This window comes from Puma concolor, chromosome F2, assembly GCF_028749965.1.
Source record: "Puma concolor isolate L17-30 chromosome F2, mPumCon1.1.hap2, whole genome shotgun sequence".
NCBI lineage: Eukaryota > Metazoa > Chordata > Mammalia > Carnivora > Felidae > Puma > Puma concolor.
The window spans coordinates 11,792,873-11,937,051 of NC_141684.1; the positions used below are offsets into that span (position 1 = coordinate 11,792,873).

Below are 144,179 nucleotides of genomic sequence, written 5' to 3' on the forward strand. Positions count from 1 at the left end.
TTCTGCTCATTTTTTAATTGGGTTGCTTGTTTTTTTGCTTCTGAGTTGTATGAGCTCTTTATATAATTTGGATATTAGCCCCTTATCAGAAATATGATTTGTAAAGGAAAAAAAAAGTTAGAGAGGGAGAGAGCCAAACTATAAGAGACTTTTTTTTTAATATATGAAATTTATTGTCAAATTGGTTTCCATACAACACTCAGTGCTCATCCCAAAAGATGCCCTCGTCAATACCCATCACCCACCCTCCCCTCCCTCCCACCCCCCATCAACCCTCAGTTTGTTCTCAGTTTTTAAGAGTCTCTTATGCTTTGGTTCTCTCCCACTCTAACCTCTGTATTTTTTTTCCTTCCCCTTCCCAATGGGTTTCTGTTAAGTTTCTCAGGATCCACATTAGAGTGAAAACATACGGTATCTGTCTTTCTCTGTATGGCTTATTTCACTTAGCATCACACTCTCCAGTTCCATCCACGTTGCTACAAATGGCCAGATTTCATTCTTTCTCATTGCCACATAGTACTCCACTGTGTATATAAACCACAATTTCTTTATCCATTCATCAGTTGATGGACATTTAGGCTCTTTCCATAATTTGGCTATTGTTGAGAGTGCTGCTATAAACATTGGAGTACAAGTGCCCCTCTGCATCAGTACTCCTGTATCCCTTGGGTAAATTCCTAGCAATGCTATTGCTGGGTCATAGGGTAGATCTGTTTTTAATTTTTTGAGGAACCTCCACACTGCTTTCCAGAGCGGCTGCACCAGGCTGCATTTCCACCAACAGTGCAAGAGGGTTCCCGTTTCTCCACATCCTCTCCACATCTATAGTCTCCTGATTTGTTCATTTTGGCCACTCTGACTGGCATGAGGTGATATCTGAGTGTGGTTTTGATTTGTATTTCCCTGATGAGGAGCGACGTTGAGCATCTTTTCATGTGCCTGTTGGCCATCCGGATGCCTTCTTTAGAGAAGTGTCTATTCATGTTTTCTGCCCATTTCTTCACTGGATTATTTGTTTTTTGGGTGTGGAGTTTGGTGAGCTCTTTATAGATTTTGGATACTAGCCCTTTGTCCGATATGTCATTTACAAATATCTTTTCCCATTCTGTTGGTTGCCTTTTAGTTTTGTTGGTTGTTTCCTTTGCTGTGCAGAAGCTTTTTATCTTCATGAGGTCCCAATCGTTCATTTTTGCTTTTAATTCCCTTGCCTTTGGGGACGTGTCAAGTAAGAGATTGCTGCGGCTGAGGTCAAAGAGGTCTTTTCCTGCTTTCACCTCTAGGGTTTTGATGGTTTCCTGTCTCACATTCAGGTCCTTTATCCATTTTGAGTTTATTTTTGTGAATGGTATGAGAAAGTGGTCTTAGTTTCAACCTTCTGCATGTTGCTGTCCAGTTCTCCCAGCACCATTTGTTAAAGAGACTGTCTTTTTTCCATTGGATATTCTTTCCTGCTTTGTGGGTCTAGTTCTGGGGTTTCTATTCTATTCCATTGGTCTATGTGTCTGTTTTTGTGCCAATACCATGCTGTCTTGATGATTACAGCTTTGTAGTAGAGGCTAAAATCTGGGATTGTGATGCCTCCTGCTTTGGTCTTCTGAAAAATTACTTTGGCTATTCGGGGCCTTTTGTGGTTCCATATGAATTTTAGGATTGCTTGTTCTAGCTTCGAGAAGAATGCTGGTGCAATTTTGATTGGGATTGCATTGAATGTGTAGATAGCTTTGGGTAGTATTGACATTTTGACAATATTTATTCTTCCAACCCATGAGCACAGAATGTTTTTCCATTTCTTTGTATCTTCTTCAGTTTCCTTTATAACCTTTCTATTGTTTTCAGCATACAGATCTTTTACATCTTTGGTTAGATTTATTCCTAGGTATTTTATGCTTCTTGGTGCAGTTGTGAATGGGATCAGTTTCTTTATTTGTCTTTCTGTTGCTTCATTATTAGTGTATAAGAATGCAACTGATTTCTGTACATTGATTTTGTATCCTGCAACTTTGCTGAATTCATGTATCAGTTCTAGCAGACTTTTGGTAGAGTCTGTAGGATTTTCCATGTATAATATCATGTCATCTGCAAAAAGTGAAAACTTGACTATTTCTTTGCCAATTTTGATGCCTTTGATTTCCTTTTGTTGTCTGATTGCTGATGTTAGAACTTCCAACACTATGTTAAACAACAGCGATGAGAGTGGACATCCCTGTCATGTTCCTGATCTCAGGGAAAAAGCTCTCAATTTTTCCCCATTGAGGATGATGTTAGCGGTGGGCTTTTCATAAATGGCTTTAATGATGTTTAAGTATGTTCCTTCTATCCCGACTTTCTCGAGGGTTTTTATTAAGAAAGGACGCTGAATTTTGTCAAATGCTTTTTCTGCATTGATTGACAGGATCATATGGTTCTTATCTTTTCTTTTATTAATGTGAAGTATCATGTTGATTGATTTGCAAATGTTGAACCAGCCCTGCATCCCAGGAATGAATCCCACTTGATCATGGTGAATAATTCTTTTTATATGCTGTTGAATTTGATTTGCTAGTATTTTATTGAGAATTTTTGCATCCATATTCTTCAGGGATATTGGCCTGTAGTTCTCTTTTTTTACTGGGTCTCTGTCTGGTTTAGGAATCAAAGTAATACTGGCTTCATAGAATGAGTCTGGAAGTTTTCCTTCCCTTTCTATTTTTTGGAATAGCTTGAGAAGGCTAGGTATTATCTCTGCTTTAAATGTCTGGTAGAACTCCCCTGGGAAGCCATCTGGTCCTGGACTCTTATTTGTTGGGAGATTTTTGATAACTGATTGAATTTCTTCGCTGGTTATGGGTCTGTTCAAGCTTTCTATTTCCTCCTGATTGAGTTTTGGAAGTGTGTGGGTGTTTAGGAATTTGTCCATTTATTCCAGGTTGTCCAGTTTGTTGGCATATAATTTTTCATAGTATTCCCTGATAATTGCTTATATCTCTGAGGGATTGGTTGTAATAATTCCATTTTCATTCATGATTTTATCTATCTGGGTCATCTCCCTTTTCTTTTTGAGAAGCCTGGCTAGAGGTTTATCAATTTTGTTTATTTTTTCAAAAAACCAACTCTCTATAGTTTTTTTAGATTCTGTATTGTTTATTTCTGCTCTGATCTTTATTATTTCTCTTCTGCTGGGCTTAGGGTGTCTTTGCTGTTCTGCTTCTATTTCCTTTAGGTGTGCTGTTAGATTTTGTATTTGGGATTTTTCTTGTTTCTTGAGATAGGCCTGGATTGTAATGTATTTTCCTCTCAGGACTGCCTTCGCTGCATCCCAAAGCATTTGGATTGTTGTATTTTCATTTTCGTTTGTTTCCATATATTTTTAAATTTCTTCTCTAATTGCCTGGTTGACCCATTCATTCTTTAGTAGGGTGTTCTTTAACCTCCATGCTTTTGGAGGTTTTCCAGACTTTTTCCTGTGGTTGATTTCAAGCTTCATAGCATTGTGGTCTGAAAGTATGCATGGTATGATCTCAATTCTTGTATACTTATGAAGGGCTGTTTTGTGACCCAGTATGTGATCTATCTTGGAGAATGTTCCATGTGCACTCGAGAAGACAGTATATTCTGTTGCTTTGGGATGCAGAGTTCTAAATATATCTGTGAAGTCCATCTGATTCAATGTATCATTCAGGGCCCTTATTTCTTTATTGACCATGTGTCTAGATGATCTATCCATTGTTGTAAGTGGAGTATTAAAGTCCCCTGCAATTACCACATTCTTATCAATAAGGTTGCTTATGTTTGTGAGTAACTGTTTTATATATTTGGGGGCTCCCGTATTCGGTGCATAGCCATTTATAATTGTTAGCTCTTCCCGATAGATAGACCCTGTAATTATTATATAATGCCCTTCATCTCTTGTTACAGCCTTTAATTTCAAGTCTAGTTTGTCTGATATAAGTATGGCTACTCTAGCTTTCTTTTGACTTCCAGTAGCATGATAAATAGTTCTCCATCCCCTCACTTTCAATCTGAAGGTGTCCTCAGGTCTAAAATGAGTCTCTTGTAGACAGCAAATAGATGGGTCTTGTTTTTTTATCCATTCTGATACCCTATGTCTTTTGGTTGGCGCATTTAGTCCATTTACATTCAGTGTTATAGAAAGATATGGGTTTAGAGTCATTGTGATGTCTGTAGGTTTCATGCTTGTAGCGATGTCTCTGGTACTTTGTCTCACAGGATCCCCCTTAGGATCTCTTGTAGGGCTGGTTTAGTGGTGATGAATTCCTTCAGTTTTTGTTTGTTTGGGAACACCTTTATCTCTCCTTCTATTCTAAATGACAGATTTGCTGGATAAAGGATTCTTGGCTGCATATTTTTCTGTTCATCACATTGAAGATTTCCTACCATTCCTTTCTGGCCTGCCAAGTCAGTAGAGAGATGGGTCACGAGTCTTACCGGTCTCCCTTTATATGTTAGAGCATGTTTATCCCTAGCTGCTTTCAGAATTTTCTCTTTATCCTTATATTTCGCCAGTTTGACTATGATATGTCGTGCAGAAGATCGATTCAAGTTACGTCTGAAGGGAGTTCTCTGTGCCTCTTGGATTTCAGTGCCTTTTTCCTTCCCCAGATCAGGGAAGTTCTCAGCTATTGTTTCTTCAGGTACACTTTCAGCACCTTTCCCTCTCTCTTCCTCCTCTGGAACACCAATTATGCGTATATTATTTCTCTTTAGTGCATCACTTAGTTCTCTGATTTTCCCCTCATACTCCTGGATTTTTTTGTCTCTCTTTTTCTCAGCTTCCTCTTTTTCCATAATTTTATCTTCTAGTTCACCTATTCTCTCCTCTGCGTCTTCAATCTGAGCTGTGGTCGTCTCCATTTTATTTTGCAGCTCATTAATAGCATTTTTTAGCTCCTCCTGGCTGTTCCTTAGTCCCTTGATCTCTGTAGCAATAGATTCTCTGCTGTCCTCTATACGGTTTTCAAGCCCAGTGATTAATTTTATGACTATTATTCTAAATTCACTTTCTGTTATATTGTTTAAATCGTTTTTGATCAGTTTCTTAGCTGTCGCTATTTCCTGGAGTTTCTTTTGAGGGGAATTCTTCAGTTTTGTCATTTTGGATAGTCCCTGGAGTGGTGCAGAACTGCGGGGCACTTCCCCTGTGCTGTCTTGAATAACGCGTTGGTGGGCGGGGCTGCAGTGAGACCTGATGTCTGCCCCCAGCCCACCGCTGGGGCACAGTCAGACTGGTGTGTGCCTTCTCTTCCCCTCTCCTAGGGGCGGGATTCACTATGGGGTGGGTGGCCTGTCTGGGCTACTTGCACACTGCCAGCCTTGTGGTGCTGGGGATCTGGTGTATTAGCTGGGGTGGATCGGCAAGGTGCACAGGGGCGGGAGGGGCAGGCTCAGCTTGCTTTTCCTTCGGAGTTCCGCTTAGGGAGGGGCCCTGCGGCACCAGGAGGGAGTCAGACCCGCTGGAGGGACGGATCCGCAGAAGCACAGCGTTGGGTGTTTGCGTGGTGCAAGCAAGTTCCCTGGCAGGAACTGGTTCCTTTTGGGATTTTGGCTGGGGGATGGGCGAGGGAGATGGCGCTGGCGAGCGCCTTTGTTCCCCGCCAAGCTGAGCTCTGTCGTCGGGGGCTCAACAACTCTCCCTACCGTTGTCCTCCAGCCCTCCCGCTCTCCAAGCAGAGCTGTTAACTTATAACCTTCCAGATGTTAAGTCCCGCTTGCTGTCGGAACACACTCTTTCCAGCCCCTCTGCTTTTGCCAGACTGGGGGGCTCTGCTTGGCCGGCGGACCACCCCTCCGCCCCGGCTCCCTCCTGCCAGTCTGTGGAGCGCGCACTGCCTCTCCGCCCTTCCTACCCTCTTCCGTGGGCCTCTCGTCTGCGCTTGGCTCCAGAGACTCCATTCTGCTAATCCTCTGGTGGTTTTCTGGGTTATTTAGGCAGGTGTGGGTGGAATCTAAGTGATCAGCAGGATGCGGTGAGCCCCGCGTCCTCCTACGCCGCCATCTTCTCTCCATAAGAGACTTTTAAAGACTGAGAATAAACTGAGGGTTGATGGGGGGGGGGGGTAGGTGATGGGCATGGAGGAGGGCACCTGTTGGGATGAGCACTGGGTGTTGTATGGAAACCAATTTGACAATAAATTTCATATTAAAAAAAAAGAAATATGATTTGTAAATTATTCTCCCATTTGGTAGGTTGCTGTTTCATTTTGTTGATGGTTTCCTTTACTGTACAGAAGGTTTTTGGTTTGATGTAGTCCCGCTTGTCTGGTTTTGTTTTTGTTGTCATTGTTTCTGGTGTCAAGTCTAAAATGTCATCACCAAGACTGATGGCATGGTATTTACTGTCTTGTTTTCTTCTATGAGTTTAAAAAAAAATATTTTTAATGTATGTTTATTTTTGAGAGAGAGAGAGACAGAGTGCGGGTGGGAGAGAGGCAGAGAGAGAGGCAGACACAGAATCTGAAACAGGCTCCAGGCTCTGAGCTGTCAGCACAGAGCCCGACGCGGGGCTCGAACCCACAAACCGTGAGATCGTGACCTGAGCCGAAGTCAGACGCTTAATTGACTGAGCCAGCCAAGCATCCCTCTTCCATGATTTTATGGCTTCAGGTCTTGTAGTCAAGCCTTTAATCCATTTTGAGTTAATTTTTGTGTGTGGTGTAAGGTAGTGGCCCCATTGGCCCCATTTCATTCCTTAGCACATGTTTCCCAGCAGTATTGCAGGGACTTCCCCTTCTCCATTGTATATTCTTGGCCCCTTTGTTGTAAATTAGTCAACTGTATATGCTTGGTTTTATTTCTGGACTCTATTATGTTCCACTGATCTGTGTGTCTTTTTTTTTTTTTTTTTTTTTTTGTCAATACCTACTGTTTTGATTACTATAGATTTGTAATATAGTTTGCAATCAGGAAGCATGATGCTTTGTTCAAGATTGCTTTGTATTTGGGGTGTTTTGTGGTTCCATACAAATTTTAATATTATCTGTCCTATTTTTGTGAAAAATGCCATTGGAATTTTGACAGGGACTGCATTACACCAGTAGGTTTCTTTGGGTAGGGTTGACATTTTAACAATATTAGCTATTTCAATCCATGAACATGGAATATTTTTCTAATTTTTGTGTCTCCTTCAATTTCTTTCATTAATGTCTTACAGTTTTCAGTGTACAGTTCTTTCACTTCCTTCATTATATTTATTCATAGGTATTTTATTCTTTTTGATGGAATTGTAGATGGGAATGTTTTCTTAATTATCTTTCTGATAGTTTGTCATTAGTGTATAGAAATACAACAGATATTTTGTGTACTGACTTTGTATGAAGAGATGGTTTTTTCCTCACTGAATGCTCTTGGCACCCTTGTCAAAAATAATTTGACCACATTTGTGAGGGTTTATTTTGGGGCTCTTTATTTTATTTTAAAATTAATTAATTTTTTATATAATTTATCATCAAGTTAGCTAACACACAGTGTATAAAATATGCTCTTGGCTTTGGGAGTAGATTCCTGTGATTCATCACTTACATACAACATCCAGTGCTCATCCCAACAAATGCCCTCCTCAGTGCCCATCACCCATTTTCCCTGGCCCTTCACCCCCATCAACCCTCAGTTTGTTCTCTGTATTTAAGAGTCTCTTATGGTTTGCCTTCCTGTTTGTAACTATGTTTTTTCTTTCCTTCCTCCATAGTCTTCTGTTAATTTTCTGAACTTCCACGTGTGGGTGAAAACATATGATATCTGTCTTTCTCTGACTGACTTATTTCACTTAGCATAATACCCTCCAGTTCCATCCACGTTGTTGCAAATGACAAGATTTCATTCTTTTTTATTGCCAAGTGGTATTCCATTGTCTATATAAACCACATCTTCTTTATCCACTCATCAGTTGATGGGCGTTTGGGCCCTTTCCATAATTTGGGAACTGTTGATAGCACTGCTCTAAACCTTGGGGTGCACATGCCGCTTCCAATCAGCACTCCTGTATCCTTTGGATAAATTCCTAGTAATGCTATTGCTGAGTCATAGGGTAGTTCTATTTTAAAATTTTTGAGGAACCTCCACACTGTTATCCAGAGCAGCTGCACCAGTTTGCATTCCCACCAACAATCCAGGAGGGTTCCCCTTTCTCCACATCCTCTCCAACATCTGCTGTTTCCTGGGTTGTTCATTTTAGCCACTCTGACTGATGTGTGGTGGTATCTCAGTGTGCTTTTGATTTGTATTTCCCTGATGATGAGCGATGTTGAGCATCTTTTCATGTGTCTGTTAGCCATCTGAATGTCTTCTTTGGAAAAGTGTCTATTAATGTCTTCTGTCAGGGCTCTTTATTTTGGAAGATATAGAAAACAAATAATGTATTAGTTTTTTAAGGCTGCTGTAACAGAGTACCATAAACTGGGTGGCTTAAAACAATAGAAATTTTTTCTCTCATAGTTTTAGAGACTGGAAGTCTGACATCAAGGTGTCAGTAGGGCCATACTACCTTCTGTGGCTCTTGGGGAGAATCATTCCTTGCCTCTTTTAGCTTCTGGTGGTTGATGGCAGTTTTTTACATTCCTTGGCTTGAAGCTGTACCACTCTGATTTCTGCCTCTGTCTTCACATGACTTCTTCCTTGTGTGTCTTTGTTTCTGTGTCTGTTCTTATAAAACCACCAGTCATATTGGATTTCGGGTCTACTCTAATCAAGTATGGCCCCTTCTTTTTTTTTTTTAATGTTTTTATTTATTTTTGAAGGAGAGAGACAGAGCATGAGCGGGGGAGGAGCAGAGAGAGAGGGAGACACAGAATTTGAAACAGGCTCCAGGCTCTAAGCTGTCAGCACAGAGCCCAATGCGGGACTTGAACCCACAAACTGTGAGATCATGACCTGAGCCGAAGCCGGATGCTCAACCGACTGAGCCACCCAGGCGCCCCCAGTATGGCCCCTTCTTAACTAAGTGTATGTGCAAGTACATCTATTTCTAAATAAGGTCGCATTTTGAGGTTCTGGTTGGATGTGAATTTCTGAGTGAGTTTCCTGACTTCACGGCCGTGAATATGCGTGCATATCCATATAGGGTATAGGTGGAGGTAGGCAGCCAACCGAGGAGGTAGGGTGTGCCCCACTTAAAGCAGTTGAAAATATTTCTCTCTCTCTCTACACACACACACACACACACACACACACACACACACACACACCCCTGGAGCTATTGAACTTGGGCTTGCAGGCTGCCAGCTTGGGATACCTCATGGGCCAGAATAATAAGTTTGTTCCAAGTAGAATTAAAAGTCATTGGAGACTTCAACGGCTGGGTGGGGTAATGGATTGGAAGGGGGGCATGCATGGGAGGTGGGAGAATATTGAAGTAGTTTCTCTAATTGTCCTGGCAGTAGATGGTATATTTTAAAAAGTAGGAGCCTGGAAAGTGAAGATGCTTAATTATGGTTCAGATAGATCCCAGGAATGCGTTGGGGGTAATTTTCCCCCCTAACTTTGTTGGTATATAGGGAGCACATCTTTGTTGACTTACTGAACCTCAGTGACTGGTAGTATTTTCTCATGGATTTTCACTTTATGCCAGAAGATGGCAGCATTGTAAAACGGCAGGAAGCTTGTTGGGGATGCTGGACACTCTTTCCTTCATTTGCTTGGGGACCTATGGAGTGAAAGGCAGTCTCCTGTCACCAGGCTTGGCTCTGCTGCCTCCCCTCCCCCTCTTCTCCTTTCCTTCCCCTTTCAGCTTCCTCCCTGCTGGGTTAACGTGGAATGGGCTGGGAGAAATGGGGTAATGGCAGAGGGGGTTAGCACTTTTTTTTTTTTTTTTTTTTAATATCCTCAGAATAGAATCTCCCTCTTAAACACTACATTGATTATATTATAAATGGCTCCCTTAAAGACCTCTGGGAGGTAAGACCTGAATTATGGGGAACTTAGAGCTAATTTCAATGTTTCAGGAAAGCTATACCTTAGTAAAATGTCAACAGCATATGCTGGGATCATTATGGATTCTATGATACATCTGATTGTCTCATGCTGAGCAAATGCCCTGATTAAGAGTTTTGAATATCTTTTAATAAGCAGCAATATATTATTTCTAAATAAATTCAGCCAAGCAATTAATGTGGGATTCACTATCATGATGGAGACAAAGCTTGTCTTCAAACACTTAGGAGAGTGTTGTGTTTGGTTCATGGGGACAGCTGCAGAATCTGGGTTTGGAGTTTGACATGTCTCTAGCTTAGCGACCCTCTGGTAGATAATTCCAGTTCTCTGAGCCTCATTTTTCTCATTTATTGAATTGTTATTGGATCAAATTAAATAATGTACATGAAGAACCTATCACAGTGCCTGGCACATAGTCAATACCCAGGAAACTTTCTTTGAAATAATTGGGGCGCCTGGGTGGCGCAGTCGGTTAAGCGTCCGACTTCAGCCAGGTCACGATCTCGCGGTCCGTGAGTTCGAGCCCCGCGTCGGGCTCTGGGCTGATGGCTCAGAGCCTGGAGCCTGTTTCCGATTCTGTGTCTCCCTCTCTCTCTGCCCCTCCCCCGTTCATGCTCTGTCTCTCTCTGTCCCAAAAATAAATAAACGTTGAAAAAAAAATAAAAAAAAAAAAAAGAAAAATGAAATAATTGAACTCAGCAACAGTAACACATTAAGTTTTAGAGGCCTGCTATGTACTTGATATTGTGGCCATAGGAAGACTCAAAAGCAGTGGATGAGAAGAACACTGGGATTCTCTGGTCTGGGACATTTAAATCACTCTTTTAATTTTTAGGTATTTTTAGGCAATTGAGCATATTGAAAAATGTCCTCTCTCTCTAGAGTGGGGGACTCCAGGCTAGATGCTACTTTCCTTGCATAGTTCATAGCATGTACGCAGGTAGAGTACGCAGGACCAGTTGTTAGCGAGAAAAGCAAATATTAGTGGGTCTTTGCATTTGAATAAAGTCACCGTCAGTTATCTGAGGTTGGCATGGAGGGCAAATCTTGCTTTTAATCTGCATTGCCCTAATTGTCACAGAAGAAACAAGACAGTGATTTGTTACCATTTCTCCCCCTCTCTTATTTCTACAGAGGTGTATAGCCCTAAAATATGATAATGGAGAAAGGAGTGTGTGAGGCTGAATGTGGGAATTGTTGGGGCAAGTCTTCCTCTTTATCTCTCTCTGGGCCAGCAGGGGGCAGGAGTGCTCCCTACCCATCTCCTAAGTGTGCCTGGAGCACTGGCAGGAGGAGGTCTTCCAATCATAGCTCAAGTCACAAAGGTATCGGAGGGTTATCTTGTTCAAGTGGCCTTTGTGTACTTGAACTGCTTTGATGACATTGCTTCAGGAGAACTACAAGAAAATCCCCAAGTGGGATCTGAGACCCACATTTTGCCCTGTGTCCTCCCCCTGCCCCACCCCCGGTGCTTTTTCCTTCTCATGAGAAGAATGGACTTCTCATGCTCTGCTCTTTCTTGCTTGTTCTCACCTTGGATATATTATATTCCCCAGAGGCCTTATGTTCCTTCTAGACACAGCTCCTTTTCACCCCAATAAGGGAGGAGGATTATGCAAATTCTAAGAGCACAGTTTCAATAGTTTCTAATAGTCCCTTTTTATTAAAATATTTTTAGAAATCTTTTTTTACGAAAAATTCAAGTTAATAGTTCTTTTTAAAATAATTATGCGAATGGTTCTTTGTTTAAAAGTCTCTTTTTTATTGGTGGACTGTGCTCCTGTTTCTGTGTGTGAATCTAGGTATAGGTTTCCATAAAGGATTAGGACTGGCTGTGTCATTACATGAGTTGCTACCCATTGTTTACCGAGTGCACACAAGACGCCAGGTGTTGGGAGGCAAGAGTGAGCAAGACAGCCTCAAGGAGCTTCTATTTTGTTCAGCTGTCGTCTCCGGAAAGGTGAAAGACGATTATCTATTGCTGCACAGCAACACCGTAGTGGCTTAAAATAGGACACATTTAACTTATATTTCCTTGTTACTGTGGGTCGGGTCTGTGGGAGTGGCCTTGCCCGGGTGGTTCTGGCTGGGGGTCTTTCGTGTGACTACGTTCCGAGGGCGGCAGAGGCCACAGCCTTCGGAAGGCTTGCTTGAGGCCAGAGAATCTGTTGTGAAGATGGCTCTCTCACACTGTCCTTGGCAGGAGGCCTCCGTTCCTTGCCACGTGGGCCTCTCCATAGATGGCTTGAGTGTCCTCAGGACATGGCAGGTAGCTTCCCCCAGAGTGAACGATGAGAGAGAGAGAAGAAAGTTTCAGTTTTTTCTATGATGGCGTCACAAGCTGTGAATTCTGTCACCTTGTATTTGTTAGAAATTAGTTGTTAAGGCCAACTCTCACTCTTGCTTCCTCTCCTGAGGGGAGGGAGACCAAAGAATTTGTGGACTTATTTTATTTATTATTATTTTTTTTAACGTTTATTTGTTTTAAGAGAGAGCACATGTGTGTGTGTGAGTCGGGGAGAGGCAGAGAGAGAGAGAGAGAGAGAGGGAGAGAGAATACCAAGCAGGCTCCGCACTGTCAGCATGGAGTCCAACGCAGGGCTCAATCTCAGGAACTGTGAGATCATGACCTGAGTCGAAATCAAAAGTCAGACGCTTAACTGACTGAGCCACCTAGGTGCCCCGGACTTATTCTATTTTTTATTTTTTTATATGAAATTTATTGTCAAATTGGTTTCCATACAACACCCAGTGCTCATCCCAACAGGTGCCCTCCTCGATGCCTGTCACCCACTTTCCCCTCCCCCCACCCGCCATCAACCCTCAGCTTATTCTCAGTATTTAAGTCTCTTACGGTTTGCTTCCTTCCCTCTCTGTAACTTTTTTTTTTCCCCCTTCCCCTCCCCTCTGGTCTTCCGTTGAGTTTCTCAGGATCCACATATGAATGAAAACATATGGTATCTGTCTTTCTCTGCCTGACTTATTTCACTTAACATCACACTCTCCAGTTCCATCCACGTTGCTACAAATGGCCAGATTTCATTCTTTCTCATTGCCAAGTAGTATTCCATCGTATATATAAACCACATGTTCTTTATCCACTCATCAGTTGATGGACATTTAGGCTCTTTCCATAATTTGGCTATTGTTGAAAGTGCTCTTATAAACATTGGGGTACAAGTGCCCCTATGCATCACCACTCCTGTATCCCTTGGGTAAATTCCTAGCAGTGCTATTGCTGGGTCATAGGGTAGATCTGTTTTTAATTTTTTGAGGAACCTCCACACTGTTTTCCAGAGCAGCTGCACCAGGCTGCATTTCCACCAACAGTGCAAGAGGGTTCCCGTTTCTCCACATCCTCTCCAGCATCTACAGTCTCCTGATTTTTTCATTTTAGCCACTCTGACAGGCGTGAGGTGATGTCTGAGTGTGGTTTTGATTTGTATTTCCCTGATGAGGAGTGACGTTGAGCATCTTTTCATGTGCCTGCTGGCCACAGATTTATTTTAAAACCACCACAAAGATGTATAACTTTGTGTTTATATATCTTCCAAGGCCATGACTCCTCAGGATGCAAGCATCCTTGTGCCTACATATTCATTCATTCATTCATTCATTCAGTGAATACTTTATTGAGCACCCACTACTTGCCAGGAATCCCAGCTTTGAAACATTTTTCTTTGCTTCTTTATTGAGTCTCTGGAAGGAGTAGAAATTACTTTCAGCTTCATTAAAATTTTGAAAGGCTATTTCCTAGAGTAACCAAGAAATAAACCATCTAACCAAGGTGAGGGTGTACTCCAACCAATTGCAAATTAAGTGTGCAATTGTACTTGATTCCAGTGTATTCTGGGTCACTTTTTATTTTGGAAATTCTTCTTCTTTTGTAACGGTTGCCTAGCAACTAGAGCTTTACTCAGTTCACACCAGGAGTGTTTGGGCAGAGTTGCTCAATAGCATTAAAATTCACTGGGTTTCCCAAGAAGCAGAGAAACTGCTGGATGCTGAGCCCGGATGGCCACCTGGCAGGGCAGAGGGTGGACATCAAGGTGGGAGAGCCCTGGGAGGAGCCGAGTTTGCCTAGGGTCGGGGGAGAGATGTGCATACATGGCTGTTACTCCTCCTTATAGATCGCTAAGAATGACATGATTTATACCTAAGAAAGGATAACATTTGTTTTCAAATATCCTTGACACTTGCTTCAGCAGCCCTTGTGCTGAAACGGGACTGACACAGAAAATAGAACATGGCTTGTTTGTGAGGAAGTCCCTCACGTCTGTGAACATTCTGTGGTTTTATGATTGGAGGCTATACATTTTCGGGATGCTGGTACAGAGATAACTCAGATCCAGCTGCTTCCCAAAATTTGCACTATCCCAAAACAAGAAAATCTGATTAGGATTCTTTTTTATATATTTTGGACTAAATTAAATCCACTAAACATCTACTGAGCATGTGCTGTGCACAAGACTCTGGATTAAGTGATGTTGAAACACAAAAAGATAATAATGTTAGGATCTTCTCATTCATTCATTCATTCAGTCAATAAATGTTTATTAAGGGTCCAACTTGCAGGGTACTCTGCCAGGCTCTGGAAATAAGAGACATAAATAAAATTGATCCATTTATTCCCTGTCCTCATAGTATTACGTTCTAGTCGGGCTCATGACATAATGAGGAAGAAGAAAATACTAGCTCCCCTGAGGAAGGAGGGGGAAAAAGGACTCCAGGGGGTGAGGATTTTGATGGGTACATGGGAAACCCAGAGCCACCAGAATCCACATTTCTGGATGCCTTGCTGTGAATGCCCTCTCGGATGTGTGGATTTTTGTATAACAGACTTATCTACAAGCCACACCAGCGCAAGCTGTCCAATTGGACCATGAGAATAAAACAAAACCAGAGCCCCTTCTCTCCCGTGCAGTGATTCTGTCATTAAAACTCCCTCTCTTTCCAAGTTCCTTCCTCTCATTCAGGGAGGGAGGGCTCTGAAAGTTACTCACTGTGCTTGCAAATTGCCATCCCTGGACCCTGTAGGGCCTCTTCTGGGGAGTCATCGGAGGCTTGGGAACAGGGCAAAGAAATGGTCTGAGATATTTTTAAGACGAATTGAAGTGGAGTGAAGTTGGAACTAAGAAACACAATTAAGAGGTATATCAGATAGATGTTTTACTCTATGTATCTATGTATCTATCTATCTATCTATCTATCTATCTATCTATCTATCTATCTATCTAATTAGCATTCCTACCCTACTTTAGGGTATCAGCTCCTCAGTTTTGCTTTGGGGAACCATTCTTCCCACTCACAGTCATGATTTGGGTGGGACTGATGTAGCCCCCACCCTGTGACTGGGGTCAGTTGACTGGGTCTGGCTATTGAGAGTACACATAGCACATTATTTTCAAGCCACAATCATCATTTATAGGATGTTTGCTGGAACAGGCGAGGCACCTTGTTACCAGTGGTGTTGCCAACTGATAAACCCTAAGCCCAAGACTACATTTGCCATTACATGAGGGGAGCTTGATGAAGAGTGAGGTCGACTCAATGAATTAGAGGCAGAGATTGGAGAGTGATAGTTGGTGACGTGAGGCCCTGGATTCAGCCTTGCCTGAAGCGTACGTCTCAGTGACATTAGCCAACAAATTATCTTCTCTAGTAAAAGCAGTTTAACTTAGAACTTCTGCCATTTTTGCACAAATAACCCTTGCTAGTACAGCAGAATACTTAATATAGGTGAACAATAGCAAGGCTTTAACAGTGTAAAGTAATTGAAATTAGGGAAATTTCTTAGAAGAAATACAAAAGAATATGGTGGATGAAGGAGAGAGGGAGGAGCCAGTAAGATTTAGCCTCTTAATGATTAGAAGGATGATGGTGTTCTTAACTAAAATAAGGAAGTCAGGAGGGGTGCCTGGGTGGCTCAGTTGGTTGAACACCTGACTGTTGGTATTGGCTCAGGTCATGATCCCAGGATCATGGGATTGAGCCCTGTGTCGGGCTCCACAGTGAGTGTGGAGTCTGCTTGGGATATTCTCTCTCTCTCTCTCTCTCTCTCTCTCTCTCTCTATCTCTCTTTAACCCTCTGCTCCTCTCTCCCACTCTCTCTCTCATTCTCTCTCTCTTTTTCTCTCTCTCTCTCTCAAATTAAAGTAATAGTAAAATAGGAAGTCAGGAAAATGATCTGGAGTGCAAAGGCATGAAACCATTATAGATTGTGTTGAGTTGCCAGTGCTGGCTGGGCATCCAATATGGCAGCTGGAAATTTAGGACTGAAGCAGAGGAGAGAGAGACCATTTCTAAAATGGGAGGCAATAATTTAAAAAAAGGTAGTGAAATAACCAAGGGAGGGCATGGGGGGTGTGTCTTAGTCTTCTCGGGCTGCCATAACCATATACCATAGACTGAGTGGCTTAACAGAAATTTATTTTCCCACAGTTCTGAAGTCTGGAAGTTCAAGATAAAGGTGCTAGCATGGTCAAGTTCCAGGTTTGCAGACAGCTGTCTTGCTTTTCCTAGGTGCATATGCATGGAGAGAGAGAGGGGGAGAGAGAGACAGAGACAGAGAGACAGAGAGGGGAAAGGAAAGGAGATGCCTTTCTTTTCTTACGGGACACCATCCTATCAGAGTAGGAATCCATCCTCATAACCTCATTTAACCTTAAATGTTTCCTAAAAGCCCTTTCTCCAAATATAGTCATATTGGGTGTTAGGGCTTCAACATATGGATTTGGTGGTGGTGGTGGGGACATAGTTCCGTCCATAGTATAGTAAGAAAGATGGGCCGTGGGTAGGCCCAAGGAGAGGTCCTAGGTTTAGGACTCAAGAGCATGAAGAGGAACGAGGGAAGGAGATATCTTGTTCCCATGCCTTTGTGTGTGGTCCTGATTTCCTGGGATCCATTACTTTATGTCAGTCACTTCTTTAAGACAGTCCAGAGGGCACCTCGTCCAGGCAGTCCTTCCTGTCCCTCGCAGGCACCTGAAGTTGGGCTTCCTGATACCTATTTCAGTTTCCCACCGCACTTTTATTGTAATGTTTGTGAGTTGCTTCTGCAACAGAGCTGGCTAGGATTTCAAACCAAATCTTCCTGTCGCTGTAATCCATGCTTGTCCCATTGTGCCCCCCTGGGATGACTTCTAACCCTACCCTACAGCATAAGACAATTGAGAACCTAAATGGTGAATATGAAATATCCATGTAAACTGTGATATGTGTGAATATAAGCTGACTTTACTATTATAAGCCTTTAATCAACTGTGTGTTTGTGTGTGGTTATGGTGGCATCATTGCAAATGTATATGATGTTTGTGCATATGTTCGTTAATATGTACTAAGTCCTGTGCATATATAAATCTAGAATAGCATTAGTATTTTATGTGTTTGGAATTATTCTAAGTGTCTTCATACACAATGTATGTATGCTATGTATGATATATGTATGTGAGTGTGAATTTGTGTGTATTTTTCTCAATACTCAGCAAACAATGAAGTTACTGGCTTTTAAAATGTTCCCTATTAAACTAGAATTTAGGCAAAACAAACCGAAACCCTGTATGTGGTATGTCCTGGTATCAGAACATCGTAAGTGCTCACATTCATCATCTTGGGTGTTGATATAATAATAGTGATTTATTGTTACATTGAATTTGTGGTTTTAAGCTTCTCGAAGCATGCTCATGAGCACTATCCTGTTTGTTCTCACCTCAACCCCACGAGGGTCTCTGATTTCTGTGCTGGGAGAAGCACAGGCTTTGACTTTTGGCAAACTTGGGCTTCCATTCTGGCTCCTGCCAGCTTACTAGCTTTGCTATTTTGAGTGCATTCTAGTGGTTACGCTCTTTCGTACCTTCTGTGTTGAGGTTCTTTTACGTATTATTGTTGCTAAACTTCTAGGAAGTCTTGAAAGGGTAAAGATTCCTATTCTCCTTTACACATGAGAACACTGCATTTCAAAGAAGTTACATATAATCCGTTGTGGTTGGGGAACGAGCACACTTTGCGTGACTTGAGTCCTTTTAAATATTTTGCACTATTTTATGGTGCCATTTTATGGCGCAGGTCTTGGTGCGTGTCTGGAAAGGACACGTAGTATCCTGGTCCTGGGTGCTGTGCTCTGTAATGTACTCTGGGTCTGGTTGGTTGCTGGCTTTGTTTGCATTTTCTGTGTCCTTTCTGTTCTGTCAACTGTGGAGGGATAGGTATTAACATCCCAGAGTATAATTGCTGACTCTCCTATTTCTTTTTTTGGTCTAATCAGCCTTTACTCCACAGAGTTTTTAGTTGCAAATAGTGGGAGAGAGAGAGGCTGCATTCTGTTTACTCCATCTTGGCTGGCGCTGGAAGTTTTTACTTGTCTTTTTTTCTGTTAGATAGAAAACTCCATGAGGAAAGGCTGTATTTCATATATCAGTGTCCTTCCCACAAGGTGAACTGGGCAACTGTATTTAAGGATGTGGACAAAGACCGTAACCTGCTGTCATGAACTCATTTCCTAACCAGAGGGTGGACACAAGCACAGTCTGTATGGAGGAAATAACACAGAGTGCATGAAGCTTTGGCCATTTTTGGGGGAGAACATCTGAGGTTTCATTGACAGAATCCATTGAAACAGAACTGTCAGACATTTTACTTAGGACTAGCAAAAACTTTGGTACTGAATAGATTAGAAAATAAGATAATATGACTTTATAGGCAGATATGTGTTTCCAGAACCTCCACTCATGTGGATGTGCCCTAGGCACTGACTTGTAGACCAGCCTGATCACAGGTGACATTAATCCATGAGAACTCAGTACCTCCCTGCTCACGTGCTGGTCACATGTCCGCTGTGATAGGTCTCTGTCATCCTCTGCACTCACATCTAAACCCGTTCATGTGGCATATCATGAGCCACCTAAAAACAATGCGAGGCGTGGTGCCTGTCTTAGTCTACTTGGGCTGCTGTTACAAAGTCCACAGATTCAGGGGCGCCTGGGTGGCGCAGTCGGTTAAGCGTCCGACTTCAGCCAGGTCACGATCTCGCGGTCCGTGAGTTCGAGCCCCGCGTCGGGCTCTGGGCTGATGGCTCAGAGCCTGGAGCCTGTTTCCGATTCTGTGTCTCCCTCTCTCTCTGCCCCTCCCCCGTTCGTGCTCTGTCTCTCTCTGTCCCAAAAAAATAAACGTTAAAAAAAAAAAAAAAAAAAACAAAGTCCACAGATTGGGCGGTTTAAACAACAGAAATTGATTTTCTCATAGTTCCTAAGGCTGGAAGTCTAAGATCAAGGTGTTGGCAGGTCTGGTTTCTCCGAAGCCATCTCTTGATGGTTTATAGATGGCCATCTTTTCCCTGTGTCCTCACATGGTTTTTTCCTTTGTGTGGGCACACCTCTGGGATCTCTCTGTGTGTCCAAATCTCTTCTTATACGAACCCAGTCAGATTGGATTTGGGCCACACTAACACACTCATCTTAACTTCTTTAAAGACCCTGTCTCTAGATTAGTTATATTCTGAAGTACTGGGTTAGAGCTTCAACATATGAATATAGGGCAGGGGCACAGTTCAGTCCCTCACAGTGACTGATTTTAGAAAAGCAACAAATAACCAGGTTATACCAGCAACAAACAACGTGAGTGAAAAGAAGGACAAAAAGTTTTAGAAAGTGTACAAAGATGAGTTTTGAAAAAATATAACTTACTTGTGGGTGCCTTTTGCCTTGGACTGTACTAGCTCTAGAACTGTCTCTAATCAGGCAATGTTTGTTGAATGTGGGATTTCTCAAGATCTAGTCATTCCTGAGCCACCTTTAGGATTTTTGCCATATCCTTATAAAACTTGTGCTGTTATTTAATTGAATGGTTTTAATTTTAATTTGACTCCCTTCTCTTCCATGAAGAAATCTGAACACAAAATTTTTGTATCACTATCGCAGATGGAAAATCAGCATCACTTGCCATAATCAGATGACAATGATAAAATGTATATATGTGCAGTAAAACATTATTAGATACTCTCTTTCTGGTCAGGCACAAGATATGTCCTGGACATGTCCTTTGGGAAAGACTGGATGAATAGATGGTAGATGGATGGATGGATGGAAAGAAACAGATCGTTTCTATTTGTTGAATAAAGAGTTAGCGTCTGTTCCATGGCAGGCGCTGAACCATCTCATGTCACAGCGATCATGGAACAGATGAGGTCTAGGCCCGCAAGGTGCTTCAATACTAGCAGCTCACGTGAAGGACTGGAGCCAGCCTTTACCCGAGAGCAGGTTTGGATGGGGCCAAAGCTGGGTAAGAGCGCAACAGGAAAGGATGTGCAGCGGAGACACTGTTGCAGATCAAGGCCAGCCGCCAGCTGCTGCGGACTGCCTCCTTGTTGCAGCATCCCAGGTTTCCTCCCCTTCAGCCCGACCTCAGCTTGGATGGGTAGTGTCAGCTGCTTCCTGTGATGTGTTCGGAACCATCCTTTAGCAGTGTAACGGTCTGTTCCGAACATCTTTACTTAGCGTTTAGTGAGAGCCCGACCTTCTTCCACCCAAGGCCGTCACTTATATCAGTGGCCTCTGTGTATGCTCTTAGCCAGAATAAATCCCCCCTGAGTCAGGGGCAATAGATCATGGGCTCCATCATTTACGGCCTATAAATTAAAGGGTGGCTGGCAAATCTGGCTTCTGTGCCTGGCTGCTCGCTCCCTAGATACACAGTGTCACTCTTTTATCGGGGGATAGTCGGGGCAGGCTGTTTGGTCTCCTTCTGAACCCCCTGAAAGACAGTATTTACTGGCTATGGAAATACCTTCACCGCATGTTTATTTCTTTGAGACACTCTGACCCAAACTCATTGGCTCCTTGTTCTTGCCTCTGTCCCGAGCTGTCTGGGCATTTAATGGCTTGGGTGGTGCACTCTCCACATTTCCAAGGCTTCTCAGTGGTAGCAGAATATGCTTTTAAAACCCCCACCACACCCAGAGTGTTTGGGGTTTCATAATGGTAAAGAGTGGTTGTCTTCTGCGCTCTGAGGTTGCATTCCTGAGACAGGGTGTTCCTCTCTTTCCACCGAGGCCACAAAGCTCCATTGATGGCTGGGACCATCCCATCCCTGCTCCTCGAGAGACTTGGCGCCACTCTTGGGGCTCCTGCCTCCCCACTTCACCTACGAGAACAGATGCACCACTGTGGAATCGTAGATCTCAGGATGAGTGTTGACTTTATAGGGCGATTGTTCTTGGAGACATCTCTGTTGGGTTCAGATTTTGGAGCATTGTGCTGTCACCATGTTTGGGTCTAAAGTGGTATCATGCATGTATCATGTATGTACGCAAGTCCTAATTTGCCTGTTTAGCTCAAAGATGCTGCATGATGCTGGCGGGGAGATGGGGGAGGACAAGGGACTGAGCCTGTTGGAATCATGGGAAGCAGTGTGGAAAGTGTGTTCAGGGTCCTCTGACCTGACTCTTTACTGAATGCAAGAACCCCTCACCCTGATCTCCCAATGAGTGCCCATCTGGCTGCAGTCTGAGTGTATCGGGCCCTGCCTGGTGGCCAGCCTTGGTGGGCATCTTCTGCCAGCCGGGTCCTCTCAGCCTCCTCCAGGCTTCCCCCTGTGCCAAGCTCTCAGGACTGCTGCTATCTCAAGGCAGGAGAGCTTCAAGAACGCCTGGATGAGGTGCATGAAGCTAAACTTCAGGTCCCATTTGGGCTCTTCTTCTTATCACCTATTTTTGCCCAGTAACCGGGGTGAATCTATCCTGACCCCTGCCACCGAGCCCTCTTTTATTCTCTTCACCAAGTCCTTGCTTTCCTGATGCAGATACTTCTGAGTCCTGCCTTGCCCTAGTAAGGTCTTCTCGTGGGGGCCTGTGGCCTTGTCTCTGAGCTCCAGCCCAAGAGTCAGGTCTTGCTGGCTGAAGACGGTTCTCCCAGAACTTCACAGTACAGACTGGTCCTTGTGTCTCATTGCTGTGTTCTGTCTTCCATGGCTGGTGGTCACCATCATTAGTGCCGGTGCCCCCCACTGGAGTCAGCCTGCTGGGCTGGATGCCTTACTAGGACATGTAGCTCAGCCCATGCGCAAAATGTTTGGCTTCAAATCCTGGACCTCTGGACCATCCAGCTACAGCTAATCGGGGTGTTCCTGAGCACCTGCTAAGACATGAGAATGAATCTGCTGAGGTGGGAAATTTAAAGATAAAATGTGTCATGTAGTGAATAAATACCACAGGCCACTTTGCTATGCACTTTACATGCATCAGATCCCCAGAGTCTGTGAGGTAGGTGGTATTATTATTATTATTATTATTATTATTATTATTATTCCTGTACTCAGAGCACAGGTATTACAGCTGGACCACCTGGACAGGAGTCCCAACTCTGTCATTTCCTGGTTGGGCCCCGGGCCCACGCTGCTGAGCCATTTTGTGGCTCCATTTTCTCATCCACGGGGAAGGACTGATTATGCCCATCTTACATGTTTGTTCTGCATCAACAGCATTTAGAACAGTGCCTGCCCAGGTTGGAGATGAGCTGCCACTTGCCCAGCAAAGCACACTACTTGGTAAAGCTGCGACTTGCAAAAGAGGCCCTGTGGCCTAAGGCCCGGCTCTTCCTCTGCCTGTCGTCTTCCTCAGCCTTGGAATCCAGGAGATTACCTGGGCGATGCCTTGGATGGCAGTTCTTTGCAACAGTCAAATGCCTTGCTTTCATCGATTTTGAACTGGTCACTTTTCATCTGTAAAGACCGCGTTACTCATCTGCTTGTCAAGAAAAACAAAAAAGCAGTGTCTCTGGTATCTCGGTTAAGAGAACCGACTTGGCTTTGGCAACTGCTTGCATCTGGGATCAGGTTCTGCCACTTCCCAGCTGGGTGATCTTGGGGGCAAGTGAGCACATCTCTTTCCCCCCTTGTTTTTCTCGTCTGCGGAAGGAAGAGGATGAAATTTACCTCGTGGGGCTGGGGCTGCCTTGGATTCCACACGGTGACCTGAAACAGAGCAGGTGTGAAAGTGCCTTGTACACCTCTTTACAGTTCGCTTTTCACATTTGGGAGGTGGGGGGATTTTACCCTGCACAGCGCCTGGCATAGAGGCACTCAGTAGATGTTAGCTGTCATTGCCCTGTGTACATGTAAACAAGATTCCCGTTGCTTTCCTCTGCTGAAGGGTTTCACCGCAGTCATCCATAGATACCCTCCCTTCCCGGACAAATGCATGAATTTGCAAGATTGTTGCCCAGCGTTAACGTTGAGTATGGCTGCGAAGCAGATTTTTCCTCTGCCTATAGATAACTAGTCTCCAGGGAGCCTCAAACCTGTGACCCTGTCTTCATTAGCCATGTGAACCGGCTGGCCCAGTCTGCCCTTGGTAATAATTCCTGCCAGGTCACAAAGAATATTTTACCCCATGAGCCTTGGGTTAATACCAACCTTTGACCCCATTCACTTAAAAGGTAATAAGCAACAGAAGCATTCATTCATTTATCCAGCAAACATTTATCAAGGGACATTCTTGAGTTTCTTAGTTCATCATGACTCAGGGTGCCCGCTGCCGACTCTTTCAGGCTGCCGCATTCTTGCCGAGATAAGAACAAAGTCAGGTATCTGAGTTTCCTTGTATTTGGGCCATTCATCACCTTTTCTCTTCTCTCCACACCCAATTGAGTCAGGAACTCACATTAAAGGGGCTTTGAGCTGATGACTCTGAGAAAGCCCAGGACCCAGATTCCCTTTCCTTTATGATCCCATTAGCAGGCTGATGGGTGACGGCCCTGTGAGGGAGCGGAGCACAAGAAAGCCCCACTGACAAATGCAGAACACATGTTCGCTGTCGCAAGGATGTGGCACTTCCTTTACGCATGCAGGTCTGCTTCATTCAGTTCAGTCCAGCCCGGTTTGGGTGAGTGCCCGACTGCTCATTTATGCAGTGATTTATTCGTTCATTCATCAAACATTTTTTACGTGTTGTGCACAGCGCTGCACTGCACTGCATGGTGGGCAAGAAACAAAAGCAATCTATAACTCTTACCCAGCCTGCATTCTAATGGGAGATACGATTTGCATTTGCAAAACACCCAGAAAAGAATGGCATGTGTAGGGGGGAAGAAAAAAATATTTACTTTATTTATCATCCATGCATTAGTTCATTAACAAGTCCCTATTAATTACCAACTGTGGGTTGTTAGATGTGCTAGATGCTGGTACCCAGAGATGGGCAACAAAGGTATTGTTTCTTCCACCGGGGCGATGTGGAAGACGGCCTCAGACTAGGTGAGGAAGGAACACCACCAGCAAGCCGAGATCTCAGACACGAGAAAGAGATGGCAGTGCCGAACGTGGGGAAGGCCCTTCCAGACAGAGGGAACAGCATATGCAAAGCCCTACTGTGGAAAAGAGAGGGACATTTTTAAGGGGAAATTTAGAAAACAGCCTAGAGGGTGGGAGAGTGAGTGGAAGGGGAGAATGGCAGGGGGTGAGATTAGAGAACTAGAAGGGACCACCGTGCAGGAGTTTAGATTCTTGTTTTCTCCTCCCTCCCTCCTCCTCCCTTCCTCCCCCCTCCCTCCCTCTCTCCCTTCCTCCCCCCCTCCCTCCCTCCCTCCCTCCCTTCCTTCCTTCCTTCCTTCCTTCCTTCCTTCCTTCCTTCCTTCCTTCCCCCCTCCCTCTCTTCTGGCAAAGGGAAAGTGTTGAAGAGTTTGAGGCTGGCATCATCATAGTTCAATCTACTGTGTGTCTCTGGCATGTCAGGCTTTGTGCTGAGGATGCTCCTATTAAATACCATGAGCTTAGAAATTCTCCCAGTGCTATTTATTCCCTTTCCAGGAACACCAGCAAGCCGAATGTACCTAGTTGCTCCAGTGTGTGGAATAGAAAAACATGCTTCTGAAATGTCTGGAGGGGACATTGGTGAGAGCTGGAGGTAGAAGTCCCATGGATGGCGTAAGGCTTGCGTGAGGTCCTCGGGTTTGGGGAATGGGGAATGCATCCTGGGCAGGGAGGGCAGAGTAAGCAGAGTGACGGGAGGTGGGAGGAAAACTCTGCCTCCCTCCATCCCTCTTTCTTCTCTCTGTGCGTGTGTTTCCTCATCTGTCCTCCATCACGCCCCTGTGGAGCAGGTATGATTGCCCCTATTTTCAGATGGGGAAACTGAAGCCCATAAAAGTAATTAGCCAAGGACACTCAGCCACTAGGTGGCATGGACACTTGCCTGGAATGGGAAGGGTTTTCACAGGTGGGTGGCCTACCAGAGAGAGGGCCAAAGGTTCTGCTACAGGTGAAGACGAGTTTGTGTTAGAAGGCGAATTTTAGCCATCTTGTCTGCTGTTGGCGAAAGGTGGGATTCCACGTCTCCATGTGGCAGTGCTTGAATAAGGGCCGGGAGTGGGACGTGGACTGGCTGTAACCCACCTGCCTGTGTTGCCGGTGCCAGACGGCTGGTCCCGCCTCTCGCCAGCGCCCTCCAGCTGCTGTCCTTCTGGCATCTGTCACCAGCATGGATGTGAGGCTCTGGCCACGACTGGGGTTGCCTGCGCTCTGAGGCCTGGTGAGCGTGGGAATGTTGTCTTGGCCGTTTTCCCCTTTCCGGGTTCAAGGAGGTTACTTTGAGGCTGGGCTTAGCAGGATTGCATAGCTTTCTCTTGCTTCTCACCCCAGAGTCATCTCCGAGTTTCCTGGGGAGACAGCGCCTCCCCTGCCATTCTCTCTGTAGGACCCGGGCTTTCTGTCCTTGCTAAGGAGGCCCCTCTAAGGAACCGGCATCCCCTCTTTATTCAGGCCTAACTGGCTAACCCCCCCTGGGTCTGTGGTGCTCTGGGCAATTTGGGAGCTGCTCAGGCTCCATCCAGGGCCCCACTCAGGCTTCAGGGACTGTTCCCTTGGCTGTGAACCCTTGGTCCTGTCCAGGCAGCACTGAATTCATGGGCGTGTGACTCATGCAGTTGCATAAAGTCCGTGCTTAGAAGGGCCGCATGATGGGTTTCATGCTCTGAGGCTCCAGTCTTGAAATTCTTAGTAGTTTTGTCCTTGCACCTATGCTTTGAAAGTGGATCTAATGGGACCACGAAGCATGCATGGCGTGCGTGTCCACAGTGCTTTATGTTCACAGGTAGTGTTCTTGGTGCCTGTGATCTCTGAAGTCTGATGGATGTGACATGTGGGGGCCAGCATGCCTCAGAGGGTAGAAGGTAGGCATGTTGTGTCTAAACCTAAGTAAGTGGAGGTGCCGATGGCCCCCAGAAGCCATGCTTCCTGTCGAGCTAGAACTTACACTGAATGCAGAAAGAAGGCAGTGGCGTTCTAGAAGCATGAACCACGGAGGAATCCTACTCTGTCATATCCATTCTTGTGTCACTTCCTGGTGTTCATTAGCCACTCATGCCGGGAGCAATGGCATAGAACAAAAGGCGAAGATAGGTTGTCCCCGAGTTCCTTCCTTTATGTCCCTCGTCGTCATCAGTGAGCGAGACGTAGAGTGTTGGTATAGTCTGTGTGTATCAAGAAGTCAAATAAAAATAGTCGATTCAGGGGCACTTGGGTGGCTCAGTTGGTTGAGCATCCACTCTCAGTTTTGGCTCAGGTCATGATCTCACAGTTTCATGATTTTGAGCCCCGTGTGAGGCTCTGCACTGGCAGCTCAAGGACTGCTTGAGTCTCTCTCTCTCTCTCTCTCTCTCTCTCTCTCCCCCTCTCTCCCCCTCTCTCCCTCCCTCCTTCCCTCCCTCCCTCTCCCTCCCTCCCTCTCTCCCTCTCTCCCTCTCTCCCTCTCTCCCTTTCTCCGTTTCTGCCTCCCCCCGCCCAAGGTCTCTATCTCTTTCAAGTAAACAAATAAAAACTGTAAAAAAACCTTAAAATAATTGGCTTAGTTTTGTGCTGTTTCCAGTATTCTGACAAGAATGAGATACCAGCTACCAAATTTGAATTCTATATTTTCAGTGATTCTTCATGAGTTAAATGTGTTAATATTTGTGTTTAAAATCAGCATTGCACAATACAAAGATGAGTAGTGAAATTCATGCTAATAATATAAAGTTTCAATATGTTTTCCTTAGAATGATACTGAATAGCAAATAAGAAAACACCATGACTAATTGAAAGAGATGCCAGGACAGAGAGGAAAAAGCTTTCTATTTTAGTTCCTCTAAGGACACTTTCTTCCTCTGTTTTGAACAAGAGGCCCTATATTTCTATTTTGCACTGGGCCCCCAAGTTTTATAGGTATCCCTGCACTCAGGGCTTATTTGATCAAATATCTTTTTTTTTTTTTTAACTTTTTTTTTTTTGAGAGACAGAGACAGAGCACGAGTGGAGGAGGGGCAGAGCTAGAAAGGAGACACAGAATCCGAAGCAGGCTCCAGGCTCCGAGCTGGCAGCACAGAGCCTGATGTGGGGCTTGAACTCACAAACCATGAGATCATGACCTGAGCCAAAGTCCGACACTCCACTGACTGAGCCACCCAGGCACTCCCTGATCAAATAACTTTATAGCCCTGAGCTTGAACAGCCACATTCCTTATCTGGGCTGAGAAGTCAGCAGCCCTGGCGTCCGTTCTTTCCATTCTCTGATCACAAAACACTCCGGTGCCAGTGCTGGGCATCCGGAGATAAACAGATGCAGCCCCAACTCTTGTTGGGGCTTACAGTTTAGTGGGTTGGGGGGGGGCACAGATCTGGGCACTGCTGTGTCTTTCCCGCTCTGTTTCCCAGAACTGCATACAGTGCCAGGTACACAGTGAGTGCTCCTTAATGAACAAATGATGCGATGAACGTGAAAGCATCATATTAGCTGCTGAGTACCCTAGCGATGGGAGGGTTATTGTTAATGGTGGGGAAAGTGTAGGCGCTAGAGAGAATGTGGCTTCCAAAGGTCCGTCAGAGCAGGGCAGTGTGGACTATACTCTGTCCTCATGTGTTTTGATTGATTTTTCCTCCGTGTATTTTTTTGGGGGGGGGGCGCTGTTGTAAGGGTGTTCTGCTTCTGTGTTTGTACAGATGAGATTTCTATCTTGAAAGGTAGTGCTGATAACAGGTGGCTGCATATACTTAAGTCATACCTTCCACAAATCTATATTGAGCACCTACTAAGGGGCTGGCTCAGTTTATGCACCAGGAATCACACATACCAAGGCAAAGAAAGACCTGGAGGTCACTGAATCCATAGCCCCCAAACATGGACTCTTAAATTGGTATTGCCCAGTGGTATTTTCACTGGGTCCAGAAGAATAAGGAAAATAGACTGAGGTCCAGAAAGCTGAGTTTATGAATATAAAGGATTTTCTTCATGCTGAGATCATGTTCTTCCTTCTTGTCAAAATGTACTTTTGGTGGGGAGGCAGCTGCAGCATATCATTGATAATAATGGTAATTGCTTATATGATGTTTTCTATGTGGCAGCCAGTGTTCTAAATCCCTTATATACTAACTCATTTAATCTGCAGTGACCCTCTGAGGAGATACTGTTCTAGAAGAGGAAACGGAGGTCCAGAGAGGTAAATAGCTTAGGCCTGTGTCTTGAGGAGAAGGGGCATCTCAAGTATGGGCAAAATGTCTAGGAGAAGCAATTAAAGGACTTGGCGTAGTTGCCAGACCAGGACGGGATTCTCCGGGGCCGGGGAGTGGAGAGAGCCTGTAGGCTCCAGAGCAGTGAAGATCTGGCAGCACACCAGGGAGGCAGCAAGATCCACGGGAGGGAGAGGTTGTCACCGGAGCTGTGACCCGAGGCAGCTGGCAAGGGATTCCCAAGGCAGAAGCCTGGCCCAGAAGCAGCAGAGAGCTGTCCAACCTGGAGCACTTGGGGACGGGGACAAGGGCATCTTTGCAAGTCCCCTGCGTGGACAGGAGAGAATGAGCAAGGCCGCCCCCTGAGTGCTCCGTGCCGCACAAGACCTTCAGAACCTTAGAGTTCTGAAGACCCTATTGGGGGGAGGCGGTAGAATTGGGACTTAACGTGGCAACTGTTAGTTTATAGTGCCTTGTTTGCATGATGCCAGAAGGAAGGAGGAAAGAAAGAGGAGGGACAGAGGCAGGATGAGGTGGGAGGGACGAAGGGAGGAAGGTATGGAGGAGGCGTGGGGGAGGGAAAGGAGCGCCACCCCAGTGTCCCCAGTGGCTGCCTCCTTTCTCCTGGTTCCCACACCGCCCTCAAGGCAGGCAGTGGCCTCAGCTATCGTGCTGCATGTGCGAGTGAGAGTGGGGCTGTCCGCAGTTGGTCACGGGGAGCAAGGAGACCATTAGCTGCGGTGATTTATTGCAGGTCACAGCACTGCACTTTTGTGCCTATCACAGAAGCCCTTGAAGCCTCATGATGAATTGGAAACGAGGTACCGAACGGAGAGGTGCTCATGGCTGTGAACGGCATGGTGCAGTGGACGGAGCACAGACCTGGGGCACAGGACGAGGTTGGGGTCATCTTGACTTTAGACTATCAGCCGCTATCTCAGGGCAGATCGCTTGTCTCTGGACCTCGTTTCCCTGTCTATAAAATGGGGATGAGTAAGATGATTCTCTCTGGTGGGGGTGGGGGTGGGGGTGGTCAGTTCTGGCCTGTGCTTACCTTGCTCTGTGCTCATCAGCAGTGGAAGCCTCGCCCTCGCGTCCCACTGCATCCGTCCATGTCTCTTTGGCGGTTCTTCTCATGATTAATCTGTCTGTGTCTACTGCATAGCTCGATTATAAAAGTTAGGATTTGGCACTCCAACTTAATACAGATTGTCTGACCCATTTCTCAGAGACGCACAGGAGAATGGGGCGAGACGCATTTGGTTGTACGGAGGAGAGAGGCAAGGTCCCAGGGCAGGACGTGAGCCTGTCTCTGCACAGCCCCGGAACAAACTTGGGAGGTAAAGATGTAGAGAGAAAGGAGGTTACAGGAAGCAAGGAAGTTCATGTGGACCAACACAGCTCTCTGAGGGAGGAGAACGCACAATTCATATATAACTTACTGTAAGGAGACCAGAAGCTTTAGAGGAATGCTCTCCTTCTAGGAGGCTACTTCGGGCCCCCGTGTCAGATTTCCTCAATTACCTGCCCGTGTTTTCCTGCCACCTGGCCTACTTCCTTTGCAAACTCCGAAAAGCACTTATTTGCTCTGTTTTTCGTTCCTGCCAGACCACATATTTTGGTGACGCCTGAGAACTTCTGGAGGCCTTCAGGGCTCTCTCCTCTGTCATGGAGCCTTGGTGGGCAAGGAGTGTGCTCAGATGAAGTTCTTTGGGGTCAAGGCTGGATCAGAAGGGGTTCGGGGTGGGCTCAGGAAAAAACCCAGCCTAGAAAAGAAAGACTCAGGTCAAGTGAGGGAGGAAGGGGAGCTGGGGGTCCATAAAGCAAAAAGGCAGAATCCATCAGGCAAGACAGATTTCAGAGAAGGGTCCTCCTGCAGGCAGACTGCCAGGATGCACAGCTCTGCCGTGGAACACAGGGCAGATTTTCTCAGGGGCCTCATGAGCCTCACGACCTGAACCAAGACATGCTGGCCGAACCATTGGGGTGTTGAAATGAAGATGCTGGGAGCTGGCCCGCTTGCATGTTAGGCCAGAAGCCTGGAGATCTGCGAGCAGGGAGCTAGCACCACATGCCAGTGCTGGTCTAAAAAAGGAGGGCTCTGGAGCACCCGGGCAGCTCAGTCGGTTGAGGTATCGACTTCGGCTCAGGTCATGATCTCATGGTTCCATGGGTTTGACCCTGCACTGGGCTCCCTGCTGTCAGGGCAGAGATTGCTTCAGACCCTCTGTCCCCCACTGTGTCTGTCTTTCCCCCACTCACACACACTCTCTCTCTCAAAAACAAATAAACATTAATAAAAATAAAAAATAAAAAAGGAGGCCTTTGAGGCAGCAGCCTAGAAAAGAAGCAACACTTTCAAAGTTTAGTCTCGGACGATCTCCCTAAAAAAATCACCCAGGATACTTGTAAAGGTGCAAGCATCCTTCTCTCTGGACCTATGAGATCCATGATCCTTATGTACACAGATGGTTCAGAACCAGACATGAACCTGGGAAGAGCAGCACAAAGTAGGTCTCTTCAGGGCCGTGAGACAAAGGACAAGACTGGACTTGAACTCAAGGAGGTTTCGGGCCTGCAGCAGACTGCTGGCGGAAAGTCTTTTGACCCAGAAGAGCTCTCTGACTGTCTTAGCACCTTGGAAAGCACACGGCACAGGGCCTGCCCCTCACACTGGGTGCTCTGCGAGCGTGTGATCCTCCATGTGTGTGCAGGGCGGGCTCGGTGTTTGCATACTGGCCTGATTTCCAGCTATGCCCCGAGTTCCCGGGGCATTTCTGCAGTCCTCTAGCCCGGGGCCACCTTCCCTCAGCAGCTGTCCCACGTCCTTTGCCACCCCTGCCCCACACTCGTGCAGACCGGTGGTGCCCGCTCTCCGCAAACATTCCTGGCCTGCTTCCAAGACCCTGCAGTAGGCAGGCCTCCTGGTGAAGGACGGTGCTGCACGAAGAGGTGATCTTATCCTGCCCCTCAGCTGGGCTCAGCTGTTTCTAGCTTGGGAAGGACCTTCACTTCCAGGTCTCCATTTGTTCTGGGATAAAACTCAATGCTTGCTTCAAGGTTTCTAGACCACCCAGGACTTCAGGCCCGTTGGAGGACGCCCTGGAAATGTTCTTGGCGCTGGGCGCCATCATGGGGAGGGGAAGCAAGGGCCAGCGGCAGTGGGAGGGCAGTGTCTGGAAAAAGCACGGGCCTTGGGCTGGGGTTTAGATCCTGGTCCGACTAGTGCTTCCCTTGGCCACTGACCCTTGGGCATCAACCCAGCAGCCCTATGGCGCACCCCTCTTTGTCCCTCTCGCTGCCCACCGAGAATTCACACTCTGGCTCCATGAGTCCCTTCTTGCTCTCCTTTGACAGTGTTTAGGGTGGAATGAACGAACACTCTTAGCGCACACAAATCCCCTTTGTAGCTAGAGGTCGGGACAGGCATGGAGCGGGGGAAGGAGGCAGTGGGGGGCTTTCTCTTGTCTATGAGTGAAACACCTACAAGGCAGACTCTCTTGTTTGCTAGTATTGACCACTGACCACCTTTTATTGCAGAATTCCAGTATGTCATTTTGTAACAGAGGCTGCATTTTTCTTCTTACCGAAACACCCTCCCAGGAAAAGGCCTGGAGAGCCAAAAGACCTCCCCAGTCTTCTGCAGCCTCTGGTGCAGTGTGGGCAGCCCACAGGTGGCAGCCATGGTTGCAGTCGGTGGAAGGGATAGTAACAGTGGTATTTGCAGTGGGCATGTGGACGTTCTGACCTTCCTTCTCGAGCATTCCAGAATAGGGTGAGGTGATGGTGAACTGGTGGGCGGATGAAAGCGTGACCTTGGGCAGAGGACAGACTCTCGGCCAGGGGGTCTTTGACTCACAAGCAGGAGTGGGGAAAATGGCTGGGTGGAGCCCAGATTATCAGTGGGTCATGGTAACAGAAACCAAAATACTATCTCTGGCAAGCCCATGGTATCTCGGTTGTCAGTCCCAACCTCTAACAGCAGAGAAGTCAAATAGTTAGAAATGGACAGTGGCCTGAATATAAGCGAACACCTTGAATCAAAGCACAGAAAAGCTAGAGCCTTTAAATAATCAGCTGTTTGGGGGTAGGGGGAGGAGCATTGTGTTTTTAATGGAAAGAATGATACAATTGTTGAGTGCCTACTGCGTAGTTTTGCAGCCAATACTTGAAATAATCATGTCTATCTTTATTTGAGAGATGGAATAATGAGGCTCAGAGAGGTTAAGTAACTTACCCAAAGACACACAGTAATGTATAGAGGCCAATTTCAAACCCCAGGCCCAGTGCTCTTTCAGCTTTATTATGCTGTCTTTCAAACAGATGCATTGTAAAGAAATAAACTTTTGTTTTTATTCAAATCTGTATTCATTTTCTACTGTTGCTGTGAAAAATTGTCATAAACTTAGTAGTTAATAACAGCATAAGTTTTTTTTCTCTTATAGTTAGTTCTGAAGGCCAGAAGTTCAAAATGAGTCTCAGTTGGCTAAAATCAAGGTGTTGCCAGGCTTCCATTTGCTTCTGGAGGCTTCCTTGCCTTTTCCAGCTTCTGGAGCTGTCCACATTCTTTGGCTCAGGGCCGAGGGGCACACCACAATACCTTCCTCCCTCCTTCCGTCATTGTTTCACCTGTCTGTGACTCTGACTCTTGTCTACCTTTTATAAGGACTGGATGATTGCACTGGGCCTACCTGATAATCAGAATCCCTACCTTAGTCACATCTTTGAAGTATCTTTTGCCAATATGAAGTCCCAGATGCCAGGGTTGAGGACATGGATGTCTTTGGGACCATTATTCTGCCTGCCACAATATGCAAGGAAGGTTGTAAGTCTGTATGCTCTCAAGGTAATCTCCTCCCCTTTTAGAACCTGTAATCCATTCTGTTCGGTAGAGTTACCATGCTAGAATGAAGACCCTTAGCCACATGGTAATAATTGCTCACATTTATTAAATGTTTACCATAAATGTGGCACAGCTTTAAGCTCACCACCTTTATGAAGTCAATACGGTATTACCTGCATTTTTCAGGTGAGGAAAACAAAGACACAGAGAGGTTAAGCAGTCTGCCCCAAGTCACTCAGGAAGTGGCAGATGGGAGCCCCGCTGTCTGGTGCCAGAGCCTGCGCCCCTCCGCACAAAGCTGCCTCCCATGGCTGTGAGCTCCCATGAGCCCGAGCCCGGTTGTTGTTTTCGCCAGGTGCGTCCATGTGGTGCCTGGCCAAGTAGGCACTAAATTAAACACATTGTATTAATGAAAGCATAAAACACCAAACACTGGTGATCTGGTAGGTTCTGTGAGTAGAATCATCAAGTGAGAGCAGAGATGAGAAGAATTGGACATAGAGGGACTGGGGATCAGTCCCAAGAATTAACTAACTGGCGTTTTTGCTTACCTCACTAGTAAGGAGGAAATCACACCTTTTCTTTTACACCAGAAATTTCAATCATTTGAGCATTGTGCTTGACAGATTATGTGGTACAGAGCTCCCCTGAGGCTGAGGTCATGGTCATGACTCATGGATGTGCACTACAGGCTTGAGACCTGGCCCTTCAAATGGTGGGTGGGGAGGGTCCCCCAATCTCCTCTGTCTCCTTCTTGCCTTTGCCAGCTGTTTGCTGGGCGATGCCACTTCTGTCCTGCCCTCCTCCCTTGCTGGAGGCAGCTGTTAAGGCCACATCTGTTTACTTGGCTGTAGTCCTGACCCAAGAATCTTATTAGTCTCAGTGCTAATATGAAGCCAGCCTGGGGAGCTTAGGGCCCTCAGCTCACTCTCTGAGAACTCTCAGCCTCATGTACTCTGGGGCTCTCAGCAGGTGAGCTACAAGAAGAGAGAGAATAAAACACATCCCGTCTTCCATAATCAAAGGCTCAAATGTGACAGTGCTGCAGGGCTTGATCTTGGGTGTAAGCAGGTGGGTAGTCTCATATGTGGGGGTCATAGAATGTGGTAAGGGAAAATCTCTTGTTCCAAATAATTTCCCAGTGGGATCTGGGAGGAACCTTTGCTTCCATGATAGGCTTTGCCTGGCCAGGGTCTTTTTTTTTTTTTTTTTTTTTTTAAATCATTTACTCTCTGGGAAGATACAAAGTTTGAAGATGCTAATTAATCATGCCCTTTTAATGATTCTAAGTCCAGAGCTTACTAAGAAGTGGAGAGATCACAGGCAGTTGGAGGCAACAAATCAACTTAATTACTATTAAGGGCATTGTTGTAATGTCAACCCCAAATGCTCATCTGCTGGTGGCAAAGCCCGTGATCTTGTTTGGTGGACCTTGCTGGCAGAAGGGATGGCCTGAGACCCGGGAGTCCTGCTTTGCATACCAGTGCTCCTTACATACCAACTTGCCTTTTTGCCACAAAAAGGCTTAAATCACATCCTGTCCCACTTGCATTCGGACCCCTATATCCCCTGGTATTGTGTTTGATTCTTAATTCTTTGTGGCCATGGGGTGGTGGGAGGAGGGGAGGTGGGGGAGGAGGGGAAGGCGCTCCTGGGTTAGGCTGGTGCAAGGGTCTAGGCTCCTTTAAAAGCTTGTGCTCTATGGTGATATCATCATGGCCAGCAGGTGGCGATGTTACCACGTGCAGGAAGAGCTTTGGCCGGTACGTTGAATGGCCACCGCCTCCCTTTCCAGAAAAAAATTAAGCAAGCTAGTGTTTTGTTTTGTTTTGTTTTTTTCCTATTCTTTGAAAAATGGGGAGAGAACTTTATAAAAGGATGTATACTTCTAAGCTTTAGGTAGGATTTAAAATGGATTTGAAAGAAACCATATAACCCTTCTCAGGCTTATACTATCTTTCTGGGTTCAACCATATCTACAGCCCCTCCCTCCTTCCTTCCCTCCCTTCTTCCCTTCTTCCTGTGTTGGCACTGCTTTATTTATTTAACGCATGGAATTTTAAAACAATCTAACATAAATTAGGAAAGATCGCATTTGTGCTTGTTAATTGCACATAAGATTCTATTTCAAAAAACTGCCTAAAAAAAAAAAAAAAAGACTAGAAAGGACATATGCCAAAATGTTAACAGTGGTTTCCTCTGGAGGACTTTTTCTTTTTGCATTTTGTTGATTTTATTTTTAAATTTAGGGTATGACAAGATTGACTCATTTTGGTGTGCAGTTTCGTGAATTTTAGTGTTATATAAATTTGTGTGACCACCGCGTGGCTGCTTTCTCTGGTCTGTTCCCTCCCCAGGCCCTCACTGCCTGTCCCGGTTCTCCTACCTTTCTGCCCACTCCTTCCTGCACCCCTCAGGAGACTTCTCCTCTAGATGCCTCTGAAATGCTGGTGTTTCAGCTTTTTTTTTTTTTAAATAGGAATTCTATCCTAGTGGCGATCTTCTCCACTCCTGTAGATTCTGCTAGGCACCTTCATTCTATCTCCTGGGTTCTATCTGTCTCCACTCCAGACCCATTTGATCGCACACCTTTTGGACAACACTGCATGTCACAGAGTAAACTCATTTTCTTTTCCTGTTGTCAGTGTGTCTCTTGCATCCAAAATCTGTTAATGGTGATCCTGGAAACCTGGCCTCCCAAGCTGGACCCCTCAGAGGCACTTCCGTGCTCTTTTCCCATTGCCCACAACGTAAATCAACAGGCAGATCTCTGTGTGTTGTGTTTTAGATGTGTCCCTTGATCCAGTGCCTCACCTCCGTCCTCCCTGTACTTTGCCCTAATCACATCTTGCCTGGGTCACCTGGAAAATCCAAGTGGTCTCTTAATCTCTAGTTTCTGTTCTCTCCTGTCCCCAGCTTGGGCTGCAGCTAAAACACAGTCATCATCATTTCATTCCCATGTGTAAAACCCTTCCAGAGCCATGGCGTGGCATTCAAAGGCTTCCTGGTTACACCCAGAGCATTCACAACGCACCCCCCCGCCCCCCGTGAACCTCCCCCTTCCGTGAACCTTCCTCAGTCCCCTGTCTTCCTCTGCTGGCCTGGCCCACCTCCGAGCTTCAGCTCCACGGTGCTGGCTGGGATGCTCCACAACCACTCCCTTGCACATCCTTGTGCCAGACAGCCTCCCCTCTATTGTCAGTAGTTAGTTCAGAATTCCCTCTTCTGTGCAGCTGTTCTTGGTGCTCTCAGGAGCACGGAATTGTTCTTTTGGGTTCTCCTGCATGCTGACCATTGGGAGGTGGGAGTTATACCCCAGAAGAGATGGTCAGAATCTGAAGGACCTTGATCATAGGAGGAACAGTCAGAAAATAACAGAATGATATAGACCAAATGAGGCTCGAACTAGGAACTGGGGGGAAAACAAAGACCAGAGGGGTGATGGTGACAGCCATCACAGAACCCACACTGTTCATGAGCCAAAGGCACTGTGTGATTCGTTTGATTTGTCTTCCCTTCAACCCAAAGCATCTGTTTTTCAGATTAGGAAGGCAAAGTTCAAAGTCTTTGGGCAATGCGTCCCAAATAATACAGTTGGTGTCAGAGGCAGTTTTGCGTGAGTCCAAAATCTCGTGCTTTCCAGCGAAGGAGCTTTGCTCGCAGGGTGCCCCCGACCCTGCTCAGGAGGGAGCAGCTTCTGAGTCACAAGCACGTTATGCGTCCACATAACCCTGAAAACCCTGCTCGTCAGACCGAGTGGTCATTTGCTACTGGCATGTGTTCTCCGTGGTTGCTGTCCTTCAAAAGAAGCCCCTTCAGTGCTAGCCCTCTAAAGTGCCCTGAGCCCAGAGGGTGTGAAAGCCGGCTCTGCGGGGCGAGGGTGGAGGCTTCCTCCTCGGCTTGGTCCAGTACCCAGATGGGAATAGGGAGCAGTGTAACGGGGTCCAGAAGCAAGACCATCTCCTGGTCCTTCTGAGTCCATCCTGGCAAATGGTGTGGTTGCCAGAGCTCTGGGCCAATCCGTTTTCTGGTGCAAGACTGAAAAAACCAGGCCAGGTCGAGAAAGACAGGAGTACAGAGAGTAGAAAACCGTCAGGAGTCCTGGATTCCAGCTCTGTGGTTTGAGCAAATATCTTAATGCCTCTGGGCCTCAGAGGCCCTCCTGTCAAGTGCGGGTCAGAACGCTTATCCAACACACCAGGCTTCAATGAGAAGGCCTATTTGCCATCTGCAAATACCATGTCTGGTTCTCCGGCAGCCCGTGAGCTCCTGAGGGCACAGGACTGTCTTCTTCATCTGTGTCTTTCAGTTAGGAGACCACGTGCTAAGGGTGGCATACCTCTTAATAAGTACAGAGTTTGCTCTTTTAGGATTCTGACAATAGTACTCTCCTATATTTGGTAGTTAATGAATTCGTTCATGATTCTATTCACTTTTTTCAATAACTATATTTTTTTTAATGTTTAGGTTTTGTTTTTTTAAATGTTTGTTTATTTTTGAGAGAGAGAGTGTGTGTGAGCTGGGGAGGGGCAGGGAGGGGGGAGAGAGGATAAGAAGTAGGCTCTGCACTGACAGCATGGAGCCTGATGTGGGGCTCGAACTCATGAACCATGAGATCATGACCTGAGCTGAAGTCAGATGCTTCACCAGCTGAGCCTCCCAGGTGCCCCTCAGCAACTCTTTGTCGATCGCTTACCGTGTACCAGGCCGGTGGTGATGGAAACAACGAAGAGCGGCCTCCATCACTGTGAGATTGGAGTGCTGCTGGGGGACACCGTCATCGCGGGGACATACACACGCGCAAGTGCAGGAGAGTTCGGAGAAGGAAAGTACCTGGGGAAAATGGGTGAGTGTTGGCAGAAGGGGCAGGGGTTGGTCTGCGGGGGCTGGGCAAGGAAGGCGCCTCTGAGTGGGGGCATCTGGTCCCCGATGAGACCTGAGGATGAGTGGGCGGGCAAAGAGCAGGGACGGGGGTGGGGGACGTCCCAAGCGAATTTTAAGGTAGGTGTTTTCGATTTCACTCCAGGGAGATCAGTCCTGGAACAGCCATTTATTAAGAGTTTCACAGCATGTGCTCTGAAAGGAATTACAGGAGGGAAGCTCCTGGCCACAGGCGAGTGAGTGGGGAGCAGAGGTTTGCAAGTCATTACAGGAGCCCAGCGCGTCAATACAACTGATGTCAGGGTCCCCCAGGGGGCCTGGGTGGTGGGGAGGTCTCCGCCAAGAGGAGGGTCTTGGGGCCCTGTGCAGGAGCTGCCAATAACAAAGAGACCTCTATTCCCCTTGGCCTGCCCTCCACCCTGGCCCAGAGGCACAGCCGTTCACTCGACCCCTCCTTCTGCTGTGTCTGTGTAAAGACCCCTCTCCAAGTACTTCACGGGCAGGAGGCGGCCAGGAACAGCTGGGGACTGTTGTTAGCTTCTGGCAACGTTCTGAAATTCCTTCCTTGTGGATCCTGTGCCTCTGAGCTGCTGGGGGCCCCTGACTTGACCTGAAGTTGAACTTAGCTAGAGGGTCCAGGGCTAGGAGCTGCCTCCGTGTCGGTCCCGATAGCAGCATGAAATCGCACAATCTTTCTGAGAAAGCCGAGGCTGCCTTGCTAGCCCTTCCTGGGACGGGAGGACTATCGGAGGCCAGGTATTCTGCAAATCCATTCATGTTTTCCAAGGGCAGGATGGTGCCCGAGAGAGCCACCAGATAAGGCAATTGCTTTGGTTGACAAACATCCCGGGAGGCCCCGTACAAGATAGCAGCACCCGGTGGGGATGAGGCAGAGAAGGGTGGCCTCAGATAAGCCGCTGGTTGAAGAGATTGGCTGCTTTCAAGGGTGGAGGGGCAAAACATCCGTTAATGGGTTTGTTCAAGCGAACTTTCCATTCACAGAACCGGAGAATGGGGAGTTGCAACAGTTCTAGTCCTTTGCAACCCTTCTTTTTAAACACAAGTACAAAGAGCCCAGGAGAGTAGTAACTTTTCCTAGATCACACAGCAAGTGAGGGATAAAGCTCTATAGAATTTGGAGCCTCTGCCATGGAATCCACTGTTTTTTTCCACTATACAACCTCTTAACCCCTGTGTCCCAGTACTTCGTGTTTCCCTCCTCTTATCTCTGTGTACATTTGTTTATTGACGAGTCCATCCACCCATCCATCCATGTGTCCGGTCATCCATCCATCCATCCATCCATCCATCCATCCATCCATATGTCCATGCATTCCTTTACGTGTTTGCTCGTCAACATTTATTAAGGATACAAAGACGGCCTTGACAGCTCCCAAAGGAACAGGTAACATAACAGAGCAGATGCCCACAAGTGCAGAGAAGAGCAGCATGCAGGAGGCAAAGAGGGGGATTAAAATGGTGAGGACGTGAAGCCTCCTTGGGGAAGATGGCCTTTCAGCTAGCTGTGCCTGAAGGAGGGAAAGGGTTTCGGTTGTTGAAGGAGGCAGATGCCTTGGCACTGTACCTCTAGAGGCAGCAAGAAGGGTGGATTGAAGAAGTGAAATGATGGCACCAAAGAGATGACCTACCTAGTAGTCAGTTCATCCAACAACCGAGCAATCCATGCTTAAGGTCTTTGGGAGCCAGCCTTGGTGTTGGGTACTGTGGGGATGTTGGGATCAAAAGGTCTCCTCTTTTCCATGAGGAACTTGCCATCTAATGAGGGAAGAAAACCAAGTGTAGTCAAAACAATAAAAGGCAAAGCTAACATTGACCTAGAGCTTCTGAGCCTGGGATTCTAGCCTTGCTCTGCCATTTACCTGCATGGTGTTTCAGGGCCTTGACTTCCTCAGCTGGGAAATGGTGACACTAGGTACACCATCCTGTCCTAGTAAATAGGAGAGGACAGTGTCCAGTTGTGAACCTATTTCCTATTAGTCACGTGACCATGAGAAGTCCGTGAATCACACCGCAGCTGCATTCTTCCTCTGTGACGTCAGCAGTTGGTTGGGGGGCGGGTAGGGAAGAAAAACCATGACGCCTGGAGAGTGAGACTGTCTGGGACAGCTTTAGGGGAGCCCCCAGTGCACTACCTGCAGAGAACAGACCTTTAACAAGCGCTTATTCTTTGTCCCAGACCCCATAGCTCTGGCAGAATCAGGAAAAGTAATATATATGAAAGCTCCTTGTAAGAGGAGATGCCCCTCGTGGATGCCGGGGGAACTGCATGTGGGTTTCTACATGGAAAGTCTGCAGGCTCTTGAGGCCCAGTGTCTCCTCACGTCCTGTCTTTCTCCTTGTAGTAAGTTGCTGGACAGACCTCTCCCTGCACTAGTGGATCCCTTCCCAGAGACATGCAGAACGTGACAGGCACAAATGCAGTGACAGACTGCCCTGGATTCTCTGGGGCAGGGGCAGCATCAGACATTCTTACGAGGACCTGTGAGGCTGTTTTGTGGGCCGGAAAACGGGTCCACCATAGGTTGAAGTTGCCACATCCAGCAACAAGTACTTTTCTTAACTCATTCCTCAATTCTGTTTTATCCTTTCTTCTCCATTGTTCTCACGTCCACCTTCACTTTTCCTGTTTCCCTGGACCTCCCACTTGGTTCATGCCTTCACCCATTCACACTTTGCTCTGGGCTCTGGCCTCCCCATTCCTCCTTCCCATCCACTTTCCTCCCCACAGCTAAAGGATCCTTTCTGCTTCGATCACACAGGTGCAACGGATGCAGAGATGGTTGGTGGGAATGCAGACTGGTCAGCAGCTCTGGAAAACAGTATGGAGTTTCCTCAAAAAACTAAAAATAGAACTACCCTACGACCCAGCAGTTGCACCACTAGGTATTTATCCAAGGGATACAGGTGTGCTGTTTCAAAGGGGCACGTGCACCCCAATGTTTATAGCAGCACTGTTGACAATAGCCAAATTATGGAAAGAGCCCAAATGTCCATTGATGGATAAATGGATAAAGAAGATGTGGTATGTATATGTATATGTATATGTATATGTATATGTATTATAGGTGGATATATATGTATATGTATATAGGTGGGTATACACACACACACACACACACACATATATATATATATATATATATATATATATATATAGTGACACTAGGTACACCATCCTATAGTATATAGGTATATATACCCACCTATATACATATACACATACATATACATATACATATACATATACATATACATATACATATACATATACATACACACGCACAATGAAATATTACTCGGCAATCAAAAAGAATGAAATCTTGCCATTTGCAACTATGTGGATGGAACTGGAAGGTATTATGCTAAGCGAAATTAGTCAGAGAAAGACAAATATCATATGACTTCATTCATATGAGGAATTAAGATACAAAGCAGATGAACATAAGGGAAGGAAAGCAAAAATAACATAAAAACAGAGGGGAACAAAATAGACTCATAAATACAGAGAACAAACAGGGTTGCTGGAAGGGTTGTGGGTGGGGGGATGGGCTAAATGGGGGAAGGGGCACTTGTTGGGATGAGCACTGGGTGTCATACAGAGGGGATGAATCACTGGAATCTACTCCTGAAATCATTATTGCACTATATGCTGACTAGCTTGGATGTAAATTAAAAAGTAAATAAATAAACAAAAAAGGGGGAAAAAAAAAGATGTGGAGGATTCCAAGGGTCAGGGAGGCTGCTGCTTCTGTCCTGCCTGGACTTTGTTCTTGAGGAGATATTATTCTCTGCTCTCACTTTGTTCGTATAAAGACAGTTATTTTGTTGTAATTTTATTTTATTTTTTCTGCTGAAAGGTCACGTGCACCTACCGTTCAAGGCAATGCCCACCCCGAATCCAGCCTCTTCAGCTTGTCTACAGCAAACACACCACCAGTGTAATGTGGTGATTAAGAACGTGGACTTTCAATCCAGAACGTGTTCAAATCCTACCTCTGCCTCTTACCGGCTGTGTGGTCTTGGGCAAGTTACTTTACTTCTCTGTGCCTCTGTATTCTCAGCCATACATTGGGAATGATTATATTCCATACCTCCCAGGGTTATTGTGAAGGTTAAAGGAAATGATACGTGTAAAGTTCTTAGAATCTCACCTAGTGTAGCGAGTACTCAGCTGATACTGCCCATTCCAGGAATCTCCATCCCAGCTGAATTTCTCTGTTAATGGCTTTGAGTGTGCTTGGGACTTTCCTGCCTTTGATTTCAGATGCTCTTTGCACCTGCCTGGAATGATGTCTCCTCCCTTTTGCTTGTATCCAGATTCTCCTTGCCGTCTCTAGCTGAGCACGCTCAGGAAATGGCCAGGCCCAGGCCTCACACCCACTCTGGTTCCACGACTCAGCTACTGTGCGGGGCCGCCTGGCCTCTCTGGCTTCCAGCTTTCCCTCTTGAAGTGGAAATGTTTATGCAGACCTTGTGGAGTTGTCAAAGGTGAAATCCTCAAACTCTGGCAGGTAGTAGGTACTTAAGAAATGAGAGATGTTATCAAGCCAGATCTTACTAATCCTGCCTGCCTGGGTGTCCTCTCTGAACTCTTCTGGTAACTATAAATTCCACCATTTATCTGGTCACTCATTGACTGTGTGGTGCTTTGTATCACCTTTTAAATGTTTTTCTTCTTCTGCTTGGAACTATTATCGGAATCTTTGGAATCTTACTGATGCTCAGCTTTCAAATACACACTACACCTAGTACCCTGTTCACTGCACTGGGTGTCCCTTGAGGGAAGACGCTGTGCAAACATTTCTTGTCTCCCTTTTTTTTTTTTTTTTTTTTTTTTTGAGAGAGAGAGAGTGTGTGAGCAGGGGAGAGAGGCAGAGGGAGACAGAGAGAGGAGAGAGAATCTTAAGCTGAGTGTGGAGCCCGATGTGGGGCTTGATCCCATGAGTTTTGGTTCATGACCTGAGCCGAAATCAAGAGTCGGATGCTCAACCAATGGAGCCACCCAGGCGTCCCTGCACGAATGTTTCTAATTTGACTGCAGTTCGTTGAGACATCTTTCTGTGATGGCAGCCTTACGCTGGGCTTACATTTTCCAGTGCTTTCTTGTCTTTTCGCTTTGGTACAGCAGCTGGTTGTGGCCCAGGGCTTTGGGGCCACGGCTCTCTTGTTAATGTTTATTTTTTTGCATTTACTTTTGTGTGGTAGACTCTTTGTCCCTGGCTTGGACTTTTCCTGGTGGTCCCATTGGCCGGCCGGCCCCTGGGTCCAGACAGATAAGGGCTCATTCTCAAAACCGGCTTGGTAATTGTTGGGTGCCTTTTCCCCTTCACTTTCTAATCCATGGAAACACCAGCCTTCTGATTGTGTTTCAAGAAACATGTCCATGGGCCTGTGCTCTGGACGTTTCCTCACCTGAGATAAGGTCTGGGTGTCAGCTCTAAGGAGGAAGGTACACCGGAGAGGAAGATTTCCCAGGCAGTGACACCACCTCGGGCAGCAGTAGCCTGAGACTGGACTGCCCGGGTGCAGGTGGAGACCAAGCCCACCCCCAGAGGAGGGGCAGCCGGGACCACCTGGGCGTCCCCTCCCACCCCAGGCATGGACTTGAGAGGCGCAGGGGCTGTCCTACCTGGAGAGGAGCCCCGGGGCCAGCAATGGCAGCACTCCAAGGCCTCACAGTGGGGTTGGGTGGTTGTGGCCGTGGTTGCTGGAGCAGACAGTCCCTGGATAAAGTCCAGAGTCTGAACATTCTGGTCCTGGCTCTCAGTCCCTCACTGAGGGATCCTGCACATTGGAGCTCAGTTTTCTGCCTGCAGAGGAAGTGTGCCATATCAGTAGTTCAAACACTTGTTTTTTAAAAACACATCAGAGTGCTTTAAATTTTTTTCTAAAGCAGAATCATATGCATATTCCAGGTTTACAGAGCAGATAAAAAGAGCAGGTCCTTGTGAAGGAGGTAGGACTCCCAGGATCCTGCCATTCCCCGCGCCCACATGCATCCTGCAAGGCTCATTCATACAAACTTGGCTTCCCCAAGCACAGTTTGAACCTGCTGGACTAGTTAGTCTCAGTTGTCTGTGTGAGGTCTTCCAGGCCACTTCTGGGGACTCTCCCCTTCCCTTGGAGATGAAGAAGCAGGGTCTGTGGACAGCGTGACGGCAGAATAGTCCCCCGTTATGACCTAATCACAAACCGATCAGAAAGGATGCTGGTCAGAGTACTGGTTGGATATAGTGACTTTGTGTGTTAGAAATACATAAGCTATTATATGAATTTTATTGTATTATATTAGTAGTAGTATATTATGTAATGTATTTCAAAATACATTATTTCTGTCCCTTTCAGATTCATCTGAATAAAAACTGGGTGCTATTATTTTGAACAGTGTCCACAGGAAATAGTAAATAACAAATAAACATCCCTAAATCAAAACACGGAAACCTTTATTCTGGATCTTTGGTAGGGTGACAGTGTCCAGGTGGGAGGGACAGAATGGGCAGGGACTTGAGGTGACTCTGAGCATGGTGAGGGCAAGAATAACACCAATCACACAATGAAGGGCTTACTCCAAGATAGGATGGTTTCCATGCCCAGCAGCCCACGAAATAGGTATGTTTCCTAGGGCTACCTTCACAAGTTATCACAAATTTAGTGGCTTCAAGAAAACTCCAGGAATTTATTTTGTCACCATTCTTGAGGGCAGAATCTGAAAAATAAGGTGCCAGCAGGACCATACTGTCTCCAAAGGCTCTGGAGGGAGAATCATTGTTTCTTACAGATTCCGGTGGCTCTGGATATTTCTTGGCCTGTGACTATATAATCCCATCTTGGTCTTTGTCCTCATACAGACTTCTTCTCTTTTCCCTGTGTCTTCCTTCCTGATATCTCTCATAAGATACTTGTTACTGGATTTAAGGTCCACCTGCGTAACCTAGGGTGATCTCAAGATCCTTAACTTTGTAACATCTGCAAAAACTCTTTTTCAATTAAAGTCACATCGATAGGTTCTGGGGTTATAATGTGGACATATTTTGGGGGGGCATTATTAACCTTGCTGTTAGATATGAGGAAACTGGGGTTCAATCCAGGGAGGTAATTTGCCCATAGCCACTCAACTGGTGGGTGGCAGGGCCAGGCTAGGACTCACCCTGAGGGCTGCATTGTGCTCTATGTGCTACAGAACATTGTGGGATGTCAGGGAAGGGACCAGGCAGATGTAGGACCGTCCCTAACAATCCAGCTTGGAAGGCCTTGCTTCATGTACAGAGGGTGTTCAATGTCAGTCTGTTATTGAGATGGTTATTGATTTTGAGGCTTTGACCTGAGCTTCTCCGGGGTGGCAAACTGATGTGTCTGCCTCTGTATCCCTAGCACAGTGCTGAAAATGTTGGATACATGAAATTGAACGCCTGTGATGAGAGGCTGTGCTCATATGTCTGTGTACCTTTATGGTGTCTACCACGTGTGGTTAGTGGTGGTGCTTAGACACTATGGAAAAGGCTGTGTGGGACCAGAGCTCGCTCCAACAGGCCCAATTCTTGCCTTACCCACAATCTGCTCAAGGGACTTCAGATCGGTCACTCTGCCTTGCTTTCCAAATATGTCAGGTGAGGTTAGTAATACTCTTCCTACAGATCTCACTGGATGTTTCTGTGTTTTTGTTGACTGGGGAGTCAGTGCGGGGGGCTTCTGTCTGAAGGCAGGAGGAAGTAAAAGATAAAATTTCCAAGCCCCTTCCAGCCCTAGGGTTTTAGGAAAAAATTTAATCATGTTTTACACCACCAGATGTAAGCACATATTGTAACTGCGGGGGCAACATGAAATTGAGGACAATCATGCTCTTTCACTTAGATGAGAGCAAGACGCACTCCACTTAAACTGTGATTAGAAGGATGGAGGTCAGACAGAAATCCCTTTGTGATGTCAGGGGATCTGTTTCATGGGAACGGGGCCTGAGGCCGACTTCTCAGGGGGGCCATTCGGGAGCTGGGAGGACTGTGGTGTGCAGAGGCAGGAGTTAAGGGTGACGAAACATTTTGACATAAGGAGAACTTTCCAGAAGTTAAGGCTGAGAAACCTTGCGGTGGGTGGTTGGGAATTGAGACGGTCCCAGAATCAGCAAAACTAAGGCCAGATCCTTAATGCTCTTCCATTGATTTGGAGGTCTTTCTGTCTGGTAGGGGGATGGGAGGCCTCCTAGAGATCCAGCTTGTTTAGAGCTTGGACTTTGGAGTCAGGCAGACTGGGTTAATTGCCTCCATTGTCATGTACCAGTTATTGACCTTGTATGAGTTCCTTAACCTTCCCAGATTCCTTGTGGTATGGGTACGCCCCCCCCCCCCCCCCCCCCCCCAGAGCTTAAGTGTGAGCATTAGATGAGTCAGGGCAGGCGACACACCTAGCACTGTGCTTGGCACACAATAAGCGCCAAGAGGCTCTGACATAGACATGTGAAACCCTGTCCTCCTTGGACAAGCTCCAGGTTGGGGCAGGAGAGCCCCTGTGCTGTTGGATAACAAATGCTTTCTGTGTTTCAAAATGAAGGCAGATTGAAACTTGATATTTTTTTGATCAAAAACCTTAAGTCAAGGCAAGGCTTGGTGGAGCACCGAAAGTCCTGTTTTCTGTGACTGGGGGTCTCCGGCAGGATGTTGGAATGTCTCTGCTCCCCCTGACGTCCTTCTGCTGCTTTGGTGACTGCCCACAGACAGACCAGCTCCCAGTCATCTGAAACACCACTCAGAAGGCAGGAATTTGCAATCCGTTCCAAGCTGGAAGTGACTTTCATGTGATGGGGCCGCACTGCTCTGTGACTCTGTAACCAATTCTCCCCACGCTGGCAGCTCTCCAGATGCCTGGGATGTGATCAGTTGACCAAACAAAATGGCAGGTCCGTCCAGGAGAACGCTGTATCTGGCTTCAGGAGCAAAAGCTCCCAGCACATGCAAAACTCAGCCCCCAAATTTCTTCATGTTTTTCTCTGTTCTTTTCAGGCAGCTCTTTTTAGGTAAGAAATCTACAACCTTCAACTTTGAAAGTCAAGTTAAGTTTAGGTAAAACAAATCAGTGCTGGAATCAGTGATTGAATAGGTCACCGTAGGTGGCAAACGTCCATTTTTGTTCAACCGAAGTAAACAGAAATGAACGGAATTGCCTTCCACACATTTTTGTGAGTATGCTGGGGACGTTCATCACCCCCAAGGTGGCCTTATAGAAGGAAGATTGGCCTGGGGATCCCAACGCTGGCTTCTGGCACCAGCTGGGCTCCTAACTCCCTGTGAAACTCAGAGCCGACCTCCTAACTTCTCAGGAAGTCAGTTTCCCTATTTCTAAAATTAGTTGGCTTCCAACTTTCCTTCCCTGTTTAAAATTCTTTGATGTATTTTCGAACGCTAGATAAATTCTCTGTTGATAGATCCGTAGAAGAATTTGTAAGGATCTCTTATGTTTGTATAGCGCTTTATTGTTTTATTTGTTGTCCAGAAGCTTCTGAGCTTGGCAGGGCGGATTGGGTTACCCTAGCACATGGATGAGGAAACTGAGGTCCAGATAAATTGAGTTCCTGGCTTGGCCATGGCTTTTTGGTGGGTGAACGGAAGTGGTGAGGACAAAGCCCAGATCTCCTGGTGTCTAGTCCAGAATTCGTCTCCAATCTTGACACGTGCAATTGTTGATGGAGCAAGAAACCATATCCAACCCCGGCTCTCTCCATCAGAGGCAAAATCCCACCCAACGTGTCCTTCTGCGTGATGGCCATCGGCCACTTCAGGTGGCTCTTCTTGGGTACTCATTTGGAGTTCAGTTTATGATAAAATGCGCTACATGTTACAAATGCAGATTTCAAGGTGAATCTTACAGTCAGGCATGCAAAGTCAGCACAGGTTACGTAGGAGTTTAGGTTGGAAACAAGCTTGCCGGATTAACTGGCTGCTCATTTACCTTCGCTTTTGCATCTTTAAAACAGCTGGCGCAATATCTAATATTTACGATACTCGGTACATTAATTCTCGTGCTCTCTCCATGTTATCTTGATCATTTGTAATGGAATTTGTGCATTCATTACAATTATGTAGGGACACTGAATGATAGAATGGTTGTAATGTATTGCTATCGGAAACACATGAAACAAAATGGTGTGTTTTGTCTGTACTCATTTTTGTATAGAAATGTGAAATCAGGTATGTAACGAAGAGAGGATTCTCATGTGGGTTAATAGTGGTTTTCGTATAGGTGGTGGGACCACCAGTGCGTTTTACTTTTTTTTTTTTTTTTTTTTTGCTTTTCTGCTTTTCCATAAGTGTGTAAATTGACCATATCTTAATGCGGTAATCAGTTTAAAAGTTTCTTCCTTTGAAGGTGTACGGGTGATGATTTTATCTGCTTGGGAGAAAAAATTGGACAACGAGTTTACTTCCAGGTGGTTGTTGAAGAAGACTGATTCCCAAATATTTTCAACACAGACACAAATTGTGCCATCGGCAGTAATTGCTAATTGACCCTCTTTCTGTTCAATTAAGACAGCCACTCTCAGCTGCTGTGGGTCCGCGGGATTGAGGATGCGGCAGCCAAGCGCAGTTGGGGCCCGGGCTTCACATCTGCTGCCTGCCTGTGCCAAACAGCTGTGTTCTGAGCAAGCAGCGTGATGATGTTCACCTGCAGGAAATGTGGGCCGTGGAGTTGGTCTGCAGGCCGCGGGGGATAAAGAGCGGACGGTTCCACTCCGACAGGTGGGCCAGCCGATCGGGAAGGGGCTTGCGCCGTGCGAAAAGAATGTCTTGCTCTTAGCAATGCTTGAGGGTGACCTGGCTGTTGGAGAAGACCCTGGGCAGGACACCAGTGCAGCTTGGCTGAGAGCCCGCGGTCCCTGGGCCCGGGGCTTACGACAGTGAGGATCCTGACGGGAGTCTCCCCCCAAGCTCCCTAGTGGGACCGGGGAGAGACGGAATGACAGAGGGGAAAAACGGCGGACACATAGAGGCATCAGCTGAACACACAAGTCTCTGCTCGAAGGTGGATTTTTGGCACATTTCTCTCAGTCTCATCAGGAGCAGAGAGGAGGACTTTCTTTGCTCTCAGTAAGCAAGAGCTCCCAAACTGAAAAATGAAGTAACTTTATTTCATACACGATTGTACATTTTTATTTTGGTTTTTGTGTTTAAGTGTATTTAATTTTATGGTTGAGTTTTGTGGCAAGTGATACGGCTTTTCCGTTTCGGAAAGTAATGGTGTTCCCTTAAAAGCATCTTGATTTAAGTAAGAAAGGGGTCACTTATAATGTTATTAATGATACAGTTAGAGTGTGGAATTGGCAAAAGTATTGGAAGTGTGATGCAAACAGTTGAAATGTGGGCATCACCGTTATTCACCAGCCTGGGGTTGGAAGGCCTGGGGTTCTGCTGTCTCACCTACTGAGTGATTGTAAGTCAGCGGCTTCCAAACCTGTGTACTGGAATCACCTGGCAAGGGGGCGGGGCTTCCAAACTGCTGCTGCCCATCTCCCACCCCCAGAGATTCCAGTTTAATAGGTCTGGGGTCTGTCCTGGGCTTTGGATGTTGTCAGTGATCCCCAATGGTCCTAACGTCAGGCTCCTTAGGAGCTACTGCCATAGAACGTTCTTTGATGTCACAGAGACTGAGTCTCCTTGTCTACAGTATGGGTGAGTTGAGACCCTATGATACAGGATCTCTGTGTTCTTAAAAATATAAGCAAATGCCTTCAAGTGAGTGGCTCACCATTTTATCCCTAAAAGGGATTGCTGAATGGGATGAGTCATCTGGGTTCTAGATGGAGAAGAAAATGCCAATGCAGATCGAGTCTGGGGCTGTTGGTGCGAAGGGAAGAAGGTGGAACAGAAGATGGAGAGCAAGGGGGTGCCTTGCAGAAACTCTTCCTCTCAGCCAGCCTCGCTGATCGTTCATATTTTCAGATAGAAATGGGGTGGCATCAGGCAGAGCTCAGATCTGGACCTAGGAGACATGGGCTGCTATGGGCTAGAGACATGGTCTCAGACAAGCCCTTTTACCTCTTTGTGCCAGTTTCTCCATTTGGATAATGAGGGGGTGGACTAATTGGTTTATAAGGTTCCTTCCATTGTGTGTGGTAAGATCACCCAAGACTTCCTCCCTTTCACCGTCCTCCCCCACCAAGTCGTTTCTTGGCTTTTTGCCAACGGAATCCCCAACTCCAAGGGCCAGTAGATGGCGGTAGAGTCTTTTGAATTGGGATTTTAGAGCTGGCTCACCAGATTTCAGCCTCCTCCCCTGGAAATGCTGGGAGTGGGGCCCTGGCTGAGCTCAACAGCTGCTGTCTGGATGTATTCATTTGTGAGCCATAAAGGGGCAAAATTTAAAGGAATAGTATTTCTTTGGAGGTCCCGCCCAACCAGAGCACGGCACAGTAGGACCTAGCTGGTCCTCAGAGCCCAGTTGCATTTTTGCTCTCTCACAGGTCAAGCCCCACTCCCGCCGCTGGGCCTGATATTTGGTTCACGTTCCTACAGTGATGCACGAGTACAGGAGTGTGGGAGAGCATAATAGGACTTTTGTAGTAAGAGAGAAACCTGGGCCATTTTTAAGGCAAAACCAATTTCTGGCAGGGACTTAAATGTGCACATTACTTGATAGTTTTAAAGGGCATTCATATATGTGAACTCACTTCATCTTCGAAGCAAGCCTTTGAAGTTGGTGGGACCAATTAATTTTCAGCTTCGTTTGTCAGGTGAGGAAGCTGAGTCTCAGGGTAACCAGGAAAGGGATTTGTTCAAAGACCTCCTGCTCTAAGGATGTGATCAGAAGTTGAACGCGAGTCATTTGATCCCTTAGTCCAGTTCTCTTTCTGCTGATGGAGGCACATGGGCTAACGTGTCTCACACTGGGATTCCTGTAGGAACTTGCGGGGATATACATTTGAGAAGTCTTTATCGTTCACTTGCTGTGTGTCAGGTACCGAGCAATACATACAAAAAAAAAAAAAAATTGCCAGTTTCATTCCTCATAACAACCCTGTGAAGTAGGGATTGCTTGAACCCAATTTAGAAGTGAAAAAACTGAAACCCAGAAGCCATGACTCCAAATCACAGGGTAAGTCGTGAGGCTGGGATGCAAAGGCAGGCAGTGGTGTTCTTGCTGTCAAGAGGGAGGGAGCGAAACCATAAGAGACTCTTAAAAACTGAGAACAAACTGAGGGTTGATGGGGGGGGTGGGTGATGGGTATTGAGGAGGGCACCTGTTGGGATGAGCACTGGGCATCGTATGAAAAACAATTTGACAATACATTTCATATTTTAAAAAAATAATAAAAAATAAAAACACCTTTGTTGAGATGTAATTCACATACTCTGCAATTCGCCTACTGAAGGTATATAGTTTAGTAGTTTTTAGTATATTTAGCAGAGATGAGAAAACATCACCACAGTCCATTTTAGAACATTTTTTTTGTCACCCTAACAGGAAACAGTGTTTCCGTTACTAGCTGGGCCGTGCCGTTCTTAACTGCTATGCTGTATTCCATGTCCATGGATAGGCATGCGTCAGTATGTCCTGTCTTCCAAGAGTCGTGCTGGCACATAGGTCGATTATTGCATTACAATGCAGTAGACACGATGGAGGTTGAGGCCCAAAGCGCTAAAGGCCTATAGTGTGATGCAGATCCTCAAAGCAAGGACTTTCACCTAGAGAGAGAGAAAACGGTTTTCTCTACAGGGCCTGAGTTTTCTGTTTGTAACAGAGCTGTGGGTTAATGCATCAAATACACCTGGAAATTAAGATGATCTTCCGTAGAGGAGATACTTAAACCTAGTAGGCCAGGGGTTAGTTACTGGGGTGTTATCAGGTTGGCTCAAGACCCTTTTCAGTCCTCATGGGAATGTGCTGGGCGGGCAAGAGGGTGGGGCAAGAGGTACACTGAGGTGGGTTAGGAGCCCTGAGGCCTGGATATTTGGGCTGTCACCAGGAAACTCCGTTGGCTTCCGTGTTACTCCCCGGGTCAACTTGGTGGGATAAACTTTTCCTGCGGGGAAGTTCCTCTAAGATATGCTTTACCTTGGGAGTTACAGAAACTTCCAAGGAGCAGCCAGAGGAGCAAGGAGCCCATAGCTGGGTTTCGCTTTGTGTAACGCTGCCTCAGCTTTTTGAGGTTTACGGTGTTTATGAAGATCCGTAACAGCCGGCTCCAAACCCGGCTCCAAGGAGAGCTGTTTCTGGGAGGCCCCCCCGAAGTTTGCATTTCAGCTTCAAGAATGGCGAGAACAGTACAGTTGAAGGTCTCATTTTCATAACCTCACAGTAATAATGACAGCTGCCATTAATGGAACGCCTTCCAAGTGCCAGATGGAATGTTAGGGATTTTTTGCTTGTTTCACTAAAATCTGATAAACCTGCCAGGGCCCTGTTCGTACACACGCACTGTAGTGGAAGATCAGAAGAGGGGAAGTAATTTGCCCAAGACACATCTAGCTAGAGGGCAGCAGGGCTGGAATTCTAACCCTGAGTGTCCAGCTCGTCCCGGGTTGCCTGGGATCTTCCTGCTATTGAGACCAGAAGTCCCGTGTCCCAGCAAGTGGCCTCAGTCCTGGGCAGGCTGGGACAGCTGGCGCGCCTAATATCCAGGACTGTTGGTTTCCCTCTGCTGGGCCTGCCACATAGCGCTGAGGTTTTGTTGGCTCCTTTCTTGACAGCAGTACGTGGTTTGGGCTCCCCCTCGAAACCCACTTAGGGACGGGCCATGCTCCTCCCTGTCTGTCCCCGAGTGCCTGCTCCCTTGCACTACTCGGAGCCTTGTCTCCTTCCAGCTGTTTCCTGGCTCCCTCACTCGCCTACTTGCTCTTGTTTTGAGGCAGGTCCTTTACCGTTTATCTGTTTGTAGCTTCCCCCCAGCACCCAACCCACTGCTGGCTACACACCATCTGAAGACTGGGGCTTGGGTTCCTGCTGAGCACCCCACACCCCCAGCTGTGCCCCCTGGGGAAACCACTTCACCTCCCTGGAGCCTTTGCTTCCTCATCCAAGGCAGGATGCCAACTGTATTCCCCTCCCAACACTGCCCCGGGGCTTAACTTAAATGCAAGATAGGACCATTGATTTTCAACATGAGAGGCATGGCACATGTTGGCTGTCATTACTGTTGGTGACTTCCTGCTTTCCCTGCCTACCTCGGGAGGGATAAATGAGTCCCGGGTCAGTGTGGACCTGACTTAGCACGGGAACTTTTGGTGCTTGCTGGCCGGGCTGCTCGTGGCTCCTGCGTCCTGGGTTTCTTCTCTGCATTTTGTGGATTGCAATGCAGGGTGTTGTCAGTGTCGAAGAAATCAGTTCGTGGAGCGCTTAGTCTTGTGTCTGGACTGGCTTCAAGCTGGAAAAGGAGGCTGGAACCAGGTGTCTTCAAGTCAGCCATCAGACCCGGCACTTGGAACACTGGCTCCCAGTGTTGTCAATAAATATTGTGGCCTGAACAAGTGACTGAATGGATGAATGTTTGGGGAACTGCAGCATCTGCTGAGTAAGGGGTAGAGAGAACACAGGACGGGAGGCAAAATTGCTTCATAAGGTTAAAAACACTCAATGCGAACAAAGATGATTTCTCACAAACTATCCTGAATCTTCTCTAGAGCAAGGCAGCTTCAGAACAAAGGCAGTAAAAGAACAGTGTGATAATCGACGAGGTCCCCTGTTCTTCTCACCTCTGCTGTGATAGTTCTCCCATCTTACCATCTACTTGCTTTGGCCTTTCCCACCAGGGTCCCCTCCTGACCATGCATTCACCTCTTGTCAACAGAGCACAGAAACGAGCCATTCTTGTTGTGTCTATTTTAGAAGCATTTTTAGAGCTTATTTTTGCCTCATCTCCATGCCAATCCAGAACTTGCGGCCATTTTCAATTATTTCTGTTACTTCATTTTATCTTGCTTGTTAACTTCTTCTTGGTGTCCTTGGCTGGCTTCTTTTCCCCACTCAGACGTCTTACGTTTGTGAGGCCCCAGGCTCCATATTTGGGACCTCTTTTCCCTATCTACACTCCTTCCTTTGGTGACTTCATTCAGTCTCTTGGCTTCAATTATTATTTATATCCTCTGACTCTCAAATTTCTATCTCTAGTCTAAATCTCTATTGAACTCCTATAATCAACTGCCTCCCGGATATTCTCACTTGTATTTTTGGTAGAAAATACTGAACTCAACATGTCCCAAACTGTTCTGATTTGCATCTCAGCCAGCACCCCCAACCTGCCCCTCCTGTGCCCCTTCCTCTTCAAGCTGCAGCCTCCGGATTGTTCAGGCCACAAACCTTGGAGACATCCCTGACTCCACTTACACTCTCATCCCTACTTCCAATCTGCCAGAAAATTTTCAGTTCAACTTAAAAATACCGTATTTCCTGGATACCAAGGTACAGATCATGTCAGCTTTTTGTATCTCCACGTTAGGAATGTGTCCCGCAAACTGGCATCTTAAGCTTTAACAAGATGCGGTATATCGAGGATTTGGTCGTTGTTCACTTCAGCTCTCCACTGTTAACACTCAGGTCAAGGTTGCCATCATGTCTCACCTGGATGACTGTCAAAGCTTCCAGTGTGGTTGGTGTCTCTTCCTCTCCTTTTACGATCCATTGTGTATTCTCAAATAGATAGCCAGGATGACTCATTTCCAGCATAAATTAGATCAAAACCTTCCAGTGACTTCCTGTCTCAGACGAAGAAAAAGCTGGTGGTCCCATAATGTCCTAAAGACCCTATGTGACCTGGGCCCTGTTTCCTTTCTGATCTCATCCCTACTCTCTTTACCCCCTCACGCAAGCAGCCACAGCCCCACTAGCCTTCATTGCGGTTCTTCAAGACTTTCAGACATGCTTCCACCTTTGCATTTTTACAGTGGGTGTTTCTCCTCCTCAGCACACTCCTCCCTCAGGTATCCATTTGGCTAACCCCCTTATTTCCTTCAAGTTTTGTTCAAACATCAGCTTATCGATGAGGTTTCCTCTGACTGCTCTAATGAAAATTGCAACGGACACCTTACCCCAGTACTCGACTCCCATCCTCTGCTCTGTCCTCCTCTCCCCCATAGCACTTAACACCTCTCGTGTACTTTACGGTTTACTCATAAATACCTGTCTTCAGTTACAGGAATGTAAACTTCACCAGGGCAAGCACTATTTTGTCTGTTTTACATACTGACATACCCTGAGCACCTAGAACAGGTACTCACAAATATTTGTTCAATGAGCGAATAGCTTTCAAATTCAAGAAAAGCAGCCGTGGTCAGAGAATCCAAAGTCGAGCATACAGACTTGTCAGAGACCCTGTTGTGATTTCAGTGACGGCAATGAATGTTTTCCCTCCCTCTCTTTCAAAATAAGACTCCCAAAGCCGAAGCCATTATTGGAAGCAGTGGTGGGGAAAGGGGTGGGGAAGATGGCCCATGAGAAACAGCCAAGTCAGCGACTTTAGTGAAGCTTAGGTAAGTCAGAAGCTGAGCGGCCGTGTGTGACTTTCATTAATCATCCCCTTCACACCACATCAACACAAGTGATGACTTTTGTCTGCACCTCCTGACTCCAGCGCCATGATATATGGCCTGAGAAGAGTCCTGGGCTCTAATTGTTGAAGACCCCCAAACGATGAATGCTTATAGCCTGGCCTGTGAAGGAAGAGCGAAATCATGACGAAAGGTGGACGCACCATGCAAATTGTGTTAGCTTTGGCCTCCCCAGCCTGGCCTGGCTGTTCTCCCTGTACAGGGGCCTGGCAACTGGATCCGGCAGAAGAAATGGCACTTATGCACAGCTTTGTGCCTCCTTGGCTGCGTGGCTCCCTAAGAAGTCAACGGGAGAGGATGAGGACAAAGTTACAAGATCAGGCAAAACAGATTTGGAACCCCTCCTGGGTGCAGTTGTTTTTGCTCTTTTCCCTCCTTTCCACCCCAACAGAGGGCTCCGGGTGAGAGTGCATTATTGGCCAGAGATGAGGGATCAAGGGTCTCGTTTTGCCATTTCCCACACCCTTGGGCAAATTATTGATTCTTTTTAGTTCTCCCATGGGTTTAGAAAGTGATCATCTCTTGTAGCTGTATAGAATTTTAGATGTCACAAGTGGCTTTAACACTTAACTAATACAAGCCTCTCAATTCTATTAGGTCAGGGGAGGTACAATTATCTCTGTTCTACACACAAGAGAACCCCCACGATTCAGAGAACTCAAGCCATTTGTCCAAGGTTACAAAGCTAGTAAATGGAGATGAAGTAAAAATTCAGCACTTTGTTTCTTAGTTCTGTAAAATTTCAAGAGTCTCTTAGGCATTCAAATCTAGCTCATTGACATTGAAGTTCAATAACAGTGATAACCCTACGAAGGGAAGATTTTCTTAAAAAAGGAAAATGGAAGAAGAGCATAAAGACAATGCTTGACTGAAAGAGCTGAATCCTGAGTTTTATTTCTTCATTTGTTCATTCATTCATTCATTTCCCAGGTGTTTTTGAGCACCTGCTTTGTGCTGTGAGCTCTTCTAGATATTTTAAGTCCCATGGCACCTGAATCTTGGAATATCTTTGTATGGCATGGAACAAGATATTTCAAAAATTTTTTATTGTTTATTTATTTATTTTTGAAAGACAGAGAGATGGAGCGTGAGTGGGGGAGGGGCAGAGAGAGAGGGAGACACAGAATCCGAAGCAGGCTCCAGGCTCTGAGCTGTCAGCACAGAGCCCAATGCGGGGCTCTAACCCATGGACTGTGAGATCATGACCTGAGCTGGAGTGGGATGCTTAACCGGCTGAGCCACCCAGGCACCCCGGAACAAGATATTTCCAATCCTGCAGAAGTTGCTCACCCGACGTGGGTACTCACTGTGGATAGTGAGCACACTCTGTGGTTCCTATAAAAAGCCATGTCTTTGCTCATGCCCTTTGTGGGCAGTGGCCTTCCCTCAACAGGCCGCCCCTCTACCTCTGCTGCGCTGTGAAGATTCCACTCAAGCGTCACCATGGATGAAAGCTTCCTTTATACCCCAGCACTTCCCACAGAAATGACCCGTGTAAACTCTTTGAACTCTGCAGAAACTGTCACGTACTTGCCATCCTTCCTCACGTTGGCTCCTGTGTCTGTCTTCCTCTACCAGGCTCTGAGCATCTTGATGGAAGAGATCATTTCTGTTCAGAAACTAGAAGCGATCCAGAGACGAGCATCATTAACATTTTGAAATTTTTCATTGTATTATTGTCTCACATATACTTCAGTGCATTGTTTTTCTAAATCTGAAATCATGTGGCTTTATTTCCTCTTTTCGAACAAAGGTGGATTTCCCCCCTAATTTTTATGTTTCTTAAACTGGGACACGTTTTACAACCAATGTTACATTATTATTAATATAGTGTTTATCAACACCCAAATTTGATGTTAATTTGTCTGATGAGTCTTTAAAATTGCTACCGTCTAGGATTTAAGGACTACTGTGGGTGTGTGCATGTACTATATTTTCCCAAATATGTATGTATATGTATTACTTTCTCAAATATACATATATGTATGTATAATTTATATATTCTGTAATGTGTAATAGACCACATAATATTATGTCATGAGCATTTTCTCATGACAGTGAATATTCCTTGATAACATAAATTTTAATGGCTGCCTAGATGCCTACTCTACAAATGAACCACATAGTCTTTGATTTTTCTTGGCCTTTGAACTGTTTCCAATTTTTTGCTAAAACGTGTGTACTTCTGTGATGAACGTCCATGCACACACATCTGATTGCATCCTTTGATAAATCCCATTAGTAGCATCACCCACCCACAGACAAAACCTGTGTAGCCTGCTGGTCCAGGACAGGTTGTCTGAGCTGCCCTTTCCCAGTCCCCGCAGCCTGGGGTCCACCCCAGCGCCACCCTCGAGCACCAAGATAGTTATAGACCCCTGAGTGGCTGCCTAAAGGCACCGAAACCTTCTTTGCAAAAAGCACACAAGCAATTTCAAGAAACACATTCAGTCTTTTATAAAAGGAGAAATGAAAAAGTAAGAGTAAATAAAGCACAACTGTTGCATAGTGTCCCTATCTTTGAACCCAAGTTACTTGAGTCCTGAAAGCCACAGGCTCAGTGTTGTTCCAAACTCTGATGCGAGGCAGGTACGGGAATGAACCCATCCAGACGGACTCGTACCACAGAGAAATAATGAAACAAGGGAGCGGCAGCTTAGGTTTTATAAAAGCATGTTCATCCCAGCTTTGAAACATTAATTAAACACCTTCTGTATGTCAGCAGTGTGCTGGTTTTGGGAAAGGAACGATGAACAAGATCCAACTCTTTCCCGCAGGAGGCTCGGAGACTAGTTGGGGAGTCAGAATGGTAAATGCATACATTTGATAAACCGTCAGAGTTGTTTCGCTGGGTTTACGGACAACAGCAAGGGCAAGTGGGAGGAAAGTTCATTGCAGATGGCAGAAGGGGGGGTTCAGGAAAGGCTGAGTGTAAGGTGGAGCTGAGGCTGGAAAGAGGAGCGGCGAACCCAGAATGCTAAAGAAATTGTGTTTTTCTTGCTTCTTGCTGCATTACCGAGTACCACCTCCCCTAAGCAGTTTTCCTGAAGGCTCAGTCATGCTCTTTCCAGGGAGGACACTTTTATATTTTTCATCATTTTAACACCCTGGCCTGAGGGGAAATGTAGACCAATGGCTGCCTTTTTTAGGTTGGTCAACGAGCGTGAACCTGTGCAAATCTCAGAGGCCGGGATGACACTGATTAAGAATGGCTCCTTCTTGCGGGATGACAGGATTGCTCCTTCCCCAACATATTTTCTTGTCCTCTAATAATTCAGTTTTGCTAAGAAGGCAGAAAGGGAGAAAATAACTTTCTGGAAAGCGCCCCTGAGGTGTGGGAGCAGATGTGAACCTTCGTCTGAACAGTTTAATGAGCCAGAGCTAGGGGAGCACACCCAGTAATTTACTAGGACATTGATAAGACCTTCCTCATTCAGAGGTCACTTATCTGGCCACATGGGCGATGTGACAAACACCTGAGGACCAGGATGGGCACAAAAAGACTCAGAGATGTCAAAGCTAATGTCAAAAAGCCCAGATAATAAAGCAAAAATGCTTTCTGGCTTTGGTGCAGAACTTATTTTTTTCTTACTTAAGAAACAGTTCTATCTTGGCAATCTGGTTTCCCAAGACACAGCAGATTAGATACAAAAAAATCAAAAGTGTGAAGAGGAAGGGGGTGCAGGGTTCAGCTCAGGCAAGCTGCATAAAATCCAGAGACCCTGGCAGAGAACTACCAGGAAAAAAACAGAGAAAACTCAGTAAATGGCCATTTTCTGGCATTTCATGCCAGGACTGCAGTGTGCTCCTGGTCTAGTGACAGCTCCGTGTGTACAGGTCACGTGGCTGTAAGGTGCAATGCACGGTGACCAAACAGGACTAAAATTATGTTTCATGTCCTCCGTTTACAAAGCCAAGAGAGTTGAGACTACCTTTCGTTTTGAATAGCTGAGATATTTAATTCATATTTAAAAGGTTTTTTTTGGTAAACTTGGAAAATCCATTTATTTGAAATTCCTCTTTCTTAATAAAATTAGGTTAATGAGATGCTACTGTCTCAAAAGGCAGCTACTGTCAAGAGGCAAAGTGGAAGTCATCTGTATGTAGGGAGCCCATGGGGCGTGAGAAAGTCCTGAGTTAGGGCTTTGTAGAGATCTCCAGGGAGCACGGAGGACAACAGTTTGGAGATAACAACAGAGATCAAGTCACGGACGGCCTTGGATGGCAAGGGACTTGGTGCAGGGTGTTAGCAGGGGAGTCAAGTAGGCAGATACGTGTTTAAGAATAATCATGGTGACCATCACAGGACGGAGTGTGACCTGAGTGTATTAGACATTTGACCACTCTGTCCATTCTCCAGAATGGCTCCTTTGTCCCCAGACAGAGCGAGTCGAGAGAGGCCCATTTCTTCACCTGCGGTCTGATCAGTACATGGATGGGCTTGGACACTCACGCAGGCATCGTCACATGGAACTCCATCCTTTGCTGGTGCTGTCGCCTGGGACGAGCCATTTCTCCCCTCGAACCTTCCTTTTTTGATCTCTACTATGGGGACTGTAATCCCTGCCCTTCTTTTCTCACGGGACTTTGGTGAGGATCAAATAAACAAGGGATGGAAAAGTGCCTTAGAAGGCAAAGTACTCTTTTCTCCCCCCCATAAAAAATACCTTTTGCAGAGCCAAGTCCTGAGCTGGGCATAAAACAGTGTGATAAACAGACTCGACTCATCAAATTCTGAAATGCTGCTTGGATCCTATGTTGGATGATCTTGGTTTGCCGTCCATACCCACTTTCTGTCCTCCACCTGCGCCGTCCCAGAAGATTGAGGTCAAGGAGCTGTATCTTCTGGCATCCCTTGCTGTCTAGCTTTTGCCTGGGTTTTGTCAAGGGAAGAAGCTAGCAGGAGAACAGGGGGCAGGAGAAGGAGAGAAGCCAGGGCATCTTGCCATGGCTTGGCAGGGGTTCTTTTCGACCACTGCAGCCGGCAGTCCCATTGGGCGGCCTCTCCCATTGTTTAACTCTCATTGAATTTTGGTAACCTGCCCTCTTCAGTCCTCGGTGGCCAGTGACCCCCCGCTGTTACTAGACCCTGGGCCTTCTGCCCTTCTTTCCTGGTTCTCCTCACTCTTTGAAAACAGCCTCCTCGTGAAGCTGCCTTCCATTTCTCTTATGCCTTCTCCTGTCTTGTGACAGGACTCTAGTCTATGCAGATGTTATAGGACCTTCGGTAATACCTCAGTTCAAATTCATGGGAAGCACTTATTTATTTGTTTGTTTATTTAATTTTAGACAGAGAGCGCATGCAAGCAGGGGAGAGGGGCAGAAGGAGAGACGGAGAGAGGGAGAGAGAATCCCAAGCAGACTTCACGCTGTCAGCACAGAGCCGACGCAGGGCTCAAACTCACAAACCATGAAATCATGACCTGACCTGAAATTAAGAGTCAGACGCTTACTTGACTGAGCCACCCAGGGGCTTCTTGTTAATTTTAGACATTCTAAAATTACATTTCCATGATAACTAAATCTAAATCTAAATCTACATTTCCATGATAACTAATGGTTCTGAGAATTATTTCCATGTATTTATTGGTCATTTGTATATTTTCTTTTGTGAAATGTGTCTGCTCAAATGTTTTGCCTCCTCCCTCCTTTATTTTTTCAATTTGGCTATTTTGCTTATTATTGAGTTGCAAAGTTCTTAAAAAAATTTTTTTTTAATTTTAGAGTGAGAGAGAGTGGGGGAGAGGGGTAGAAAGAGAGAGAGAGAGAGAGAGAGAGAATCCCAAGCAGGGTCCATGCTTAGTGCTGAATCCAATGTGGGGCTCGATCCCATCTCCCTGGAATCATGACCTGCGCCGAAACCAAGTTGAATGCTCAACTGACTGAGCTACTCAGGCGCCCCGCAAAGTTCTTTATATATTTATGAATACAAATCCATCATCAGATATGTGTGTTGTAAATATGTTTCCAGGCTTGCCTTCTCATCTTTTCAGTGGTATCTTTGAAAAGCAGTTTTAAACTTTGATGGAATCTAATTGGTCAATTTTTTGTCTTTATGCTTCATAAATTTTTTTTTCCTAAAATAGTTTTGCCTAACCTGGTGCTGCAAAAATTTTCTCTTATGTGTTCTTTCAGAAGTTTTATAATTTCAGTGGTTACATTTAGGTCTATAATCCATTTAAAATTAATTTGGTGAATGGTGTGTGGGAAATGTCAAGGGTAATTTTTCCTATGTGAATATTCAATTGTTCTAGCACCATTTGTTAAAAAGAATATTCTTTTACTGTTGAAATGCTGTGGCTTCTTGATCAAACACTATATGCCAGTTTAAGGATTCATTTTTTGACTCCCTATTCTTTTTCTTTGACTTCTGTGTCTGTCCCTATGCCAGCCCCACACTGGTGATTACTGTAACTTTAAATTTCTCAAACTTCAACTGTGTTCTTTCTCAAGATTGTGTTGACTATTCCAGGTGCTTAGAATTTTCATATTAGTTTTATTATTTATTTGTCTATTTATTTTTAATATGAAATGAATTGTCAAATTGGTTTCCATACAACACCCAGTGCACATCCCAACAGGTGCCCTCCTCAATACCCATCACCCACCCTCCCCTCCCACCCTCCCCCATCAACCCTCAGTTTGTTCTCAGTTTTTAAGAGTCTCAAAGTTTATTTATTTTTGAGAGAGAGAGAGAGAGAGCGAGCGCACATGAGCACAGGAAGTGGAGGGGCAGAGAGAGAGGGAGACACAGAATCTGAAACAGGCTCCAGTCTCTGAGCTGTCAGCACAGAGCCTGACGCGGGGCTTGAACTCACAAAACGTTGAGATCATGACCTAAGTGGAAGTCTGACACTGAACTGACTGAGCCACCCAGGTGCCCAGAGAATCTTCATATAAGTTTTAGAATCAGTTTGTCAGGTTTTACAAAACCGTCTGCCAGGATTATGATTGGCGTTGTGTGCATCTATTGACAAATTTGGGAGGATGGTCATTTCATGATCTTGAACCTTTCAATCTGTGAATATTAGCACATCTTTCTATTTATTAGAGTCTTCTTTAAATTACAGTTTTCAGTGTACAGGTCTCGCATATAGTTTAAAGTTATTTCCCATGTAGTTCATGTTTATGATACTGTTGTACACAGTATTTAGAAAACTTCACCTGGAAAAAAAAAAAAAAAAGAAAACTTCACCTGGAGTTGTTTGATGCTGGTGTATGGAAATACAATTTATTATTATTTTTTTAAAATGCTGACCTCCTCCCTTGCAACCTTTTTCAACTCCCTCATTAGTTCCAATAGCTTTTTATTTTTATAAAAATAAAAATCTGGAAGATTCCTTAAGATTCTCTTCACGTACGACCAAGCCATCTGCAAAGAAAGACAATTTTACTTCACCCTTCTTAACATGTTGGCCTTCTGTTTCTTTCCTTAACTTATCACAATGCCTGTGACCTTTAGTAAAATGTTGATTCAAAATAGTGAAAGCAAAATTCTTTGCCTTATTCCTAAATGTGGAGGTAAACAGTCTTTCATTTTTATGTATGATGTTAGAGTAGGTTTTTATTTTTCTTTTTTTAATGTTTATTTGTTTTGAGAGAGAGGGTGTATGTGAGCAGGAGAGGGGCAGAGAGAGAGAGAGAAAGAGAGAGAGAGGGAGGGAGGGAGGGAGGGAGAGAGAGAGAATCCCAAGCAGGCTCCATGCCATGACCTGAGTTGAAATCAAGAGCCAGACACTTAACTGACTGAGCTATCCAGGCGCCCTAGAATAGGTTTTTCAAAGATGCTCCCTGTCTGTTTGAGGAATTTCCTTCTGTTCTTGGTTTGTTGAGATTTTTATCATGGGTAGGTTTCAACTTTTGTCAAATGTCTTTTTTCTGCATCAATTGATTTGGTCATATGTCTTTTTGTCCTTTATTCTGTTGATATGGTGAATCAAATTGATTAATTGTGAATTTTAAAGGGGCTTTGAATTCCTAGGATTACAGTTTGTATATCCTGTATTAAATTCCCACAAAGCTGAGGTCCCAGCCCCTTTTTAATTGGCTGTAACATTGCTTATTTTTTTAGAACCTACAATTGTACACATGACATGAAATGCTATCGCTTGTATGAAAGAGACGAGCTTGAGTCAGGTGCTTCTCATTGTCCCCACGGCACCGTATTCTTCCTTTTAGCAATGTACATTTTACATCAAATGATGATTGTTAATTTCCTTTTTTACCTGCGTGTCTCCCCCAGTGGGATTTGAACTTTCCGAGAGCTGAGATGTTGTCCTTTTATTTTGGTGCCAAATACATGATAAGTTGAGAAGATGAAGGATAGTTATGAAGGGGTGCTTTGCCTCCATTGCTTTTCCTTCTCCCCAGAACCCCACAAAGTTGGCCTTCCTAGCCCATTTTACAGGTAAGGCTCCGAGAGCAAAAATCCTGTGTGCCCAGTCACCTAGCTGGTAGGCACAAATCCATGATTTGAAGGTTCTGTGCTTTCCACCTGTTGCAGAATCTCTTAAGTGGTAGGCTATTAAATAATTATTAGTCAACTGATTGGCTGAATGAGTAAATGAATGAATGAGTGAGGGTAACCTTTCCCCCTTTTTTTTCATGAATGGAACAGGTCCACCTGATGAAAAAAAAAATCAACTTGGAAACTGGCACGTTGGCAAGCCAGGAGGGAGGGGGGTGGTGGAGGGGGTAGAGAGTACTTGCTAAAAAAAAGAAAAGGAAGTGTAGACTATAAATTTACTTGACAGGGTTGCGTCTCTGTGGCTTAGTCGTTGGCCCCTTCATCTTGGCATGATTATTATATAACAGGGGGATGGAGAAATGGCCGGAAAGTATTGCTTCCTATTACATAACTCTCACTGTGGGCCTGACAGCAATTCTGATAATGGGAGAACAGAAAGTGTGCCGCTCTCCAAATGAAAGACTTCAAGCTTCTTGCAGTGGAATTAGCCTGGTCTTCAGCCGTTTGGAGCGTTAGAGCAGCGATGATTTCCTCAGACAGCCTCAGGCTGTCTCTCCAGTCCTGAGTCTCCGCAGGTGCCCTTCCCGGCCAGGAAACGTCCCCCCCGCCCCCAGGAAATGTCTTGTCTTCGCATTCCTCCCAAACACTTGTAATATCTTCTAAATACCTGGTCCTTTAGAGCCCAAAGAGGGCTTTCTGGTGGAGAATACACTGGATTCTTTGAGTTTTTGGTCACTAGGTCAAATGGGCCCCAGTTGAGCTGTGCCGTGTATTTTTGTTTCCTCAGTTTCGTGCTGCGGTGATAAGACATTAGAACAGTCTTTGAAAAGTTGCTACTTGTCTGTTTTGCATGTTTCAAAATGCTGTGTGATACACGAGGCATTACCTGGCCGGCTCTGTGGCGGCCTCTCCGCTGATGGCCCCGAGTTCAGCTACCTTGCAGGTCAGTTAGGATCAGTCTTCAGAGCACCCAGTCCCGTGGTGCTTTCTGTTTGTGCCTCTCCCTTGTGACCTACACAGATTCTGCTCAGGGCCCAGCAATCGTTCTGGGTCTATACGTCAAACCGAGCGAACACATGCTGGAATCCTCCATTGTCTTTACCCTTACACGCACACCTGCAATCCTCCAGCAGCTTCTCTGCCTCCTCGGAGATCTCTGTTCTCCTACCCCCTCAGGGAAGCCACTTCCCCGCTTTCCCTCCTTTTGCTGTGCCTTCTCTAGTGCAACGGCTGGAGTCGATGTTTTCAAACTTGTAAATTAAAGCACACCAAATTTAGGCTGCTAAAACCCTCCAAATGCTTTCTGTTGCACTTAGAAGCTGTCACACGATCGGGGCCTGTCTGCTCTTTGACTTTATCTCCTACCATTCTTGCTCCAGACATGCTGGCCTTCTTTCTGTTTCCCGGACGCACTGTCTGAGGCTCTATGTTCTAGGTGTTCCAACTACTTGAGAGGCTCTTTCCTGGGATCCTAACATGGCTGGTTCATCAGCAAATGTCATCTCCTCCCTCCACCCAATGTAACGTTACGTCTCATTCTCCCTCCCCCTCTCTCTATTTACATTGCTTTATTTTCTTTAGAAATACGCTTTTTGTCTATCTCCACTTATTTCCATGTTTATCGTCTGTTTCGGGGGTTGACAGACTACCATGGGTCAAATCAAACCTGCCTGTTTTTGTCAATAAAGTTTTGTTGGAACACAGCCACACCCATTTTTCCAGTGGCTTCTTTGGCTCTGTAAGTGCAGAGCTGAAGAGTTGTGACAGAGACAGTTTGGCCTGCAAAGCCTAAAATATTTCCTTCCTGGCCCTTCACAGAGAAGGTTTGCAGACCCCTGCTCTCTCTTTCTCTTACTGTCTTGTTCACTGCCGATTTCCCAGCAGTGCCCTGCCCATGATGGTGCCCAGTGAATTTAACCAATGTGGGAACACAGGACATTGTGGTTTTGACCCTATGTGTGTATGTCTTTTAAGCCTATATTTCTTTCAGGCAAAAGAGAACTAGTAAGGGCCACACCTGTATTTATGTGCCTGTGCATATGAAATATGAGGCAAAATGGACATCATGCAGTTTTGTGTCCACCGAGGGCAGCATTCCAAACCTGGTTCTGTCACTTAGTGTCTGCATGACGTTGGAGAAAACACTCAACCTCGTATGCTTCAGTCTCTCCATGAAAAAGGAGAAAATGATAACTACCTTTAATGGCTCTAGTGAGCATTTTAGAGATAACACTGCCTGACTTCAGATGCACAACCAAGGCGGTGGAGTGCTTAGCACACTGTACTTAGCTTTCTTGAAGTAGTTTGAAGAATGGAGTGGCGTGGAGTCCAAAGTAAGACACCAGCATTTTGGCAATTCAGTTCAATTCGACCAACTGACCCAATAGTATGTTTATTAAGCGCCTACTGCCTTCCAGGCACTATGCTATGTTCCAGGAATGTAGAAACTATCCAAGAAGAGCTTAACAGCTCTCAAATTCCTGGGTCCCTAGACAAAGTCAAGTACTACATGCTGGGGGATGCGGAGACAAACCAGACCCAGCCTGACCCATGGTGGCCTTCCGATCTTACACAAGAGTTCAGAGAAGTTCACCTGCTACACCTTAGCAATGGAAGGTTGTAAGAACCACAAGAGACACGCAGGCACCAAAGATCTAAAGAAGGAGATAATACCATATCAAGTTTATTTTTAGGTTCAGACAGAAAGACCCACAGTATTGTAAGCCTTTTGTTGTTGTTCGTTTAAATATAATCTCCAGTCCCCTCTGATTTTAGTTTTATTTTGCTCTTATATTATTGTTTAAAAATGTTTATTTACTTATTTTGAGATAAGAGAGAGCGAGAGAGAGATAGAAAGAGAGGGAGAGAGACAGAGTATCCCATGCTGAGCATGGAGCCTGATGTGGGGCTCGATCACAGGAGTGTGAGATCTTGACCTGAGCTGATATCAACAGTTGGACCCTTAACCAACTGGGCCATCGAGGTGCCCCCCCCAACTCTTATTTCATTTTTAAATGGGTTTTATTTATATATGGATTATTCTAGTATCTCAATCTTGTTATATTCCTAAGTAGGTGAGCAACATATAGTAAATTAAAAATAATAATACAAAAGTCTAATCTTATTGTAGCTTGAGGGGCAGGTAGACAAATATGATTATTAGTAACACACCAACTTTTTTTCTTATACAGAAAGAAATCTGAGGGATTGACTTTGGGTGTGAGTTGAGTTAGTCACACGTGGCTCAATTGCGCAGGCACATCTCCATCTGTGTTTTTCATTCTGGTTTTAGGTATTAACTGAAGGGCTGGTATGATATTGGACACTCATAATGAAGACTTTTTATCCAGAACCTTTCTTTTGAGAACATATCAGATAGCTTTAGGTATAGTGGTAGGATCTGAAGATACAGAGATGAACAAGTCACTATTTTAAAACTTTGAGTTCTGAACTCACTAAACGTTGTATACCTTTCTTATAAATGAAAAATCAAGAAAATTAAGACAACTGAACATCTCTTATCTCTCACCCATTCACTGAGTACAAACTCTGCATGAGATCCTATGTGTTGGAAAAACAATCAAACATGTTTCCTGCCCTCTAGAAACTTAGTGTTTTATGGGGATGTTCATGGGTGAATAGTCAATGGCTGCAGAGTTTTTAAAGTTCTGTGATTTAAGTTTTATGGTTGAGGTTAATTATATTGTAGTTCCTGGGTTCAAACCCTGGGCTCACCCCTGACCATCTGTTTGACCATTGGCAAATTATTTAATCCTTCATTACCTCAATTTCTTCATCTGCAAAACATGGAGGTAGTAATAATTCTGATGTGTAGCCTTGTTAAGAGGTTTGTGTGAGAAGACTGTGCTTGGCACATATTAAGTGATCAATAGATGTTACTGATGATGGGAGAAGTCATGTGGAGCCTGGAGTATAATGTAGTGGATGGGGTACACAAACATGGGCTCTTTCCTTTTCAGAAAGGATCTTCCCTAAACCTTTCCCTTGAGATCTACGAATGATGTTTGCCTCATCTGTCTTAGATCCACTCTTTGTGACATCTGTTCACTTATTCTCCTTGTTTTTTGTTTCATTGTTTCTCTCTCCCACTGGATTTCTCCGTGAATCTAATGAGTCCAGCCTATTTTCTGATTTTGCCTAATGGCACACACCTATGGAACTCAGAAATCTTGAGTGGTCATTGTGTCATTCAGATTCCATGACCAGAGTCATTTGAAACTTTTTAATATTCTTCAGATGAAGAAGAGTTTCAGGAAGCATACTATATTTCCTTTATGTATTCAACTGATAGAGAGTAATAGTAAAGTACGTTAACTTCAATCATGGTTTATTAAGCCCCAGGAAGACATGATTTTTTTTTATATCCTATACGATTGGGTACAATATATTTCTAAAAAGCTATGGATAGAGGAGAGAAAATGTATCATATTGCAACTGTATACCAAGACCTGTGGAAGGCACTGAGGGTCAGGTAGTAACTGAGACATTTTATGTCTCTTGCCTTGATGGCAATGCAAAGAGAAGTCTAGTCTATGTTGTTGGGTAAAGATAGCAAAAGATGTTCGTTTAATACCTCCTGTGCTGAACTCACAGGTAATTTTTAAGTTCAGTTCAGTCCAATTTAACTTATTTTAGTTGAAATTGCTATCGATATTGATAACCTAACCTGATCTGCTTTGAGAGTGGTCCAGTTAAAGGCCAGGCAAATGTGCTTCCGGGGGCTTCCCAGGGACTTGAATCGGGTAGGGGAGTTTCCTTCTTGGATTGCAAGGGAAGGAAGACCGCCTCCCAACAAATTTGAACCTAAAGGGGATTTGGGGGATGACTTACGTAACTGAGGCCAAGGATAAGTGGGATGTCACCAGGATTTGCCCTCCTCATGTGTTATCTCTCCTTTCTGCATTCCAGCCTCATCGTCCTCTCCTTAGTCTGCCTCTTCCACCTAGAAGGGAACACAATGCTGAAATCCCACTTTCCATCACTGGAGAGCACCTGACGCTTTGTCTCTTAGGTGTCTCTGGTTGTCAGCTACCAGGGAAAGGCTCTGGTCAGCCCAGCTTAGGTCATCTGCAAGCAACCATCCGGTTCGCAAGATGCCTGAACTGACTTGCGTTTACAGTTATCCCATAGACTCCTGCCGGTACTCATATAGCACTTTGAAATGTGGGAGAGAAGAGATTCCCAATTAACTTCTGATTACATAATGAACTGCTTATCTGATTTAAAAAACAATGCATATTCACTCTAGAAAATTTAGAGAACGAAGTTTTAGAAGCATAAAGAAGCACACTATTCAGAAACAACTGCAAAGGTAGTTAAAAAAAACTTATGATTTTGGCATAATTTTAGATTTACAGAAAAGTTGCAAAGATAATATGGAACATTTCCATATACACTTCACCCAACTTCCTCTAAGGTTAGCATCTTGCATAATCATTGTGCATTTGTCAAACTAAGAAATTAAAATAGTACCATATTATTAACTAACTCAAGACTTTATTTAGATTTCAACAGTTTCCCTGCTGATGTTCTTTCTCTATCCCAGGGTCTAACCTAGGATACATTATACAGGGTCACCGTGCCTCCTTAGTCTCCTTTGATCTATGACATCTTCTCTGTCTTTCCTTGTTTTTTAATGTTTTTTAGAGCTGATTTGTTTATTTTGAGAGAGTGCAAGTTGGGAGGGAGAGAGAGAGAATCCCAGGCAGGCTCCGTACTACCAGATGCGGGGCTCAAACCCACAAACCACAAGATCATGACTTGAGCCGGTTGGATGCTCAACCAACTGAGCCACCCAGGTGCCTTTCCTTGGATTTCATGGCCACAACAGATTTAAGGGGTAGATATCTTGTAGAATTTCCCTTGGTTTGGATTTGTCTGTTTTTCTCCTGATTAGATTGGGGTTATAGGTTTTGGGAAAGAATACCACAGAGTTGAAGTGCCCTTCTCATCACATCATTGCAGGGGTACATGCAGTCAACATGATTTATTTTTGATCAAAAGGTTCTCCACTCTAAGTTAACCAAACCTCTCTTTCCACACGCTATTCTTTGGAAGGGAGTCACTAAGCTCAGCTCACACTCAAGGAGAGGACAGTTGAGCTCCTCCTCCAAGAGTGGGGGATGGCCTATGTATATCAGCAAAGGTAGTTTTTAATATACATTTTTTTGAACCAAAAAATTATACTGCATGTGCTTTTCTATCATCTGCTGTTTTCCTCTTAATAACATAGCATGAATGGATTTCCACATCAAATATTCTTTTATAGTATGATTTTTATTAGCTGTTCAGTATTTAGCTGTCTGAATATATCAGAATTTAACCCATTTATTAGTTTGGACATTTAAATTGTTTCCAGTTATTTTCCTGGGTATTATGAGAATCACTGTGATTAACATCCTCCTAGCTAAATCTTTGTACAGTTATTTTTTTCAAGGTAAAATTCTGATTAAAACAGATGTTTCAGAGCATATGCATATTAAAGAATTTGCAGGTGTATATTGTCAGATTGCCCCTGAGGTAAGTTCTGTCTCTATTACCTGCTACCTTCTGCTGGTTTCTCACAGGCATCCCTGTTGGGAGCTAGGCAGGGAGAAGTTGATGAGAAAATGTGGGCAGGGCCACCATTATTCAGGGCAGCTTCAAAAAGAGGAGGTGAGGATGAGGGCTGAACCCTGTTCCTCAATTTACCAAGCCTGAGATCCTTCATTAATGTTATGGAAAGGCATCCCCGTATTGAGAAGGACAGCTGCACAATTTATTTTTCATTAAAAAAATTTTTTTTAATGTTTGTTTATTTTTGAGAGAGTGAGACAGACAGACAGAATGCGAGCAGGGGAGGAGCAGAGAGAGGAGACTCAGAATCCAAAGCAGGCTCCAGGCTCTGAGCTGTCAGCACAGAGCCCGACACGGGGCTCAAACCCCACAGACCGTGCGATCATAACCTGAGCTGAAGTCGGATGCTTAACCAACCGAGCCACCCAAGCACCCCTATTCTTCCATTTAAAAACGTTTTATTAAACTACATATTGGAAGGTAAAACACATATTTGATAAAGTATATAGAACAAATTTAACTATTATAAATACTTTTAGAGTGGACACACATATATCTTTGTCCATACTTATGGTTATTAGGAATGGGAAAATCAGTTTCTTCCTTTCTTTTTTTTTTTTTAATCTTATTTATTTATTTATTTATTTATTTTAACAGAGAGCCCCTGCATGTGAGCCAGGGAGGGGCAGAGAGAGGGAGAGAGAGAATCCCAGGCAGGCTCCACACTGTCAGTGCAGAGCCCAATGTGGGACTTGCACCCACAAACCATGAGGTCATGACCTGAGCTGAAGTTGGACGCTTAACTGACTGAGCCACCCAGGCGCCCCAGAAAAATCAGTTTCTTTTGTTGGGTATCCGTGCCCAAACATTCCATTGCCAGTGTCCCAGTCTATCAGAGTTCCTTTCTGATCTACACCTTTTATCCCTGGAAGTAGCCATTATCCTGTCGTTAGTGGTAATCACTTCCTTGCTGTTCTTTATTTTTAAACTTACAAATAAGATATATGCTCATGGCAGAATTACCAAACAATGTGGAAATTTACAAAGTAAATGTTTAAAATGTCTCCCAACACCGGCCTTTTCCCCGGAGCTATCAGTTATTAACCATGAGGTATATATTCTTCTGGGTTGGTGCTCTCCAGTAGAACTTTCTGCAATGGTGACATGTTCTGTTTCAACACTGTTTAACACATTAGGAGCTAGGTACAATTTACTGTTGAGCAGTTGAAATGTGGCTAGTGTGACTGAAGAACTTCATTTTAAATTTTTATTTCATTTTAATTAAAGTCTAGTAGGCTTGTGTGGCTAGTGGTTACCATATTAGACAACACAGCCTTATGCTTTTGAAACCCATTCTCCCATGCTGCCATGTGGGGTCTTCACAGCATCGTATGTGTGAGCAAACATACCTCGCGGCGAGTCGAAGGTGTCCCACCTAGCAGATGCAGAGTCCCCTTCTTGACGTCACGCCCTTGGCTCTTTCCACACTGCCCTTCTAGACACAATCAACACCACTGCAAAGGTCAGCTGGGCTTCAGATTATGTTTTTAAGCATTTGTCTCAACCAACAGTCTCAGCTGCAGTTCGAGCAGCCCACTCAGGGTGCCGTGTGGTGTGGTTTCGAAGAGGATGGGTAAGGGTGATGCTCCCCTCCCCCAGTGACCTTTTTCCTCTGGGTCTACGTTTCCAGGCAGCTATTTTTGTAAGCTGAATTTTGTAGCTCTATCAACTTGTGTTATCACCCAGATGATCTTACTTTAAAAATAATCATTCTCTCTCTTTTTTCTTTTGAGACAGAAAAATAAAAACAGAAAAGTGGATAGTTCCTGTCTGAACATGAATTAAATGGCATATTCTTAAATCATGGCTCACGACCTCCTAATTTTCTGTCATTGGGCTCATGTGGAAAGAGCCTGCACCAGGAGTTGCCAGACATGAGTCCCGCTCCCAACTCTGCCCTGGTGGCATGCGGGGGTCGTCTGAGTACGAATGGTGAATTACAGACTTAGGCACTGCTTAGGACAGCCCCAGAGGAATCATCTAAAACACTTGATACTTATGGATGCCTATCCTGTCTGTGCTTTGATTCTGTGCATAGTTTTTATCACACAACTGAAATTACCTCTTCATTGGACACGAAAGTGGAGGGGAAATAATACTTACCTTGGCAACCTGAGCTCTTGGCAAAATCACCTGCCCACAGCAGGTACTGAAATGTGTGTTCTATTGAAAAAGAGAATAGAGGAAGGGAGGAAGGAAAGAAGCATCCTTGTTACCAATTAATTACTTTCCATACCTTATCTCAGACTTATTCCTTCCAGCAACGGAGTGGGAGAGACGCCACTGAAGAACCCAAGGCTCTGAGAGGTCAAGTAACTTGCTGAAGACCACATGGCCACAAAGTAGTGGCGTCTCTGTTCTAGTGGCAAGTCACAAAGTTAGAGTCCAGAGTCCAGATTCCCAGAGGTTTGCTCTCATTCCCGAGGTTGTTAGGGGTGGTGCAATCCGTGTCTTTGCTGAGTACCTGCATCCTAACTGAAGCCCCATGGGTGACTTGAGAAAGACAAAGGTTTTAGATCAGTTCTTGCCTGCAGCCCTTTCTCTTTTTGACATTAAGCGTATCTTAAACCAGGTTCCTGGGCTGACATTCTCATGCATATGGATTTAGAAGGGGAGCAGCTTTCTCCGCAGGCCGGGAAAGTGTATTAATTTCACAGACGGCCCCCCACCCCTTCTCCACTGCCCCCGCAACTTGGAGGGGCCCTCCTCTGAACCATTTAATCTCATCTTTTGTCTGAGTTGAGAATGGGCATTCTTGCCTCTTTAAATATCCCCCCATCCCACTCCCCCTCATCAAAGTCTTTGTTGTAGATGATCGGGCCAGAAGGGGAGAAGGCACTGGCCCACGGAGCTTGGGAAAGGCCAAAAAGGAAGGCTTTGCGGGAGGTGACCCAGCCTCAGGGTCTCCTGAACTCTGAGGCCTAATCCTCTGTAATGGCCTGTGTTGGAGAGTCTTTGTGAGGCCAATGAAAGGAGGTGGGCCCCAGGAGGGATCTTGCCCCTCTTACTCAGAGGGGCTTGAGTGGCTTCTAAAGACTGGGTGGGGAGAGGACACACTTGGCTGGAAGGCTGCTGCCTGTCACAAAAATGGGGTGCAAAGAGGGGCTAAAGGATTTCCATTGTTTTGGGTTTTGCCCCTACTCCCTTCTCCTTTGGGCCCTCCCCCCATACCCCCCACCCTGGTCCTTTGTAAGAGCCACAGGAACGACACCTAGGTTCCTAAACCTGGCCCTGGGGTCCCAATCCAGATCTAGCAGGAATCAGAAATAAGTGACTTATTTAAAATAGAATTCAAAAACTGAGAAACTGGAAAAGGCTGGGTGTTTCCAGATAACATAGTAATGTTTTAGGGAGCAGTCTAGTGTCACACAGACTGGAGTTCGAACACAGAATTAATCCGGCCGAGGCTCAGGTCTCTCAGTCTGTGGTGAGAATGAGAGCTAAAAAATTTGCTAGCAAAGTGTAGATTTTTACTAAATGGTGGCTACTGAAGGAGTGTGAGTAGTCACCCAGTCCTCATTCCTTGGATGAAGAAAGCAAGTCCCAGAGAAGGGAAGTAACTTGGGGAAGGCTGCACAGCAAGTTAAGAGCAGGGCTCAACTGAAAACACTTTGCACTGGCCACTCAACACCAGTGCCGCCAGAGGAGCTCTGTTGGGCAAAGTCCATCTTTATTTTCAAAGCAGGATTTGTGGTGTGCACAAATTGGGAGACAGTATCACACGTGCCGGAGAGATGAGAAAAATGACCGCATGTTCCCTTTGGAATATTGTGATCATATTTCTGGATGGTGTTTTCTGTGGAGCAGAAATGAAAAACCATAATTTCTACCCCAAGAGCTGACATGCTGGGTGGTTATTACTGCTTCAGCATGGAGGGGCATAGAGACTAGCTCTCCTTCTGGAAGGAATTAATTGGAACGGGAAGAGAGCTTGAATGAGAGCTGGAAAGGAGCTGTCGTTCTTGGAGCCCCAGGCCACCAAAGTCAGGGATCTCCATTGTGATTAGAAATGAATTTGGTATGGTTTCTTAATTGAATTCTTGACCGTTGGATTTGGTGGTAGTGGGGGGTGTCTTCTATTTTGTGTGATGAATCTGATACCTTGCTCAGTCGGAGGTCATGAGAGACTTTTCTAGAGTATGAATGACTATTAATATAACCATTAATTAACATATATTTAATATTGCCATTAATAAAATTGACAGTGCCTACCCCTTGCATAATCTCCGGTGAATCTTGTGAAGCTTTGAAGACAGACGTATTTTTATCACTTGTATTTTTCAGATGAGGAAATTCAGGCTCAAAGGTAACTTGCCAAGTGTCATTAGCCTCGGAAGGAGCTATGGTGGCCACTGGGCATTACTCTGAGATGTGAGGCATTCTTGGAACTCACCTCAAGAATCCTCAAGCATGGAGTCAGTCAACCTGATGCTTGCTGCTTTAGGGGTGAGGGGAGTGCAGTAGGGTTTACCTGTTCTTTTAGATGGTAACTCAGTTGGCGGCTGACTGATTTTCCTCTCGTGCAAGGAGCCCGGACCCCTTCTGCCACTCCTCTGTCATTCAACGCAGGGCAGGTATGTCTGTGCATGGTGGTCTACACATTCCCCTCATATAATCCTTCGTGAACTGATACCCCCTAATTTCGCCGCCATAATGGAGGTTTTTCTTTGCTCCCCATTCCTAAAGTTTTGGTTCCTGCTTTGTCCTCCTGTTTCTATCACTGAGGTTCAGCTTTGCTCCAGTCTTTAGCAGACATTGTTGGCTGCCATTACCCAATGGCCATGACCGTGTCTCTTCCTTACTGGCAGAACTCATTTTCCTCAGGCATCGATCATCTATGGCCATCAGGGAAGGCTGGCCTTGGCACCGGCTGAGTGACTCCTCACAGATCTAAGCCAGTTGTCGTGGGACCAATCCACCTCGTGGTGATTGGTTTTGGCATGGGCTTATGGCTCATTTTGGGTAATGAGACATGAGTGGATGATGGGGTAGGGCCTTGTGGAAAAGGTTTTCCTCAGTTTCACAAGGGAACTTTGGGTACTGTGCTGTTGCTTCTGGATGTGGATGTGCTCACCTATGGCGACTGGAACTGCAGCCACTGTTTGGGGGGCCAGAAGGGTGTGAGCCCGAGAACTCGCTGAGCATGGCAGCCTGGAAGGTTGGAGTAAGCTGAATCCTTCATGAAGGACCTGTGGAATTAAGCAACCCTGTTAGCACCCCCCATCCAAGCGTTCCCTTAGTGTTTGAGTCGCTTGGATTTTTTTCCCCCTAGTACTTGGCAGCCAAAAGCATCATCACTGATAAAGGACAACATCGCAATAATTGGTCTACTTTCCCAATCCCTTCCTAAGACTTTGCTTTTGACCCCTCAAAACTCCCCATTTCCTGAGACCCTTTCTTCTCAGGAGCATAACCCTATTCAACATCCCTGGAGAGGGGCTGGGAGTGAGGCTGGGGGACACTGAAAGGTCACAAAAATTGCTGCCCTTCTATTACTTTCTCTTGTCTGTTTACCCAGAACACTTGCTTTAATGTCTTTTAAAGAATGCTACTTTTGGAGAAGGGACCTAGGGCAGAAAACATCACTGCCTCTATTGTTTCCTCCCTCCTGTTCTTTCAAGCAAACATTTCCCTAGAATTGCCACAAATCCGATTAGAATGCAGTCCCTTCTCCCTCCCTCCATGTATCTTACCGCCTTCTCCTGGTGTGTATATGGACAGTGCGGCCTACCCTCTGGTGCACGTCCCTTCCTGCCAGATGGAGCCTCCACTGTTACTTCTGTGCTAAGGTTGCTCTTGCTGCCTGGCCTTTGATTACGGGCTGATGCCAGGTATCTCCCCACCGACCCCTTCTGACTGAGAGAACAAGCTCAGTTCGTGGGCTTGTGGGTTCATGGACTCAGTCCTTCATGCTCACGTGTTGAAGCCCTAACCCCCCAGTGTGACTCTGTTTGCAGAAAGGGCCTTCACAGAGGTCACCAAGGTTAAGTGAGATCATAAGCATGGGGGCCCTAATCCAGTATAATTGATGTCTTCATAAGAAAGGGAAGAGACACCAAAGATGCCCACAGAGAAAAGGCCATGTGAGGATACACAAGAAGTTGGCCGTTTGCAAGCCAAAAGGAGAGCCCTGGAAGGAATCAACCCTGCTGACACCTTGACATTGGCCTTCAGGTTTCCAGAACTGTGAGAAAAGTTATTTCTGTTGTTTAAACCTTCCAGTCCCTAGCATTGTTTTCCTGAGCAAACTAATATATCAGTTGTGCTTTTATTCCATATCTGATACCTGGGGTTTATTGTCAGACATCATTCAGTTTTTTCCTTGATTCCTTCTTTCATACTTTTATTTACTTATCAGCTAGAAAGGTAGTAGAGCATAGTATGGGATTCCCCAATATATGTGTCATGGAATACTAGTCCTGCAAGATAGTGTGTGCAGAATGGGCTCTTAGGTCATATGGTATGCCACACCCCTGTTTGTAGTGTCTGCTTTGATATTAAAGGCTCTGAGAAGGACTGCAGGAGAGAAACTTGTCTAAGGTTATTTAAGTGCTCATTTATAACGCTGAGATTTGACTCGGTATCTATCCCTTTATTGACTAACATCTACAAATATCCATGAAGCTTGTGGTGAGAAAGGCTGATCTTGGTTTTCAAAAGCAAAGCCTTGAAGTCGGATAGTTCTGCCAGTTAATTGGTGAAACTTCATTTTCTCATCTGCTGAAGGGGCTAATAGTCACTTATCTGGGGTACTGCTGTGAGAGTCCAGTGGGAGAATCTATGTAAAGGGCCAACACGGTATGGTTCTATTTCTGTTCCTTCATCGTCTCCATTTCTTCAGGCATTCAGTAAGTACATATTTATTGAGTGCCAAAGGGCACAGCTCTTTCTGGGTGGAAATACTCTGGGTGTCTTGCCTTTCTTGCTGCTCTGAGCTGTGCTGAGATCTTATAGACTTGGGAAAACTCAAGCTCTACCTCCTATAGTTTTTTTCCTCAGGCTGTTTCTTATAAATGATGGCATGATTCCAGGGCTTCTCTGACCTCACGCTGGCCACTGGGGAGCATGTAGTGTGTACTGTGTGGGCACCTGCCTCTGTGGAATGTGAAAGTCAAAGCCTGCAGTGGTGCATCCGGGACCAGGGAGCCGTGTTTCCCCACAGCATCATCCCTGTCAGCACCTGACCAGCTGCGCTGCGGGTCTCTTGGCTTGAAAATTCTGGAAATTCAAGGCCCTTTGTAACTTTCGTGTGGCAATAATCATAATTAACTCCTTATGAGTAGATAATATTCTGACTGAATCATAATGCACAGAAAATTCAGGGGTGCGTGGGTGGCTCTGTCAGTTAAGCATCCAACTTTGGCTCGCATCATGATCTCCTAGCTCGTGGGTTCTAGCCCTGTGTTGGACTCTGTGCTGACAGCTCAGAGTCTGGAACCTGCTTTGGATTCTGTGTGTGTGTGTGTGTGTGTGTCTCTCTCTGCCCCTCCCCTGCTCTCTGTCTCTCTGTTTCTTCTCTCTCTCTCAAAAATAAATAAACATTTTAAAAATATGTACAAAAAGAAAAAAGAAAATTCTACCCAGTCAGAAGTTACTGAGAGAGTCAGTTTTGCCAAGGACACACGACGTGAGAGGCTCTGTGTTAAAACCTTTCACTTACCTTGTCTCATTTAATCATCATAAATGACCCAATTATTATCCTAGTTTTTACAGATGAAGAAAAGAAACTGAGGCACAGGGAGGTTAGTTTGCTCAGTCCACACAGCTCGGAAGTAATGGTGCCAGCATTTGATTGTGGGCAGTCTGACTCCAGAGCCCAGGCTCTTCCTAACCACTGTGGTCTTTTCAACCCAATTAATTACTACTTTAAGTTTACAGATGTGGAAACTGAGGCTCAGAGGTGAAATTATTTGACCAAGCCACACAGCTAGTAAATGCTAGAGCCAAAACCTGATCGCAAGTCTCTCTGGCTCCTGAGTGTTCACGCTTTTTATAGGAGAACAGCTCCTCCCTGCTTTGTGGTTCCACATGCAGCACTAACATATGTCACATGCAGGAGCTGGCTGCAGTCTTGAAGCCGTCCTCCGTACCGTGATTTACTAGTCCCCCCACATACAGGTGGTCTGAGCGGAGTTGGAGTTGAAGTAACTCGCCAAGACCACACAGCTCTATGTATGGGAGCCTGGGGTCTAGTCCTCCTGTTATGTTTGGGCTCTAGCCCGAAACACTCTTCCTCTCTCTTCCTTGCTAATTCTTCTCATCACTCAGATCTCGCATCAAATGCCACCTTCTTGGGATGGCTTCTCTGGCCCTTCAAACTAGTTCAATATCCTCTTTTGGTGGTTTGTAGAGCATCCCTTAGTTTTCTTTCTCACTTTTTTTTTCTCATTTGTTTTTAACTTGAGAGAGAGAGAGAGAGAGAGAGAGAGAGAGCAAGAGCACAAGTGGGGAAAGGGGCAGAGGGAGAGACAGAATCTTAAGCAGGCTCCATGCTCATGACCCTGGGATCATGACTTGAGCCAAAATCAGAGTCTGATGCTCAAACGACTGAGCCAACCAGGTGCTCCCTTTTTTACTTCTAAGTTATCTATTTGTGTGATTATTTTTAAAAAATGCTTATTTATTTATTTTGAAAGAGAGAGAGCATGCATGGGCAAGCACCCAAGTTGGGGAGGGGCAGAGAGAAAGAAAGAGAATTCTACACAGGCTCCGTGCTGTCAGCACAGAGCCCCACGCGGGCTCGGTCTCATAGACCTCGAGATCATGCCTTGAGCTGAAATCAAGAGTTGGATGCTTAACCAGCTGAGCCACCCAGCCTCCCCTATTTGTGTGATTATTTTATACTTATCTGCCTTTCCCTAGAATGTCCACAATATGAGGCAGAACTCACATCAGTGTTGTACAATAGTACCTCCAGTGTTTAATACAGTTTTTAGCATATGGCTAAAAGTGGTAGTTATTATTATATATAACAAATATGTCTATGTGTATGTTTACATATGTATATGTATATGTATATGTATATGTATATGTATATGTGTATGTATAGGTGTATATATTAGGCTCATCCACTCCTCCTCCTAATGCATCAATTTCAGAAAGGTCATTTAGCAGCGTGATTGTTGCAGCTCCCTGATTTCTTGCTCTTGCAGACATTGCTAATCAATCACCATACTCTCTTCTGCTGAGTGTCTGGGGAGTCTCAAAACTCCTCTCAAGGCAATGCTCCAAGCAGCCACAATTGATTAATTGGACTTGGCCCCCAAAATGAAACCTGGCCATCGCATATGGGGAAACTATTCTCATCTATTCCCTACAGTCATATAGTCCTAGTTTTCTGCATTTGAAATCACTTGGAGAATTAAAAAAAATACTGGTTTTTTTTTGGGGTCTTGTTCAAGAGATTCTGATCAACTCGGCCACAGTCACTGGCTGGCCAAATGGTATCAATTCTGGCCAGTTCTTGTCTGAATTTCATTTTTCCTTGTGTTGTTTATTTTATGTGTAGTGTGAAATAACTCTATTGAGGAAAATACAGAGTTGAGGGCATTGAGGATACAGAAATGGTGGAAAGATTGGTCTCGATTCTCAGTAGCCCTCTCACTAATGTAGGAGACAGAGCAGCATAAAGAACCCTTGAATAGCAGATTGTTATGAAGCTAATTTATAGATGCATGAAAGCACAAGGGAATATGTGGCAAAGGAAGAGAGAAACTCTACCTGGGAGTATCTGGAAAAACATTCTGAAGGAGGTTGGAGCTGCACAAATTCTTGAGGAACAGGTGGGCTGGAAAACCCATGGTGAATCCAAATCACGGAAGACTTGGAATGCCAGGCAGAGCCATGTGGAGCCAATGAAGGAAGGAAAATGACATGGTTTTCAGACTTGATCTTCAGGAAATAAACTTTGGCAGCAAGATGGAGGGTGCTTGGAGAAGGGTGGAAGAGAAGGCTTGGTGTGAAGTCTCTAGTCTAATTTATGATGGTGGAGGGAGTCATATAAGTGAATTGGAGGTGGAATGGGATTTTGGCAATATGGGAGAAATATTGACTGTGACTCAAGAGAAATCTATGAAAATTAATTGTATATTTCCTCTACTTGCTTTGCATTGCACTGTGAGCTCCTTGGAAAAAGATTGCCATTCCTAATCTGGGCCAGGTACTGTGTCAAATATTTTAAGTAGATCTCCTCATTAATCCTCATAGCAATTCCACAGAGTTGTTTCCATTTTGTGGATGAGGATCCTGAAGTCAGAAATATATTAAATGACTTTCCCAGTGTTACACAGCCAATGGCTTGCAGAGTCAGGATTCTAGTTTAACCCTGGAGCACATGCATCGAACTGTGTGATGATTCTGTGTTAATTACTGTTCTATTCCAGTGGTTTCCAGCCACCAAGGATTTTGTGTTCCCTCATTCAGGGGAGACATTTAACCATTCCCGTAGATGGTTTTGCTTGTCTCAACTGGAGTGAGGGGGTTGCTGCATGCACTCAGTGGACAGAGGGATGTTGCTGAAAATCCTACAATGCACAGGATGGTCTCCCCACCACCTCCTCTCCCCCCAGGAAAGAATTATCCAGTCCTAAATGTCAGTGGTGCTGAGGTTTAGAAACCCTGTTCTATTTCCAGGGTCTAACTCAGTGCCTGGCACACACTTGAATGTATGCTGACTTAAGGAGAGGTCCTGAATATGCATTCATACTTATGTAGTTCTATAAATTTAAATTTATGTGAATATAGCTCCTTACAAATATACCTTCTTTAATCCTGCTGTACTCTTCTGGTCATGAAAATTTCACTGTGTGTGTCATCTTTATTTCCTCTTGAATCTGTAACTTTGGGGCAATGTTTCTAATTTATCCTATTCCAAGTCTTATCTCCTGTAATTATGGTGTCTCCTGGCTTGGCCATCGTCCCGTGGATTGGAATTTCATTTTAAATCCTCCAGTTGCTGTACCGACTTAGAAAAGATTTGGGGGTTTTTGTGTGTTTTCCTTTCTGGTTCCTGCCCCGTCCTGTTGGAATTCATTGCATCACCCTATACTTTCCTTGCTTGATTACATGGTATGGGCTAGCAAGGAGCTTGGCATCTACTTTGGGGGATGGGCTGCCTGCTCTGGCTCACCAGAGAAGCTCCCTGAATAATGAGATCCATGTCAAAACTCACTGAATGAAGTGGCTGTGGCCGGAGCCCTGAGTTCCCATCCAGAAAGCAACATATTCCTGAACTTGGGTGATGTGGGCTTGGAAAGTTCCATCCCTTGTCGTAAACCAGCTGAGCCTTTTGCAAATCCATCCTGATTACATTGCCCTGTATCAGGTGTCCAGCGGACAGCTGTTCCTCAAACTCCTCCTCCCCCCCCCCCAACCCCAGCCCCTGATACACTCTGGGATTTTCTTTCTTTCTTTCTTTCTTTCTTTCTTTCTTTCTTTCTTTCTTTCTTTCTTTCTTTCTTTCTTTCTTTCCTTTTTTTTGAATGATAGCCACTTAAGAGCTCTTCTCATTTCCCCAATTCCCAAATTCCACATTTTCAGTCCATTTTGTCATACTTTCTTTTGCTGCGGCTGCAATTAGGGAGAGGGATACCCAGTTGCATTCTTTAGCAATAGGGTCATTATTAGGAAAGAGCTGAGGAGTAAGGGAGTCATCTAGAGATACAGCTTGATGAGAGGTTAATTAGTGTCTCCAGTGATCCCTAAAGTCTGATTGTAGGGGTGCCTGTGTGTGATCCAGCTGGATTCTCCAAAGATGCTCAAGAAGAAACAAGTGAACACAGAGAGTCCTTACGGTTACTCACACCTACGTCTTTACTTCCACTTGACCTTCATGATTGTTTAGGTTGTTGAATACTGTTGTGGGCCATACGTCCACAGACCCATAAAGGCAAGTGTGATCATTAGCTGGAGTCGAGGAGATCCCTCAGGACCACTCTCACACTTAACTGCTCCGGATGTGATTTCATTTGATAAATGATGATGCCATCGGTTTGGAAGCATTACATTATAAATAGCAGGAAAACAACAAGCTGGAAAGTTCAAAGACAAAGCTTCAACTTCAGATAATGCTCTCACTGAAGACTTGATTTTTTTCCATCTTTCTTCCAGATTTCACACTAAGTCTGTTTCTTTCTTTGTTCCCAAGATGCATACCAAACAGCTCCATATCTTCTTGCCTTATCCAGCAAATGTGAAAACTTCTTTCCCTGAGATTTCTCGGTGTAAAGTCTTGAGATTTCATTCTGAATTGGCTAAAGTTTTAGAAATGCCCCGAATCAACTTTCTGGCTAAGCATGGACAGGGCTGAGTGGCATGGCCTGACTTATGATCTCTGTACCAAGGGAGCAGGTGGAAGTCAGACCATTAGCAAAGAGGGTGGTAGGTGGCAAAGAGATAGCCAACCAAAGTCTATTATAAGATTTATGCTTGGTCTTCTGGACATTTGAATATCAGCAAAGTGTTAAAATAATACCTTGACCTCTACCTTCCTTTGTATTTGAGGACACCCCCTCCACCAAATTTCTGACCCTGTGAAACCCATTCACTACCACCGTCTGCAAGGCTGCAGCTCTCAAATCTAGACCTGATTCTTTTTAACTGGGCAGGAATGGTGGTATGATTTTGATAACCATCTTAACTTTAAAGAACTTTAAAGAACTATTCAGAAATATTATTAATGCAAATGCATTCATAAATGCAACCACTTGCATTCATTCATTCTAATATATTTTTATTCTTCATTCTTTTATCCCATCCCATTGGAAAACATAGATTAAATATCTGCCACGTACCAATCACTCTGCAAGATCCTAAGATCCAAGGACAAATAGCACGCTAAACTCAGAGTTTAAAAGGAAGTAAGAGAGACAGGCATATAAACAATTAACAGCCATAAAGGTTTTTTTTTTTTTTTTTTTGGTAAAATTATAAAAAAGTATTTAAAAATAGCCACTTCCCTAAACTCCAAACCACTGTGTTGTGTGTGTGTGTGCGCGTTGCTAGTCAATTTCTATTTCCTACCTACTTTCCTGGTCTAAATGTCTTCAACTTGTCACTATTCTTCACTCTATTTTTAAAAAATATTTATTTATTTATTTTTGAGAGAGAGACAGTGAGTGTGAGTGGGGGAGGGAAAGAGAGAGGGAGAGAGAGAGAGAGAGAGAGAGAGAGAGAGAGAGAGAGAGAGAGAATCCCAAGCAGGCTCCATGCTGTCAGCACAGAGCCCAATATGGGGCTCGATCTCACAAACTGTGAGATAATGACCTGCGCCAAAACCAGAAGTCAGACCCTTAACTGACTGAGCCACCCAGGCGCCCCCCCCTCACCCTTTTTGTGACACCTGTATTTCTTTTACTTATTGGGGTCATCTTGTACTCTACTCCTAGGACTCCACAAAACTAGCCCCAGAACCAGTCAGTGTCATGTACACCTGGGGTTGCCTTAACAAACATATGGTTGATGACCAGAAGAACACTGATGCTTTCTAGATAGTGTCTCACTTTCTCTGTGGCATAGACTTCTTACAACAAGGACTTTTGGGTTCTACGGTTGCTAGGAAAGTGAGACCTATATCTTTCTTTAATTGAATTTAGATGTTTAAAAGTAAGCTCTTTGCTTCCTTTCTCTTAAGGAAAAAAATGTTTCCCACATGCTTTATGGGCCGTAAGAGTCACACCCAGGCAGTGGGAAGGGAGAGTGATTTGGCGTCAGACTGGTCTAAATTTGGACCCCTGATTTGCGATTCACTGGCTCTGTTACCTTGATTCTTTTTTTTCTTAAATGTTTATTTATTTTTGAGAGAGAGAGAGAGAGCATGAGCCAGGATAGGGCAGAGAGAGAGGGAGGCACAGAATATGAGTGAAGTAGGCTCCAGGCTTTGAGCTATCAGCACAGAGCCCGATGCGGGGCTTGAACTCACAACTGTGAGATCATGACTTGAACCGAAGTCGGACGTTTAACCGACTGAGCCACCCAGGCTCCCCTGTTACCTTGATTCTTAATCTCCATGAACCATAGATCATTTTCCTGTCAAACAGGAGCACAATTCCTACCGCACAGATAGTGGAGAATTTCACGTTAGATGTATGAGAGAGCACGTAGCACAGCATTTGGGGTATGGACAGCTTGGTTGTACTTTATTTCCTCTCCATTTCTTCTGTGCTATTTCTTTTTTCCTTTTGACCCAAACGGCCTAGTGACTGTTTAATAATGGGTCACAAGGTCCTGGGGGGTAAGAAAGCTTTAGGAAGGGACTTTTACCATGTTTTAATGCTGCCATTTGTCTTGTGATGTAGATGACTATATATATAGATATATACCTATATATCTCTCTATCTATATCTATATCTATATATATTTAAGTTCTAACAAATATGCAGCCAATATAATTTTTATCATTAATCAAATACGTTGCAGGAGTGCCTGGGTGGCTCAGTTGTTTAAGCGTCCAGCTTCGGCTCAGGTCATGATCTCGCAGTTCGTGAGTTCGAGCCCCGTGTTGGGCTCTGTGCTGACAGCTCAGAGCCTGGAGCCTGCTTTGGATTCTGTGTCTTCTCTCTCTGCCTCTCTCCTGCTCATGCTCTGTCTTTCTCTCAAAGATAAATAAACATTAAAAAAAATTTTTTTAAAAAGTATGTTGCCATGAAAATGAATATGGCAAATGATGGGCTGTTGTCTTCTTAAGCAAAGTGACATATTCTGAACATATGTAGCTAAGGAAGCTCTCACACAGTGTCCTAGTGTGTCCCTGAGTGGTTTGTAATGTTAGTCGACCAACAAGGAAGTAATTATTATCATCAAATGTATTGAAAGAAAACAGTATTTATTCAGCAGCTTCTATGAGCTAGGGAGTGTGCTATGTGCTTTCTGCCTTCACATACATTTTTTAATCCTCCCTAATAAAATATCCCAGATTCTTGGACTTCAGTGTCAAGGGAAGAATGAGATATTGCTCTTACCATTGCAAGCTTTTCTGCTTCATCACTGGTATCTTTAGCAGTTGTTGTGGGAAATCTCTCCAAAAAGCCAAGCATAACAATTGGTAATGCTTCACACATAATGGGCCTATTTGCCGATAAGGTTACAGTTGGCTTCTCACAGCCTTTCCAAGAAATGTAGACTTTTACATTGTGTGTTTATTTATCTGGACCTTGACTTCCATGTTCATTTTACAAAATCTGAATTTGTAACAATTTCTTAAAAACTACCCTGTTTACAGAATACTATGCTTTTACCAGTTACCATTTCATTTTCTACTACTTTCCTACAAATAAGGCAAATCCCGTGAAGTTAGCTGATGGTTCTGTGGTTCTTGCTACCAAAAAAGTCTCCTAAATTCATCCACATTTCCCCATTTTCTCTTCCAAGGTTCTGATGGCTGGTATTTCGCACTGCATGGCTACAATGGTGAGGGATCGTTTGGAGTCCTTACTAGGTACCAAACACTGTTTGGGGTACTATATGCCAATTATTGCACTTAATTGCTCCTGAGAACATCGTTGGAAGTAGGAGGCATTTGTGAACCTATCTTCAGATGTGGAAACTGAGGTACCAAGAAGTTCAATATTTTCCTCACCGCTTGGAAGTGACATAGCTAAGAATCAAATCTAGGCAGTTGGACCCTAGATCTCATGCTTTGGACCACCACCTGCTTTTATCACTCCAACATTTATGCAGGAGTTTCCTAACTGGTTTCATTGCATCCACTCTTTTTTAAAAATTATTTTTTAATGTTTATTTTTGAGAGAGAGACAGAACACAAGTGGGGGAGAGGCAGAGAGGGAGGGAGACAGAATCCGAAGCAGGCTCTAGGCTCTGAGTCGGCAGCACAGAGCCCGACGCCGGGCTCAAATCCATGAACTGCAAGATCATGACCTGAGCCGAAGTCAGACGCTTAACCGACTGAACCACCCAGGTGCCCCTCACCACACCCACTCTTGACCTTCTAGGAATCTCTATCCTGCAGCTTGTTCTAAGCTCATTCCAATCATATCATCTTTTTTTTTTTAAGTTTATTTATTTTGAGAGAGAGAAAAAGTGGGGGTGGGGCAGAGAGAGAGAGGGAGGGAGAGAGAATCCCAAGCAGGCTCCCTACTATCAATGTGGAGATGGATGCGGGGCTTGAACTCAAACTGCAAGATCATGACCTGAGCCAAAGTTGGATGCTTAACCCACTGAGTGACCCAGGTGCCCCTGATCATATCATCTTCTTGCTTGAAACTCCTGATGCCTTTCTTCTGCCTTACGTTTCAAGTCCAGACTCATCATGGCCCATAAGACTCTGACGGTCTGTCCTTACCTTCTCTCCAGACTCATCTTGTTATGGTCAGTCTTTCCATCGGCCGTGTGATTGATTATGTAGTGGATTGTGTAGTGCTTTGCCGTTTCACAAGGGCCCCTGCAAAAGCAGACTTCTACCTGGATTTTTCTCCTTGTACTATTGTGTTCTGAGATTTGCATATTACTGCTAAGACTGTCTCTAAATCTTGGACATTGATGACTCCTCCCCTTGTTTTCTTCCTTCCTTCCTGATTCTTCCTTTTCACCTCCCAATGGACTTCTTGCCTACTTCCCTGTACCTCAGGGACCTACCTCCAGTTCCTGGTTCCCCCCCTCACAACCCCCCATCCATCCCATTCTCAACACAAACTCTTCCTTGGTTAAGCAAACCTATGGCTTAAACTAACACTGCTGTAGATTGATTCCAAATACTATTCTCAAACTCTGTGCCAGGATTTAGATGTTTGTATTTAGCTGATTTCTAGATGTCTCTTCTGGAAATGTGCACAGAAACTTCAAATTCAACATGTCCAAAACTGTGTTAATGGTCTTGTCTTGTAAGCTGCCAACTGCTCTTGTATTTCTACCATCAGTGGTTTTTCTATCCACCCAATCATCTGTACCAGCAACTTCAGGGTCATCCTTGATGTTTCTCTGTCATTTGCCATGTCTTCGAGTGCTGGCAATTCAATCTCTAAAGTGTCTGTTGAGTGTGCTTTGTCTTCTTCATTCCTGTTTTCTTCGACTCAGTTTAGACATATTTCATCTCTTATCTGAAATATTGCAAAAACCACCCTAATGGTTTACCTTCTAGTTAGTTCTCCATGCTATTCCTAGCAGGAGAAATCACATCAAAGGGCTTAACTTACTGTGCTCAGTGTCTCTGAGAAGCAAGGATCACCCCACTGAACTGGAAGTGGCAGTGACAGACTATCAGTGACGTGGTGACATAAAGCCCCTGACCTAGTCCTGGCTGCTTCACTGAACCCTAGAAGTTTCTAGGTTAAGAATGACAACAGCAGTGGAAAAAGCAACAGGGAAGTAGCTGTCACCATCTTCCTATGACGACTTCCAACATTTATGGCACTTTGACTATGTATTTGGCCCAATTCAAACATTTTTTTAAAGTTTATTTATTTATTTTGAGGGAGAGAGAGAGAGAGAGAGAGAGAGAGAGAGAGAGAGAGAAAGAGAAGGGGCAGAGGGAGAATCCCAAGCAGTCTCTGCACCATCAGTGCAGAGTCCAACAGGAGCTCAATCCCAAGAACCGTGAGATCGTGACCTGAGCTGAAATCAAGAGTCATATGCTCAACCGACTGAGCCACCCACGTGCCCTGGACCCAGTTCAAATTTTATATACATCTTATTTAATCTAACATTCATCTGAGAGTGACCCTTGATATAGCAGTGGATTTATAAAGAAATCTGTACCTTCTTAACAAGACTCGGATTCTCTTTGGAAATCCAATCCCATTGGTGGGTGCAGTATTGGTGGGATTTTATATCAAGTACCCGCCCCTCCCCTGGCAAGGGGTAGTTACTTGACTCAAGCAAGGCCAATGTACTTTCCAGTGGAACTTTAAATCTTAAAGGATGACAGAATGGAAAAAATTTGGGGGGCTCATTTACTTCTGAGCTGGCACCTCTATGAGATGGTTTAGTAGTCTTTTCAAGCAGATCCTAAATGCCAGGCTGATTTCTGTCCTGATGCATGCTCTATTTCCAAGTCTGGCTCTCCAGCCTCTAACCTTCTGTCCATTCTGTGCATTGATTAAATATCTTGCCAATGAATTCTTCCTTGTTTTTCTTCCTCCTCCTTTAACTTCACTTAGCCAAAGTGGGTTTCGATTGCCCGCAACCAGAGAACCCCAACTGATGCCGAAATCATCCCACGAAAACCTTTTGCTATAGAGGTAGGAAAATTGAGGTCTCTCTGTAACTTGCCTCAGGTTGCATGGGGAGTTAATAGCAGAATCTTTATGTAAAGGATATTTTGTCATTCCTGGTCTAGTATTCTTTGGCTCAGAGTGGCTCAAGAATGATCCTGAGGCCCAGAGTTCCTTGGTTTGAATACTTGGTTCCATGATATGTTTATCTTTGTGACTTTGGATAAGTAACCTAATCTCTTTCTGCCTCTGTTTTCTCACTCATAAAATTTGGAGAATAATAGCACCTACCCTGTGTGGTTGTTGTATAGATCATATCGTGTAATGCTATATGAAACATAGTCAGAGAGATACAAATGTTAGTAATTACTATTGTTGTTTTCACTGCACCCACTGGCCACTGTAGGAATATTGTTGCTGTTATAAATAGTTTGTTTGCAGCACTGGTGAGGAATATTTTAACTGTATTATCCTAGTCTTTTTTAGTTAGAGAACTCTAATTCAGATATCCAAAGTGCCCTCTCTGCAGATGGCCAGGAAGGGTGCTGGTGGCTTGGTAGCAGAGAGTTTATTCTGTCTCTTTTTTACTCTGAAAAAAAATATCATTAAAAAGGACTGTTATTTTCTTCTTCTTTTTTCTAACCAATGAAATAGACATCAAAGTACAGAGTGTTTGACAAGAGGACCAGTTGGTTCCATTCAGGGGCACATTATGAATTGTTCGTTTTTGACAGGGGGAACAATTCATTACATTTTGTTTATGTAGCACCTCCCGAGGGTCCATTTCTAAGTGGTTCACAAAAGGCTTGTTCTCACTGGAACACGCTTGTCCTTTAGCGTTCCCAGGGACTGAAGATCATGTGTGCAAATAAAATAAACTCACCCTGAAGGCCAGTAATTTAGATTAATAAAGAGCTATGTTTATGCAACTCCATTAACAAAATTCTGCATGGCAAGTCGAACCCAATTTTCTCAGACAGCACAACCATTTCTAAACAAGACTTGATGAAGAATAGCTAGTTTTTTGGGTATACAAAGTAAGGAGAAGGTCTTTTCATAGTCCTCAGACCCCCAGGATGATTTCTGTGACCTCTGCTTTTCAGGAGACCACTCAGAGGTTGAAGCAGCTTGAATTTGGAAGACTCTGTATCTGTAGAAATTAAGTCAGACCCCTCTCTCCATCCCATCATCTTCCCATCCTTCCATCACACATGCACTTCTTTTTAAGAAATCTCTCACAGACGTGTAAATAGTAGAATCTAGACTCTTTTGTTTATATCTGGGTGTTCCAACAGGAGAGCCAGGAGAGGCAGAAGAGATTCGTTATATACCACCCAGTGGGTCCTAATAATAACCATGTGAGTAGCACTTTCTTTAATTCTCTATGCCTTCTGGAAGAGTGAAGGCCCAGAGCAGTTCCAAAGCTTGCCCAAAGGAAAGGAAGCTCCCATTTACTGGGTACCTTTTACATAGCGGACATGATGTGAGAGGTTTTCATATTAGTGATTTATTGCATTGTCTAGAGAACACTGAAATGTATGTGTGTGTTCATTTGATAGATACAGAAACAGAGGGCACTGAAGAGTCACAGAACAGCTGATATCACTAGGAAGCAGGAGGCTGAAAAGTCTATGGTCTTCCTATGGCCTCATGTTGCCTCCCCAGAGACCACCTACGGTCAAGGCCCTCACCCTCTGCCAACCCCAGTCCTTCTGTGACATCCTGGCTTTCTTCCCCTTTTCCTCCAAAATGTCAATAAGAAGGGTCAGAAAGGAAAACCACAGCGTCCACACAAATAGCTGAGGGAGGGCTAGGGTGTGAGAAAAGTCCGTCGGAGTGTGTGGTCGTATGAAGATAACGTTTTCCACCAGGGCTGGGAGCCCAGGGAACGTGTGTCTCCTCCAGGGCTGCCTTTTGCACTGGTGTTTCCTGAATGGTGGTTGATCAGCCTTTCCCTCCTCATCTACACCTCGGTTCAGCGGTGATGGAGCAGGCGCCTCCTGTGCTCTCTTCTGTGCCGGTTCTCAGCAGTTCCTTTCCTTTCTGGATGTCTGCCTCCCTTGACTTCAGTTCCTGTCTCCACGTAGGTGACCCCACACCTGGACCTGCCGCCTAGGCCTGTGTCTTGAGCACCACCCCTCCCGCTCATGAAGGTGTTCGATGGCCCCCTGCATCTGCGTGTGGCCACCGATGTGCCCTACTCTTGCACTCTGTTCCAGAAGACAGGGGCATCCACACCTACTGTCTTCTAGTCACAACAGATTAAGATAGCTATCAACTCACTTAGTACACAGTCTGGTTTTTTTTGGATACCTCCGTGAGCACCAGCCAAGTGTGCTCAGGGCTAGCATGCAAAATGTAGAAAACAAAGTCCTAATTTCTGTGAAACTTCCGGTCCATGATGGTATATTCTATGTGTGTTGGGGGATGGGGTGCTACTGAGGGGATCAGCCAGACTTCTCTTTGTGTAGTGCTTATTCCTCTATTACAACCCTGCTTTCTTCTGCCTGTTATATGGGTTGTTTTCTACACATCTGTCACCCACTTTTGCATGGAGCCCCCAGATACTCTCTTAGTCGTCTCTGAGGCCTTCCCTGCTCCAGCTGGTACGGTACCGAGTGGGTCCTCAATAAGTACACTTGAATAAATGGATGAATTTAGAGGCCAAGATGTGGGTGAGGAGAAAATCCATCCCTTGCTAACTGCTGGAGTGGGACAACCTATCCCTTACTCAGCAGTACTGTTAGAGGTAGTACTTAAATATTGGTTGTACTTTAAAACATGTTGTATCTATACTTAAAAAATTTTTATTATTATTTTTATTTTAGAGAGGGAGAGTGTGTGAGTGGGGGAGAGGGAGGGAGGGAGAGAGAGAGAGAGAGAGAGAGAGAGAGAGAGAGAGAGAATCCAAGCAGGCTCCATGCTGTCAGCACAGAGCCTGATGTGGGTCTTGATCCCCCCACCCTGGGATCATGACCTGAGCTGAAATCTAGGGTCAGATGCTCAACCAAGCTGAGCCACCCAGGAGCCCCGAAACATGCTGTATTTGTGAAACCAGTTCCTTGGAATAAAGGAAGAACTGGTAACATATTTCAAGGGTTTATCCTTATGCTAGGCATTGTCTGAACACTCCTGTGCAATCTGGTTTCATCTGCCCATAGGTCCTGGGAGGTAGCATTATTATCCTTGCTTTAGAGGTAAAGATACTGAAGCTTAGAGAGGTTAGGTACTTACTGAAGGTCATATGGCTAGTATGCAGCCGAGCTGCGTATGGCCTGTCTTAATCCAACGCTTGTGTGTTTTCAGAGCCTGCCCTGTAATATTTCCAGTTCATTAAAAGCTGAAATAGGTATCTGGCTGAAGGGTCAATCATCACTTAATGTCATTCAATTTTCTATTATCTCAGGTCCTCCAAAACCCTTGAATTGTCACGGTGAAGGGAGTCTCAACCCTGACAGACATGGGTGTATTATTTCTATATTTTTACATGTTTAGGAAACAAATTTTTCAAGGAAGAAGGTGGACTTTTCAGCTCTTTCTGGCAGAGCCGAGCGTTGGTTAGGATGATGCCGATCAATGCACGTCCATGGGGTGTCAGTTCTCTCCACAGGCTCCTATCTGTCTGTGGCCACCATCAATAAAGCCCTGTAAGCAGATCTGTACGTTTGGGGCCCGGCTGGCGAGGCACGTGCCATGAAGCACCCCCTCCCCGATAATCGAACTCTTGTAAGCTGCGTTGAATGAGATTCTTTCTCCCAGGAGAAGTATATGTTTGTTTGTTGGCATGGTCCTAAATGACTTAAAGAAAAATGCCGGAAACCAGTACCGCGTTCTTCCCTGAAAGGAACATTGGCCCTTTGTTCAAGAAATGCATTTGCAGAACGGCTTCTGAGTAAGTCCTTGGAAGTCCTCACGGTTTATATGTCTTTGTAAGCTCCTGGCATTGAAGGACTGAGGTTTTTCTTTTGCTTTTTTCTCCCCCAATGAATCCAACATTGTATTGAACACACTCTCACTCAATTTTGATAAAACCGACAACTCACAAAGCCAACTTGAGTGGAAAGAATCGGAGCATGAGTAAAATTCACTATTGTCGGAGGCTGTTTAGTGTTAAAAGGTTAGAAATGTGGGTATTGAGGCTGGAGCCCCACTATTTTCTTACATCCTTTTTGTTCTGGAATAGCATCATGTTTGTTTTAGTAACTGCACTGCTGTTTGGATAGACAGCGGTTGAAAGTATTTTCTCTGGCACCTGTACGTAGTTTGCCTTTTGTTTTTCTCCACAGGTCTGTGAGCTGACTGTGCGAGAGGCCGTGTGGGCCCTCAGGAGTCTAGGGCTTTATGGTAAATGGAGGCAGGTATAAACCTGGCTTCCTTGGCTACTCTCTCTGACCGTGATGCGGGGGAAGTTCTTCATCTCTCCGAACCTCACTTTCCTCCATCTGCAGAATGGAAAGAATATGGCTGTTTATTCTACATGGTTGTGTTGAGGATTAAAGATGAGGTGAGTTGCCTAACACGGTCACAACAGAGGTATTTAACCAACATCTGCCTGCCACCTCTCTCACCTGCTCTGCAAGGTTAGGATCCTGACTGGCCAGGAAGTTAATGGACAAGGTGTATTAGTCTGCTCCAGCTGCTGTAACAAAGCACCACAGACCATATTGCTGACACAACAGGAATTTATTTCTTCACAGTATTGGAGGTGCGGGTCCAAGATCAAGGTGTTGCAGGGTTGCTTTCTTCTGAGGCCTCTCTCCTTGGCTTGTAGTTGGCTTTCTTCTCCTTCCATCCTCACTTGGTTTCCCCTCTCTGTGTGTCTGTATCCTGCTCTGGTCTTATAAGGACACCAGTTATATTGGATTGGGTCCCGCCCTGATCACCTCATTATAACTTAATTAGCTCTTGAAAGACCCTGCCTCCACATTCTGAGGTCCTGGGGGTTATGACTTCAACATACAAATTTTACGGGGACACAACACAGCCTGTAACATGAGAGGAGTCTGGTTGGCACCAGTGAGAATATGTGGCTGATTCTGCATAGAAAGAACAGTTAGTTCCCCCATTCTTCCTTCTCCAGATTCTCTGCATGGGGAGCATGTAAGACGGCACTTGATTATTCCCCCCGACTTTTTGTTTGGTCTGAGTCCGATTCTCTGCCTCATTATCCAAACCAGGCAGAAAACCTGTTCAGCTCAGAATGTTTCCGCCACGTTTGTGGCTCCCAGCTCTTGTGTCACCACGGTGGACACACGACAAATACTTAGAGTTTGTTCACTGCATTGGCCATGTATCTTGGAATATATAGCACTGTAGGCATACACTATAGCTAGGTTCTCAGTAAATGTTCATGTGTTTTTTCAGCAAACATGTATTGAGCCTGAATAATACAGTCTTTGCTCCCAAGGAGCTCATTCTCCACTGGGGAAACAGTAATAAATGTCATTTCAGATTAATAAACCTAATTGCTTTGAAGTGGGACAATGTAGTCGAACGAGCCTACAGGAGCATAGACAGGATGGGGGTTGAAGTTTGGGAGGAGAGGCAGGTGGTCTAGGAAGGCTAGAATTCTAGAGTCTTGCTACTGAAAGCGTGTTTCACAGATCAGCCTCATGGCATCACCTGGGACCTTATTATAAATGCTGAGTCTCAGGCTCACCCTGTGGAATCAGAATCTGCTCTGCTCCAGGACCTGCAGCCCAGACATTAGAAACTACAGTGCCCACGTGGGATAGAATGTAAATGAGTACTGGTGCAGCCGCTCTGGAAACCAGTACAGAGGCTTTTCAAAAAATTAGAAATAGAGCTACCCTGTGACCCAGCAATTGCACCACTAAGTATTTATCCAAAGGATACAAAAATGCTGATTTGAAGGGACACATGCGCCCCAGTGTTTATAGCAGCTCTATCCACAATAGCCAAGTTATGGAAAGAGCCCAAACGTCCGTCAACTGAGGAATGAATAAAGAAGATGTGGCATATATTATATACAATGGAATATTACTCAGCCATCAAAAAGAATGAAATCTTGCCTTTTGCAACAACATGGATGGTACTGGAATGTAATATGCTAAGCAAAATAAGTCAGAGAAGGAGAAATAGCGTATGATTTCACTCATATGTGGAATTTAAGAAACACCACAGGAGACCATAGGGGAAGGGAAGGAAAAAGAAGATAAAAACAAAGAGGGAGGCAAACCATAAAAGACTCTTAAATACAGAGAACAAACTGAGGGTTGCTGGAGGGGAGGTCTGTGGGGCGATGGGCTAAATGGCTGATGGGCACTTGTTGGGATGCACGTGGGGTGTTATATGTTGGGAATGAATCACTAAATTCTACTTCTGAAACCATCATTACACTATATGTTAACTAACTTGGATTTAAATAAAATTTAAAAAATTATGAGAAATTATGGAGAGTTCTCTAAAATTAAAAAAAAAAAAAAAAAAACAACCCAGATGTAAATGAGTGCAATAGGTGAGTGTAAGAAAAATCACAAAGCTCTCCATCTATATTTTATTTGCCCATGTTTTTCCTGGAGCTTTGGTGTGGCAGAGACACAACTGAGTGCTCCCCTTTTGTACTCTAGAGTTATTGTCAGAGGTGGCTATCCGGTTGAAATGCACATTTCCCTGACTACGTGGCATCTAGTGGGGTCATGTGGCTAGTTCTTACCAATAAGAGCACACTAATGAGGTATGTGAGGATGTGACAAAGGTCCCCTCTGGGCTGGGGCTTTTAGTAAGCAGATAGGGGTTTTCTACTCTCCTTTTTCCCATTCTCTGACTGAAGACCAAACATCAAAGCCCTAAGCGATGGCAGAACCATAAGATGGAAGGAAGGAGCTTGGGTCCCTAAATCACCATCTGGAGGAAAACCAGCACCAGCGACTGTCACAAGACCATGAAATAAATGCTTATTGCATTAAATCACGCACATTTTGGGCTTTGTTAATTATAGCAGCTAGCGTTACCCTAAACACATGGATGGAATGTTCATTATCAGGACAATGACAATCTAATGACAATAACAACCGGAACTGACACTGAGCTGCAGTGTTCATGAGGTGATAGAGGGTGGTGGAGACTGTGGTGAACTGGAGACTGCTTGCCCTGTATAAGAAGGAAGTCTCTATCCAAGCCTACTTGATTGCTGCTTGTATAAATATAGCCTCATTATTGTTAGAACTTCCAATTTTAAAATCCTGCCTCACTTTTTTTTTTTTAAAGCTATGCGCCAAATAAAACAAAATCTATGGGCTCAATCTGGCATATTGGCAGTAACTGGTAGATGTCTTATCTCCCTGCCGACACCTCCAGTCATTTTGCAGATGTGGAAGCTGCGAAGGTTTCTGGAATAATGCGTTGTTCCTGGTAACACACACGGAATATCTGTTGTACAGTCGATCGAGTAAAGGATTCCTGCTTACAGCCACCAGGGCAGGAGTAAGATCACCCGTGTTCCCCTCCTCACTGTCCCTTCTACCAGTATTTGTGCAGCTGCTGCTGCTCTAACGTAACTGGTGTTACTGGTGTGCCCTCCAAAGCCAGTTGTTTTGTTTGTTCTCATTTTATCCTCTCAACGTCCTGTGAGGTATTATCAGCATCTCCATTCTACCAGAGGGAAAATGAGGCACAGAGAGGTGGCTTGCTAAAGGTCCCTTTGGCTAATAGTTCTAGGTCAGCCTTGCTACCCGAGTTTGGGGATTTTCCTAGGGTCCCTTACATTGTCCCGCCAAGGCCAAGATGAAGACATTGGAGATGCTTGGGTTCAGACTGTTCTAGTGAAGAAGGCCAGGATCAGCCTGGGAACAAACTCCGTTTTTTTTTTTTTTTTTTTTTTTTTTTTTTATGTGAAAGGGCCTTTGGATGTTGAGTGTGAGAAGGAGGGATATGAAGTGAGGGAAAGGGAATGATTATTTCCTCCTTTCCTTTACCTGTGGGGAGAGGGGGGTACAGCACACGACATCTAGGCTGGTGGGTGTCATGTTCCTTCTCTGTCACTTAGAGAATAAGATGTCTTTTAGGAGGTCCTGAGCATTTCTGGAACTATTGGTGTAGATCTCTATAACATTTTAACCGTGTGGCCGTATGCACGTCACCTTACTTTTTTGAGACTTGGTTTCCTCAGTTGTAAAACAAAGAGACTAGAACAATACCCCCGGTGGAGCATAACCTTCGGGCTCCGGAAGATTACAATTGGCGAGGGCCGTGCCAGGCACAGAGTAGGTCCACTGTCAATGGTAAGCGAGTGAGCCAGCAGCTCTGAAAGCATTTTGTAGATGGACTTGAATGAGCTGCACACACACCAGTGATAATAATTGTCCATGGGCTGGGGCACCTGCCAGCTCGCCCATGAATCTGTCCCCAAACCGCCAGGCCTGGGCTGTGGATGCATTTCTGGATGTCCAGAGGCCAGCTTTGCAAAGAGGAGCAAACAACACCATCTATTCACAGTCTCGCGGGCTCCTCCTGCCAGAGCCCACGAGGGGTTTGGATTCAGACAGCTATTGAAGGGAAGCCACAAAGACACGTTTTCTCCCCTGTGGCCTGGAGTGAAGACAGAGCGGCCCAGGCACAAGAAGACGGTTGTTTTGCATCCGCCGGCAGCCGGCAGATTCTGTCAAAGCAGCTGAAGGAGAGAAGTCGTCAAAACACCCAGGAAAAACAAGAGCTCCGGCGCAGGCAGGAGATAAAAGATAAGGAGGGCGGCCGCCGAGGCACACAGGCCCCCTTCACTGAGCGCTGGCAGCCACCCTCTTGCCATTGTCTGGAACCACGGGCTCTGATGATGGAGGCTTTCTTATTTTTCCTCTTAAAGAAAGAATTTATTTCAGAGGAAAGAGAGTTTGTGTTGTATGAACAGTGACTGCCAAATGAAATCTTTGGTTGTTAAAGTCAGGAGGCACAGATTCAAACTGGCCCTTTGTCCCTGGTGGTGGAGAAGGTGGGCGGAGTGCCCCCTCCATTTCAGCGCTGGCTCCCTTCTTGGCTTTGCTGCACTACCGTCGCCCTTGCTGTTGACTTTGCGGTTACAAAATGGAGGCCAGCCTCTTCGATGGCCGTCCCTGCTCTCATCCAGACTCTGCCCTTGTCCCCGGAGCCTGTAGCCACCCACCTCTCTCTATGCCCTGTCATCTTCCTTGCCTTTGTTTATATTGTCCCTTTGCCCCTGCCTGGAGGGAGTAACCTTGTCCTACCCTCCCCTGGCAGGTCCATGGGTACCTCAAGTCGACTGTGATCTTGGCGTCTTAAATCTCATGCTGTGCAACAGAGACATCCCCCGAGTTTCTTCTTTGGAGAATCAAGCTACTTAACTCCAGATTAGTGAAGAGGGGGCTAAGGAACCAGGGGGTTTATCTTAAATGTGATGTGCCTGCTACCCTACAACCGTCCATATCAAGGTATTGGGGGAGGGGCTGATGGGAATCACACAGGGGGAGGAACTAATGGATTCTTCTCAAGAAATTCCTGGGGAATGATACTCCTGTCCCCACCATTGCTCCTCCCATGCTGGCTGTCGGTGTTGGTTTGGATTGAGTTTGTGCAGAGGTGATGGTATTTAAAATAGCTCAGTCCCATTGCTTTTCAATAAGCATTTGATGAAGGCATGCTGTGTGTGCACCATCATCAACCAGGTGAGAAGCAGCAAGCTGCTAGCTCTCTGCAGAGAGAATTGGAGGTGGAGCCAGCCCTCACAGAGGTAGGTCTGCCTCATTGGAGGTAGACCCATAAACAGGACCTCAGCCCTCACAGACTGAGGCCGACTCAGCTGCCAAGAGGGGCTGGTAGAAATGAAATGGCTGTGCACTCAGAGGCAGTGAGAAGGCTCCCTTCCCAGGAAGCAAGGAGATCGGGTGGCTCTGTCCTGTTTCCCAGTTTATGGAGAGCCGACGCCCTCAGACCTAATACTCCCAGGATATGCGTGGTGGAGTTTTGGATCCAGGCTGAAATAAAGCTCTTATTTTAAATCAATAAACAGAACTTATTTTGAGCCTGGCACTGTGCTAGTCACTTTTATATTTAGCATTCTATATAATCCTCAGCATAAATTTTCCAAACAGATATTACGGTCTTCATTTAACAGATGAGGAAATTGAGTCTCCAAGAGGCGGAATAACCTGCCTCAGGATCACAGGGACACCAAATGGCTTAGTCAGGATTCGAACCCGATTCTGTGCACTTCCAAGTCCCACGTTCCTTTTCCTTCTTTAAGACAAAATCCAGTAATGCAACAAACTTACATGTAATTTGTAAAGCTGAATACTAAATTTATTATTTATACTTCAGCTCCTTCATTTTCAGTGTTGCCCAGATTTCCCCCTTCACACAGAATCTGGCTTTGTTCATCAGGTCGAGGTCGAGTAAGTCAGGCAGAAGTTAGAGTGATTTAACTTTTGTGCTCAGAAGGCTCTGGAATAGCTAGTTGTAAATTTCTTCCCATCCCTTTCCCCTCAGCCCTCTTTGGCAAATAAAAGGATTGCAACCTGACCCTGCCTCTTGCGCTTTGATTCTCATTGCATTCTTTTTGGATTAAGAGTGTCCGGTTTCCTTGGGAGGGATAAAATATGGCCATCTAAGTGAGGGAAGTACAAGCCCCGCCCAGTAAACTCCTTAATGGGAGTTTTTATGGGATGTATTTTCACCTCATTGAGCTTTTTATTTCACTAAGATTCTTTCATCCACCCGAGCAGGTGAAGAAAATGGGAAAATAATGGCAGAGAAAAGAAGAGCTTTAGGAACTTGAAAAGGAAGAGAAAACCAGAAGAAGCTGTTCCCCACATTGTTTGCTTATAAGGTCTAACAAGCCCGCAGACTAGGAACAGAAGAGTAAACATGTTTATCCTTGCTTAGCAGCATGCCTGTAAAATAGGTTGTTTAGTAGGAGAACCAGCTGATTAAGCAACCATTTTGCTTGTTTCTGCATCACCATTCATTCACTCAAAAGTCTAAGCATCCATATTGGAAGTCCTGTCTTTAACATGAACAGAACCTGCATGTGATCAGTTAATCAAAGATTTTAAAAGAAGGGAATGATTTAAAAAATACATGTATCATTAATTTTTTGGTTTGTTTTTACTTAAAACTTACGCCTGCATGTGCATTTGTCTGTCTTTTGCTGCAAGGCATTTGTGTGTTGGTTTTCATCTTTCTTGCAAAAAAAAAAAAAAAAAAAAGCCCAAACCACGCCCATTATACGTCAACCATATTTTGAGTTCCAGTTTCTTTAAAGTGGATCAGGAGTTTAGAGATATTTTTGAAGCAGTTTGATTTCAGACTTCTGAAGTTCCCCCCCCCCCCATATTTTATGGTTGTTTTGTCCATACTTAATTTCAACAAAGAATTCTTAATACCAACCACCTTTATTCTTTTTTTTTTTTCCAAAAAATTCAATTTAGTTTTGATAGAAACAGTAATTTTTTTAAATACTCTGACTGCACAAGATTATAGATTGTTTCACTAAATGGCATACATATTATTAGCTGCCTTGGAGGGCTCATGCTTGCCAGGTACTGTACAGTGCTTGACCTGAATTCACTAATTAATCATTGCAATCCGCCTGGAATGCCACTGATATAATTATCCCTATTTCCCAGGGGAGGTAATGACATGAACTGGTTTGAGAAAAATATACTAATGACTCCTGATGAGCCTGTACCTCAACAAATGGGTTCAGAAGTGTGTGATATAATAGCAGGTAGCCTCCTAGCTGTAGCTCTTGGGTTTGGCCATCAGCCACTCTGTGTGCACAAGCCAAGGGGAAGCCAGTTAATCTGAACTAAGAAAGTGCAGTCAAGGGGCGCCTGGGTGGTTCAGTCAGTTAAGTGTCCGACTTTGGTTCAGGTCACGATCTCACAGTTCGTGCATTTGAGCACCATGTCTGGCTCTGTGCTGATCTGTGTTGACAGCTCGGAGCCTGGAGCTTGCTTTGGATTTTGTGTCTCCCTCTCTCTCTGCCCCTTCTAGCTCCCGCTCTGTCTCGCTCTCAAGAATAAATAAACATAAAAGAAAAAAAAAGAGGAAAGCGCAGTTAAGAGGACTCCTACTGTAATGGTGGGAAGGTTGGAGTAATGGAAAGAACATGCATTTTGAGGTCAAACCAGTCTGAGTTTGAATAATAGTGCTGGCAAATACCAGTTACTTCTCTCCAAAAAGCTCATTCCCCATCCATAAAACAGGAATAACTAGAATTTATTGGGTTGTTTGTTTTCTTTTATTGATTTCTCCAGCAAGCTTTTCTTTTTTCTTTTTTGCTTTTAAGAAGCTTTCCTAATTTCCTTCAGAAAGTCTTTTTTAAATAGCTTCTCTTTCTCTTTTTAATTTTAACTCTAGTGTAGTTAGCGTACAGGGTTCTATTACTTTCAGGTGTACGATATAGTGATTCAACAGTCCCGTGTATTACTTAGTGATCCTCATGAGAAGTGCACTCTTAATCCCTTTAACCTATTGCATCCACTTCCCCACCCTCCTCCCCTCTGGTAACCACCAGTTTGTTCTCTGTAGTTAAGGGTCTATTTCTTGGTTTGTCTCTCTCTTTTTCCCCTTTGTTTTTTTGTTTCTTAAATTGAGCATGTGAGGGAAATCATATGGTATTTATCTTTCCCTGACAGCCTTCTTTCCCTTAGTATTATACTTTCACGCTCCACCCAAGTCATTACAAATGGCAAGATTTCATTCTTTTTCATGGCCGAGTTATATATACCACATACATCTTCTTTGTCTGCTCATCTATCGATGGCACTTGGGCTACTTCCGTACCTTTGCTATTGTAAATAATGCTGCAAGAAACATAGGGGTGCATATATCTTTTTGAATGAGTGTTTTCATATTCTTTGGGTAAATACTCATTTGTGGAATTACAGGATCATATGATAAGTTTATTTTTAATTTTTGAGGAACCTCCACACTGTTAGCCACAGTAGCTGCACCAGTTTACATTCTCACCAACAGTGCAAGAGGGTTCCTTTTTCTCTATGTCCTTGTCACCACTTGTTTCCTGTGTGTTTGAATTTAGCCATTCTAATTGGTGTGAGGTGATATCTTATTGTAATTTTGATTTGCATTTTCCTGACGATGAGTGATGTTGATGTTGAGCATCTTTTCATGTGTCTGTTAGCCATCTGGATGTTTTCTTTGGAGAAATGTCTGCTCATTTCTTCTGCCCATTTTTAATCTAATTATTTGCTTTATGGTGTTGAGATGTATAATTTCTTTATATATTTTGGATACTAATCTTTTATCAGGTGTGTCATCTGCAAATATCTTCTCCCACTTGGTAGGTTGCCGTTTCGTTTTGTTGTTGTTGTTGTTGTTGTTTTCTGTGCAGAAGCTTTTTATTTTGATGTAGTCCCAGTAGTTTATATTCGCTTTTGTTTTCCTTGCCTCAGGAGACGTATCTAGAAAAATGTTGCTACAGCCAATGTCAGAGAGATTACTGCCTGTGCTCTCTTCTAGAATTTTTATGGTTTCAGGTCTTATATTTAGGTCCTTCATCCATTTTGAGTTTATTTTTGTGTATGGTGTGCAAAAGTGGTCCAGTTTCATTCCTTTGCATGTAGCTGTCCAGTTTCCCCAACACTTTTTGTTGAAGAGACTGTCTTTCCCATTGCATATTCTTGTCTCCTTTGTAGAAAATTAACTGACCACATATAATTGTGGGTTTGTTTCTGGGCTATCTATTCTGTTCTATTGATTTATGTGTCTGTTTTTGTGCTAGTACCATACTGTTTTGAGACTACAGCTTTGTAGTATTATCTTGATATCTGGGATTGTGATACCTCCAGTTTTGTTCTTCTTCAAGATTGCTGTGGTTATTTGGCATCTTATTTGGTTCCAGGAAGATTTAAGATTATTTGTTTTAGTTCTGTGAAAATGCCATTGGTATTGTGATAGGGATTGCATTAAATTTGTGGATTGCTTTAGATAATATGGATATTTTTTATTTTTATTAAAAAATTTTTAAATGTTTATTTATTTTGAGAGAGAGAGACAGAGTATGAGTCAGGGAGGGACAGAGAGGGAGGGAGACATAGAATCTGAAGCAGGCTCCAGGCTCTGAGCGGTCGGCACAGAGCCCAACGCGGGGCTCAAACCCACAAATCCACAAGATCATGACCTGAGCTGAAGTTGGACGCTTAATGGATTGAACCACCCAGGAGCCCCAATAATATGGATATTTTAACAATATTTATTTTTCTTACCATGGAATGTCTTGCCATTTGTTTGTGTCATCTTCAGTTTCTTTCATCAAATTTTATAGCTTGCAGAGTACAGGTCTTTCACCTCCTTGGTTCAGTTAATTCCTATATATTTTATTATTTTTGGTACAATTTTAAGTGGGATTGGTTTTAAATTTCTCATTCTGCTACTTCATTATTAGTGTATAGAAATGCAACAGATTTCCATATGGTGATTTTGTATCTCGTGACCTTACTGAACTCATCTATCAGTTCTAGTAGTTTTTTTGGTGGAACCCTTAGGTTGTGTATATAGTGTATCTTGTCATCTGCAAATAGTGAAAAGTTTAATTCTTCCTTATAGATTTAGATGCCTTTTATTTCTTTTTGTTGTCTGATTGTTGTGGTTAGGACTTCCAATATTATGTTGAATAAAAGTGGTAAGAGTGGACATCTTTGTTTTGTTCCCAACTTAAGGGGAAAAGCTCATGGTTTTTTGCCATCAAGTATGATGTTCGCTGTGGGTTGTTCTTATAAGGTATTTATTAGGTTGAGGTGTGTTCTCTTTAGTCCTACTTTGTTGAGGGCTTTTACCATGAATGTTTGTTGTATTTTATCAAATGCTTTTCTACATCTATTGAAGTGATCGTATGCTTTTTACCTTTCTCCTATTGAAGTGAGGTGTCAAATTCATTGGTTTATGAATATCGAACCACCTTTGCATCCCAGGAATAAATCCCACTTGATTGTGGTGAATGACTTTTAAAATTTATTGCTGGATTTGGTTTGCTATTATCTTGTGGAGGATTTTTCATCTATGTTCATCAGGAATATTGACCTGTGGTTCTCTTTTCTTGTAGTGCCTTTATCTAGTTTTGGTATCAGGATAATGGTGGCCTCATAGAATGAATTTGGAAGCTTTCCATCTTCTATTCTTTGGAATACTTTGAGAGGAATAGGTATTAAGTCTTTTAATGTTTTGTAGAATTCACCTGTGAAGCCATCTGGTCCTGGACTTTTGTTTGTTGGGAGTTTTTTGATTACTCATTCAATTTCATTGCTGGTAATTGGTCTGTTCAAATTTTCTGGTTTTTTTTTTTTTCCTGCTTCAGTTTTGGTAGGTGATATGTTTCCAGGAATTTATCCATTTCTTCTAGGTTGTCTAATTTGTTGGTATATAGTTTTTCATAATGTTCTGTTATAATTCTTTGTATCTCTGTGGTGTTGGTTGTTTTTTCCCTCTTTCTCAACAAGCTTTTCTTAAGCATCTTCTAATGTGGCAGGCACTGAATAAGGTTCTATTAATCGAGAACCAGAAGTTTCCCTACCTCCATGGAATATTCATCTAGGGTACAGAGAATAACTAGAGTAAAATGGTAGAGTCATGCAGCATTCATGAGGATTCATTTGTCCATCCATTCATTTACTCATTCACATATGTTTTTCAAATAATATTTACTGAAGTCTCACTATGGCCCAGGAATCATGCAGTGATGAGTAGGATAACATGGGCAATTAGACAACACAACACAGCATCAGGGATTTAAAGATAAAGAGTCGATACTCCAATAGCTCCCAGAATCTCTGTCTAGCTAGGAAAGTCACTGATTAAATCTTATAGTACAGTAAGTGCTCTTGTATCAAAGGAAAATCTATGGGAACTCCGCACAGGAGAGATGGGTTTATTTGGAACAGAAACAAAATAGTTGAGCATTTCATGTCAGACAAAAAGCAGACTCTGATGGCCACATCAGATGTCACAGAGCTGCACAGCCCAACTCTAGGAGGTGCCTTTAGGAGGCTGTGATATAAATGGTGGCCCCTAGATCTGTGCAGTGTGCAACCTTCAAATCTATACCCTGAGGTCCTACCAGAAGCTATTGATTTTGCTTAATATTGTTTTATATTGAATTATTAAAGGAGGAAATGATGGCTGCAAACATGATCTCTTTGGAGTTAAGGACCTCTAGAGGAATAATTCTGGTCCATTAAAGTAGATTGAAAAGTAAATAATTATAACTGGACCAATAATTGCTATCACAAAGGATAGTGTATGATGCCATGTAGGAGTGGATTTGGTTTTGAGGGGCCTAAGGCTTATACGTATTTGGGGCTTTTGTTAAAAAAGAAAAACAGAATTACTTATGAAACCAAACATTCATTTAGCATGAGAAGCAATATTACAACAAATTACAATTGTTCAGTTGTAGTGTCCAATGTCAGGGACTGGGCCATATTTTCTCCATACTTGCTATTCCAGAAATGCCTCAGGTTCCTACTGTAAGCACTTGGAACCCTCCTCCCAAGGCCCATGTTTGGGGTAGTGGGGACAAAGCATAGAGGAGTTAGTGCCTCCAGGGGCCAGCTGCCCTTAGATGGGGGAGGACGAATACCCTGTTGGAGGATAAACACTTTGTTGGGTGGGATAACTCCAAGATATTTTCCACACAAACTCCCACAGGTGCCTGGAGGGATTGAGCCTCACTTACCCAGGGCAGCAACCCATCCAATAACACATGTGTTATCCGCTTGCTTCCCTTCTCTCCCAGTCCCCCATTCTGCTGTGGGTACCTCCTGGTCAGGGCCAGCTACATAACTTGTGAGGTCCAGTGCAAATTGAAATTGCAGGGCCCCTTGTTGAAAAATTGTATAAGTTTCGAGATGGCGACAGCAGTTAAACCAAGTGCAAGACCCTTCAGAACATAAGCCCTGTGTGATCACGTGGGTCACAGGCCTATAAAGCAGGTCCTGGTCCTTGGTGGTGTCTTCTCCCAAATGAACTACTTTGCCCTAAGGCAGGGTTTGCAACTGGAAAACCCAAACTGTGACATAGAGACATTCCACAAATATCTGAGAAGGAAGACAGCAGCTACATTTTTATTAATTAAATGCCTAATCCATCTTTAATATTTTCCCCAATTTTTGGCTACATATTTTTTATTACTTCTATATGGCAATGGTTTTGTGATATTTTCTGTAATGAAATTGGAAAGATAATTCAGTCTTCTAACATGGTTGCACTAAAAATTCGTAAAGCTGCTGGTAGCTTAGAAAAGTTACAACTTCATAGTCCACTATTAATAAATAATGTCTTGTGAATTTCTGGGGTTCTTATCAAATTTTGGAAAATCTTCCTCTTTTCTTTGTACATGAGCAATCAGATTTCAGGACACTTCTTATACACTGGCTAATCTTCAAGCCTGTGTTTATTAGTTTTCTAGTGCCGCTGTAACAAATTACCATAAACTTAAAACTTAAAACCACACCAATGTGACTTAAAACCACCCAAATTTATTATCTTGTCATTCTTTAGGTCAGAAGTCCAATACAGATATTATTGCAGGAAAATCATGGCATCAGCAGGGCTGTGTTCATTTCAGGAGGGTCTAGGGGAAAATCCATTTCCTTGCCTTTTCCTGCTTCTAGAGGACACTCCCATTACTTAGTTGTGAGGTCTAGCCCCCTTTCATTATCTTTAAAGCCCAAAATATTCTATAGAATTTTGGGGCCACCCAGATAATTCAGGATAATCTCTTCATCTCAAGGTCTGTGCCCTTAATCACATCTGCAAAGACCCTTTTGCCCTACAAGGTAACATATTTGTAAGTTCCAGGAAATTAGATATCGTTTGGAGGAGGGGAGCCATTATTCTGTTTACCACACTCTTTTTTCCTTAACAGCATTATGAACAGATTTGTCCCCCATGTCTTGTCTAGTTACATAGTATGACTTTTTGTTGTCTTTGTCAATGCCAGTTAAATTAATAAGAAACTTAAATATTTTTACAACGGGTTCATAAAATTCACTCCCTTTCATTATTTGGGCTATCAAATTATCTGAGAGCCTATTCATTACTCTATTTAAAATTGCTTCTCTTCTCTCTCTTAGTGAATTACTACTTTTGGTATGGTCTGATTTTTTTTTTTTTCTTGGTAATTTACTTCTTGAGGTCAGGATAATTTCTATTGATTTTATTACTCTTTATATTGCTTTTATTCCATATTTATTTTTTATCTGAGCTTTCTCTCCATTATTTAATATATAAAGATGACAAAGAAGCAACTTTATATATATTCATATAAAGAGTCTTTCATTTCTGACTTATTTAATGATAGAAAATATCTCTCTATTTCACAGATTAAAGGACACATTCCAAATTTACCCTTCCCAAAGCTATTCTGAAATTCTAGCAGCCTCAGTAATTCTATTTCCATAAAAGAAAGTATAATGGGAGGAGTTTCCCAACTGGTTCCAGTTAAAATATCTTATTATTTTCGCCAATTTTACAACAATGTATGACCATGTGAACACAGTTCTGACTGCAGCCTGGAAGTCCTGTCCTCTGTCCTCTGTCCTCTGGCTTAAGCTTTTGTTGTTTAATGTAAATATGTCTTGTTTTATTTTTATTTTTATTTATTTTTGAGAGAGAGAGCATGCGTGAGTGGGAAGGAGCAGAGAGAGAGGGGGACAGAGGATCCAAAGCGGGCTCTGCACTGACAGCAGTGAGCCTGATGTGGGGCTCAAACTCACAAGTCCCTGAGATCATGACCTGTGCTGATGTCAGATGCTCAACTGACGGAGCCACCCAGGTGCCCCTGTAAATATGTCTTGGGTGCTATGGAGCCCAATGGAAGGAAGCCCGGTAGAGCCTTGAAGTGTCCAGAAACGCTTGGCAGAGGAAGCCTGAGCTTAAACCAAGTCTTGAAGGACAGATGGAATTTAGCCAACCCCAGAAAGAAAGGAAGGGTCTTCCAAGGCAGTGATTATGACTGGCTTCCGCACAGAAGTGTGAGATGGTGCAGGAAAATGTCTACTGTTTAGTGTGGGTGGAGGAGAAGAAGGGGCGGGGGGAGCAGGATTCAGCTAATGAGAGTGTGAGGAAGACGCTGGCCTTTCTCCTGAGGGTGGGGGGGGGGGGTCCCACCAAAAGCCGTAAACAGAGATAACAGAGGTTTGGGTCTGTGTTTTTGAGTCATTTGAGTCCTGTCTTGAAGAGAATTGGATGAGGGAGCGAGAGTGACTGCTTTAATCTATGTTTTTTTTTTTTTTTTTTTTTTTTTTTTTTTTAAAGCAAATTCGTAGTCATTATGTCTCTAGACCAGGGCTACCCAATAGAACTTTCTATGATCATGGAAACGTGTTGTAGCTGCGACTGTCCAATATGGCAGCACCAACGATATGTGGCTATTCCGTGTTTGAAATGTCACAAGTGTGACTGAGTGACTAAAATTTTAATTTTATTTAATTTTAATGAAAAAATTAAATAGTTATGCACATGGCTGGTGGCTATGATATGGAACAGCACAGCTCTTGACCCACAAACTTCAAAGGAAGTGGAATAGACAGTTTCTTCAGGCTAAGCTTAATGAGAAGTTTCTATTTTCAAGGACCCATTCTAGGCATTGAGGAAGAATTTAAGCAGTATAAGACACAGATGGACCCAAAGTTAATGGAAATTGTGATCAGGACAAGGCTTTGTGTTAGGAGGGATGAGTGGGTACTAAGGAAATATTAAGGATGTGCAAAAAAAAAAAAAAAAGTGATAAGGATGGCTATTCGTGGCAACACTGGTTGTAAACAACATAAATGTGCAAATGTACAAGACTGATTAAGAAAATGTATCTATGGAATGGAATGGAATGCAATGGAATAGCCCCACAGCTATGCATGGAATGAAATAAATAATGTAAAGTGTATTTATTTTAATACAAAATTATTTATGGTATAGTATCCAGTGGAAAAGCATATTATAAAATGGTTATAAAGATTTTAATGAAAATATGCTTAGAGAAGGATCTGGAAGTAAATGCATAAAATACATATACCTAGAGTGGTTAATCTCAGGGTTTAAGGCAATTGCTTTATTTTTGTCTTCATTCCTTCCTTTTTTTTTCCTTATTATTATCACATGTTTTTCTGTAATGAGAGTATATGGCTATTATAATCAGAAAAAAGTAAACAATCAAAATAACTTATTTTAAAATTCTTATAGGAGTGGCATAGATAGCAAGATTGATTGCAGTTCAGAGAGAAGGTTCTCTGATAGGTGAGGGCTGGGGTACACAGGCCTTCTCACCAAAGTTGAATCTTGAAAGAAGGGGGCAGGAGCAGAAGGAGAGAACAAACATTTCTTGAGCACTTACTCTGTGCCGAATGTGTATATGTGTCCTCTCTTTTAATCCTCACCATAATCAGATATGGTAGATACCATCATCTTCCATTTTACAGATGAGGAAATAGAGGCTCTAAGTTAAATGACCCTGTAGGCACAATTGGAAATCTTGAAGACAGAAGCCTGGGGATTTGAGTCTTGGTTTCGATGCGCACTAGCTGTTTCACAACATGCAGGCTCTAAGTTGTATATTGACTTGTGAAAATATCCGTGCAATGACTAGACTACGAGCTCCATGTGGGTAGGGGTTGTGTGTGATTAGTTCTTTAACAAAGAACCTGGTACACAACAACAGGCTCGCAATTAATGTTGTTGATTCAATGAAGATACATCAGAGATCATTAATTCCTGTACATTTCACCTTATAGAGAGTTGGGGGTGACAGATGAAGATAAGGCCTGACAGGACTTTGTAAACTATAGAGTCATGTACCCATGTCAGGGATTTTGATTTCTGGAGACTTTTCTTTATTGGCTTTTTTCAAGCCAAATGACTTGTTTTTTGGAACTGCCAATGATACTCCCGAAAAAGGAAATACATGAAATGTAGCAGGAAAGCACAAAGCAATTACTTGGTTCCAAACTAGGTTATTTCAAAAAAATTTTTTTTCTAATGTTTATTTTTCAGAAAGAGAGAGAGAGCAAGTGGGGAAGGGGCAGAGAAAGAGAGAGAGAGAGAGAGAGAGAGAGAGAGACAATCTGAAGCAGGCTCCAGGCTCTGGGCTATCAGCACACAGCCTGATGTGGGGCTCAAATCCACGAACCGTGAGATCATGACCTGAGCTGAAGTCGGACGCTTAATCGACTGAGCCACCCAGGCACCCCCAAACTAGGTTCTTATGAGACTTTTTTGATTCTTCATGCAAACATTAGAGCTCATTAATGTACATTTTTCAAAATGTTTCTGAATTGTCTTTCATTTGAATCAAACTATAAGTTGAGACATTGGACATGAAATCTATGTATTATTAGTTGCACAATCACTTATCATCAGCCCCTAACACAGATATTAGGAAATGTTGATTTTTCTATTTTTGTGGTCAAGTTAAAGTAGATTGATTGTCCCCTTGCAAAACTAGGGGAGGCTGAGCGTACAATTGAATATGTCCTGGGTTTCCACAGGATGATGTTTATCACATTGCTAATCACATTTTGAAAATTTTTACTTTTATTTTTTCTTTGATGTAGTGGCAAGAACATCATCTTTGTGCCAGGTGGACTTGGCTTGAACCAGATCTGCATGACTTTGGACAACTTCTTGCCTGCCATCAGCCCCTGTTTCTCCAGTTTATAAAATATAAACAATATTGCCAATCTTTTTAAAGTTGGACTATTAAGAGAGGTTAAGAGAGATTAACTGAAATCATGTGCGTAAGTTTTCATGGCAGAGTGCTTGGGGTCTGTGAAGTGTAAGCGAGATGTGAAAGGCTCCTAGTTGGGTATAAGGTGCTGATGATTCAGGTTATCAGCAGCAGTGATTAGGAATGATATTGCCAAATGGATAGTGACATCAGCAGCACTATTAAGAATATTTCTGTATTTTTATTGCTCAAATTAGTCAAATCCTGTTAAGCACAAAATATTGTGAAAACAAGAACTGCATGTTTTACAAATCTTTTGGTACTCTTAAATGAAGGTGCTTTATACAACACTGGTTGAAAGTTTGCTGAAGATTTATTATAACACAAGAGTATAACACGTAGACCCACAATTGTGTAGCGAATGACTCACATGAGAATGTAATGATTGGTGGTTAAATGCTACCTAAAGACAGAAGATCTGATTACATCCCAAGCACCTGTACCACAGATGATCTTATACAGTCTCCTGGCACTTTTGGGTATGTTACACCATTCCTTACGGCCACATTACTGCAAAAGAATAAAAGATATATATGATCCTCTGTGTGTGTACATGTGTGTCCTTTTCTTTCCCAACATGCTTTGAAGTCTGTTGGGATTTATGCTTTTACATCTGTATTCTTAGGACAATCTTATGGTCTTCCTTTTCCTTTTTTGTCAGTTGTGGAAATGCGGTATCATGGATGTGATGTGGTGGAGGAAATGTTGAATCCCAATAATCCAGGAGAGAAGCAGCAGGACTGAGGTGATGGGTGTACTTTCCAGGGGGTTGTGCAAGGCAGAGAGGGCCATGTTGTGGGCTTATAGGCTTTAGAAGAGAGCATGGTGAGATAATAGACTCGACAATGTGGCAGAGTCCCATGAGGTGGGAAGTGATGTTTCTCTGCCCTGACACCCAGAGTCTTCAGTGTGGTTTCTCAAATCACCAGATGTGTAGCTCCAGTGGATTTTTTTTTCTTGGCAATTGACAGAGAGCATAACTGATATGACAAGTGTAGAAGAGGGAAGGGAGGTTGATGGGGGCAAGAGGAAGAGAATTTGGGGATATCATTAGGAAGACCATATTCAAATATGTTTATATGTTGGGGGTGGAGGGGGGGTTGACTTAGGTTTACTGAAGTCTCAGCATTCCTAAGGGACATCTTCATTATACTTTTTTTTGTATTTTCACTTTATATACTGATTACACGTTCTGCCACAAAACAAAGTATTAGATCCATATTACAGGGGTTTCTTTGCTTATAATGCAAATAAGTAAACTGAAGCTTTTGTTTTTGATAAATTAAGATGTATATAGCAGTCTCTAGAGTAACCACTAAATTTTATTTTTCAAAAACAGTGAAAAACATTAAAGAAATGACAATGGTACAGTAGAAAATATTCACTTAATGAAAAAGGAAACAGTAAGAGGACTAGAGAAAAAGGACATGAGACACAGAGGAAACTGTAAAATGTCAGATGGAATTCTAATTATATTAATATCATAAAATGTGAATAAATTAAACAATCCAATCAGAGGGCAGGGGTGTCAGACTAGATAAAAAGACTCCAACTAATATGCTGTCTACAAGAGACATGCTTGAGATTCAAAGGTACAAATAGAGTGAAAGTAAAGGATGGAAAAGATGTATTTCATACACAGTGATAGCAAGAAAGGTCGAGTGTCCATCAGACAAAATAAACTTTAAAAAGAAAAATGTTAGTGGAGATGTGGAGAGGTATTTTATAATAAAGATTGATTCAATGGAAAGACACAACAATTATAAATATATATATATATATATACATTTAAAAGAGAACATCAAAACACATGAAACATAATCAACAGAAATGAAGAAATAAATAATTCAAAAATAATAATTGGAGACTTTACACCCCACTTTATAATGGGTGAAACATGTAGACAGAAGATCAACAGGGAAATATAAGAAATGAACAATAACCATAAAGCAAGTAGACTTAACAGACATCTATAGAACACTGTATGCAACGACAGCAGAATATAGAGGATAGACCACCATGAAGAAATTCTCAATAAATTTAAGGGGACAGAAATAATACAAACTAAGTTCTTCAACTACAGTGGAATGAAATTAGAAATCAATTAATTTGAGAAACTCACAAATATATGAAAATAAACAACAGACTTCTAAAAACAAGAGTTAAAGAGGAAGTCAAAAGGGAAGTTAGAAAGTACTTTGAACTAAAACGAGAACACAACATACAAAATTCATGGGATGCAGCTAAAGCAGTGCTTAGAGGGAAATTTATAGCTATAAAATGCCTATACTAAAAAGGAGAAAGACTTAAATCAATCTAACTTTCCATGTTAAGACATTGGGGAAAAAAAGAAACTAAAACTAAAGCATGCAGAAGGAAGAAAATAATAAAGATTAGGGTACAAATCAAATAGAGGATAGAAGAAATAAAGATTATCAGTGAAACCAAAAGCAGTTTTTTGGAAATATTAACACAACTGACAAATCTTTAGTTAGATTGAACAAGAAGAGTGAAGACTTAAATTACTAGAATCCTAAATGAAAGGGGATATTACTTCTGACTTTACAGAAATAAAAACTATTGCATGCCAGAAAATTAGAAAACTTGCATGAAATGGATACATTCTTAAAAATACAGAAACTATTGAAGCTGACCTAAAAAGAAATAGTTTTAATAGATTTACAACAGAGATTGAATAAGTGATCAAAAAAAAAAAAAAAAAAACAAAAACCCACCACTCAAAAACCAAGATAAACAACTCTGTTAAAAAAACAAGCAAAGGACTTGAATAGACATTTCTCTGAAGAATCTATACAAATGGCCAACAAGTACATGAAAAGAGAGGCAGGGAGACAGAATCCCAAGCAGGCTCCAGGCTCTTGAGCTGTCAGCACAGAGCCCGCAGCAGGGCTGGAACCCACAAACCATCATATCATGACCTGAGAGCTAAGGTTGGACGCTTAACTGACTGAGCCATTCAGGCACCCCAAAGGGCAAAATTTTTAAATAATACATTTTGTGAAAATTAATAAAAGGAAATCTTTAGAGTGGAGGCCAGCAGGGGAGCTCTTGCGCCCTACCACTCCCCATCAATTGCACACCCAATAGGAAGAGCTTGACCTTGCTCCTTGAAACTGCTTTACTATCCCAGCAAGCAGGAAGACTTTCCACGACCCTCGGCAACAGCCTGGCCAATGAGAGACAGTCACAACTCAGCCAATGAGAAGCCTTCGAGCTCCCAGTTTCTTCCAATAGACTTCTTGTTTACAGCAGTCCCTCCCACCTCCCTCCTTTCCTCTCTGAAAAGAGTGTTTCTCGCCTATATTCGGCGGGCTTCGTTTAGCAGAAGCTCGTTCTGCGCCCCGATTCTCTGCTAATTCTCGAATAAACGCATGTTTTGCTGGGAGAATAACTGGCAGTTTTATTTTTAAGGTTAACGGTTTGGTAAGGAACTTGTCTCTGGAGTAAATGAAGAACTCTTAGAGTTCAGCAGTAACAGTTCCCGGCCCCCCTGGGGCGGCAGCTGCCAAAAGCCGCGGTGTGGCTGTGGGTGAAAGGAGTGAAAGCCCCCTCTAGGGGCTCTAGGACTCTAGGACTCTAGTCCCTCTAGGACTGGCGCTCAGGAGCCTGGCCCCTGGGACAGAGGGAAGCCCGCAGGCCCCCGTGCCGGCTAAATGGGATGCCTGCCCCTCCAGCGGAGACCGAGGATGAGCAAGTGAGCCACATCCCTTCACATCTCGGAGCCTCCCTACCGGCGCCTCTGCACTGAGCCCCCCGAGGCGGGTGAGTCTGTCCTTCAGAAGCTCTTTCTCAGACCGCCGCCGTCTTATGGGGCTCCCCTTGTGGAGCCCCGTTGGTTTTCAGAGCTGGAGGTACTGCGGCCTCGTGTCTCAGGTGCAGGTCTTACGAGTTGAAGTGCTCGATGTGGGATCCAAACCCTTCACTCCTTAGGGCGAAGCTCCAGTATTTGAATTCCTTCCTGAGTGCGAGCTGTGGCGCCCAGGATGGGATTCCTGGCGAGGCTGTGGCCCTGCCTCTCCCCCACCCCCCGGCTTAGGGGTGGGTCTTCTGTCCTTTGCTGGGTGTTTAGGAGTCGCTCCGTTTTTAGGTTGTTTGCAGGGGGAATTGTCCCACATGCAGATTCAGTGTGACCCTGGGAGGAGGGAGTCCGGGATCCTCTTACTGGCCACCTTGAACCGGCCCTGAAGTGTTTTCAGTGGAGAGATCACATAGGGACTCCTGAAGGGCTGGGGGTGGGGTGGGGGGGGTTGGGGGTGGGGTGGGGAGGATGGGGCCTCCGCTGGCAGGGGTGGGTAAGACCAGGGATGGGGCTTTTGTGGCACGCCCTAAACTAGGTCAGTAGGTCAGTAGACACGGAGAACAAACCGAGAGGTGAAATCATTGAGATTCGGTGGCCGAAAGGAAGCAAGTAGGTGATATTTGGGTGGGTGGTGCTGACTTTGGCTGAGACTGAAACGCAGGAGGATGGACAAGTTTAGAAGCCTGTGGTGTATCGAGCTGGAGGTGTCAGATGGACCGTGGAGCATCGAACATAGGCGGGATGTTCTTGCTGGCAGGGCACATTTAGGGGCCGTGAGCACAGACGTGGCTGCTCAAATGATGAGAATAGGTTATAGAGCGGGAGCACAGTACCAACCCAGACAAGGAAAGTGTTCCAGGGACTTAATTCCAGGACTCGGACGTGGCAAGAGGAGAAGGAGCCCATGAGTCATAATAAAAAGGAATGAGTAGCAAGGTAGGAGGAGGACGAAAGCAAGGGAAGGCGAGTTTCAAGTGAGCAGACTAGTCAGCAGAGAGTCTGGTAAGGACCAGACTGCACGGTGTTCATCGTTTTGTCAAGATTGTGCTCACCGGCTGCCTGGGGAGGAGCGCTTCCAGCGGAGTGATGGGAGGCAAGGGAGATTGTCACAGCCTGTAGAGATGGCACGTGAAGAATACTCTTTCCAGAGCTTTCTAGAAGAAAAGTAGAGTAGAAATAGGGCAGCGGTTGGAGAGAAATGATAGATCCAGAGTGTTTATATTTTTATATGGAAGCCACTTGATCCTGTTTATAGGCTTCTGGGAGAGATCCCACAGGGAATGGAAGACCTAGAAGGCCAAAGGTAGAGGCCCTGAAAGAAGAGGACAACCTTGATGGGGGCAGGTGGAGGGGTGGCCACGAAGAAGAGGGGCCACACTCATTTCCTGTGCTGGGCGGAATAATGGCCCCCAGAGATGTTCAGTCCTAGTCCCAGAACCTACCGATGTTAACTTCTGTGGCAAAAGGGACTTTGCACATGTGATTATTATTTATTTTTGTGTTTTTTTAAAAAAAGTTTATTTAGAGAGAGCGCGCAAGCACATGAGTGGGGGCAGGGCAGAGATGGAGAGAGAGAGAGAGAGAGAGAGAGAGGGAGGGAGAGAGAATCCCAATCAGGCCCCGCACCACCAGTGCAGAGCCTAATGTGGGGTTCGAATCCACGAACCGTGAGATCATGAGCTGAGCTGAAGTCAAGAGCTTAATTGAACCACCCAGGTGCCCTGCAGATGTGATTCAATTAAGGGGATCTTAACGTTTATTTGCTTTTGAGACAGAGAGAGGCAGAGCATGAACAGGGGAGAGGCAGAGAGAGAGGGAGACACAGAATCGGAAACAGGCTCCAGGCTCTGAGCTGTCAGCACAGACAGAGCTTGATGAGGGGCTCGAACTCACGGACCGCGAGATCATGCCCTGAGCCGAAGTCGGATGCTTAACCGACCAAGCTGCCCAGGCGCCCCTCAATTAAGGGGATCTTAAAATAAAGAGATCATCCTGGATATTCTGGATGGGCCTTGCATGTAAGCACAAGTATCCTTTCAAGAAGGGGCAGAGGGAGATCTGATTATAGAAGAGAAGGCCATGTGACCACATCAGCAGGGATTGGGCGTTGTGGTCATAAACCAACGAATGCTGGCAGCCACCAGAAGCCAGAAGAGTCAAGCCGTCAATTCTCCCCTGGATCTTCCAGAAGGAAATAGCTCTGTTGACATCTTGATTTTAGCCCTATAACACTCATTTTGGACTTCTGGCCTCTAGAATTATAAGAGAGTAAGATTTTTTTATTTGTTCATAAGAGAATAAGTAAGTTTGTGATAGTCTGTCACAGCAGCAATAGGAAATGAATACCTCTGATACTGGAGGGGGAGAAGATGGAGGAACACTTAACTTAGGGGAAGGCTGGGCAGGAATTTAGTCCTGTGTATCTAATGCCCTCATCTTGGTTGCATAAGAAGTCGGTTCTGTGCTAGGATGGTGGGGGCTGGATAGGGAAGCTGGAAGGAAAGGTGTTGGAAGTCAATGGCAGGGCAGCTGAACTAGTGGAAGAAAAAGAATTGACTAGTGACCTTGATTCTCCAAGGTTTCAGGTGTGGATGGGGACACCTCTGAAGGTGAGTGATGAGGGTGTGGCGTTGCTTTCCAGCTTGGTGATTTTCTCTGGCTATGCTCAGCCGCCCCAGCAGAGGAGCAAAGAAGGCAAGTGTGAGTTGAACTCAGGTTCGGGGTTTTGCCAGTTTGCAATAATGGGCTGGTGGGAAGACAGTGGTTCCTGGTGACTCCTGATTCTGAGTGGGAAGTGGGGGAGGCAGAGCCCTGTAGTACTTCTGGGTCAGGTTTAAGTTGAGGTGAGGAGGAAGATTGAGCATTCAGTGGAAAGATTGAGGTTAGCGGGAAATAAGGTGCTGGGGAAACAGTGGGGATGTGTGAGAGTGAACAGAGTCCTGGGTGGGGGACAGAAGCTGATAGAGCTGGTGGGAGTGTGACAACAGGAGAAGCCCCCGAAGGGCTTGTCCTAGGGATGTGGGCAGCGCCCAGGTAAGAGCGGCAGCTTGGCTTCACAGCTTGTTGCTAGGCTCCAAATGGAAATCCGGGGTCGGGCTTGGGGACAGACATGCAGAGATCAGAGATCTTGTGAAAGCAAGTCTGTCATGGTGAACTGGGCATCAGTGGTGGGGGGCGGGGAGGGGAGGGGAGTGATGATGGTTAGGTCTTGTCTAGCCAGAGGGTTCTGACTATGGGATTCCAAGCCCCACTGTGCCTGCTTTCATAGGGTTCCGGGTTGGCCCAAAGCCCACTCCGCCTGGGTGGAGCTCAGAACAGACGCTTGTTCCCTGTCTCCCATGGTCAGATGTCCTAAGGGCTGTTGAGCCCACTGTGCCCGATAGCCTTTCTCCCTGGACAATTACCAACCCTCATTGCTCCAGGCAGTTTTAGGTCTGCATGCCTTTGCACATATTTTGTGTTGATGCCAGAATTGGCCTTGCCTACTTTGCCTGGTGAATTTACCTTTTAAGACTTAGCCCGGCTGCCATCTCCTCCAGGAAGGCTTCCTTGATGTTCTCCACACTCAGCTGCTCAGCTTCCCTATCCCTCCAGAGAGATGCTCGCTCCCTTCTCTGCCAACCTATGCTTTGCAATACTCATTCTGTTATATGAAATCACACGGTCTTTTTTTTTTTTTTTTTTTTTTTGGTCTACATTTTTTTTTTAAATTTCTCACTAGACCCTAAGTTCATTGTGTCTTGGTCACCTCTGTTGTCCCAACACTTAGGAGAAAAGATCAAGAAACAAGCTGAAATAAGCACTGAGGCCTGCTTAAGTGAAGGAGGAATTCTGATCAGGGTCGTAATTGGGGATATGGGTTGATGGCATGTATAAGCCTCAAGCCTGTTGTTAGTCCTTCTTGGGTGAGTTGTTTTCTTTCTCCAAACCAGTTGCTTAAAAACTCATTGTCTAAAGTAAAAAAACATGGTGCAGATTTGTTCCACCAAAAGCCAGCCCTGTTGCATTGCTAGGAAATTGCAGTTTTTGAGTGGAATCACCTCAATGTCCTTAGCTTCTACCAGTGCCCAAGCCAATTGCTTATTTGCTTATTGACTTGCACCTCTGTCAGGGGACTGCGGTACCCCCTTCCTCACATCACTTTTGCTCCTAGATCCTGCCACCTGTTCACCTAGGCATGAAAGCTAAAGTCTGGAGCGAGGCCTAAACTCTCTGTGAACCTCACGTCAAATCACATAGTTTCAGAAAACCCAGATGCAGTTTGAAATTACAGTTAAGATCCCATGGAAAATAAATGACATGAACAGCTGAAAATCCCGCCCCCCACCGTCCTCAGCTCCCCTCCCCTCCTCAGAGCGAAATTTGTTCACTGGGGATACGAAACCTGAACCTTGCACAAGAGTACACAGCACAGCGTGGAGCGTTGATTTGGTCCACCCAGCGGCAGCAGCTGCTAGACGGGCGGGTGGGGGGTGTGAGGCACTCGGAGAGCTCTCTGGAAGCCCTCAGGAGAATTGCTGTTGGAGGGTCCTTGGGGGCTGCCCCCTCCTGTTTTGCGCAATCTATCTTTAGAGAACTGCAAACTCATTTCTCACAAGGGCCACAGAGTTGAGATGACTTCTAAACGGACAAACCACTTCCTGCAATCTTCAACTGAATTGGGGCTGGGGGGGTGACCCTTGGGGGGGGGCTCCAGTTGGACTTGTCCACCCTCATGTGTCTCCACGCCCCCACCGGGCTCCAAGAGAGATGGAGCAAAGAGTGGGCCCGAGCGCGTGCATTGGGAGGTTACAGCCAGAAGTGAGCCTTGCTTCCAGGGCTGGTCACTTAGGGGGCTCTGGTGGAGAAGAAGGGCCCTGTCTGGACACCCCATTTCAGGTTGGACTGTCCAGCACTTGCTCCCTGAGAGGCATCCTGGGATAATCCTTCTGCTCCCACATACCCTCCCACAGGCAGGGATCAGAAGGGCTGTTCCAGAAAGGAATGATTTGAAGCCATTCAGAAATGGCTTGAAGTCTCCTAGTGGGTGCCAGCACTGAACAGAGTATCAAAAAGCCAAGACCCCCAAAAGATACTTCTAAGCAGCTTGGTGCAGTGGAGGAAGAGAGACTTCAAGCGGACTGAGACATAAGCAGACCTGGCTTCGAATCTTGTCTCCACCACTTAGTATCTGTGTGGCCTTGGGCAGATGTCAACTTCTCTGAACCCTAGTCCATTGCAGTTAATAATAGTAAGCACCCTGGATCATTGTTACGAGGTTTTTAGGAGATAATACATATACAGGCCTCATTCTAGTATGCAGTGTGTTCCATAGATGCTGCTTCTCATTCCCTCCAAAGTAAGAATAATCACTGAAGCTACTTTGGGGAGTTTGCTAAGTGCCAGGCCTTAGCACTCAACACATTATCTCACATAATCATTGCAAATGACTGTATGAGTTTGTTATATGATTATTGCAACTTTATGGAGTCTCAAGATGGGCTGTGGCAGTGTCTCTATGGGATTCTGGCTTAACTACGAAGTTTCATTCTTTCCCTCTGCCCTGTGCTGCTATTTATTATACTTTTCAGAATGCCTTGATCCCAGAGGCCTGGAGTAAGTCTCCTGTGACTCAGGGACTCCAGGACTCCCCACCTAGTGCTAAACTGTTATTCCATTCCTGTCCCTCCCACTTTTGTAAAAAGTGCCATCTGACCCACATCAGCCAGGCGACTACAGGCTGAGGAGGTAGGTCCATGTTGGGGTTTTGGGATAGAGCTGCCAAATTCAGGGGGAAAAAATACAGGCCACTCAGATTTGAATTTCAGGTAAATAACAAATAGTTTTTTTTTACTCTATGCATACTGCATGCAACATACTTATTCTAAAGAATTGTATGTTGCTTATTCAAAACTCAAATTTAAGTGGGCACCCTTTTCTGGGAGAAGATGTTTGGGGCTGGAAGCATCACTAGTCTTGGGACAGAAGACCCCAGCTGTCTGTTCTTAAGAGAATCCCCCCTCTGTCTGAGTCTCAAGGTCATCATTTTCAGAAAGCATCATAAGAATCTTCCCTTGCGCTACAATTTAGTGCCATGTTTAGTGACTAAATGGCCATCTTATGTTGGTTATTACAGTTTCAAGTCAGCGACCTCCATAATCATTTTTCATTGAATGATCTGTGCTGACTGGTGGTCACAGAAGCATTCATGAGACTCCGTGGCCCACAGTCTGGCTGGGGGATCATAGATGGTAGATGAATTGCAGAGAGTGCCAGAGAGCAAGGGGACGCCTGTCCCTCTAGGCCTTAAGGGACTCACGGGAAGCTTCCCAAGGAGACGAGGCTAGTAAACTTGGGTCTTGAATAAGGAGAATAGTTTCAAGCCATATGTTGTCTATGAAACCCCTCTTCCTTTTACATGATCAAAACTAACACTTTTCACTATATCTCAGCTCCATGAACCCTTCCAGTTGATGAACATTCTGCACTTCTCAGGTGCTATTCATTAAAGCTTCTGGGTATCACCCCCATTTTACAGATGAGGAAGTCAAGGCTCAGAGGGGTCAAAGAACTTGCCCAAACACAGCTGGGAAGTGGTAGAGTAAGGACCAGACCTGTGGCTCCTAACTACCAATGATTTCACTAAACTTTCTAGTTGAGCCTGGAAACTATAGCCTAGAGGATATAGGAGGATGAAGATCTCAAAAGCGTAAAATGCAAATGAGAAAGGCAGTTGGATGTTGTCTTGGAGGCCGGAGCTGCATTTCTGAGCCGGCCTTAGAAATTTAGCCTTCCACAGATCCCCTTCCTCTAGGGTGGAAGGTGGAGGCAGGCTCTGGTGGCCTTTATTGTATAATGAAAGGCTATCTGATCACATTGGTTATTTGATCACAAAGCTCTGCCATGTTTCACTTTAAGCCAGAACCTTGGAAATGCAGGGAATGGATCCAGTTTCATACCTGACCTTTTTCTGAGCCCCAGGGGCTGATGGAGAAAGGAGCTAGACAATTCTCTCTGCAATTCAGAGTACGAGCTGTCAGATGAGGTGTGGAGAGGGGATAATACCCAGGGACCTTCCAGGGTTTCCAAAGACAGGTGCCTGGCATCCTTCTTGTCCTGAGGGGTTTGCTAAGATATCGATGATTGCTTTTGTCTTAATCTTATTCTCATATTATCCTCTCCCTTTTGCATTTGTTATAGATGCAAACATCCATGCATACATTCATATTTGAAACACCCACATCGAATGGGGAGAACTGTATTTTTGACTTTATGAACATGAAGCAATCATATTCCATGTGTTATGCAAGTAACTGTTTAAGTTTAGTTGCAAGTGAATCAACAATTACCTCATTTGTTGATTTATGGATTGGTTCATTCAACAAATATGTGTAATGAGCACCTCTTATGTGATAGACTTTATTCTGGGTGGGGCTAGTGATGGATGGTGTTTAAATAATCAATATTAAACCCCATGCAGCAGTAGGCGTTGGCAGTGTGGAAGGAACTGAGACATTCGGCCATGTGTACCTGCATTTGGAACTGGACTCTGCCACTCCCTAGCAGTGTGTCCTTGGGGAATCCATTTAACCCTTTCAGGCTCCAGGCGCTCATCTGTCAACTGGGGCTAATGAACACTATTTTCTGGTTTTGTATGACAACCTCATGACCAATTGCATGTTAGCGTTATATCCATTTTACAGAGGACAATTGTGGATCAGAGTTTTACTATGTTGTTCAAGATCACACAACTAGTGATTAGCAGAGCTGAGGGTGGTACATTGGCCTTCAGTTCCCAAGTGTAGTATTTTTTTCATTTCTTCTCAGTTTTTAGCCCAAATAATTAGTTAATTACTCCCTCAGAGGTATTCAGGAAAACATTGCTTTATTCTGGTACCATTAGCAGCTATGAACAGATCTTCTTGGGAACGTTTATTTTAAACTTTCAAGAACACAACCACTACCTCAAAAAAATTAAGTTTATTTTTCAAGATGAGCACAGTCATTGTACAACACCGAGTCTATGCAAACCTCCTTCCATGAGTGACAAGTGCAATCTGATACCAAACAGTGTCCGGATTTGAGGGGGAAGGTCTGTAGGCAGCCACCTTCTCCCTACCACAGAGCGCCAGCTCCCAGCATGCCCTAGTTTGGTCCTTCAAGTTTTTCTGTTTATCTCTGCAGTTCCTCTCACAAAACCATAACTTCTTGACTTTCTAATAAAAGAACAACGTTTCTAACCCTGTTCAGCTGTGTAGGTAATCCCAGACAGCTGGATCACTGCATCTGCCTAGATCTGTGTCTACCCTGAAGAAGGAGAAAGCAACGGACACTCACTGAGGACCCAGTTCGCTTGCCCTAGTCAGCCATGAAATCTATTCTTCCTGCCAACTCAAACATCTCTCGGGGAGGAACCACACATTTATTAATGTGCTTCTACAATAGAGTCTCACCCCATCCTCTCCCCCAGGTTAGAAATCTTGACTAGAGGACGTGAGACTATGCCTCAATTGGGAGCTGACTCATTTTACTGTGCATAACTGGGACTGGGGAATTTGTGCATGATGGAGCATATTGGGTGGCAGTGAAAGGTAGACAAGTCCCACACCAGTTTGAACCAGGCCTTAACACTGAACAGTGTACTAATACACACTTAACACAATTATATCTTTGGACTGAAAGGGACTTCAGTGTCCTTTTCTGTTCCGACACTGACTGATATTTGGGTCTGTCTTCCTAAAATCCTACCAACTGATTGAACTGTGAAGGGCCCCATTTGGATTTACAGTTTACAGTTGCTGTGGTTGGTCTGGGAAAAATAAAAGCTGTCTCTATGCCCCAGTTGATGTTTGAGGTGTCCATATAGAAATGTTTTGAATTTTAAGAAAAAAATTAATGTTCACTTGCGTATCTAACACTTAAATACATTCTTATGTGGTAATGTGAAACATGACAGATAAGGCTGAAGTCCCGTTTGGGCTGTCTTTCCCACCCCCTGAACTTTCTCAGAAGAAACTGTTACTGACGTTTTGGTGCACATCCTTCTAGACCTTTATCTATATGTCTGGGCATGTCAGTATGTATATGTTCTGGACCCATGCTCTGTGTGGCCCACGTCTAGTCAATTTTCAGATGTGACAGTCATTTCCATTCTGGCAGTTGTCATTAAGGGAAGGGAGAGAGAGCAGTGGCTTCACTAGAAAACCAAGAAGATCGCTCTTGGTGGGTCACATACCAACATGAAAGTTCAGTTTGTATTTTTGACTTAAAATGATGTAAGTCGTTTGGATAGTTCTGTATGGTGGTTCACCACTTTTCCCTAGCCTGCTTCATTAAGGATGGTGCGCAATCACAGAATCTCTCCTGTATTGTCGGGGGTGCAGAGAATTTAGAAGGCATTCTTTGTAGTGGCTGAGGTTTAAAGATGGAGACATGGAGGAGAGTCTTCCTAATACTGGACAAGTGACCACTCTCTGTTTCAAGTCATTTGACAGGGGATGTGATGTCATTGCTCTGCCTGGCTCTTGTGGTCGTTGCAGGGATGAAATGAAATAATAAAGGTGAAATATTATTGTAGATAATAAGTGATGGTGTGAGGAACAGCTGGAGCACAGTGTTTAAAAATGTGTGCTCTGGAATCACGTTTTTATCTGGAAGGCTTGATTTTACGTCCTCTTGAGATGCAAATGTGTGAAGAGCCAAGGAGAAAGATTCCAGCTCTGGGCAGAAGGGGGCACTCTTGCACTTTCTCTGGATTGTCTTAACCAGGTGGAAGAAGTCCTGTTTAATCCTTGAGTCACCGTGGGGGTGGTGGGTTATAATGTGCCCATTCTTTGGGGCTGGCCATTTCATAACTCTCCAGAATGCAGAGGGTCCAGGCCTGGGCTGATTTTATAAGTGGCTTTTCCAGGATGGATAGGAGCTGACCACAGGGCCCAAGTGGTATACCAAGTGGTATATGAAGAGTCCAGCACAACAAACAGCCATCAGATGGTGCAAACAGCACCAGGGACCACATTGTCGCCTGATTTCTGCATGATCTATGGGTGCTGGCATGATGCATTGCAGAAGAGATATCCTTCTGCCTTCCATCAGGAATGGAAGAGATGTAGTTGGACTATGGGTTCCAGGAGATAAAGTTTTAAGACCCCAGCTGGCTCAGCAGTGATAGCTAGTCCTAACAATGCCACTGTGTCGTGTGGGTGGGTAGTTATGGGAAAACCATCACCGAGGGATTGGGCCCATTTAGCATCATCTCCCATATTGTCATGAATATCAGAAGCCCTGAAGATAGGGATGAAAAATGGGCAAAACATATTTGGCATCTGGGGTTTCCAGAAAATGCAGCCAGACCTTTCTGTGGAAGAGTACAAGGAATTCAAGGGATCCCAAGCGTTAATAATTTACCAACTTTGGTTAATCGCCCCCCCCCACCTTTGTGTGTGTTTGTGTGTGTGTGTGTGTGTGTGTGTGTGTGTGTGTACACACATAGACGTGTCATATATGTGTTTATATATAATTATAATATATGTAATTATATATATAATTGTTTTTCTGAATTATTTGAGAATAAGTTACAGACATGATGCCTTTTATCCCTAAATACCTCTGTGTATATTTCCTCAAAGACATTCTTTCATATAACCATAGTAAAATCATCAAAACTAGAAAATTAACATTAATACAGAACTATTACCTAATCTAATGATCTTCTTCAGATTGACTGATTATCTCAATGAGCTGCTAAATAGCAAAAGAAAATACTGGTTCTGCTTTGAATTGATTTGTGTCGGTCCAGTGTCCTTTAAGGTGGAACAACTCCTCAGTCACACTCTTTTATGACAGTGACGGTTTAGAAGAATATAGGTCAGATGTTTTGTAGAATCCTCCTCAATCTGGGCTTCTCTAATGTCCCCTCACGATGAGATTCAGGTTCTGCATTTTCAGCTGGAATGTCATAGAAGTGGTATGTCCTTTTCCGTACATTGTATCAGGAGGCATGGGAAGTCAGTTTCTCCTATTATGGTTGATGTTGCCTCAGATTAAGGTGATGTCTACTAGGTTTCTGGTCTTTAAAGTTACTGGGTTTTTTTCTTTTGTAATTAATAACTGCCTTTTGAGAAGACACTTTATTATGTAAACATTCTGCTACTCTTCACACCTTAAGCTGCTAGTTTTATCACTTGTTGATGAATCTTGCCTGATTATTACTATGATGATAGCTAAATGGTGGCTTTATATTTCCATCATTCTTTCTACATTTGTTACCTTTCTACTGTAAGGAAGAGATTTCCCTTCTGTATCTATTTGCCCAAAAGATTGCTCTCCAATGGTTCACATCCTGAGCCCAAGTAATACAAGATGGTAATCAGGGGCTGAAGTGGGGCTTTGGAGTTTGTAAGGAGAGTTAGCATCCGTTGGTCTCATTTGTTCTTCACAGTTGGCCAGTGTAGAAGTTAATGGGGTCTTTCTATTATAAATGAGGAAACTGAGGCTTCAGAGGGGTTCTTCCGTCATACATGTGTTACACTGTAAGGTCAGGGCTTGGTGAGCTTCCTGAGGGCAGGGCAGGTATGTAACTCATATTTAGATATTCTAGACACCCAGCCCAGTAGTACTGACTTGTTACATGGCTGGGTGAATAAATGAAGGAATGAGCATTCTGTTTGCTCGAACCCCTCCTCCACCTGCTTGTGATTCATGGAGCTGTTTTCCTCCCCTGTTGCTGCAAAGCCTAATGCCAGAGTTCCCTGCCCAAAGGCAGCAAGTTACTGTGCACTGAATTCTAGATCTTTGCTATCGAGTATGAAAATGGGCCAGAGATGGAGCAACCTGGGCCTCTGCAAGCACAGAGGAGGGGGATGGAGGCATGAATCAAAAGGAAAGAGCACAGAGAGACAAGCCTCCGGGTCCCAAAGATGGGTTTTCCTAATAAAGTTCACCATTGGCTGCAGGTGAGGCCAGGCCACAATCCCGGACAGAGAGAGAGCAGCAGGCAGACTCATCACCTTGACTCCAATCCATTACCTAAGGGCCACTAACCAGGCAAGACAAGAGGTTTCCACCTGGGGCCCCTAATCCTATTTCCTTGCTCAGGCCCTTCCCCACAAATGCAGCTCAGTGTAGGGTACCAAGTGAGATAGAATCAGGTCCAAATTTAAAAAACTCTGGAATTAGAACCAAGAACCTGACCCCCCAGAGGAGTGTGGAAGCTGGGCCACCAGATTGCATTAGGAGGAAGGAGTGGCCCATGTAAACGTAATTCCTGTGAGGTTTTTATTTTTAGCACATGGCATTTGTTTATGACTGAGGACTCTACTGTCTCCCTTCTTCTAGAGGAATTAGATCAGTTGAGGGCTTGACAACCTTGGAGCTTTAATGAGTGAAATGTGTCAAAGTAAGTAACAGGAAGTGGAAGGGGCTGGGGTGAACTGGGGACCATTAACCTGATTCATGCAGAGAGCCACTATTAAGGTCCAGCCATGCTGGGATACAGACTCGGCATTGCCATATATTCATATGTATATAATATATTATATATTATATAATATACGGTATGTATATTCATATACATATATTCATATGTATATATTCATATACATATATTCATGTATTCACATGTATATATTCATATACATATATTCATATGTATATAATATATTGTATACATATGTATATATGTTATATACATATGAATATCTGGCAATGCTGAGTCTGTATATGTATATATATGTATATATGTATATATATATATTCTATAGAATTGTGAACATTTATTTTTATTGATCTTAAAGGGGAATTAAAAAAACTATTTGACACAGTGTTACATTAGTTTTATGTGTGCAACATAGTGATTTGACAATTTATACCTTATGATATGCTCACCACAAATGTAGTTACTACCTCTCACCATACAATACTATTACAATGCCATTGACCATTTAAAAATATTCATGTTTTGAGGCACCTGTGTGGCTCAGTCCGTTGAGCATTTGGCTTCAACTCAGGTCATGATCTCATGGTTCGTGAGTTCTAGCCCTGCATCAGGCTCGTTGCTGTCTGCTCAGAGCCTGCTTCGGATACCTGTCCCCCTCTTTCTCTGCCCCTTTCTCGCTCACTTGCACCCTTTGTCCCTCAAAAGTAAACGTTTATGAAAACCTTCATGTTTGTTTAAAAAATTTTTTTTTCTTTAACATTTATTTATTATTGAGAGACAGAGAGACACAGAGCATGAGCAGGGGAGGGGTAGAGAGAGGGGGAGACACAGAATCTGAAGTAGGCTCCAGGCTCTGAGCTGTCAGCACAGAACCCGCCCGATGTGGGGCTCGAGCTCACAAACTGTGAGATCATGGCCTGAGCCAAAGTCGGTTGCTTAACCGATTGAGCCACCCAGGTGCCCCAAACGAGAAACTTAACAGAAGACCGTGGGGGAGGAGAAGAAAAAAAAAGTTAGAGAGAGAGGGAGCCAAACCATAAGAGACTCTTAAAAACTGAGAACAAACTGAGGGTTGATGGGGGGTGGGTGATGGGTATTGAGGAGGGCACCTGTTGGGATGAGCACTGGGTGTTGTATGGAGACCAATTTGACAATAAATTTCATATTAAAAAAAATAAATAAGTAAATAAACTGCAGCTATAAAAAAAATCGAGTTAACCTTAAAAAAAATAAAGAGAAGCAAGAAATACAAATTTCTTTGTGCTGAATCTTGCAACTATGTAAGAAATTAGAAAAAGAAAGCCATAATAGTTTAAGCAAAACATACGTGCTAGTTGGATTTAACCTGTAGGCCACAGGGTAATATCAGGACTGGCCAATGTCTAAATGACTTTCTTGATCCATAAAACAGTGGTCACTGATTCTCATTAGGCTGATTGCTTGCACTACCTCTGACTTCACCTTCTTGCTATTGTTTGTTGGAACTTTGGGGTGAGAGTGTCATTATTTCCAAGTGTCTTTTCTCCCCCCTGGTTTCATGCCTTCAGAGCAACAAGCAATACTTTCTTCTATAAAAGAGGCTGGTGACCCTGCTGAACATGACCTGATAGGCTTAAAAGACTCCCCCAACCTACCATTTCACTGAAATAATAGTGTGCCCACTATGTCATTATTTCTTTAAAACAGATTGCATTCTATAAAGCATTATAGGTGGCCGGTGCAGAGAGGTGGAGCAGTTTTTGATGGCACCAGGGTCCAGAGTAACTATTTATCTTGCTGTGTTCTGAGGGTATAGACTGTGCTCAGTTAGTGGTCCTTGGAATCTGTCTCTTTGGTCACAAGAAATTTGAGAAAGGGAGAGTCGAATGACTCAGAGTAAGGCCATGCCTTTTACAGGAAAATAAACTCAAAATTGTTTTCTCAAATCTCAATGGGTCAGTTGAAGGATTTGAACCATGTTGTTGGCTCATAGGCTATTGGCATCTCCGCCCTCCACCTTCCCTCCGCCTTCCCTCCACCTTCCCTCCACCTTCCCTCCACCTTCCCTCCGCCTTCCCTCCACCTTCCCTCCACCTTCCCTCCACCATGCCAGTGAGGATGGGACGGGTCTGCAGGTCAATCTGACTTCGCTCAGAAGCTTGTAGAGATCTCCAATGCAGACAGAGGACCTTCCTGTGTTTATTCTCACTCCAGAGTGAGCACGATGGTGGATGGTCTGATTCTGCCACTTCTCTGGTCAGAGCAGCAGTGGCTACCGTTTTATTGATTATGAAAGCCCGGAGCCTTACAGCGACCTGCAAAGCCCTACCTGCCCTGGTCCTCTATCTCTGCCACATTACCTCTCATTCTTCTCCCCCGGCTCACTCCACTCCACCCACCTTGACCACTTCTGTTGTCTTCCATACACACTGGGAACACACCTAACCTTAGACCCTTGCTTTTCCTCCAGGTAGTCACATAACTGACACCCTTATCTTATTCAGGATTTGGCTCAGGTGTCATCTCTTCAAGGCCTGTACCCTGTACCTTGTTTAAAATTGCAGCACCCCCTCGCCCTTCCCCTTCTCCCGTTGCTTTGTCCTTGCTCTGCTTTTATTGGTTTCACTTACCACCTTCTCACACACTATACAATTTATTTATTTACTGTTGCTCATTCTGTCTGCCTCCACTAGGAGTCTTCCTTTTGTTTCCTGATATATCCCAAGAACCTGGAATGGTAGGCACTCAATAAATACTTCTTGAGTAAATGAATGGATTCAATTTTCCTGCCCTACTGGTCCATTGGGGTGTTGCAGTGCAGTCAGCAGGGATACTAAAATACAACCGAGAGATTCCCGCCCTCCTTCTCAGGGGTGGGCAACTCATTCACCTTTTGATGAGAAACCACCCTGGGGGAAGGAGGTTATGTAACCCCGAAGCTTTTCCTAATCAGTTGTACCCTAGGAGGGTGAGGAAACCTGACTGGTCGGAAGAGTGTCTCCCACCTAAATTTCTCCAGTTTCCTGTTCTAGGAATGATTAGCCACAGAAGTCAGAGAGAAACCAACGGAAAAACAGTTTCCTCCAATCTCCCTCTGCACCTTGAGCATTGAGGTTTATGAAGATTACGGTAAAGCTTATCCAAGAGGACTGTGACCGCTTCTATGCCACGGCCTCTTCCCCTGACTGGTGGTGATGCAAGGGCCTGGGTGGAGAGGAGGGCACTGGGGTATCCGGAGTGGGGTACCTCAAAGAAAATGCATCTTGAAAAATATGGGCTGCTCTGAAAGATCCAGCCTAGCAGCTTCCTGAAAACGAACACCACATTTTGTTGGTTTCCCATCCCCTAACTCTCCCTTCTTTCCCAGTTCTCTTCCTCTATTCTCGGCAACCCCCACCAGAAGAGAGAACTGTTTCCAGACTAGGTTCTGTTGCAAGTAGATAGTTTGGGGCCTGAGGATCTGAAGGCAGACAGACACTTGGAATCCTGCCCCACTGAGGTTCCTGTGTTCCACATCTGCTTAGGATATCAAACAGCTGTGTTTAGGGCTGCCCACTGGGGTGGAGGCTGGGGAGGATTTCAGATGAATGGAAAGTTTGGTGCTCTTGTTGTGGCTTAGGTGTGGACAAGAGCGAATGCTGTCATATGCTTGCAAGTTGGCTAACGTGCACAGGAACTGAGCAGTTTGTAATTGAGGATTCGCCAGTTAGCGAGCAGAGGAGATGGTTTTGTGACGTTACTGTGTTCTCTTCTTTTGAAATTTTCAGCTAGATCTGGAGTTTAATTTGGAGAGCCAGATCTTTATGTCCCTGGCATGTAATTCAGGAAAAAAACCTCAGGAATTGTCTGTGCATTGCTGTTAATTTCCCAATATTTTTATTATTAGTTGCAATTCTTGTAAGTCTTAGAGTTTTTTTTTTTTTTAAAGAGTCTTATTCTCCATGTTACAATATTTGAAATATATGTGACATTTGGGGTGTTCGTTTTGATTGACTTTTTTTGATTTTTTTAAATATTTATTTTTGAGAGACAGAGAGAGACCAAGCACGAGTGGGGGTAGGGCAGAGAGAGAGAGGGAGACACAGGATCTGAAGCAGGCTCCAGGCTCTGAGCTGTCAGCACAGAGCCCCACACGGTGCTCGAACCCACGAACAGTGAGATCATGACCCGAGCTAAAGTTGGGCACTTAATTGAGCCACCCAGGCGCCAAACCCGTTTCTCTTCTTTTTAAATACATTTTATAAAAATGTTTATATTTATTTTAGAGAGAGAACGAGAGAGTGTGAACAGGGGAGGGAGCAGAGATGGGGGGCAGAGGATCTGAAGCAGGCTCTGCACTGACAGCGGAGAGCCTGAAGTGAGGCTCGAACTCACAAATCATGAGATCATGACCTGAGCCGAAGTCAGACACTTAACCGACCGATTGAGCCACCCGGGCACCCCAATACATTTCTATTCTTTAAGAAAAACAAAAGATGGGGTGTCTGGCTGACTCAGTTGGTACAGTGTGCAACTCTTGATCTTGGGGTTGTGAGTTCGAGCCCCACTTCGGGTGTGGAGATTACTTAAGAATTTTTTAAAAAACAAGGAAAAAGAAAGCAACCTTCTCTTGTTCAATAGCACAAGACTATGCCAGGCATTTAGTCAGAGGCAGTATCTCAGACAAGCAGTATTTAAAAATGAATTGAGATATTTCCTGTATATGTTTGGTCTTCATCCACAGTTCTCCAAACTCTTGGACTTTTCCTGAGCAATAAGAGCAATGGGGACATCTTTTGTTACAATAGTTGGTCTCTTGTCCTCAGTTCCTGAAATGCATCAGAACTGTAGATGTGAGGGGTGCCTGGGTGGCTCAGTCCGTTAAGCGTCCAACTTTGGCTCAGGTCATGATCTCCAGGTTTGTGAGTTCCAGCCGAGTGGGGCTCTGTGCGGACAGCTCAGAGCCTGGAGCCTGCTTTGGATTCTGTGTCTCCCTCTCTCTCTGCTCCTCCCCAACAGGTGCTCTGTCTGTCTCTCATAAATAAACATTAAAAAATGAAAAGAAAAAAGAACCATAAAAGTGAAATGGGTGTTGTGTTATTCGTAACGTGCCCCTTTCCATCACAACTGGGTTTAGTTTATGTTAATTAGGTGACTTTTGGAAAGTGCTTCAGGATGGGGGTGAACCAGCGGGATCCAATCAGGAAAAGAGGGTTGGAACTTTGAGCCCCACCCCTGATTTCAGTAAGGGGAGGGGTTAGAGGTAGAATAAATCACCAAAGGCCAATGACTTAAAAATCATGCCTGTGTAGTGAAGCTTCTGTAAGAAACCCCCAAGGAGGGGTTTTGGAGAGCTCCTGGGCTGGTGAGCTTGTGGAAGTCCCGAGAGAGTGGAGCACCCGGAGAGGGCATGGAGGTTCCACACCCTTTTCCTACACCTTGCCCTGTCCACCTCTTCCATCTGGCTGTTACTGAGTTACATCCTTTTATAAACAAACTGGTGATCTAGTAAGTCAAATGTTTCTCTCAGTTCTCTAAACGACTCTAGCAAATCAGTCGAGCCCAAGGAAGAGGTCCTGGGAACCTCTGATTTACAGCCAGTTGGTCAAGTACAGGTGATAACCTGGGCTTGTGACTGGCATCTGAAGTGAGGGTGGGGGGGCCAGTCTTACAGGACTGAACCCTTAACCTGTGGAATCTGATGTTATCCAGCGGTGGGTAGTGTCAGAATTGAACTAAATGGTACGACATCCAGCCAGTGTCCTGAGAATTGTATCCCCCAAACACACACATAATGGAATTTTGTCCAGGAACCCAAAAGGTGGGGTAAATAACCCTAGAGACTAGAGCGTAGATTAGGCAAGATTTTGGAATGCCACACAATTTGTTGTTAAGTAAATATTTTATTGAACAAACCTTTTATAAAACAACATCAGGAAGGTGCATGGGTCATTAAAGTACAGCTTGATGAATTTTTGATGATAAACACTCCCCAGTACCTAGTACCTAAATCAGGAAACAGCATGTGACCAAGTCTCCAGAGGACCCCTCCTGTTCTTTTCCATCACTACGTCTCTCAAGGGAACCACTACCTTGACTTCTAATGCACTGTTTTCAACTTCACAGTAGAATTCTACAACATATGCTCTTTTGAGTCTGGCTTCTTTTTCTCAACATTATCTTTATGAGAATTAACCATGTGGTTGTGTGTAGCAATACTTAGTTCATCCTCCTTACTGTATATTAATTTATTATATGAATATACAAAGATTTATTTATTCTACTGTTGAAGACCTGAAGTTTCTAATTTTTACAGTGAATAGTCATGGTACAACATTTTTGTTCATTTCCTTTAGGGCATTTACAAACTCATTTTTTTTGTTAATGTTTAAAAGTTTATTTATTTATCTTGAGAGAGAGATAGAGTACAAACAGGGGATGGGCAGGGAGAGACAGGATCCCAAGCAGGCTTTGCTCTGTCAGCAGAGAGCCCAAAGGGGCTTGAACCCACGAACCCTGAGATCATGACCTGAGCCCAAATCCAGAGTCACACGCTTAATTGAGCCACTCAGACACCCCACATGCTTATTCTTGTTTGGCATATACCTAGGAGTGAAAATGCCGCATAAGAGGGTACCTGTGTGTTCACCTTAGGAGATACCACTTAATGGTTTTCTAGTGTTGTAGTCCTGCCAGTAGGGCAGGAATGTTCTGATGGTTCCTCATCCTCACTGATGCTATGTAGTATTGGTGGTATTTTTATTTTAGGCATTCTAGTGGGCATGTAATACTGCCACCTCACATTACTTTACATTGTCCTGATGACTGATTATTTTCATATGTTTATTAGCCACTTTTTTTGTGAAGTACCTGCATAATATTTTATTCTCTCTCTGCCCCCCCCCCCCATTTCCTGCCTTTTACTTACTGATTGAGAGAGTTCTTTATATAATCCAGAGTGAATCCTTTGTCAGGCATCTGAATTTCAGACATCTTCCCTGTACTTTCAGTGGTTTCTTTTAATGAAAACATTTGAAATCTTGATTTGTCAAACTTTTTCTCTACGGTCAGTTGTTCATATGTTTGTCCTGTTTAAGAAATTTCTGTTTACTCAAGATATCAAGATATTCTTCTAGGGTATTTTTTGTTTTCTTCTAGGGTGTTTTGTAGAAGCTCTACTTGTTTATCTTTACAATCTAGATCTATAACCCATCTGAGATTCTTATGTCTATTATAAAATAGGGAGCCGAGATTATCATGACACTGTTTATTAAAAAGATCATGCTTTCTTCACTTAACTGCAGTGTCACCTTTGTTAGGAATGAATGACTTCATGTATGGCTCTGTATCTGCATGCTGGTTTTTGTTTCATTTGTCTGTTTGCGTGTATTTCCAATGCTTTAATGACCCAGAGCGCCATAGTACATCTTGATACTTGCTTATGTTAGTCCTCTGTTTTCCTCAAGATTGTCTTGGCTCTTCCTGATGTTTTTCGCTTCCTGTTTTTTATTTTATTTTATTTTATTTTATTTTATTTTATTTTATTTTATTTTATTTTATTTTATTTTATTTTACTTTATTTATTTTATTGAGAGAGTGCGTGCATGTAGAGAGAGCATGAGCTAGGGAGAGGGGCAGAGGGAGAGAAGAGACGGAGGGAGAGAGAGGGAGGGAAGAGGGGCAGAGGGAGAGGCAGAGAGAAAGAGAATCTCAAGCAAGCTCCATGCTCAGCACGGAGCCCAACGTGGGTGTCAATCCCACAACCCTGGGATCATGACCTGGGCTGAAATCAAGAGTCAGATGCTTAACTGACTGACCCACCCAGGTGCTCCATTGTTCTTTTAGATTTGAAGATCAAATTATGCTGGCCTTAGGTGCTCCCCATAGGTAGCTCAGTTGGTTAAGTGTCCAACTCTTGATTTCGGCTCAGGTCATGATCTCACGGTTTGTGAGTTCAAGCCCTGCATCTGGCTCAGAGCCTGCTTAGGATTCTCTCTCTCTCTCTACCCCTCTCCCACTTATGCGGTTGTTCTCTCACTCAAAATAAATAAGGTAAAAAAACCCAAAAACCTAACAAATTATGCTGGCCTTATAGAAATCAATTGGGATTTGTTTTCTCATTTTTTTTTTTTCCTGGAAGAGTTTTTCTAATGCTGGCGTTATTTCTTCCTTACGTATCCAAAAGAGAATTCAGAAATTATTATTAGGGTCTATATATTTTTCTGCTTTGTTTTTTTGTGTTTTTTTTCTTTTTTTGTGGAAAGATTTTAAATTCCAAGTTCAGTTTATTTAATACATAAAGTATTCTTCACATGTTCATCATGTGTCTGTTTTAGTAATTTATATTATTTAAAATTAGATCATTTTGGTTAAATTGATAAATTTATTAACACAAAGTTATTGTATCCTATTTTATTTATATTGTATTGCATTTTAATATCATTAGACACAAAGTAATGTCTATATTTTCTTTCCTTATACTGGTTATTTGCTTTGTCTCTCTCTTGCTATGGATTCTTCACCTTATTAGTCTTTTCAAAGAATCAACTTTTGAATTCATTGATTTCTGTATTCCAAGTTTATATTTATTTCATTAGTTTCTTCTATTATCTTAATTATTTTCTTCCTCCTGCTTTATTTGGATTAATTTGTTCTTTTTAAGATTTAAACTTCTTGAGGTAAATAGATGTTTCAACTTTTCTTCTTTTCTAATATATGTTTTAGTTACATGCCACAAGTTTTTTTAAAGAAGTTTTTTCTCTTAATGCCAGTATAGTTAATACAACGTGTTATATTAGTTTCAGGTGTACTATATGGTGATTCAGCAACTCCATACATCACCCAGTGCTGATCACAACAAGTGTACTCCTTAGTCCTCATCATGTATTTAACCCATCCTCCCACCCACCTCACCTCTGGTAACCATCTGTTTGTTCTCTATAATTAAGAGTCTGTTTCTTGATTTGTGTCTCTCTCCACCCCCTCTTTGCTTATTTATTTTGTTTGTTGAATTCCACATATGAGTGAAATCGTATGGTATTTGTATTTCTCTTACTGACTTATTTTGCTCAGCATTATACTCTGTAGCTCCATCTGTGTCATTGCAAATGCAAGATCTCATTTTTTATGGCTGAATAATATTCCATTGTTTATATAGACCACATCTTTATCCATTCATCTCTCAATGGACACTTGGACTGCTTCCATAATTTGGCTGTTGTAAATAATGCTGCAGGAAATATAGGAGTGCACATATCCCTTTGAATGAGTGTTTTTGTATTCTTTGGGTAAATACCCAGTAGTGTAATTGCTGAATTTGTAGGGTAGTTTATTTTAACTTTTTGAGGAACTTCCATACTGTTTTCCAGAGTGGCTTTACCAGTTTTCATTCCTGCCAACAGTGCACGAGGATTCCTTTTTCCTCACAGCCTCACTAACACCTTTTGTTTCTTGTGTTTCTGATTTAAGCTATTCTGGCAGATGTGAGGTGTTATCTCATTGTGGTTTTGTTTTGCATTTCCCTGATGGTAACTATCGTTGAACATCTTTTCATGTGTCTATTGGCCATCTGTATATCTTCTTTGGAGAAATGTCTGTTCATGTATTCTGCCCATTTTTAAATTGGATTATTTGTTTTTTGGGTGTTGAGTGATATGAGTTCTTTATATATATTGGATACTAACCCTTTATGTGATAATGTGATTTGCAAATATCTTCTCCCATTCTGTAGGTTGCCTTTTAATTTTATCAACTGTTTCCCTTGCTGTGCAGAACCTTTTTATTTTAATATAGTCCCAATAGCTTACTTTCGCTTTTATTACTCTTGTCTCAGGAGACGTATCTAGAAAAATACTGCTGTAGTGTATGTCAGAGACATAGAAATTATTGCCTGTGTTCTATTCTAGGATTTTTATGGTTTCAGATATCATATTTAGGTCTTTAATCTGTTTTGAAAATTTATTTTTGTGAATGGCAAAAGAAAGTGGTCCAGTTTTCCTAACACCATTTGTTGTAGAGACTGTCTTTTTCTCATTGGATAGTCTTTCTTGCTTTGTCAAAGAGTAATTGACTCTATAATTGTGGGTTTATTTCTGGGCTTTCTATTCTGTTCTGTTGATCTATGTGTCTGATTCATGCTAGTACCGTACTGTTTGATTAAATATAACTTGAAGTCCAGAATTATGATACCTTCAACTTTTCTTTTTCAAAATTTTGGCTATTTGGGTTCTTTTGTGGTTCCATACAAATTTTAAGATCTTTTGTTCTAGTTCTGTGAAAAATGCTGTTGGTATTTTGGTAGGGACTGATTAAATCTGTAGATTGCTTTGGGTAGTATAGACATTTTAACACTATTTGTTTTTCCAACCCATGAGGATAAAATGTCTTTTCATATCTTTGTGTTGTCTTCATTCTCTTTCACCAGTGTTTTATAGTTTTCAGAGTACAGGTCTTTTACCTCTTTGGTTAGGTTTATTCCTATGTATCTTACTCATTACTTTTGATGCAATTGTAAATAGGATTGTTTTCTTTTTTTTTTTAATTTTTATTTTCAACATTTATTTATTTTTGGGACAGAGAGAGACAGAGCATGAATGGGGGAGGGGCAGAGAGAGAGGGAGACACAGAATCGGAAACAGGCTCCAGGCTCCGAGCCATCAGCCCAGAGCCCGACGCGGGGCTCGAACTCACAGACCGCGAGATCGTGACCTGGCTGAAGTCGGACGCTTAACCAACTGCGCCACCCAGGCGCCCCAATAGGATTGTTTTCTTAATTTCTCTTTCTGTTGCTTCATTATTGGTGTAATAGAAATGTAACAGATTTCTGTACTTTGATCTTGTATCCTGTGACTCTACTGAATTTGTTTATCAGTTCTAGCAGTTTTTTGGTGGAGTCTTCTGGGTTTTCTACATATAATGTCATATCATCTGCAATAGTGAAATTTTACTTCTTCCTTGCTAATTTGGATGCCTTATGTTTCTTTTTGTTTTCTGATTGCTGTGGCTAGGACTTCCAGCACTATGTTGAATAAAAATGGTGAGAGTGGACATCCTTGTCTTGTTCCCAACCTTAGGGGAAAAGCCTTGGTTGGTTTTTCCCCATTAATGTTGATGTTAGCTGTAAGTTTTTCATATATATGAATGCCACAAGTTTTAAGTGTCAAATTTTCAATATCATTCAGTTAACATATTTTCTAATATTCCTTCTGATTTATCATTGAATGTATTGTTTAGCAGTTTATTATCCAATTTTCAAACATTTGTGAATGTTCTTGTTGCCTATTAGGTATTTTATTAGGTATTTTTAGTTTATTTCTGGTGCCATCATAAAACCCATTTCAAATAATGTCCGTCTTGTGAATTGCGTGGATGCTTGGAAGCTTGCTTTATGTAGGTCTATATGGTCAGTTTGGTAAATGTCCCACATGTGTTTGAAAGTTACATATTTGTCAGCATGTTTTTTCCTCCTTTTGTGGAATTTCAATTACATATATGCCTTACTTTTTCACTATTGTCCATTTGTTTCTCATACTCTTTTTTTTTTTTTTTTTTTTTTTTTTTTTTGTATTTTTGACTTTTTTTTTTTTTTGATCCCTCTGTGCTTCAATCTGGATCTGGTACCTCTTTTAGTTCACTCATCCTTTTATAGCTATATGCAATCCGTTGTGTCTATTTATTGCATTTCTAATTTCAGTTATTTTATTTTTTACTTCAGAATTCCCATTTGATTCTTTCTTAAAGATTCCATTTATCTGACAATGTTCTATATCCTGTCATCTATGTTCTTGAAAACAGTAACACAGTTTTAAATCTAATAAGTGGGTCACTTGTGTATTTGTTTCTATTGTCAGTTTCTTATTCTTAGTAATATTTACTAAGTAATTTTTTTAGTAATTCTGAGTCCAGTTTCTTATTCTTACCAATTATTAAACAAACGTTAGACATTTTACATGAAAAAAAATAGAGGCTCTGATTACATCACCATGTTGAATGTGGCTTTTCATTCTTTTTGAGTTGCTTGTCAAAGTTAATGAGTTTAAGATTGTGGCATCATGGCAGGATGATGGCACTTCAGTCAATACTGGAGATACATTCATGTTATGTCCATGCATTCACTTTCTTTCCCTCGCCACTGCTGCAATCCTGGATTGGACCCTAATTATATCTTATTTAGAGTTCTGGCCAATATTTCCATTTCTAGTCTCTTGACTCATTGCAATCTGGCAATAACCATTTGATTAAGTTTTGCAAAATCCCCTCTTGTCACATCCCTCCTTCAATGACTGAATCCAGAGAACTAAGATCCAACCAGAAAAGCCTACCATGTTTTCTTCTCTAACGGATTTCCAAATGTAAGAGAGGGCAAAGAGACGAACAAAATTGGAAGCTGGACATATGTCCTAACCTCCTAGCTTTGTGTTTCTAGTATAGTTGTGAACGGAACTCTGCCTTGTTTAGTGATAACTGATGTTTTTTCAGAACATCATTCCCTTAAGAACATGTTCTTATCAGGAGTTACCTTTTGGGGAAACAATTCACTCCTTAAATTTGTTACAATGAGCATAATTTATAGCAAAATAAAAATTTTCTATTAAAATGGAGGAATACTTCACAGTCTTTCTTAATTATACAAACAGTGTAGGGTTTAGCATCGCTTGTTACTTGTGTATAATATCTCAATTTAAATACCCTCTCTCTCCAGGTACAGAGAAGAGTCATCACACAGGAAGAAATTGTAATTCAAAGTAATTTTTTTCTTTTAATGAAAGCACATTCCTCTCTTCACCTCTGTGACTATAGATTTGATACTCTATGTAAATGTGTCTTGTAAACTCTAACGTGCTATAAAAATGAATGCTATTTTACTTAATAATTAACATTAATGCTAATAAAATATTGTCCCCTATTAAAATGCAAATGCTCTAGGGAGATGGGACATTAAACCAATTATGCATGACTTGGTGAAAAGTATTTCATCAGCAACATTCCTGTGCAATAAATGAGGTGGTGTGATGGAGTAGAGCAGAGAGAGAAAGAGAGAGAGAGAGAGAGAGGCAGATAGGGATGGAAAAGTCGGGCCCAAAAGTTCTTCAGGACAGAACTGCATGGAGGACCTGGGTGACTGGGCAGCAGATTGTTATAATCACCTGGGGGGCCTGTTTTCACCAAGTCATTGAGAAAGGGGGTAGAACTCATGTCCTAAGTTTGACTTTTCGGTGGTGGTTTCTGACGGGCTCTGTTTCCCAGTCAATACCCTGAGAAGGTTGGAATAAGGTTTCCAACCGTGATAGTCTCCAACAGAATCTGTGATGCATGACAAGGAGGTAGTCTTATTAGGGAGTCATCTGATGTAGTGCTGGGATGGTTGGGAAGGCTTTCCAAGTAAGGGCCTGAAAATCTGAGAACGAGTTATCTAAGTCGAAGGAAGGGAGAGGGAGACCCAGGGGAGCGTTTCTGATAGAGTGAAAGGGAGACCAGCAGAGGGAGAGAGACAGAAAAGAGTACACAAAGGTGAGGAGGAAGGGTAACAGGGACAGGTGATAACACACAATTATGTTTTTGTGTTGAGTATATGATATGACAGTAGGGGCTGGCAGAAAATAAGAGGCAGGACAGGTAAGCAGGAATGAAATCATGCCGGACATCTTGGCTGATGTAAGGTGTTTGGTTTATTAGTCTAAAAGCAGGGGTGAGGGGCGCCTGCGTGTCTCAGTTGGTTGAACGTCCAACTTTGGCTTAGGTCACGGTCTCAGAGTTCCTGAGTTCAAGCCCCACATTGGGCTCTGTGCTGATAGTGCCGAGCCTGCTTCAGATCCTTTGTCTCCTTCTCCTGTGTCCCCACTTCAAAAATAAATAAGCAGTAAAAAAAAATAAATAAATAAAAGCAGCAGTGAACTTTGATGACTTTTAAGTAGGGGCATTTCAAGGATACTGAAGGGGAATCGGTGAGCCTGTGGAGATCTTTCATATCTTATTATGGAGATGAAATTGTCATTTTTGGTCAAAGTTTAAAATTTTCTCCTTCCTTAAAAAATAAGAGTTAAGAAGTATTAGATGGGGGTCTAAATTTCAAACGGACGCTGTAGATAAAGCTGCTAGTCTGGCACCTGTTCCATAAAAGGCTTTCAAGAAAAGGCAGCTGGGAAGGTGACCACGATGAAGGTCATTCTCTTGCCCATGTGGGACAGCTCGCCTCTCACCCGTCAGAAATAGAGGGCAGGCTAGATATTAGAGCCTGCCCTTTTCTCTCACGTTTCCTAGTAGTTCTAATCCGTACATTTCTCTTCCTACTTCTCCTCTCTCTTCCCTCCAGCTGAAGCCCTAACAGGAGTTCCAGGTAAGCCCTGAGAATTTCATGTGGAAGTCATTTTGCCACTGGTATATTATTTGGCTTTCTAGGAATACCTTAACTTGGGAGCTGCGTAAGGTGCTCAGCAGGTGGGACTGGGCATTATTTCCCCTGAGAGACTGCATGATGGAGAGCTGTGAAGTCTGGGAACCTCCAGAAAAGCTATTGGTTCCTATCTCCTATATGCACACAGGAAGCTTCCAGTAGAATTTTGGAGAAAAGACTGTGAAAAGCACCAAAATGAGGTGATAGATGTTTGAGAGGTGTCAAAGGGAAGTGATATTTCTGATGCAAATTTATATGGCTTTTAACTATTTTCAGCTTTATTTGCTACTCCCTGTAGCATTTATTTACTTTGTGGGTTTTAAATGACCGATCAATGTGAACTTTATTTGGACTTGTGGTCACAGATTATTTTGAGTGCTAGTGAATTTTTGGGGAGGATTACATTTGAAAGATAGACACAATATGCAAATCCTCAGGTCCTGTGTACAGTAGAAAGAAAGGTAGGAGGCGAGGAGGAAGGAAAGGAAATAACATTTTGTGTACCTACTATCATGCAGGTGTCTAAGCGCTTATATATATTAGCTTGTTTAATTGCCACAGAAATCTGCTAACTTAGACATTGTTGTCCATTCGTTACAGATGAAAAAGCTGAGGCTCAGATAGGTTAAGAGACAGCCCAAATTTACACAGACAGGAAGAAATAGAGCTGGAATTTGATCTGATGGAGTAGATATCCATGTTGTTTCCATTGTCAATTTGGGAAGTCATTTGGGTACCATGGATTTCTATACCAAATAGTGAGAAATGGCTGTAGTTACCACCTTTTGGGAGGAGTTAATATTCACTGGTTTTGTATTCCTCCCTTTGAATTTGACTAAGGTCACTGGGACTCTCTGAGTTTCAGTTTTCTCATCTGTGAAAAGATGTGACTGGATGAAATTAGTGACTTAAAATTTTTTTTATTTGTATTTTTTAAAGTTTTTTATTTTTAGAGACAGAGAGAGAGAGAGAGAGAGAGAGAGAGAGAAAACGAATGAACGAACTGGGGAGGGGCAGAGAGAGAGGGAGAGAATCCCAAGCAGGCTCCATACTGTCAGCGTGGAGCCAGATATGGGGCTTAATCTCACAAACCGTGAGATCATGACCTGAGCCAAAATCAGGAGTCAAACCCTTAACCAACTGAGCCACCTGGCACCCCTAAATTTTTTTTAAATTTCAAATTCCAGCATACTTAACTACAGTGTTATGTGAGTTTCAGGTGTAATACAGGCTCAGCAATTCCATATATCACCCAGTGCTCATTGCCACAAGTGTACTCCTTAATCCCCATCACGTGTCCTCCCCCTCCCCACCAACCTCACCTCTGGTAACCATCTGTTTTGTATAATCGAGAGTCTGTTTCTTGGTTTGTCTCTATTTCTCTTGTTTTTTCCTTTGTTCGATTGTTGTGTTTCTTAAATTCCACATATGAGTGAAATCATGTGGTATTTGTCTTTCCCTGACTGACTTATTTCACTTAGTGTTATACTCTCTAGCTCCATCCAGGTCATTGCAAATGGAAAGATTTCATTCTTTTTTATGGCTGAATAATATCCCATTGTTTATATAGACCACATCTTCTTTATCCATTCGTCTCTCAGTGGATACCTGGGTTGCTTCCATATTTTGGCTGTTGTAAATAATGCTGCAGGAAACATAAAGGTGCATGTATCGCTTTGAATTAGTGTTCTTGTATTCTTTAGGTAAATACCCAGTAGTTCCTATTTTTAACTTTTTGAGGAACCTCCATACTGTTTTCCAGAGTGGCTGCACCAGTTTGCATTCCTACCGATGGTCCAAGAAGGTTCCTTTTTCTCCACATCCTCGCCAGCAGTTATTTCTTGTGTTTTCGATTTTGACAGATGTGAGATGTGAAGTGATATCTCTGTGGTTTCGATTTGCATTTCCCTGATGGCAAGTGATAATGAACATCTTTTCGTGTGTCTGTTGGTCACCTGTATGTCTTTGGAGAAATGTCTGTTCATGTCTGCTGCCCATTTTTTAATTAGATTATTTGTTTTTTGGGTGTTGAGTTGTATAAGTTCTTTATATATTTTGGATACTAACCCTTTATCAGATAGATATGCCATTTGCAGATCTTTTCTTCCATTCTGTAGGTTGCCTTTTAGTTTTGTTGTCTCCTTGCTGTGCAGAAGCTTTTTATTTTGATGTAGTCCCAATAGTTTATTTTTGCTTTTATTACCCTTGCCCCCGAAGACATGTCTAGAAAAATGTTGCTGCAGCTGGAAAGTAGGGATTTTTAAGTTGTGATATGTAGAGTGCCAGGTCACCTTCCAAGGAACTCAGGCTACTAGGGGAACAGATGTTCACATCGGAGAGGTTGTGGGGGTGGTGGTGAGCTTAATGGCTCCCACCTCAGAAAGAGCTTATCTCCTTCTATCTCCTTTATATATTAGTCCACGTTATACTTTTGAAGAAAGGATTTCATGGCCAATGAAGATAAAAAGGGAAGGGGACAAATAGTGAATGCTACCTGGTTTGCATCTTTCGCCCTTGTTATCATCCACGCTCCTGGCAATAAATCTGAATTGACGAGCTTTAGGTCTCAAAGCCTGGAAGCTCTTGAGAGGTTCAAACAGTGAAAGCTTGTGACCATCAGTAGACTCATTTCTGTGAAGAAGGAACATAGCTAGGAGGAGGTAGAATGTACAGGAGGAGAACTGAGTTGTTCACTGGCTCTCAGTCAATTTGCTGAAAATCCATTTGCCAAAAGGCAATTCACCAAAACATCAATTCCCTGTAAACCTGTTAAGTGAAAATAATTTTGCCGAAAAGCTCAACTGGCCTCATTCCCTGAAAACTGTGAAGCAAATATTTTAAACCAGATCTAGGATGGTTTGCTCTGTTTCCTAGCAAGGGTGGATGAGTTTTGCTTAAGGACTATAGCAGAAGCAGGGCTTGGGGAGGGGAGGGACTGGGGCGTAAGGCTGCAAAA

At 43.9% G+C, this 144,179-nt stretch overlaps 1 protein-coding gene across 5 annotated transcripts; it reads left to right on the forward strand.

Moving 5' to 3' along the window:
• Positions 1-25,682: 25,682 nt before the first annotated feature.
• Positions 25,683-111,180, forward strand: LOC147571832 (uncharacterized). 5 transcript variants are annotated; one of them, XM_086696079.1, is made up of 4 exons: positions 25,683-26,360; positions 37,939-38,078; positions 40,894-41,017; positions 110,466-111,180. In XM_086696079.1, the coding sequence occupies exons 2-4, from the start codon at positions 37,949-37,951 to the stop codon at positions 110,569-110,571; spliced, it is 360 nt and encodes a 119-aa protein (XP_086552205.1). In that variant the 5' UTR covers positions 25,683-26,360; positions 37,939-37,948; the 3' UTR covers positions 110,572-111,180. The 5 variants fall into 5 exon arrangements, 2 of the variants coding, with proteins under 2 accessions (XP_086552205.1, XP_086552203.1); XR_015247074.1 differs by lacking the exons at positions 25,683-26,360; positions 110,466-111,180 and adding exons at positions 41,992-47,303; positions 48,652-51,445 and having other exon boundaries at positions 37,527-38,078; XR_015247075.1 differs by lacking the exons at positions 25,683-26,360; positions 110,466-111,180 and adding exons at positions 41,992-47,141; positions 48,652-51,445 and having other exon boundaries at positions 37,527-38,078.
• Positions 111,181-144,179: the final 32,999 nt, after the last annotated feature.

Excerpts from the sequence above, each read along its gene's own strand:
- LOC147571832 (XM_086696077.1), top strand. The coding sequence starts at position 37,871 with ATGCTTCACCAGCTGAGCCTCCCAGGTGCCCCTCAGCAACTCTTTGTC. Across the intron at positions 38,079-40,893 it reads AAAGTACCTGGGGAAAATGG|GTGCAACGGATGCAGAGATG; the intron begins GTGAGTGTTGGC and ends TCGATCACACAG. Across the intron at positions 41,018-110,465 it reads CCCAGCAGTTGCACCACTAG|TGGCAAGAACATCATCTTTG; the intron begins GTATTTATCCAA and ends TCTTTGATGTAG.